A 144,179-nucleotide genomic window follows, 5' to 3' on the forward strand; every position below is an offset into this window, starting at 1 on the left:
ATTACGCTGTTGACATTTATTATGGGCGTGTAACATCAGGTGGACCCTAGCTCGTTTCTAAGATCATTCATTATTATTAAGCCTAAGGTTGAATTTCCTGTATTCTATGTTACAGTTTTAACACACACGGAATGGCAAATTGCTTATGATCTTGAAACTTGATCGCTAAATTTTCATAATGTCTCATATTTTATGGCTTAAAGTAGGATCGATGTCTTGTGTGCCATTAGTAATATGTTCCGAACTATTTCAATGGTTTAAATATGCTAATTACGGAATTTAATGGTTTTTGTTGGATATTGAGTTTGAAGGGCGGGACAGACATTGTACGGTTAAAAGTGATACCTTAAAACTCATGTCTCAAGGTGGGTGGCGGCATTCACGTTCTAGATCTCTATGGGCACCGGTAACCACTTAACACCAGGTGGGCCGTGAGCTCGTCCACACATCTATGCAATAAATAAAAAAAGAACACGATTATGAAAAATTAAACTGGATAAAGGAGACCCCGACTTAGTTGGAGTTCAGAGACATCATGATCTGAAAGCCGCTATCCATCTTGAGACATAAAAACGAGTCATCGATTTTGCATTCCGTAATGTATGTACGAAAATCAATTGTATGCAGTTGTATTGTATAAAATTGCCGTTTGTGATGTGCTATTTGCATCTACGGACGGAATTTTGGCCAGAATTGGATTGAAGATATCTTGGCCTGTTCTATCCTAAGAGACCAGAATAATGGTCTTCAAGCTATACCATATTATGATCGATCCATATTGGCTGGTAATATGTAAAAGCAGTAAAATACTACAAAAGAGATTTTTCAAACGCGTCTTTAAATGCAACTAATGTTTCAATGCGTTTAACAAAATAATTTAGGGTTAGCTGCTCCAATAGGTCAAGTATTTCTTATGGGTTTGATTATATTGAAAAAGGTTCAAGATCAATAACGTGATGTCTTGATCTTCGTTTGGGCCATCAAATTACAGTTTCTTCAACGCGTCCATCTTACCATGATCTTACCTTACGCCTAGTTGTGCAGATATTTGTCATTGTTGATAAATGTCACTAATAGTTTAACAGTTGTATATCTGTGAGTCTACCATACATAATATCTTCTTGTTTAGACTGAAGTCAAATCCATTATTCACTTGTATAAACTAAGAGAGTTTGATAGCACTGCAATGAACTCGGCTTTAAATCAATGGTGTCTGATATAATACAAGCGATGCGGCGCAAAGCTATGGTAAAAAAGAGTGCGTGTACTTATGTACGCGCGTAAGAAGTTTTTTTTTAATATTAAATAATTAATAATAAATATTTAACGTTAAAAAATGAATGCTAATATCACTTTTTTTTGAGAGTGTACATGCGCGAAAGTTCAGCTGCGGCTATATTCAGACTCGCCAAGTTACGTCGGTCGTATTGTAATCGGTGCGTGCGCATCGTAGAATTTCACTCTCATCAATTTTTCATAACGCGCCTAATGAAGTATAACTTCAAAAATGACGGGTATGATTTTAAGGTAAAAGAATGAACCGTAAACTATTAAAATGAAATAAAAGACGGCAATAGTAATTATTTTGCATTTATTGAAACATAATTTCACATTCACTTGACGTTCTAAATAGTTAAACAATGGTTATCAAAAATATCTTTGGCCATCATGTCAATAAAAAGGAAAACCAAGATTTATCATATGATATAGAATACTAAATAATACACATACAAATAACACATATTAATATTATGCTTTTAAAAGATTTCATAAAAAATTCAAATCTCGAAAAGTATGCACCTGCGCCAAAGTTTTATATAAAATATTTTTTACAGCATACATATTATTGTTACATCGGTAAGGCAAACAAACAAATCTGAAGGCTGATATGTTGCCCTCAAAAATGCTTCAAGGACTTCAAAAATGTGTTCAGCTTTTGACGCTTCACAGAATTTCACTTAGCATTCACGTAAGACACAAACCCTTCATACCAACCGACCATTAATATCAACACGATTTCTAGGATTAGGATTATTGTTTATCGATCAGATATTGTATCAGTCTGAATAATAATTGTGCATCGAAGGGACACATAGGATAGTATTCCTTGCAGCCAAATATACCTCCCAATTGACCGCGGTGATAGGCCATTTGAAAATACTCTAGTGACTGTAAGTCTTCATCATGTGGTTTGAGCCTGCAAACATAGAAAAAGATATAGTTTAAAATTTGCTGTAAGCTTTTTTGAAGTGGCTTATTGCTTACTTTATCTTGAACAGTTAGAAGAAATCTCTATTATTGAGAGCGGCTTCAGAGAAGGGGATCTACTTTGGCAGAAAAATAAAGGAGTACTTGGAAATAAATTTCGAAATATTCGAAATTTTGTGTTATAATTAATATAAAAATAAATTAAATTTTCGCATGCCTAAACAGGCGAAATATATGAAGCTATGTCCTATATCTTGTAAACTATATTTCTGGCGAATAAAGATTTTCTTTCTTTTCTTTCTTTCTTTGAACGAGAGAATTTCCGAATAAATAATAACAGATAGAATATTTTTTTATTTTTTTTATTGCCCTTGTAGGCAGACGAGTATACGGCCCACCTGATGGTGAGTGGTTACCGTCGCCCATGGACTTCAGCAATGCCAGGGGCAGAGCCAAGCCGCTGCCTACCGCTTAATACTCTCCATAAGCCTCTTTTAAAGAAGGACATGTCATATATATAAATTACATACGATTTTTGGATAGTATTTTATTATTTGCCAAAGCACTAAAAACTATGCTACAACTACAATAGATTAAGATACCAAAAAGTTTATTTAAGTTTATTTGATGTCAACCAGCTTAATTTGTGTTAGGGTAGATTTTGAAATTGTTATTTACTTCAATTGTATTTATGTTTCATAGGTTTTCTAAGTATGTTTTATACTTATTCTTATTTATGCGTAAATAATCAAAAAATATTATTAGGCTATTGGTTGGTTATGCCCATATAGGAGATGGAAAAGGCTGGTTCAAGAATATCGAGTGTAGAAGAAATTAGAGGAAGCGTTGGTGTGTCAATAGGTCTGAAAACAAACTGTTTGCTAAATATCTACTTGTAATTTTACGTTAGTTTATACTTTATTCTGAATTATACTATTTACATAAGCTAAGATAACTCATGGTCTGAAAATAACGACTTTTTCTATTTATATAGTGTTTAATTATCGTTTTCTGTTTTACTCAAAAATAAACTCTGAAGTTTAACTTTTATTTATTGATCCACATAGAATTTTTAGTTATGTCACTATGCACAGATTTTAAGTACACTAGTTCTCTGGTTCACCTTGAAGCTGTATGATATAAGGAAAAACTTCAATCTCATTCAACTTAATGAGCAGATTATCTCGGCTTATTGAGATAAAGCTGTATCTTGAAAATAAATTATAATTATGGATGTGCTGAAGAATTCGAGTTTAATCTGAGCAATTTTCTTGCCACTGTTTCATAATTTTATACCTTCAGAATAATTATGGTACCTCGAATATCCTCAAAGTTAGGACATTATGAATATCTATCTTGCTTCGTCAGCTATATATCAGCTTCCGGCAATATTTTTCCAAGAAACAGCGAAGTTTGTTTACGACTTTATAGACATTATATTACAAATTGTTGTTTAATAATTTCGTGTAATCGGATGCAGTAAAAGCATATACATAATTATTTGTACAAAACAATAGCTGACTTCGGTATCTCGGACACTCTTCTTCCAATCCGATCTTACTCCACTTGAAATTTTTTAAATTTTTTTCAATTTTCAATTTTTTGAAAAAGTGGAGCAAGGTCGGCATATCAGTAGTTAAGACGTAGCTAAGGAACTGGGAATTGACCACAAAACAGTTTTGGCGCATTTGAAAAAAACGGGGTATAAAAAAAAAACTCGATATTTGGGTACCTTACGAGCTCACTGAAAGAAACCTAATGAACCGTGTACTCATTTGTGATTCTTTATAACGTCGTAATGAAACCGAACCATTTTTAGGTAGGACCTCTTGTGAGTCCGCACGGGTAGGTACCACCGCCCCGCCTATTCCTGCCGTGAAGCAGTAATGCGTTTCGGTTTGAAGGGTGGGGCAGTCGTTGTAACTATACTGAGACCTTAGAACTTATATTTCAATGTGTGTGGCGCATTTACGTTGTAGATATGGGCTCCAGTAACCACTTAACACCAGGTGGGCTGTGAGGTCGTCCACACATCTAAGAAATAAAAAAAAATAAAAAAGTACAGTTACAACGGCTCCACCTTTCAAACCGAAACGCATTACCGCTTCACGGCAGAAATAGGCAGCGCGGTGGTACCTACTCGCGCGGACTCACAAGAGGTCCTACCTCCATAAACTTTTTATGAATCTATCTTGGGCTACAGCTGTCCACTATTGGATATAGGCCTCCTCCAAGACTCGCAACAACAACCCGTCCTGCGCTGCGGTCCTCTAGCGGATTCGCGACCCTCACTTAACATGTCCTCGACCCAACTTGTGGGAAGCCTACCCACGCTACGTATTCCGGTGCGCGGTCGCCACTCGAGAGCTTTTCAGCCCCAACGGCGGAAATAATAAATTTCACTGAATAAGTTTTGTTAATTCTTATACTTTGTTCAACGACTCACGTGAGCATGTACACGAAGCCTCGCCCGACGCTATTGTTCGGCGGTCGCGCCCCAAGATCGCAATAAAGGTAGCGAGCGCATTGAATAGGATCGTGCTGTAGTATTCTGCGCCATCTTACACTGCCCCGCTAAAAATAATACATTATTATTTACAAAAGTGGCAATGGTTAAAACATTACAAACTTTTTATTTTTGGAACGAAGTTCCTTATGGGACAATGCGGAGGGGTCGGGAAAAAACATCCGTAACGTAAGATTTTTATTCTTTATGTCTTAGTATGATGGCTATATAGTGTCTAATGTATAGTCTACGTGATGACGGTTATTATTATATATATATATATATAAATGAAATGCTGTTCGTTAGTCTCGCTAAAACTCGAGAACGGCTGGACCGATTTGGCTAATTTTGGTCTTGAATTATTTGTGGAAGTCCAAAAAAGGTTTAAAAGCTAGATAAATATAAAAACGCTTGGAATTAAATAAAAATAACAATTTTGTTTTCCCTTTGTTGTGTAAACTTAAAACAAACAAAAGGAATCCGTACGGATTCCTTTTGTTTGTTTTAAGTTTATTTTATACAAAAATTTTGGTCTTTTATTTATCGATTGAGGCACTACGAAGTCTGCCGGGTCAGCTAGTTATTCATATAAATAGCTGTTTCTTTGTATATTAATATTATATATTTTTTATAAATCATTGTGTATAAAATAAAGTTGATAACCTTGTAAAGTAGATATTTTTTTTATCAAAAAAAGTCCTAATAAAAAATGTATACCCGAATAAATATTATCTTTATTCCTCGAATATAACTTAAAATTAATATTTTTATATTAAGGAACTTCGTTCCTATCCGGTGTCCAACGACACCACACATCTAGTGTTTTATTGCCGTATAGGCAGACGAGCGTAGGGCCCACCTGATGGTGAGTAGTTACCTACAGTTAAGTACTCTCCACAAGCCTCGTTTGAAAAGCAGATGTCATAGCGCTCGGGAAACACCGTGGAGGGGAGCTCATTCCAAAGCCGGATGGCACGTGGCAAAAAAGATCTCTGGAAACGCATTGTGGATGAACCCAGTGGCTCCAAGTAGTATAATAAATATAAATAAATAATAAATTTTTAATAACAATCACGCCACGTTAATTGGTCCCTTGCTAAGTTTGTAAAGAACTTGTGTAACAGGTACCAGATAATGGAAATAAATGTAAGATTTTTATTATACACGTACATATATTTAATATTTAATACACATCCATAACCCTGGTAAAGACATTTATATTTATCATACAAATATCTCTCTTGGCGGTATTCGAACCCGCGACCCCATTGTGTAGTGACCATGTCACTTACCACTACACAAGACGGCCGTATGGATGTACTCTACTCCGATGGCAGGCGGTGCGATGAAGCTAGAGCTTGAACTGCGACATAGAACAATGATCATAAATAAATAAAGGTAGCGTGTTGTAAGAACAAATCACACTTATCGTCGATAGGTACAAGATAAATTCCTTGAATACGTGAAGAAAACTTTCAAAAATACTAGTACTTTTGCGGTCAAAAATATGTAATAGTATAGGAATAAATATAGCGTGGATTATTTCACAACTAAATAAAATCTAATCAAAATTAATCTAATCAAATTAGTTCAAGTTTTATCTCTGATTTATTATCTAATAAAGTATAGTTTTTTCTTAATTTTGTTACCTAATTGAAATTATCCTCGACTTATATTATTTTTAATATTTTTCACTGTATTCTTATTTAATTATTCTTATAACTATTGAACCTTCGTTTAAACACGCTTTTTAGTGGTGGTAGGACCTCTTGTGAGTCCGTACGGGTAGGTATCACCACCCTGCCTATTTCTGCTGTGAAGCAGTAGGTAATGCGTTACGGTTTGAAGGGTGGGGCAGCCGTTGTAACTATAATGAGACCTTAGAACTAATATCTCAAGGTGGGTGGCGCATTTACGATATAGATGTCTAAGGGCTCCAGTAATCACTCAACACCAGGTGGGCTGTGAGCCTATCTACTCATCTAGGCGATAAAAAAAACCAATTTAGCTGACATTAAAATTTATCATGCCTGAAAGTGTGGTCCATTCACAGTGCGTTTATACTGCTTAGCCAACACAATAAACATGACATATCACTAGCTAAAACTTATAGCATTTCGCATATACGTATACTTATATATTTTTTTTTTTTATTGCTTAGATCTATGGACGAGCTCACAGTCCACCTGGTGTTAAGTGGTTACTGGAGCCCATAGACATCTGCAACGTAAATGCGCCACCCACCTCGAGATATAAGTTCTAAGATCTCAGTATAGTTACAACGGCTACTCCACCCTTCGAACTGAAACGCATTACTGCTTCACGGTGGAAATAGGCGGGGTGGTGGTACCTACCCGTGCGGACTCCCAAGAGGTCCTACCACCAGTGATTACGCAAATTATAATTTTGCGGGTTTCATTTTTATTACACGATGTTGTTCCTTCACCGTGGAAGTCAATCGTGAACATTTGTTGAGAACGTATTTCATTAGAAAAATTGGTACCCGCCTGCGGGATTCGAACACCGGTGCATCGCTACATACGAATGCACCGGACGTCTTATCCTTTAGGCCACAACGACTTGACATATATCTAGCTTTTTCATCGTAACAAGACCCTTAGAGAGAGAAAAAGAAAGAAATACAATTGGTGTATTTTACCGTTACGATCGCTTAATATCAAAAAAGCGCGTTGAATACGTTTATTTTTCTTGTAACCTTAAAAGAAGAGTGTCTATTCTCGTGTCGTTTAATGTCTTGTAATCGTGATGTAACTTAATTTAAGTTTAATGAAATTATCTCGGCTTCGTACTCGGTACCCGCACCAGCCTCTCACAGTTTTATTATTAGGCTTAAGATTTTGCGCACGCCAAACTCGAAATTAACAAGTAGGTTGTTAATAAGTAGAAGTTTGAAATTTCTTTTCCCTGCGCAAAGATTGTATATAATTTTTGAAAAGTCGAAAAGTACTTACTACAACTTAAATAGCATATTCATGAGCATGATAAGCAAGGGCCTCTGAAATAGATAAAGTTGTGATATAATGTTAAACATTGATTAATAGAGTACGTAAACTATTGTCGCAATTACCAGTATTCGGTGTTTTGAAAGCTCGTACCAGTGGAGATATTTATTCTGTCTATGTCACAAATCAATCACGTACTTCATTTTTAATCGTTCGATAATAGTTGTACCCTGAAATTTAAATCTCAATCTTATGACTAAAGGTGCACAGTGGCTTTCCGGCTATTATGGTCTCCGTTGATCTTATCTTATCATTTCGCTTAACGAAAGATGGACTGGGAGCCTTCCTACTAACTTATCAAAAAAAAAAATGCTGTCTCTTGCAAGTATAACTTATGCTAGTTACGTCGTGTACTAGGTTTTTTTTTTTTTTTTTTTTTTTTTATTGCCTTTGTAGGCAGACGGGCATACGGCCCACCTGATGGTGAGTGGTTACCGTCGCCCATGGACTTCAGCAATGCCAGGGGCAGAGCCAAGCCGCTGCCTACCGCTTAATACTCTCCACAAGCCTCGTTTGAAGAAGGACATGTCATAGCGCTCGGGAAACACCGTGGAGGGGAGCTCATTCCATAGCCGGATGGTACGTGGCAAAAAAGATCTCTGGAAACGCACTGTGGATGACCACAGTGGCTCCAGGTAGTATGGATGAACTCTACTCCGGTGGCGGGCGGTGCGATGGTAAAAACGAGATGCTGGTATCATCTCGAACAATTCCTCAGAGCACTCCCCATGGAACATACGGTACAAAATACAGAGGGAACCGAAGTCCCTCCGCAGACCCAGAGGCTCCAAACGATCCGAGAGAATGGGATTATCGACAATCCGAACGGTAATAAGTTTTCTTAATTTTAATATTTAAGAATGTCATCTCTCTTTGTTTCGATAATTTAATCTATCTTAATATTATAAATACGAAAGTTTGCATGTTAGATATTTTTTTCTTAATCAAGCATCACTTAGTATAAAACTAACTCACTTTCTCTGTCTAATCTTTAAAACTACGCAACGGATTTTGATGCTGTTTTTTTAATAGATAGAATGATTGAAGAGGAAGGTTTATATGTATAATAACATCCATTAAATAGTGGAGAAATCAATAATAAATTACAGTTTCCGAAGCGAAGCGAGGGCGGGTCGCTAGTAAAATATAATTTACAACCTAAACTGACAATAAGGTATTTTTTATTTTAAATAACATGATCCGGACAAGACCAAGTATTATAGTGTGTTTGTTCACTGTTCCTTAATTCAGACTAGTGGATCTAAAAATCGACTGTTAATTTATGCACTAGTGAGTTATACAATCCCGGGATCCCAATTGTTTCTCCTGGGAAAACGTAAAGTATTTCATTCTTTCTGAGTTCCAATTTTAATGGCGGATGAAGGGGGGTCCTGGTGCAAATCTAATGAGCTATAAATTTTAAAGAATTATCTTAAGCAATTTCTCAAAGCTTTCCCTATGAAACAAATTGTACTATAAAAGCAGAGACAATAAAGACAAGTCTGCTATAGACTCCAGAAATTTCAAGATCGAGAAGTCAACTCCATTTTCAGTGAGGTTATTATTGAAAACCCGCTTACACAGACCCTATAACAATATTTTTTTGTCGCAAAAATTAAAATAGCAGAAAAAGTAGAAAAAAGACATTGACGTTGCGCTCAACCTCTTATCAGTAAAACGTATATTTGACTTTGTATAATGAAATAACAGATCTTTGAAATGAGTTACAAAAAAATAACTCTACAAAAATACGCTTTTAACGATAACATTACCTGGAACAAACTTGGTTAGTAATCTCGTTTTTATAAAGTGAGATTCTCCGAATTCCTTAGAATCGTGATGTGAATGATCTTTTAAATTTCAGCCTTTATAAAATCTCCGTAGGCAGGTAGGTAGGCAGGTAGTTTTTGACTTTCGTTTGATATCACAAACAGCATCTTTATACTTAAAGACAATGTATTTCTTTTAATTTGAATTTAGCGCTTGCACTGTTGGGGAAAGAGTCTGAGGGTAATGCGAAATGTTAATATAGCAGCGGAGATGCCTGAGATAAAAAAAAATGATATTGAGTGAAATAAAAAGTGTTGTTAAATTTCTGTCTACTTAGAATTGTGGGATTAAATTACAATAAAATAGACTACATAATATATAATATAATAAATGTCATATCTTTGCTGTTTGGTGGCGCTGGTCATGTTGCAATATGGGTCGGCTCTGGCTATTATTCAATACTAAACGAGTAATTAGCTAAAAAGTAGTCGACTACTATTATGCATTTTTATTAAAAACTAGCTAACCCGGTAGACTTCGTAGTGCGTCAATCGGTAAATAAAAGACCTAAACTTTTGTACAAAATAAACTTAAACAAAAGGAATCCGTCCGACGGGGGACACATCAAAGGAAAAACAAAATTGTAATTTTTATTTAATTCCGAGCATTTTCATATTTATCTACCTTTTAAACCTTCTCTGGACTTCCACAAATAATTCAAGATCAAAATTAGCCAAATCGGTCCAGCCGTTCTCGAGTTTTAGTGAGACTAACGAACAGCAATTCCTTATATATAGATTATATATCACTACATAGTATAAAACAAAGTCGCTTTCTCTGTCCATATATCCCTATGTATGCTTAAATCTTTAAAACTACGCAACGGATTTTGATGCGGTTTTTTTTAATAGGTAGAGTGATTAAGGAGGAATAGGAAGAGGAGGATGTATAATATATAATATCCATTAAATAGTGGAGAAATCAATAATAAATTACAGTTTCCGAAGCGAAGCGAGGGCGGGTCGCTAGTAATTTATAAATCTCACCAAGTGCTGCGACGATCGAAGGTCGCGTTTAAATAAAAACCGGAGCAGCTTCGGAGCAGCAGTCAAGGCCTGGTAATCCTGGACCAGTAAGTGTAAGGAGTACAACACTCCGACCAACAAAACGAGTAGAATAATCAACCTGAAAACGAACAAAGCATATTATGAGATAGGATCATTTCGTCTCTCTTAATAATACCATTGAGGATGAAAGCGGCAAGGAGGTCGCCCACAAACGTTGATTATTGATTCCCCTCTCATAAAAGTTAATTGAACGTTATATGATTTTGTTTTCTCATTGTAGTCATATTTTGTAATGATCTTATGAACAAATTGCAAATTTTGCACTGAAAGGTTTTTTTTATTTATTTTTTATAGCTTAGATGGATGGACGAGCTCACAGCCCACCTGGTGCTAAGTAGTTACTGGAGCCCATAGACATCTGCAATGCAAATGCGCCACCCACCTCGAGATATAAGTTCTAAGATCTCAGTATAGTTACAACGGCTACCCCACCCTTCGAACCGAAACGCATTACTGCTTCACGGCGGAAATAGGCGAGGTGGTGGTACCTACCCGTGCGGACTCTCAAGAGGTCCTACCACCAGTGTTCATACTTTTAAAGTACGATTATTATATATACCCTAAATGCTGGTGGTTATTGCGCATATCATTCTTTTAAATAAATGCGTACCTTTTATGTAACATATGTAAAAATATGGTTCGCGTGCAGCTTGGTGCACATGAAAGAAGTGAAACTTCTTTTGCGATGTATTGTGGTTTTGTTTATTTTTCATCCTTAAATCAAATTTATCTATTAGTAGGAAATGCTGTGTATAAGAGAAACGATCTAGCTTTCTTTGTCCATTTCCTCTCTCCACGATCGAGTCGTTCGCGAGACGCAGTGCCTATCTTTTCACTCTCGTACTTCCTAAATTGTATCTTTTCTGTCTAGCCGCAACGAAGCTGTCGCGAATTAAAATTGACTCTCAACGTGCCTCAGGAAGTTTAACTTCAATAACTTCTTCATTTAAAGGCTTACAGAGAAGAAGTGATGTCCTTAGATAACAAAGTTCGCAGAGACGATTAAAACAAATTTTACAATTTAATTACTCGTGTTAATTTTTATTATTTTAATATTTCCTATATTTCGAATACTTAACAGCTTTTGTAATCACGGACGACTGCTAAATATCATTTAATTTTCTATCAAAAAAATCTTGACATATGCCTTTGATTTCAATGTTATGTATTATATCTAGATAGAGAAACCGATCTACAGCAATATAAAAACTAGATTATTATAACCTTCTGCTATTTCATTAGATACTTGAACTAACATTGAAACTCCTAAAAAACTATTTAATAAAGCAAAAATCTTGTTTCAAAACAATTTCCCATTTAGCGAATCAATGACCACTCGACCCTTATTGAAGTTTCTAATCACTTTACCAATTTAGGCCTTTCATCTATTGTGACGTCAAACTTTACGTAAGTTTGATACTAACCCTTCTAATTGATTAAATTATTACGAAGCTACCTAAACAAGTTGTTAATTTATTTTTGAATTAGATCGAATGTTTTCAAACTGTAAAAAGTTAGGCAGTTCGTGTTGGTTCATGCCTGGGGCTCCGTAGTAACAGTAATATTGTTGTAATTCTTAGTAAAATATAAGTGGAGCAGTATACACATGCACATGACAGTTATTCACTGCAAGCAGCATGTGTCCTAAAATAACTCGTAACAACTACGTAATATGTCTCATAGCTGTTCAATTGAAAACAAACATTTCGAACGATCGGCTTGCCATTTGACTAAAGAGAATATTGTTAGATGAGGGGTATAGCGTGGACTTCGGTTTCTACGTCACCACTACAAAATTATCGGAGGTTAAAGTGATTTCAAATAGGGCTGACGATAATAATATTATTATGTAGTTCACTTTTGAACATTGTAGACACACTATTTACGAATTAATTAATTTATTTAACACAGCGGTTTTACGCTCTTCCAAATTTTGAAGGTTTTTTTAAGGAATTTTATGACCTGGTAACTAAGACCTTTTAGGTCATTTCTTATTTTAGTTTATATTCTTATTTTTATGAAAGATGATTAAATGAAATGAGATGAGATGATATGGGATGAAATAATCGCAGTAAAATGGTGGTCATTTACAGAGATTGACCCGGGGTTGTCCGTCAACCATTATTTAAGTGATTAAGTAAAGTAAAGTAGTGATTAAGTAAGGGAAGGGCAATAATAATGTTTGAAAACCAAGATTAGTTCGTTACAATACGTTCAAACTTTCCGCTAAATTTCTCCATTTAAAACGTAAAGGTTTTGAAATTGTTTATCACCTGATTCTATGTACACACATACATATGAATATTCGAAATTTAAATTTTGAAGTACCGAAATATGGTTCTGTCAATGGCGCGTTGGAATTCCACCAAAAAAAAAAGAAAAAACACAAAGTATTATCTAATATATAAAATTCTCGTGTCACAATGTTCGTTCCCATACTCCTCCGAAACCGCTTGACCGATTCTCATGAAATTTTTTATGCATATTCAGTAAGCCTGAGAATCGACTACTATCTATTTTTCATACCCCTAAGTGATTAGGGTTGTCGACCCCTAACATATTTTTTTTATTTGGACTTTTTTTTGTTATAATGAGGTATTATGTGGTTGAATGAGGTTTTGTTATTTTTATTATATATTCCCTCAACGTTCACAGCGCTACATGCCTCTTTCACTCATTTACCACATCCTTACACACTTACAATAAGTTAGATTTTTTTTCTACACTAGAAATTCCCTAGAAATCTTATATATGGCAAAACAATGTTTGCCGGGACAGCTAGTATTTTATAAAACTATAGAACTGAGTGCGTATAGTCAAAAATATTAGAACTTTTCAGACGGCTATAAAAGTTAACGAAAAATAATTTAATAAAATTTTAATTGGAAAAGAGTCGATTTTGTCTCAATGAAAAGTTTATTGTTAATCTGCCTTCTAAACATAAAAAAGTTTGCGCGAAGTCTTAGCGTTTCCTACTTCGATCAATAATAGTACGTTTCCTATCTGTACTGGTTCTACTGGTTAGACAGTTACCATAAATAAACTGGCATGAAGGCGTTTCGTTCAAAAATATTGTCATCGCTCTCACAATGTAGCAAGTATGTTTTTTATTCATTTCAATTATTACTTCTATCATTTATATTATTCATTATTGAAGTCGTATTATATAGAGTGCGAGTTAGCAGAGTCAACAAGTTTGATTTTGTCGAAATAATTAATTTTTAATTAATTCGTTGTCCGTTTGGTCCAATTTTTTATCGGCGTGTATTGATTCTGTATGACTTCGCGAAAAGCTCTCGAGCATTTGCGTAAAGCAGCGCTATGAAGGATCCTAACATTTTTTTATTATTGCCCTTGTAGGCAAACGAGCATACGGCCCATCTGATGGTGTGTGGTTACCGTCAGCAATGCCAGGCAAGAATTAAGCCACTGCCTACATAAATGTACAAAAAAAAACTTTGATTGAGAGTCGTGGATTCGAATAAAGATACATTTCCTTGCTACTATACATTTTCAAGTCAGAAGTCTGATTTGTTATAAAAACATAATTTCCACTTAATAGTTTAGACATTTAACGAGACTAAGCCCCGCTGAGTTCAAAACAAAATTCACATTACAACATAGACAATAGGCTCCAAAATCATTTGACACGCCCCCTCACCTGACTCCCATAATACGAACAGATGCACAACACCAACGATTACAAGAACACAAGACAAAATACCTGTACATTACATTCGGCACTGATTAAATTCAAAAATGGCGTTTCGCTGTTACACTCGCCGTGGCAGCTACTACTATAATCCTGTTTAATGCAAAAGGTAGTCTAACACTGCGATCTGGGAGGGACAGGTGGTTCATATAATCGGAACGTGCTCGGCGGGAAAGTGGTCGGCGCCGTAACGAGTTTGTTTAATTTTCACTAGAGATTATCTTGCAGATGGTACAGTTGAAAAACGCGTTTTTTTTTAATATCATTTGCAATTTCGCTACTGTCATCCAATGTTGTTTGGGATCATCACTACTAAAAAGTATACATAGTAATGGTCGTCTCATTTATGATTCTGAGGTTCTCTCGATATTACAGCCTTTGATGTTGCGGCGGAACTATAAGTCTCTCTGTATTCTCTGCTAATCTTTTGGTGTATGTTCATCTATTCGAAGTGAAACTTCTTCAGGCGCATTGAAAGCATAATTTAACTCGCGACAGATTCGTTACGGCTAAAGAGAAAAGATACAATTTAGGAAGAGTGAGAGTGAGGAAATAGACAGAGCGTCTCGCGAACTACTCGAACGCGGAGAAAGGGAAAGGACAAAGTAAACTAGGTCGTTTTTCCACATTCTTTTTACGGGCGTTGGCCACTAGATGGCTTGTTATTAGTTTCGCATTTTTCCTGTGAATGGCAGTAATATTAACTATCTTATATTTTATTTTTAATGAAGGATATAATAATAATAATATGTATTTCATATATATTTTATTGCTTAAGTGAGTGGACGTGCTCACGGCCCACCTGATGTTGTTAAGTGGTTACCGGAGCCCATAGACATCTACATCGTAAATACCGCCACCTACCTTGAGGTAAGAGTTCTAAGGTCTCAGTATAGTTACAATGGCTGCTCCACCGAAACGCATTACTGCTTCACAACAGAAATAGGGAATCGGTAATTACGCAAATTCTAATTTTGCGGGTTTTATGTTATTCCTTCACCGTGGAAGTCAATGGTGAACATTAGATAAGTACGTATTTCATTAGAAAAATTAGTACTAGCTAGCCGGATGTGAGCACTGGCGCATCGCTAGATACGAATGCACCGGACGTCTTATCCTTTGGGTCACGGCGACTTCAAATAGTGAAGAGGTCGTTTCTTTTATACACAGCATTCCCTATTACAAGAGAAATTTGATTTAAGGATGAAAAATGAGGAAAACCGCAATACTACACATCGCAAAAGAAGTTTCACTTCTGTCACGTGCACCAAGTTGCACGCGCACCATTTTTTTCTTCTTTGGACCAAGGCATGGTAACTCAGCTACAGTACGTTTGCTTTCCTCGAAAAGGATTTCGATTAACTACTTTGTTATTCTACTGATTGGTGATTTTTCATTTGCCATAACCATGCAAGTAATTTACTGCAAGGTAATTTTTATATTTTGCTTAGATGGGTGTATGAGCTCACTGCAAGCCTGTTATTAAATGGTTACTGGAGTCCGTGGTATAATTGTTAAGTGTAGCTTACGTACGATAGAAGGACTGAAGGTCTAGCGAACAAGGATATTGCTTTGATGGAAGATCTTCTCTTTATCGTCATCTCAAAAGTTTTTTTTTTATTGCTTAGATGGGTGGACGAGCTCACAGCCCACCTGGTGTTGAGTGGTTACTGGAGCCCATAGACATCCACAACATAAAGGCGCCACCCACCTTGAGATATAAGTTCTAAGGTCTCAGTATAGTTACAACGGCTGCCCCACCCTTCAAACCGAAACGAATTACTGCTTCACGGCATAAATAGGCAGGGCGGTGGTACCCATCTGCGCGGACTCACAAGAGGTCCTACCACCAGTAATTACGCAAATTATAGTTTTGCGGGTTTCATTTTTATTACACGATGTTATTCCTTCACCGTGGAAGTCACATTTGTTGAGTACGTATTTCATTAGAAAAATTGGTACCCGCCTGAGATTCGAACATCTGTGCATCGCTCAATACGAATGCACCGGACGTCTTATCCGTTGGGCCACGACGACTTCAAAAACAAAAAAGTAAAAGTAAAAGAAACAAAAAACTTCTTAAATACGTTTGGTATCTGTTTCAAGTCTACGAATACTGATCTATGAATACCTAGACTTGAACAATGCCCTATTCAGTAACAATGCAATTTATTAAGTAAATTGAATTGTCCATAATCGCGGCATCAAAGTTGCACCAACGTAACTACTAGGATCTGGAACTGTAATACAATTTACTTCATAGTATTGTATGAATATTTGGTAGTTTATAATCTACGATGAATTAAATTTTGATTAGCATCACTTTTTAAGGTTATAATGACAGTGTTGTAACAAAAAAAGGTCTTCGACTATTATCGTCCGTCACCAACGTCAAAACAAAATGAAAATTTCAGCGCTTAGTTTGTTCTTTTTTTTAATTTGATTTTAGTACATGCAAATATGCACCCAATGGTGTATGATCAAGCTGTAACTTCAAATAAGTCTGCCAGTTTCGAAGCAGGTTTTATGGCACTCAGGATAGAAAGACGGATGGTAAAACGCAAAAATGAACTTTACTAGCATCAACATAAGATAACTTTCAAGTTTTCAAACAATGATAAAAGCATACAAAAAGAGTTTTATAAATGTGATCGCAGTCAATTATATATGCATTATTAAGGACAACTCAAAAGCTACTCGTCAGATCTTGATAATTAAAATGGGACTACATAAGAAGAATCAGCTCTTAAATAAATAAAAAGTCATAAAAATCGGTTCACCTAGAAATAATTTCTGAGATAACACACGCCATACTAAAAAAAATCGAATCGAGAACCTCTTCTTTTTTAGGGCGGTTAAAAAACCTATCAAGCAACAAGCACACGTGAGATGACCAGGCATAGAGAAATCCATGATAAATATACATCTCTGCATAGTGATTTTTGTGTCATCTGTTGTTTTTGAAAGTCGATTTTTCCTTTTAACTATATGACACGCGTATATCCGCTTTTTGCTTCGAAGAATTTCAACCGAGCACAGAGCCGAAACTAAAACTTCGTTTTAAAGCCGTCGCCTGCAACGCGATATCGGAAACTAAAAAGTTTTTCAATCTGCGTCTAAAGCAAAAGCAAGCTCACGTTTATAGAGTGAACACTTCAACTTTTAGATTCATGCATACGGTTTTGAAAATTTTTGTACATAAATAAATACATACATTTGTTTTGTACTATACCTACTTATATTATTTTATTTTTTTATTACTTTTGTTGACATACGAACGTATGGACCTATAGACACAGCCCACTGAGTTTCTCGCCGGATCCTCTCAGTGGGTCGCGTTTCCCATCCGGTGGTAGATTCTGCGAAGCATTACTCTTGCTAGGGGTAGTGTTTTTTTTATTGCCCATGTAGGCAGGCAGGCAGATGAGCATACGGCCCACCTTTTTTTTTTTTTTTTTTTTTTTTTTTATTGCCTTTGTAGGCAGACGAGCCTACGGCCCACCTGATGGTAAGTGGTCACCGTCGCTCATGGACGTCAGCAATGCCAGGGGCAGAGCCAAGCCGCTGCCTACCATAAAGAACTCTCCGCAAGCCTCGTTTGAAGAAGGACATGTCATAGCGCTCGGAAAACACCGTGGAGGGGAGTTCATTCCAAAGCCGGATGGTACGTGGCAAAAAAGATCTTTGGAAACGCACTGTCGATGAACGCAGCGGTTCCAGATAATATGGATGAACTCTGCTCCGATGGCGGGAGGTGCGATGATAAAAAGGAGATGAAGGAATCATCTCGAATAATTCCTCAGAGCATTCCCCATGGACCATGCGGTATAAAACACAGAGAGAACCGAAGTCCCTCCGTAGACCCAGAGGTTCCAAGCGATCCGCGAGAGCAGGACTATCGACCATCCGAACAGCCCGTTTCTGTATGGAGTCAAATGGAAGTAGCTGGTATTTGGGAGCCCCGGCCCAGAGGTGAGAGCAGTACTCCACGCGAGGTCGGACCTGCGCTTTATAAAGCGCAAGTCTCTGTCCAGGCGTGAAATACCGCTTCGCTCTGTTGAGAACTCCCAACATTTTAGAGGCCAATTTGGCTTTACCTTCCAAATGACTCCGAAACTGGACATCGCTCGAAATATCGACCCCCAGAATCCCGATACTCGCGGAAAGCTGCAGGGATACTCCTTGAAATTCCGGCGCCATGACAAAAGGGTCCTTCTTCGCAGTGAACGCGCAAACCTGTGTCTTCAATGGGTTGAACTGAACTGAATTCAGTTCACCCCACTTGGAGACCCGCCCCAGAGAGTTCTCCACTTCAGACACAAGTTTTAATCGCCTCTCGTGTACAACGCTTCGAGAGAGACTCTGATGGCCGATATATCGCGCATCCCCCGTGCTGTCATCCGCATAGCAATGCATGCCATCAATAGATAGCATGTCATTGATATGCAGTATGAAAAGCGTGGGGGAGAGCACCGAACCTTGTGGAACACCAGCGTTGATGGTCATGGTATCGGAGCAGCAGCCGTCGACGACAACTGCGATGCTCCGTCCATCCAAAAAGCTAGCGATCCACTTGCAGAGTCCCTCAGGGATCCCGTATGCTGGAAGCTTCGATAGAAGTGCCCTATGCCAGACCCTGTCGAAGGCCTTCGCGATGTCAAGGCTCACAGCGAGAGCCTCGCCCTTGCTTTCCAAGGCTTCAGCCCATTTATGTGTGAGGTATACAAGAAGATCGCCAGCTGAGCGACCATGACGGAAACCGTACTGCCGGTCACTGATCAGCTGGCGATCCTCAAGATACTTAAGAAGTTGGATGTTTATGATTCGCTCCATCACCTTGGAAAGCAAGGAAGTTATCGCGATAGGTCTGTAATTCGAGGGGTCCGACCGGTCACCCTTCTTGGGGATGGGGTGGACATGAGCAGTCTTCCATGAAGACGGAACCCTGTTCGTATTGTACGAGAGGCGATATAGACGCGTTAGCGCGGGTGTCAATTCAGGGGCGCATGTTTTTAGAACCACTGCGGGGATGCAATCTGGCCCACTCGACTTATGGACATCAAGAAGCCGAAGCTCCTGCCTGACTGCACGCTGTGTGATGCGAATCTCAGGCATGGAGCTGTCACACCGGGAGATGTTGGGCGGCGTGGCTCCTCCGTCATCCAAAGTCGAGTATGAGGCAAAGAGCTTGACCAGAAGGTCAGCCTTCTCCTTCGCACTATGAGCCAGACTGTCATTGGACTTACGCAGTGGTGGAAGGCTAGACCTGCAGAAGTTACCTTCTGCAGCCTTAGCTAGCGACCAGAAAGCACGGCTCCCAGAGGGATAGCTATTCAGTCGCTCGCCAATTCTGGCAACGTGCTCCGACTTCGCTTTGGCAATAACCCTCTTATAGGACCTAGAGGCGGCGTTAAATTTCCGCCTTTTCTCCGAGATATCAGGATCCCGGCATCTCCTAGCAACATTAAATGCCACGTATGCAGATCGCTTGAGGCGTGCAGCATCCCTACTGGCTTTATTATACCAGGGTTTGCTGCGACCCCCAACGGGCACCTCAGAAGATGGAATGAATAATTCCATTCCCTGAAGCACCACGTCTTTAAGTCGGTCCGCACAGACGTCAGGATCATCGGAGGAAAAGCAGAGCCGCCCCCATGGGTAGGATGCGTAAAATTCACGCATTCCATCCCAGTCTGCTGACCTGTACCGCCAAACTCTTCGAAACCCGGTCGTCGTTCGACGACTAGGACGAGAGAGTGGTATGGCAGCACGGATAAGGCAGTGATCAGACGATCCAAGTGGAGCGTCGACCACCACACTGTATCCAGCTGGGTGAGTGGTCAGCAGAAGGTCCAACAAAGAAGGCTCGTGCCCCTCAATGTCTGGGACACGGGTGGGCTGTGTCACCAGTTGTGAGAGGCCGTAGGACAAGGCGAAATCGTAGGCAGCCCGACCCGGGAGGTCAGTGGTTCTGGACCCCAACCACTCCTGGTGATGAGCGTTAAAGTCACCAAGGACCACCACCTCCGCAGATGGGTACTGCTCAAGCACGCGGTCAGTCCCCTCTTGTACATGCTCAAACAGAGCTGACCCCGCATCACTGCTGTGAGACCTGTACAGGCAAGCGTAGACTCTGGTACAGCCCCCATAGTCCACGCGTAGCCACAAGAGGGACAGGTCCCGTTGCTCGAGGCCCCGAAGCCGACGACAGCAGACATCCTCCCGGATAAACACGCAGACCCCGGCTTTACGCAGGAAGGTGTGCTCCAATGCGTAGCCGGGGTATCCGAGGTACGACGTATCGTCCGGGGCAGATATCTGCGTCTCAGTCAGGAAAAAGAGGGCAGGCTGCGCCGTCTCAAGGTGGTGATGTACGGCGTCAAGGTTACTGTGTAGGCCCCTGACATTGCTGAAATCCACATTAAACGTGGAATGGGGATCCGCCGAAAAAACTCTTTTTCTTTTGTCGACTTTCATAATTTTAGTTGGAGAGTAAGGATTTGGAGAGGTAGGATGCTAGAGGTGAGATCAAGGCAATACCTGAATAAAGCGCAGGGCACAATGAACACTCGATCCGGGGTTGCGCGAGAAGCTGACGCAGGGCATGGAAGGGCCCCCAGTCCACCCTGCATACGATCGCCGGGATCCACTCCGGTCTCCGACTCCGGCACGACGACCGCATGACAGGATTTTACACCGGTTGGCGGGACAGCTTCCTGGGGCGGAGTTTAGTTGTGACACCCAGGTTCAGGTCCCCTACTGACCGGCGGGCGGCGGCAGGCACCGTTTCACTGGGTCTCCCTATACCCCCGTCAGCAACCCACGCCCCGCGGGCTTGCGCGCACGTTTGCTCTGCATGTTCCAAGTATCACCAAGACTCACCCCCAACAAGGAGGAGGAAAGGAAAGGAATAGAACTGGCTCTCCAACCCACATGCCGGAACACAGCTAGGCTATTTGGCGGCAGACTCTAGTTGGAGGGTGGTCGCCAGCCAGTCGGACTAGGTCCTACCACCGATTGTGTTTTCGGCTCCCGTTTAGCACCACCCAGGGGTTACTTGTAGGGAATCGCGGGTTAAACCTACGGAAGCGGGAAGCATCAACCCCCAAAACGGTAATTGATTACCGTCGCCCATGAACTTCAGCAATTCCAGGAGCAGACCCAAGCCGCTGCCTACCGTTAAGTGTTAGCAAATTCACTCAGATCGAGCCGGGAGTTCACCTACCCGTCCACGCGTAGCTGGAATAGCCTCTTAAGCTACCAGCGAATAGGTAGGAAAAGAACGTATGGATTTCCTAATCCTAGGTAGTAACTGGACTCATCGAGGTTACTTCTACCAGCGGCACAGTCATTGCCCACTGCTGAGGACTCTTTGCAAGCCTCGTTCAAAGAAAAATATGCTGTTACGCATTGGAGTTTGGAATAAATAAAAATTCCACTAAAGTACCACTTAAAACTGTATTTGCACTTAAAACACTTAAAGAATTCTTTAAAATTCTTAATTTGCTTCTTCCGCTTTCCTTCAGGTGATCCGTTCACTGTTTCGTTTCAAGTAGTTCCGATTACTAACTGACTGCGTGCCATTTTTGCAACGCTTTTACAGTCGATACGACATCCCTAGAATCGTCGAGAACATTCCTCACAAGTCGAATACCTTCGATGTGTGTTTCCGCTATCTGACAATAGATGGCGTTGTACATCTCGAGCATTCTAGATGTTACTAGATCCTTCGATATTCGTTCGGCTACTCGGCGATAGATGGCGTTACTCTTACCGGCGTAACAATGTTATAGCGCTCGGGAAAGATTGTGGAGGGGAATTTATACTCGAACGTTTACATGGCCAAAAAGATCACTGGGGAGACACTGTGGATGAACGCAGCAGTTCTTGATAGTATGGATGAAGTCTGCTCCGGTGGCGGGATCTGCGATGCACGAGTGCATCTTCTTGGGTATAATTGCACAGCATAGTCTCACTTCTTAAAAGGAATCGAAACTTGTGACTGAGGGTCGTGTCGGTCATTATGCCATTACGTACGGTAGACGTCAGCATGTTCAAAAACATCTTCCGTGATGAAGGAGCGATGCAGTGCAATAAAAACTGAACGTGAATAAACTTTTGTAATAGACTGCTCCGGTGGACACCATCGTGCTATTTATTTTTACCCCAAAGATTTTATCCGTCGGAAGTTGAGACAGTCGTTATAACATATAGGCTGAGACTTAAACTGCGAGTATCCGGCTCATTGGCGCCATTCACGTCGTGTTCTCTATGGATTATGGTAACTATTCAACATCAGCTTTTAAAGTCGTCATGGCCTTAAGGATAAGACGCCCGGTGTATTCGTATCGAGCGATGCGACCGTACCGGTTCTGGAATCTTGTAGGCAGATAGCAATTTTTATGATAAAACACGTACTTAACTCTTGTTCACAAACGACTTACACGATGACGGAATAAATTCGTGTAATAAAATCAAAGCCGCAAAAAATTTGAATGTTATTATTAATTAATTAGGATATTTCGTAAATTTGGCACTACTGCTAGAGCAGGTAGACCTCCCCGGTCGAAAGGAAGTAGTGCTGAAGGACAAAAGGGATGCAATGTTGCTGACGAGGATGTCGAAGATAGAGCGAAGGGGAGGAGTAAAGTAAGGAAAGCTGATCCTACCACCGTGCGGGATAAATAGCTGGGAACAGTGAGAGGATACAATTGGGACATACATCTCAAGACTCAAGGTGGGCAGTATCCACGCTGTCGTGTCAATGGATACCGGTAACCACGTAGCTACAGGTGGACTGTGAGCTCTCTTATCTGTTTTAAGCGATAAAAAACCACCAACGAATGAAAAAAACATAATTTAAGTCCATTGCTTGTTCTTTAATTGCAAATAAAACTTATCGACCATAGGAGAATCTTCACCGAGTTTTTTAACTGTGTTCGCCAACTAACTTTTCTTTTTTAGCTTAGAAGATACCTGTAAGTTTCCGTTCAATAGGGTTTCCTAGAAAAATAATACTACAATGTGGTACTGAAACCTCCGAAGCGAGAGATGAAGAATGTTTTCTTCGCAACGGCACTGTTGATTCATTTGTTCATAGCCCGATAAATTTGATTCCATTTTTGTGGAAAATTCGAGGCTTTCATTTTAGTATTGATGCTCACGTAGAAAGCTTAAGTTCATTGAACCTGTTGTAATAAATTCTGTCGTACGCGTTGCGTAATGTTTTGGATTGTTCGAGTCCTGCGCGGTGCGTGTCAAATTGCGCAATGTTGCTTATCGCGCAAAGATGTGTCGCGGAAAATGACCGCAGTTTTATGGTTGTCGCTTTCAACTTGTTATTTGTTATGTCTAAAGACTGATTGGAATTGCTTCTTTATTTTCCTAGAAAGCCTAGAAAGCACTCTTTGCAATAACTATACTGACTAAAGGTAATCTGCATAATAAAATTACTTTGATATTTATTTTATAAAACTTTATAGAAACACAAAAAAGGGATAAAATGTAATTTATTTATGTTGTTTTGATAAATAAATATCTAAATTTTAGTGACAATGTTTACAATAGTAAAACGCTAATCTTAAGCCCCAAAACGATTGAATTGACATGAAAACCAAAAAAAGAAGCGGAATAAGTAACTTCTTACCTACATTTTTTTTACCTAGCTACTAAGAGTAGTAGCTTAAAGAGCTATTCTAGCTCAAGTGAGCTCACGAGGCTCAGCCTGAGACCCATTGCTAACATTTGCGTTAGCAATAGCGGTGCTTCGCTGAATCTACCACTGAATCACAATTGCGACCCACTGAGCATATCTAGCGAGAAACTTAACTATCTCTCTCTCTCTCTTCAATCGGTCCCTCATTGTTGAGGATCGCGACTCCGTCCGATTCCGTCAACCAGCAGTCTCCATCGATCCCGTTTTGTAGCTTGGTGGAGTGCGTCGCTGACAGCTATTTTCAGTTCCTCTGCTGTTAGGTCCTATAAACTATAAACCATCCTATATTAAGTGGAGTCGGCCCAACATGTCCTCTTTTTCCATTCAGGCCTATCATACGTCATCTCTGCGCTCACATTCTTCTCTCGCACATCCTCTTTCATACAATCCATCCAAGTCTTTTTAAAACGCCCTCTTCTTACATTACCGCTCATCTTCATAGGCTCACTTTGACCACATGATCATTCTCTCTTCGACTAACATGCCCTTACCACGCTCACCTTAAACTCTTGATTTTCTCTCTCACTGGCACTATTTTCAGACTTCTCTTTATTTACTTATTTGTAATTTTATCCAAGTAGAAACGAGACGACGTCACAAACATTCCTATGCAGCACACGAAAAACTAATGAAATATAGATAGAATGGTTTAGATGGATGGTTTGTCGTCGTGGCCTAAAGGATAAGACCTCCGGTGCATTCGTATCTAGCGATCCCGCAGGCTGTTACCAATTTTTCTAATGAAATACGTACTTTACAAAATATGTTCACGATTGACTTCCACGGTGAAGGAATATTATTGTCTAATATATATATATAATAATTTGCATAATTGCTGGTGCTAGGACCTCTTGTAAGTCCGCGTGGGTAGGTACCACCACCGTGCCTATTTAGTGCATGTATCGCAGTAATGCGTTTCGGTTTGATGGGTGTGCCAGGCGTTGTAACTATATTTACGTTGTAGATGTCTATGGGCTCCGGTAACCACTTAACACCAGGTGGGCTGTGAGCTCTTCCACCCACCTGTGCATTAAAAAACAATAAAAAAATAAAAATATCTACTAAATGCCTTCATAGAATTTCGTTAACACAAAATTTGAGGCAGCCCTACAGCTCAATGTACTCGTCATACAGGAAACAGATAAAACTGCCATTTACCACAAAGCCAAGCATGCAGGTCCTTCGTTTGCATAATACGAAAGTGATTTAATCGTGTTGATTATGTAGATTTTCACCTTTACTCAGTACGGTAATTGCGAAGAACGCATCCCAGGGTACTTAATAAGAAAATAACAAAACAAGTCAGATTAGTTTTGGGTCACGACAAATATGTGCTACATAATAATAGGTTATTTTCTTATTGGCTAGATAGGTAAAGGAGGTAATGGCCCACCTCTTGTAATGTAGTTTCTGGTACCCCATAAACTTCGAAACGTGAATAGTCGCCACACGTTTTGAAATTTGAGGTCTATGTCACAATTGTACAGCAATTAGGAAAAAAAAAATTTGAAGTGAAACTTCTTTAGGTCCGTTGAGAGGAAAATTTAACTCGCGACATATTCATTACGGCTAGAGATAAAAGATACAATTTAGGAATAGCAAGAGCAAGAAAATAGACAAAGCGTCTCGCGAACCTCTCGACCGTGGAGAGAGGGAAAGGTCAAAGCGAGCTTGGTCGTTTCTCTTATACAGAGCATTTCCTATTACAAAAGACGGTTATATATTTAAGGATGAAAAATTAAGACCATAATACTACATATCATTATAATTAATTAAAACCACAATACTACATAACCCAAAAGAAGTTTCACTTCTTACACGTGCACCAAGTTTTTAACATTACCACTTTTTGTTGAGTTTTGATTTTTATTACACGATATAATTTCTTCACCGTGGAATCTATTCATTACTATGTGTGAAGTTTTTATTTGAATAGGAAAATAAGCCTAGGAGATTTCAACATCATAATCGATACGAGCATACTTGGAGCGTTATCCTTGAGGCCACGACGTCACGGTCAATTGAAAAAATCATTTCAGACTATTAAATGTTGGATAGTTTCAAAGAATCTTAATAAGACTTCATGTATTTTATAGTGTCAAAACCAAAATGAGTGTATAAATAAAATAGTTTTCTAAAATATATCTATATATTCTGTATTTGTTTTTCGTTTAATTACTTGTGATATTAATGTCTCAATAACGCAATATTGGATATAAGTTTTCAATTATTGTAACAAAGAAACCTCTTTAGGTCAGTCTGGATATTGCTATGTCAAATAATAGCTTATTGAAAGGAATTGTAATGAATTTTCCCAATACAACTAAATAGTCTTTTCATGTATTTGATGATCATAAAATAAATGGAATATTTTAGATAAATATGGATCGATACGCAGAAAATGATTTATTCAATAAGCATAAATACGCTCCAGCATTAATTGTTTTTCACCGAACACCGATACTCGATATGAAGAAAACAACATTATAAAATTGGATTATTTAATAAATACTAGAACGTCTAAGGTTTTGGTAAATCCGTTAAAGTGCCAGCGAAAAATTAGCTATAAATGAGAGTTTTTTTTCTGGTCGTCGACAAAATGAAAACATTTTTTTGGAACGAAGTTTCTTATGGGACGATGCGTAGGGGTACCCTAACAGGAAAAAAACGTCCGTAACGTAAGATTTTTATTAGTAATGCAAACAGTGTACGACTTAATTTTGTAATAACGTACAAAAATTCGTTTGTGCAATACACTAACTCTTATGCAAGCAACCGTGAATGAAATGTACCACAATAAGTTCGCACGTTACCGAATGACCGTGGATTGTTGCGAAACCTCCAGTTTTATTTTCTTTATACCTCGAATAGAACTTAAAATTAATATTTTCATAATAAGGAACTTCGTTCCTATCCGGTGTCCCACGACACCACACATCTTTTTTTTTAATCAAATATTAACAATCATTATAGAATCTTTTCACCGAGTGTCAGAATTCACTGATCGACATGGAAAGAAACAAACCAATTTACCTCTTCAAAATTTCTCGTGTAGGTTCTCATAATATGTATGAATTTAAAACTACTTTTATGGTAATTCTCTGGACAACTTTAGTTGTCCGTGACTACAAAAACTGTAAATAATTCCAAACGTCGGATGTAATATTATGACAGCAACAATGCGATATTAAATCGTAAAAACTAGTTTTCACGATTTGCGAAGAGCAAAGAAAAACCTATCTCTGAATGTACGAGTAGATAGATTTTAAAACAGCACCATCTGTTCTTGTAGGGTTACACTCTCACAATTGTTTTTTAATAGATGGTCCTGCCATCTGTCGCCCAACTTAAAAACTAATTAAAAGTGAAACTGGGTATTACAATGCCGCCTTGTAGTTCTTACAGCCGAATATAGATGGCACTAAAATCAATGTTCCGATTTTCTACTTCTGTATTTCCGCTTTTTATAGTAGCTCACATTTTGATTAATAGTAGATTAAAATAGATTGTATTGTGAGTATTTAATAGTGGATAGTTAATAAGCAGAAATAATAAAAGATGAAATTTTATAGGTAAGGTAATAAACATATTATTATAAATAAATACTATGCGTAGACTGAAAACCATTTTGTTTGAAATCAAAAGGGGGTACTTAAGTTTTCCAACTTAATAATAAATCATGAACAAACAAATTCGTAATGACATTTATGGAACAGTAAAATATTTGAACCTTTATTGCATTTTATGTTTTTAACCAATAACTAGTGGTCCCAAAGAAGTCGAAAATCGGCTATAATTATTAATTTAAATTATAAGTTTGAACACTATTGTCAAAAACTTTACTTCTATAATCACATATTTTGCCAGGGCTACACTATAGACAATTATTATTAAATACCAAAAATATTAATCTATTCTCGATTAGACCACAGAGCTTAGCAATAAACAAAAGAGTATAATATACCTAGTCAGGTCATAAGTACTGTCACACAGTAAAAACTTTTCTTTTAGAATGCTGGCCACAAAATTTTTTATTGAATTCGAATTTCGAATTGTTCATGAAAATAAAAATGTATACTTTTAGAATTTTACTCATTTTTAAATATGGAGTGGACGCTTAAAGAAGACCGTGTTGCAGTTATTGCGTTGCATCGTTGCGGTTACGCGCCAATTCAAATTTTTAACATACTGAAAATTTTGAATATAACCAAAAAAATCGTTTATCGTACCATCAAACGATACAATGAAGACTCTAGTGTAGATGACAGGTCAAGAAGTGGTCGCCCTCGGTCTGTTAGGACTCCAGCAGTGATAAAAGTTGTGAAGGCGCGAATTCAAAGAAATCCCAAACGTAAGCAGAAACTGTTGGCCCTTCAGATGGGGTTAAGCAGAACCACGGTGAAAAGGGTGTTAAATGAAGACTTAGGGCTTCGGGCATATCGAAGAAAAAATGTGTGCGTGTACTAGTGTACACACGTAAGAAGTGAAACTTCTTTATGGCCTTATTTTTCGAAAAATGATCTACATGCAACTTTCTAGAAATTGGTTAAATAAAGTTAAATTAGATAAAGTTTAAACAAAAGGATTTTATTATCATAGACATGAATACAAAAAAGTTAAATTAGATAAAGTTTAAACAAAAGGATTTTATTATCATAGACATGAATACAAAAAAGATGGCGCGTAACGGAAAAATGTGACGGTAAATTTTTTTCCAACGCCGATAAAGAAGTTTCACTTCAAAAACAGGACATCGTTTGAATGCTCGTCTAATGGACCTGAGACTGAAGAGATGCCGCGCTTTGTTGAAGTGGTACGCGGGAAAAAAATATCGGGAAATTCTTTTTTCGGATGAAAAATTTTTTACCGTAGAAGAGAGCTACAACAAACAAAATGATAAGGTGTACGCACACAGTAGTGAAGAAGCGAGCAACCGTATTCCGCGTGTCCAACGAGGTCATTTTCCATCCTCGCTCGTGGTATGGTTGGGAGTTTCTTATTGGGGCTTAACAGAGGTACATTTTTGTGAAAAAGGTGTAAAAACGAATGCAGTTGTGTATCAAAATACAGTCCTGACGAACCTTGTGGAACCTGTTTCTCATACCATGTTCAATAACAGGCACTGGGTATTCCAACAAGATTCGGCGCCAGCTCATAGAGCGAAGAGCACACAAGACTGGCTGGCGGCGCGTGAAATCGACTTCATCCGGCACGAAGACTGGCCCTCCTCCAGTCCAGATTTAAATCCGTTAGATTACAAGATATGGCAACATTTGGAGGAAAAGGCGTGTTCAAAGCCTCATCCCAATTTGGAGTCACTCAAGACATCCTTGATTAAGGCAGCCGCCGATATTGACATGGACCTCGTTCGTGCTGCGATAGACGACTGGCCGCGCAGATTGAAGGCCTGTATTCAAAATCACGGAGGTCATTTTGAATAAACTTTAGTGTCATAAGAATCTATGTTTTGTTAAGTTCATTTTGGTATATGAGTGGTTAAATAATGAATAAACTTGTTTCAATTATTTTACATTAAACATGTGACAGAATTTATGACCTGACTAGGTATATTATGTGTGTGTATGTCAAATACACGGTAGTGTGTGCAATGTTTTATTTATTGATTTAATGTATTTGTATGATTTTTTTTTGTTTTTGTTTTTTATTGCTTTTATTGCTTAGATGGGTGGACGAGCTCACAACCCACCTGGTCTATCTATCTATACATCCACAACGTAAATGCGCCACCCACCTTGAGATATAAGTTCTAAGGTCTCAGTACAGTTACAACGGCTGCCCCACCCTTCAAACCAAAACATATTACTGCTTCACGGCAGAAAGAGGCAGGGCGGTGGTACCTACCCGTGCGGACTCACAAGAGGTGCCACCAGTAATTACGCAAATTATAATTTTAATGAATAATTAATTAATGATTAATAATTAATGAATAATTTTAAAAATTTATTGGCATTCTGCACTCCTTCTCTATGTTCTTTATAGGTGTGGGAAATTTCATACTCCTCCGTCCGCGCAATTTTCGTAAAAAATGTACAAAGTTTTTGCTTCACGTATGATTTACTATGTATATAGGTACCCATTACGAGAAACTAGACTCCATTAATTAATTCGATTCGTTTTTTGTCGGACGGCAGAAACCAAGCGACCGCTATACCACCTGCAAAAACAAAAGTGTTTATTTAAAGAAGAAGCACGGGAATACGAAACAAGAACCCGTAATAATTAAATTTCCTCTTGTAACCGAGACAGGCAAAGTACGGTCTGTACGCAGTGCTCGCTACATCCCATTATCGCCACTAAGGAATCTGGAACCCGTTCAAAAGTACTAATGCTAATGCAATACTTCACTTATCTGAATTGGGCTGCGACTTTAGGCGGCAACCATAACCGTCCATAACAATTATAATTTACTAGCTGACCCGGCAGATTTCGTAGTGCCTCAATCGATAATTAAAGACCTAAACTTTTATATAGAATAAACTTAAAACAAACAAAAGGAATCCGTCCGACGGGGGACACGTCAAAGGGAAAACAAAATTGTTATTTTTATTTAATTCCGAGAATTTTTATATTTTTATACCTTTTAAACCTTCTCTGGACTTCCACAAATAATTCAAGACCAAAATTAGCCAAATCGGTCAAGCCGTTTTCATGTTATGTCGTGACAACGGAAAACGGGTTTCATTTTTATATAATATATAGTTTATTCAGCTTAAAAAATAAATAAAACTTAATTAGCAAACTGAACGAAGGAATTTACTTTATCTTTTTTTGCAACCAGTTCATATTGAAGCGAAGTTATAAAATTATTGTATTGTGTATTGCAAAAAAAAAACATATGTAAATGAATGACAGATAAGGAGCATGAATGAGTGAGAGAGGCAGAGGATGTCGCGTTAGAGAGTAAGAGAGACGGCGAATGAACGTTGGACACATCGTTTTATTTTATGCGAGAGGAGGAATGAGGTTATTTACCAGAAGCAACGGTAGACAGCGTAACTCCGAAGGCGAAACACTTGTATACTTTATTTCCTCGTAATAAGAAAGACGGAATTAAAATCGGGTGAAACAATCAACTGTTTCATTGGCCCAAATAGAATATAGGATCCCACACATATATACCAAGCTAGTAGCAAGCGTGTTAATAAGTGTATAATCTAATAAATTTTATATGAACAAGCTTACAGAGTACGAAAACGGCCCATCCAAAGAACGTCATGCTGCAATGGCTAACTATTGTGCCTCCAACAATGTTGACCCCGGCTAGGCACGTCATCCTTGCACACATCAAGCCAAGACTTGTACCTAGACCCCTGTTGATAAATGAGACCGTCAGCAGAAAAGTGGCTTAACCCACAATTTTTCATATTCGTGCTCATGTATTTACAACATAATAAATTTTGATGCAAAACTGGCCTATACCTAGTTTCAACCATAGATAACAGATGGCATTTTAAACATTATTTTTGCGCGTACTTTTTTTGCCTGCAAAGCAGTGGAAAAGTAAATTCTAGCCTCGTTATCTCCATACTAACTATGGTAAGTTTAAGCCACTTTTACGCTGACGGCCTCAAATGCATTTTGTTACTCCTAATGGAAAAATAGTTTAGCGCTCTCTGCACTTTCTAGTATAGTTTTTATAAAGACATTGCGAGCTTACGGTTTACCAGGTCTTAGGTCAGTGGTTATCTTATCATAACTAAGTTCTATTCTTCTAAAATGTAATGTAAATTATACGAAACTTCGGAAATAATATTACGATATTAAAAAACGCGTGATCATACCGTAGACGTTGTTTTAATTAAATTAACAACTGACAAAAAACGTAGAAGAAAATTAAAAAAAAAAATTATTAACATTTTTATAACTCCGATTTTTTATTATTATTCTTGTAGACAGATGACCAGACTGACAGTCAGTGGTTACCGTCGCCCATGGACGTCAGCAATGCCAGGGGCAGAGCCAAGCCGCTGCCTACCGTTAAGTACTCTCCACAAGCTTCGTTTGAAGAACGACATGTCATAAGGCTCGGGAAACACTGTGGAAGGGGAACTCATTCATAAACCAGATGCTACGTGGCAAAAAAGTTATTTGAAAAAGCACCGTGGAACGCACGCACGAGAAACGCACGAGCTTTCTAAAGTTAGATTCCTAAAATTAGAGTATTGTGGGTCTATCATTCCATTATTCGATATGCTTCAAATTTATAATAACAATCAATGTTGTTTTAAGTGTTATTCATCTATCAGCAATGCCTTAATAGAATTTACCGAATTATACTCCATACTGTGAATCAAGTCTAGAAGTATTTAAAGGAATGGCTATTGTTTAAAGTCGGGGACAATTCATTTTCATGGCACGTTTGAAAAATACGGCGCAGTAATGAAAAGGAAATAAATGTCAACATCATAAAAAAAAACTACACATCACTAGCAAATTTCAACTCACCTATAAGAAGTCGGATACAAATCAACGAAGTAAGAAGCTACGTTTCCCGTCAGTATACCAGAGAGCTGAATAAATATAAAGAGCATCATGCTCACTACAGGCTGGTGTATGATATCAACTAATACTGCACTTATCCCCGATATAGTAAGTGTCGAGAGCAAGACAATTTTCCTCCATTTAGCCAGTCTCGAGGTCAAGAAATTGACTAAAGTAAAGAAAACGCTGAAAGCCATGCCAGAATAGATGGTGTTGTTTGCCACTGTATCATCACAGATTACCTGGAAAGAAGAAATAAAACATAAGATTTTCCAAGAGAAAATTTAATTTACTGGTGGTAGGACCTCTTGTGAGTCCGCACGGGTAGGTACCACCACCCCGCATATTTCTGCCGTTAAGCAGTAACGTGTTTCGGTTTGAAGGGCGGGACAGCCGTTGTAACTATACTGAGACCTTAGAACTTATATCTCAAGGTGGGTGGCGCAGATTGTAGATGTCTACGGGCTCCAGTAACCACTTAACACCAGGTGGGCTGTGAGCTCGTCCACCCATCTAAGTAATAAAAAAAAATTAGGATTGATTCCTTTGATTGATAATTCCTTTAATTGATAGCTTTAGACGAATTTTTAGTTAGCCTTCTCGTATTGTATTAAATTGATTTTGGTAGATCCTCATAACAAATAGCAATATGGATAGCAAATTTGCACTTAGCTCGCCGATAACAGACGTGCGACAGCTTGGCCAATGTTTGTACCATTATTTAGTCTCAGTTATGGCAATGTTATATCAGATTTTTTTTGGTACCAATCGGGCGAACACGAAAATGCTTGACAAATTCTGTTGGATGTTGGCGTATGACATTCCTCTGGGTCGACCTGAGGGGAGGTGCAGAGGAGTCGTTTAGTGCGGTAGGGCCTTAAAGCTCCTTGGATCCGCGGTCTGCTCCCAAAATCACCAGATCGTCGAGTCCCACATACACATACCCCGCGGGCCCCCTTAGGCGCGGGGACGTCGTAGGAGGTTCGGCTCCGGCCCGAAAAAAAACGGCATTCGTCTTATTTGAGTTTAACAAACAAGGAGGGTTGGGCGACAGTCTGTCAAATCTATACTAACTAGAGGTCCCGCAGTAGTCGAAATTCGACTATAATTGGAATTGTAAGTTTGTACATTATTATGATTGTATTTTATACTTCTATAATCACAAATTTCGTCAAGACTACACTACAAAAAAATATTAATAAAGACAAACAATATTTAATCTATTCTCAATTTGACAACAGACGTCAAGAACAAAAGTTTGACAATAAATAGTATGCATGCGTGTGTGCGTCAAATACATGGTATGTAGTGTGTGTAATGTTTTCTTTATTGATTTAATGTATCTTTTATGCATTATTTTAAAAAAATATTAGCATTGTGCACTTCTTCTCTATATTCTCTTTAAGTGTGGAAAATTTCATACACCTCCGTCCGCGCAATTTTCGTAAAAAGGGATACAAAGTTTTTGCTTCACGTATTAATATATAAATAAATAAATCTACAGCGGTTTTTACGATGAACCATGCAAGCGATTGACTTGAAAGTTGATATCCATGTAGAAAATACATGTACTTAATAGATAGGCTAATATTTATATGAGTGTTGGACTCCCTGATAATAATGACAATAAATAATAATGTTAATTTTAAATGCCCAGCGAAGCGGTCGAGTACGGCTAGTATAATATAGCAACTTAAGTATTGGAGCTTAAAGTGTCTTAGGCGTAAATTTCGTCGTAAAGCATATAGACGAAGCTTAGGTCTTTAAGAACAGGTTCGCTCGTAAGTCGCTAGCTCCAAATGCTCTAGTTGCCGTTAATAGTGTGCCCGGAGCCTAACTTTTCCGGTCGCACAGAAAATTAATGGTTTGAATCGCCGAACTTCGGTTTGTTCGCGAACATTTATACAATCGAAAGTCGTTAGACTTATTCGAGTCAACTAGTCTTTACATTTAGAAGAGCCTATACTTTTTCAGTGAATTGTTATTAGTTTTCTTTTCTTGTTTCGAAATCCAAACTCGAGTCTCTAGTGAGTTATGTTGTCGGACAGTTGTGATCGCGGCCCCTCTAAAGATACTATTAGAAATATGCTTAATATACATTAAGACATTTCATTACTTACATATTATTATTATAATAGGTATGTATGGTACAATGCTTTTGTTATTACGACATCTGAAATATTTCTGATATTTTAATTTCATTTTTTTATTGCTTAGTTGGGTGGATGAGCTCACGGCCTGATGTTAAGTGGTTACCGGAGCCCATAGACATCTACAACGTAAATGCCGTCACCTACCTTGATATATAAGTTCTAAGGTCTCAGTATAGTTACAACGTCTGGCCCACCCTTCAAACCGAAGCGCATTACTGCTTCACGGCAGAAATAGGCGGGGTGGTGGTACCTACCCTTGCGGATTCACAAGAGGTCCTACCACCAGTAAAAATCTTCAGTCTTAAATTCTTAGTACAGCTTCTCGATATTTTTTACATAAAATATATTAAGTAGTGAGCGGCTGTCACAGAACACAAGATATTTTACAGATGCCTGAATCTCGTTAACGACATTTTCAATATAAGCTTACATGCTTACGCGCTTACATGCTTACATGCTTATAGGCTTACATGCTTACATGCTTATAGGCTTATAGGCTTATATGCTTATATATGCAAGTTCCGAACATTTGGACTGTCCGTCTACCACCATTGTCGTTACCCCAAAAATACATTACGTTATTTTAAAGTTGGAACTACTTTGACGGTAACGAAAACCAACTGATGCTAAGCTGAAGCCAAAGGAAAGAAAAGCGTGTGAATGACTCATCTGAGAATAAGTGACCACCGACGCCTGTGTACAACGTCAATGCCAGTTGCACAGGCAAACCGCTAATTAGCGTAATGAACTATCATTTTACTACTTCAATTTACACTTTAGGATATTTCTAATACAATTTTCCTCATCACGGACGACTTTAAAGTATGTACCGTTAGCAAAGTAGAAAAAATTAACATATAGACATGTCGAAAATTTCAAAGTAACAATACTTACGTCTTCAGATATCTCATTCGTAAGGTTTGATATGATTTTCTCGCAGAAGCCCGATTGAGTGTCGGACATTGATGAGTAGAATGAATTCACCATCGTTGGAAACCACATGAAGAAAACGTTGTTGCTAAAACAGAAAATTTGAAGAAACTTAATATGAACAAATAATAGTTTAAAAAAACTAACAAAATACGCTTTTATAGAAAATCCAACTAAAAAATAGAAAATAAATTTTAATAAATTTAAATTAAGAGATGTGTGTTGTCGTGGGAGACCGGATAGGAACGAAGTTCTTTATTATAAAAATATTAATTTTAAGTTCTATTCGAGGTATAAACAAAATAAAACTGGAGGTTTCGCAACAACCCACGGTCATTCGGTAACGTGCGAACTTATTATGGTACACTTCATTCACAGTTGTTTGCATAAGAGTTAGTGTTTTGCGCAAAGGAAAGCTCTAAGATCGTGGTCAATGAATGATAAAAAAATATGTTTTTTTTTTCGTTATTACAAAGTTAAGTCGTACACTGTGTGCATTACTAATAAAAATCTTACGTTACGGACGTTTTTTCCCGATAAGGATACCCCTCCGCATCGTCCCATAAGGAACTTCTTTCCAAAAACAGTGTAAGAAAAATGATTTTATTGTAAAAAAGCGTGGGGTGCTTTTCAGGATATTAGCAAAATAGCCCTTTTACTCATATTTGTTCATAAAATATTTATAACCACTGATATCATGCACCCTACACTTTTTTTAGCGGAAGCATCTGTCGAAATCTTTTGCGGTCTGCGGTTATGAACGGGAGGTTGTAGTTTTCGCCTGAACGACTCCGTCGCTGCAAAAGACCGGTGGTAGCAGTAGTCGCGATGATTTTCCTAGTCTCATCCTATCCAAATATGTATTTCTCAACTCTAATTCTATTTTAATGCCGTAATACGGCAGTAGGACAGCTGTTGGGCATAGCGATGTAATTGAGACTACAATTTGTCTCATACATACCTGACCGTTAGAGACATTTCTGTAACTTTTTACAGAATATATGAGTAGAGAAATATCAGACTTTATATAATAATAAACTTTCCTTACAACATTTATCATTCATATTCGAAGAGCTAACATAATAAAGTCTAGAATAAGATTTTACTCCATTACGAAAATTCTTGTTCGGAGAAACATTTACATATACGAGTTACAATGCTATTTTACCATAATACCTTTCAAAGAGTTGGCGAAGAAAATTGTAAAGGTAAAAAGGTTTTACTATACTTTACTTCTTGTTTAAATTTTCTTGTCTTATTTATGGATTTAAATTAAAATTTTAAGGGCAGAGGCATTGAACGTCATATAGTTTAATTAAACCTACTTTCACGTTAAAGTGGAACACACCTATAAAGTAGGATAAACCATAAAAAATGTTTTAATTATGCCTAAGACTCTCAAAAGTCGAGACCAACCCCATGTGGCGTCCACGGACTGTTGAGGCGGTTTACCCGGTCTTTGATGACTGGGTGAATCGTGGCGGAAGACGTCTTTCGTCTGGTGCAGGTGCTGACCGGCCCGGATGCTTCGGGAAGCTCCTGCACCGGATAGGAGCTGAGCCAACGACAAGGTGCCACCATTGTGGACTCGACCTGGACACGGCGGAACATACGCTCGCTGTATGCCCCACTTAGGAGGTGCAGCGCCGTGTCTTGGTCGCAAAGATAGGACCGGACTTGTCGCTGCCTGGCGATGCTTGGCGGCGACGAGTCTTGTTAGGTTGTGCTCGACTTTTGTGAGTGGATGGCAAAGCTCTCCTCACTACGCAAAAATCCACTACCGTCGAGCAGGGGGTCGGGACCGAGGTCCCATCCGTGACCCGGCCCCCTAATAGCTTCGGGCTCTACCCGCTTTATGTGGAGAGAGACCCAAATGTGGGCCAGCGTGCATTGCACGCTCGCCTGTAATAGACAGCCAAGTGATGGTAGACCGTGTTCCCCGACCGCTCCGGGCGAAGGTGGAGTGCGGCACCATCAAGGCGGGCTCTCGGTCTGTCCACCGAGGGAACCGGTGGTCGTGACTCAGGTGGCCGCCAGACCGGCGTCTGGGGGACGGCGGGATGGATGTAATATGCTCTACGTCAACTCTGTGTCGCCGTCTCAGTGGCCCTGACTGGGCTTCGCCCCGGTTCGGGGTAAGGCGTCGGCTGTGAGCGGCAGGAGTTTTTACTGAGGTTCAGCTCCCACATACCCACATATTCGCCGCGCGGGTGGGGATCCATTGATTTTCTTCTGTATATAAAAAAAAGACTCTCAAAAGACGAAGAAAATGCGATATCATAGAAAATTGGAACTCTATCGGCATTCATACAATATACTACAAAACTATTGACTTCACTCGTGAACTGTACCTGGACTCCGTGATCGAAACAACAATAGATACCGATACGGCAATCAACATCTGCAAGCGTGGAAAATTGGTAAAATAAATTTGTAGACACGGGAATAAAGGGTAAAATTAGCATTAATTACATGGCTGCCACTTGTAAGAAACCAGAGAAATATCGTTGCCGTTTTGCCATGATTTGCGTAAATCCTCAAATTCATGTATAATACGGAATATTCTAGAATACACCGGGGTTTGTAAACGCGCACTAGCCACTATCGCCCTGTCTATTTCTGCGGAGAAGCAGTCACGAATTCCAGCTTGAAGGATAGAACTGCTATGCAATTGAGATTTAGACCTTATTTCTCGAAGTGGATGCCGGTGTACATACGTCTGTACAATTTTTTTTTTGTTTTTCACGGCAGAAATAGGCAGGGCTGTGGTACCTATCCGCGCGGACTCACAAGTGGTCCTATCACCAGTACTATAAAAATAATAAAAATAATTTACCTCTCAACTTCAGAAGTAATAGGTACTCACGTGCTTAAGCAGACTGACATTAAGAAGAAAAGTTGGAGTGTCTTCAAAACTAAAGGAGGCTTGAATATCGGTATCGTCTGTGCTACAACCGAACTCCAGAAGGTTGGCTTCACCCTCAGCGCTACATGGTCGATTGTCATCAAAGATCTTAGCTAAAATAAACGCATATACCGTTAAATAAGGCGTATTTACCGTTAATAAATAATACCGTAAGGCGTATTTAAAACCAAGCTATTATGGCGCGAAACAGTGACGCGATTTAAAAAAGGAATAGCTACTCTAGGTCCCTACTTAGTTTTGTAACAACAAGATATCGGTTGGCAGCGGCTTGGCTCTGCCTCTGGCATTGCTGAAGTCCATGGGCGACGGCAACCACTCACCAACAGGTGGACTGTATGCTTGCCTACAAGGGCAATAAAAATAAAAATAAAAGAAATCGAAACTTCGAACAATTTTTTTACACAAAGAACGCGTACTAAATCGAGGTCTACCCGGCATTAATTAATAAATAAAGCACATAAACATAAGAGTCGCACAGCGGACAATGGAGAGAGCTATTATCGGTATATCTCTAAGGGACAAAATCCGGAACGAAGAAATTCGGCGGAGAACCAAAGTCGACGACATAGTTCTCAAAGTCAGCAGGCTAAAGTGGCAATGGGCCGGTCACGTCTGTCGAACCAACGACGCCAGGTGGGGGAGGAAAGTCCTCGAATGGAGGCCACGGATGAGTACCAGGACCGTGGGGCGTCCTCCAACCAGGTGGACTGACGACTTAGTGCGCACGGTGGGAAGTCGTTGGATGCAGGAAGGCGGAGGACCGCGTTCTGTGGAAGGCATTAGGGAAAGCCTATGTCCAGCAGTGGGCAGATAAAGGCTGATGATGATAATGATGATGATGATGATAAAAATTAAAAATTAAATTACACCACACACCTGCAATAGATAACGTTTATTTTAAAACAACGAATTATTCATAGTTGTCAGAGCTAAAACTGTAAATTGTACCTTTAAATTATAGCCTCGTTTCAAAATCATTTCTTAAGTGGAAACGAAATAGTTCGACACGTAATTCTGGTTCATTAAGTATGAAACTTCGTGGAGTGTCAACCTAAGTTTCTGAATTCAAGTCACTTGATATTAGTTACACTCAAGTTTTAAAACATTCGACTACAATCAGAATTACTTTTAATTCATCGCTTGTGTCGTAAACGTCGTAATTGGTGGGGTTTCATTTTCGTGGGGTGTATTTAAAAATATGTATTTTATAATTCCTTTGCTTTTAAATATGTAATATATATATATATATATATATATATATATATATAAATGAATTGCTGTTTGTTAGTCTCGCTAAAACTCGAGAACGGCTGGACCGATTTGGCTAATTTTGGTCTTGATCTTTTTGGGGAAGTCCAGAGAAGGTTTAAAAGTTATATAAATATGAAAATTCTCGGAATTGAATAAAAATAACAAATTTATTTTCCTTTTGATGTGTCGGACGGATTCCTTTTGTTTGTTGTAAGTTTATTTTACACAAAATCTTAGGTCTTTTATTTATCGATTGAGGCACTACGAAGTCTGCCGGGTCAGCTAGTGTATAATGAAAATATGTTTCGCGTAAAATGTGTACACGTAAAGTATGCGACGAGTCCGTACAAAAAGCAAGCTTAATAAGTCGTCGTGATTCTTTAGGCCACAAGAAGTCCTGTGTATTCATTATAGGAGATGCGATTCCTGCGGGTAGGAGGTACCAATTTTCCTAGTAAGATAAGTATTTAATTCATACTGTTTTCCACGATTAAGAAAAAACGGAGTGGTGTTAGAGAAGTAGACCTGAAGTTTCAAAAGTGAGGGTATTTACTCTTAACACTAGGTGATTCGTTAGGTCATTCACCCGGTTACGTCATAAACAATTAAAAAGCGAACAGCATCATCACAGCCCCTACCGCCAGCATCAACGCCATGACCAAAGCAAGCAGTCGCCATGGACGGTACGTGGTGGAAAGCCACGGAATGGCGATGTTAAATTCCAGACGAAGAATACCGTAGGCTAAAGCTGCAATAGAAAAATTCCATCAAAAGTTTTACAATAATTTTGCTGAAAAAGTTGCGATGAGTAGAGTAGCTAAATTTCACATTTAAAACAAAATTGGGGTTGTAGTCAGACCAATTAATGTACTGATAATTTACAGTTATTTATCTGATAATACGATAACATATGTATATATAAGAAGTTGAATGTGTTAGCCCAACCTCCTCCGGCTAGTTCTAATAACGGCCAAGATAGCTTCCACTTTCAGAATATTTCGTATGACGTGTCACTGAACAAAATTAATATCTGTTTAGATTTATTAACATTTCGAAGCAATAAAATGAAAATCTACCGTAGCATGTAAAATCAGAGGCAAGGTTGAAACTGTTCATAATGAAGATGTATTTGTTCCTGTGTCTGCTTCCGGTGCATTCCCCGAGATATGTTATAGTAAGAGTTATGGATGCAGTTGAGCTGGAAAAGAAAACAGATTCTGATAGCGTTGGGAAAATATTTGAAACTGTTATGCAAAATCATTTGGTTGCAAGTCTTAATGGGACATTTAAAAACAAGTTTTACTTAAGAGAAATTTTAATATAATGTGAAGTTAATTGTATTTGTATGTCATGTGTTAATTGTATTGTCAAGTATTGTAGTGATACTTTTATTTCGAGGTAATAATTCCGATCAAATCCTGCTAGTGTGTTGCAGGAAAAATAATGAGTTAAATAAAAACACATATTTTTTTTATTGAACAATTACTAAGCTATATCTCAAAAGTGCATATTTGTGTGCATCTATTGAGTTACATAATATGTCGACTTAGTAATTATTCATGAAAAATAATTATCAATCGTTACACAATTAGTATTTCAAGAGCAAGATAGAGGGCAAACGTCCCAGAGGGCGCAGTCCCACGATATGATCGGACCAAATTCGGTCTTGTTTAGACATTAAATTCCTCGATGCTTTCCACGAGGCCAAGGATCGCAACGGATGGAGAGCAATCGTACAAAAAAGACTGATGCAGCGTGGAAGTAACGACCCTCATGAGTAATGAGGAGAATGACGCAAGGAGGAAGACACCAATTATCGAGCGGCAGCTTTTATTTAGCTGATGGATGAACGAAGATAGCATAAAGACTTTCTGGATGGATGGATGAACTCTACACGCCCCAGTGACTAAGCAATCAAAAGAAGTTTAATATCGAAATAATAATAATTGTACGTATGCGCAATTGCCTAAAGCAAAATTGGGTTTGAAGGGCGGGCCAGCCGTTGTAACTATACTGAGATTTTAGAGCTTATATCTCAAGGTGGGTGGCGCATTTACGTTGTAGAGGTCTATTGGCTCCAGTAACCACTTAACACCAGGTGGGCTGTGAGCTCGTCCACACATATAAGCAAAAAAAGTCAATAATCAGAAATTTAAATGAAAGCGGAAAAATTTCGTAATTACTTTATTTAATATACTAAAAAACTCACAAACTGCATCCAATTAGTTTTAAAATAAGCATCATTTCAAATGATGATGAAAAACTGGTAACAATAGCTAAAGCTGATCCTACTATTGTAGATACGATTATTGCTTTTCGTCGGCCCTGGGTATCTGCGTAGTAGCCCCAAGGTAATGCTGACAAGTAACCTAAAAGTGAAAATGTGGATTAAAGTGTAAAAAGAAAGTATGCTATTTGCACACATAAACAGATGCCACGAAACATTCGAAACAGATATTAAATGTACATAAATGTATTTACAGATAAAAGTAAAATTTAAATTTGTCTACTTCTAGGTGACATTTTTTTTATTGTGGCGTAGCGGTGCAAAATTGCTCCTGTGCGTCGCTCCGGGATTTTCCCTGGGATGAGATCCTTATCATCAAGACGGGTACCGGCGAAGGCAGGACTTTCGGCGCGCACTGCGGTACTATAGGTTTCGCGTAGCCGGTGTGGTGGAGCTCGATGGGGCTTAGTCGGTAGTCAGTTCTGCGGGGCAAATGCCTCCCGCACCATTTTCAAGGCGTGGTCTGCTGTGCGAAATTAGGGGAGATGGAGGACCGCAGTCCTTCTCTTCTCCCCCTCTTCCTCTCTAGAGGCGTCGGAGTCCCACATAACCCAGTCCGTTACCCCCCTCGACCAGGTATCCGTAAATATCCGTAATACCTAAGCGTTAAAAAAAAACAGGTGCAATTTTTGTTACGCTTGCATGAAACCGAATTATTCAATTCATAGAAGTATTTGAAATCTTCAATACCTTAAATGATCATTCCGTTCTGTTACATTCCAATAGGTATTATCAATAAATTGCCTATAGAATCAAGCAGTTAATAAATGATAAGACTTACCAGCAAAAGGAACTGAAGTTAACATACCAATCTCCATCAAGTCAAGTTTCAAATCGCAACTAGCCGCTGGTACTAGCACACAAAACCCAAGTAGATCTAAGACGGCTGCCAAATGTACTGTACTGCTCACAATCAATATTAGCACATTGTGTCGGCTGTGACCTAGAGGAGAATTATTTTTTTTTTTAATTTTACCACAGTGCCAATCGTGACTTTTGATAAATTTCAATAAAGAAACCAAGTTAAGTACTTTCTTGTTAAAATAATATAAAATAAAATATAAAAGATGGGATTATCAATCTTATATTCAATATCAAACGTCACGCTTCGACGCTCGTGACTATAAAAACTGAAGTGTTCGATTTTTTTTTATTGCTTAAATGGGTGGACGAGCTCAAAGCCCACCTTTCTAACCAAAAAAACGCGAGATGCGAGAAATTTTAAGTTGAAAACCATGAGGTTGTTGAATTAACAAACAAAATTTGATCTGCCATTTAATTCAAAAGAATTTCAAGTTGGTTCTAGGTTATGAGTTTAGGTAAAATTTCAAATTTAGCTACCGACTAGATCAAGCGCTTCCTCCAATTGCACCTCCATTTGAGCTTATATCTGAAAATCGTTACAATAACATAATAAATAGAAACAATAAATGTCGACACGTTGAATATGACCCATTGAGTATACAGAAGGCAACAGAGCACATACATATTATATGCTCTGGTGGTAGGACCTCTTGTGTGTCTGCACGGGTAGGTGCTACCACCCTGCCAATTTCTGCTGTGAAGCAGTAATGCGTTTCGGTTTGAAGGGTGGGGCAGCCGTTGTAACTATACTGAGACCTTAGAACTTATATTTCAAGGTGGGTGGCTCATTTATGTTATAGATATGCATGGCGTGCATTACTAATAAAATTCTTACGTTACGGACGTTTTTACCCGACTAGGGTACCCCTCCGCATCGTCCCATAAGGAACTTCGCTCCAAAAATAAATACGCGCACATCGTAACTTCACACCCTAATAGATATTATATTTTAGTATTTTGTTGAGTTTTTTCGAGACAAAGACAAAATCATTACTACTTTTACGATAATGATACTGATGGCCAAACCAAATTCAAATAGAAAAATAAATGAGAATGTTATAACTCATTGTACAAGCCATTTTTTATCCAAAAAGTAAAATATGCAAGACGTGTGTAAATTTATTTATAGTTACAAAAAAAAAAAACCTAATTTACTCTCGCCGGTTCTGTGCCGACTAAATCAATTTTTGCTTTCTTGATAGTGATAAACCACACAATTTGAATTTCAGCCTATTTTCACGATAACGTCCTTATAAATCGATTTCGTTCTTTAAGATCGTAAATCAGGAGCAGGCTGGTCTTTTCGTTTCTTCTGACTTAATATGTATGTTAATAAGAGGTCACGACCTTCCAACGACTTCTCTAATTGTCTATAAGGGAACATTTATTGCGGTCACGTTTTAAATTTCTAAAAGTCTACTGGACTAGATTATCTGCTGGTGGAGTATATTTTAGTAAAAGATGATTATTCTACGTGTGTCGTAAATGAAGAACAAATCTTTTTATTTTTATTATTGTGAGATATTACATTGCGACAACCGTTATACATGATTAACATATACATTAGCAAATGCTCACGATTGACTTCCACGGTGAAGGAATAATATCGTGTAATAAAAATCAACACCCGCAAAATTATAATTTGCGTAATTACTGGTGGCAGGGCCTCTTGTGAGTCCGCACGGGTAGGTACCACCGCCCTGCCTATTTCTGCCGTGTAGCAGTAATGCGTTTCGGTTTGAAGGATGGGGCAGCCGTTGTAATTATCCTGAGACCTTAGAACTTAAATATCAAGGTGGGTAGCGCATTTACGTTGTAGATGCCAATGGGCTCCAGAAAACACTTTACTCGAAGTAGACCGTGAGCTCATTCATTCGTCTACCTAAAAATAAAAAAGGAATTCAAAAATATTAGATTCAAAACTATAAATTGTTTCCGAAGACAGCTCTATAAAAACAAATTTGACGATACATTTAGAAATGAACTTGTAAATAAGTCACGTTTGAAGAGATTTATACAATGCAAACCTCTTATGTAAATCTTCGTAACCAACCGTTTTTTTTTGAATACATTGTAATTTGTCTTTGTGTGTCCGTGTTTCAAGGTTAGTTAGGGCATTCAAGTGATGATCTTAATACACTAATATTCACTTATAACTAAAGTAGCTTCATTGTTTTTTTATTGCTTAAACCTGGTATTAACTGGTTACCGGAGCCCATAGAAATCAACAATGTAAACGCATTGACTTTGATACATGAGTACTAAGTCTCAGTTCTTTATATAGTAAATGGCTACCTTCAAAACACGACGCATTGGTACTTCGTGGCAGGAATAAGCAGTGCGATAATACCTGCCTATGACATAAGACCTACTTATGCTGATAACCTTGAGAGGCAATTTCAGCTTCTCCTTGACGTGTAAGTGACCTCACAGGGCTCAACCCGGGAGTGTTGCTAACACTGGCCCTAGCCAGAGCAGTGTTTCGCAGAATCTACCACCGGATCGGAAACGCGACCCACTGAGAAGATCCATAAGACTTACCCTACCACGAGTAATTGTGCAGATTATAACTTTTGCGGGTTTGGTTTTTATTACACGACTAGCTGACCCGGCAGAATTCGTAGTGCCTCAATCGATAAATAAAATACCTAAACTTTTCTATAAAATAAACTTAAAACAAACAAAAAGAATCCGTCCGACGGGAGACACATCAAAGGAAAACAAAATTGTTATTTTTATTTAATTCCGAGCATTTTCTTAATTATATCTACCTTTTAAACCCTCTCTGGACTTCCACAAATAATTCAAGACCAAAATTAGCCAAATCGGTCCAGTCGTTCTCGAGGGTTAGCGAGACTAACAAACAGCAATTAATTTTTATATTTATAGATTTCATGTTTTCATCGCGGAAGACATACGTGAAATATTAAGTATGTAAGTATTAGAAGAATTGTTACGTGCCTGCGGGATTCAAACACCGACGCACTCATGTCAGTTGATACGAATGCACTGCGCGTCATATATAGGTTAGTTTACCACATAATGGCATTATGAAAAGTCGTTCAAGGAAGTATTTATATAAAGGAAGTTCTTAAAATATTGCATATAATTTTACAGCACCTATTACGACAATATGTTTGTTAAGGTTTTGATGATGCATTACGCTTATCTTAAGTACGTGATTAACAATTCAGAACTTAAGTTGTCTCCTTAAGAATCATACGGTTTTATATATTAATAATAATGTTTTCACGATTTCTCCAAGATAGAAGATTTAAATTTTACAAGAAAATTTTACATTCATTAATAATGTGGCGAATCGAAATATTCGGCGTGTTTCTATTACATAATAATGGTGATATGAGTACGTACCTTGTATGAAAAATATCAGTTCTGTTCTCAGAGACAGCTTAAAGAAACGATAATTTACAATTACACAATCCACTGTTCTTTTAGTATATTCATGTAATTATTTTGTTATGTTGTTTTTCTCTGATTTTTGTTTGTGTGTTGTCACAACTCGAGTGTATCGTGAAATGAAAACTGAGGACATGTAAAGTGGACGAACTAAAAGGAGGACAAGTGAATTTCAATTTAAAAAATTAAAATACTTATCTCTTCGCTACGGTGTCTTGGATAAATAATTCTAATTTTTTTTTTTTATTGCTTATATTGGTGGACGAGCTCACACCCTACCTGGTGTTAAGAGGTTACTGGAGCCCATAGACATCTACAACGTAAATACGCCACCCACTTTGAGATATGAGTTCTAAGGTACTATATAGTTACAACGGCTGCCCCACCCTTCAAACCGAAAGGCATTACTGCTTCACGGCAGAAATAGGCAGGGTGGTGGTACCTACCCGCGCGGACTCACAAGAAGTCCTGCCACCAGTAAATGTCATTCTAATTAGTAAACGTAATATTAATATATAATAATGATAGTACATAATAATGCAATAGTAAACTAGACCAGACTTTATATGACAGACGGTTTGAAGTTCAATTAACACCAAACGAAAGTTGTTTTTCGAAAGAAAAATCGCATGAGCTTCTTCTAAAGCCGGCTTACACTCAAGTACAACAATTACGATTCTAAATATTTGATAGAAATTCGTTTGTAACGTAATAGGCCCGAGGCTCTAAAGATTGCGCTTTCCAATTTTTAAGTTCAAAGAGATCGGATTCTTTCTTTTGAGAGAATAATTTGTCTTGAAATTGGTTTTCTACAAAATATTTTACATTACCGTTTAGTTTTAAGCCTTTTAGTATTATTTTGACAATTATATTATATTTCATTACAAGTACTGTGCTTGTTCGCACAAAATAATTTTACAAAGGGTATTGTAATTTTTGCATCGTCCCTTCAACAAACAAACCAGACGGTCAAGTGGAATTCAGTCAAAGACTCTGTTAGTGACGTTCTTCTCTTCTAAATCTAAATTAAGACGATGCATCTCAATTAGTATACTGCTGAGTATCAATTCAATTCGTTCTTACGTTAAAACTAGACCTACAAATAGATTTTGAAATAGTTCTTTTTTAGAACTTTCTTGTTATCATTCGATTAGGTGATATACTCAATAGTATGGTGCAACTGCTTATATATCAGTTCGCACGAATACTTTGTATCAGAACAGGTACTGGATGGAACAGTAGTGGTCGGTACGAACAATAGCTTACCAGTATAAGCAAGCGCTTTACCAATGAGATTAGAAGAGGGTTATTGAGGAAATATTGCTACTCCGGGTAGTTTAATTACCTATATTTAACACCAGCATTGTTGAACGTCCCTTTAAAAAAATCTTTTTTGTTATTAAATTCTAATTAATTTACATAAAGGACCGGTTTTGATTCGACTTAATTACTAAATTACTATGGATGAGATTATCTTCTGTCTCCTGTTCTGCTGTAACTACATTAGTTACAGCAGAACAGGAGACAGAAGCCGTAAACTCTATTTGTCCTGTAAATAGTCCGGACAGTATTATAAGCGTAGGATCGTCTGATCTTAAATGAGACTATCGTAAGCTATGTAGTTAGTATAAAGTTTTAACTATAAGTATAGTTTAACGGCCGTATGGTGTAGTGGTAAGTGACATAGTCACTACACAAGGGTCGCGGGTTCGAATCCCGCCAAGGGAAGATATTTATATGATAAATATAAAATGACTTTTCCAGGGTTCTGGATGTATATTAAATATATGTATGTGTATAATAAAAATCTTACCTTTATTTCCGTTATCTGGTACCTGTAACACAAGTTCTTTACGAACTTATCACGGGACCAGTTAACGTGGCGTGATTGTTAGTAAATATTTATTTATTATAGTATAAAGTTTGTTCAATTACAGTAATTAGACCATGTAGGGTATTAGAGTAGTAGATAATTTATATTGAAATAATAATAAAAAACCATCACTATAGTTGAAGAATTTATATCGCACGAAAGAGCAAATCGTTTTGTCTTAAGTGGTTGAGACTGTGGATAATTTAACTGTAGTTATCTTATAACAGTCGGGTTCGTGTTCAAAAAGCTGCGCTCCGGACTAATCTCCGGAGACACGGGCGAGTACACCTGTTACCCACTTCATTACGTACGTACGCCGTTTAGTGACACATAAGGGAGTAATTAGTGCATTCCCTTTTAATTAAAGGCTTCGTTTACGATGTGACACAAAACGGCACTTGAGCTTCTTTTTTTTATTTTTTTATTGCTTAGATGGGTGGACGAGCTCACAGCCCACCTGGTGTTAAGTGGTTTCTGGAGCCCATAGACATCTACAACGTAGACGCGCCACCTACCTTGAGATACAAGTTCTAAGGTCCCAGTATAGTTACAACGGCTGCCCCACCCTTCAAACCGAAACTCATTACTGCTTCACGGCAGAAATTGGTAGGGTGGTGGTACCCACTCGCGCGGACTCATAAGAGGTCCTACCACCAATAAATGCTTACTAAAGCTTATGTTGGTTTATTGTGAGAACACAATGTTTTAAGTTCATTGTATTGGATGTTTTAACTAAATGTTTTTGCTTTAGTTGCGCGGACTATTTGGAGCTCACGGTAGCCCATTTATTTTCTCACCGGATCTTCGCAGTGGGTCACGAATTCGATCCGGTTTTAGATTCAATTTCCCATATGTTTCACGGGGAGTGCTCTAAGGATTTTTTGGAGATGATTCCATCATCACACTGCCCGCCACCGGAGTAGAGTTCATCCATACTATACTATACTACCTATAACCACAGCATTTATCAACAGACTTTATTCAAAGATTATGTACACGTATCTTTTAGCCTTTCCATGAACTTCCCGGAGTGTTTCTTGAATGCTATTAAATGTCATGTAGGCAGCCGCTTGTCCATGCCCTTAGTATTACTGAGGTTCATAATTAACGACAGCCACTCACCATCAGGTGGCCCATATGCTAGTCTATCCATATAAGCAATAAAAAAGGATAAAGTGTACTGGGATATTATTTAGTGGTAAAAGCGGGATCGGAATTATCTCAAGGTATTCTATTTTTCGTTGCCACCAATATAATTTCAAAGCCTTATATCAATTATATTAAATAAACGCAAGACTGTACAGAGGATAGTTTTAATCAAGTTAATGCACACTTTCTATTTGGGTCCGTCCGGAGCTAATCTCTATTGTGTACAGTTAAGTTAGTCGGGATCAAGTTTCAAACATCTGTCTTAGAATTACCTTAAATTTTATCTGATTAAGCCGATCATTAGTTAACTTTGACGGCAACTTGGATTCAGTAAGTACCTCCAAATATAAAATGTATCTGATTTAAAAATCTTTTGATACGCTAGGGGAAAACGATGATGAAACAAAACAATTGCTGTTTATTATTTATTTATTGCATAGACCTTGCATCGATTGTCAATTGGTTGTTAATTTATTATTTTTAATTGTTTGGTTACGGGAACTCATAGATATCATTACGTTAATTCCGCCTACCACCTTCGAAACTTGGTGTCTATGTCTAAATTGTATAGTAATCACGAAAGTTTAAATTTTTGTAGGTTTGATGTTTATGACGCGATGTCAAATACCTTCGTCATAGTAATAATTTTAGACGTACACACGCACACGCCCACATACGCACACACACACACACACACACACACACACATAATAATGGTATTGAGACGAAAGATATTACGAATAAATGAGTTGTTTAACACGTTGACTGTGGAAACATTTTTGAGGGACTTTTAGTCAGAGCGTGTAAGCGAATTTGTACTTGTTAACAGTGCGTATGAGATCTGATAGGCTTCAAAAGTAGGTACCTATAGAAATGTGAACAAAGGCGCCTCCCACAAAGAGCGGAAGAACGCGATCTTGGCGCACTATGTGACAGTCGCGGACGGAAATGAAACCGCATAAAAGAGTCATAATAATAGGGTAACAACTTCTTTTTTTTAAATACCGAATTTGCCGCACTATATAACCCCATCATACAGTACATCCCTACAAACCATTGAACGACAGTTGAATGATTTTATGCATTGAAACATAAAAAAAACCAACTTACTCGAACGTAATTCCGTCTAAATTACAATAAATCGATTTGCGAACGGTTTGTAAATTATCGAAACATTTTGGTTAGCTTTTCCCGTTCTATTCTATTCATAAAAATCTTATTGGGACCATTACGAACATTTAAATATACCACAATCGGTCCAGCTGCGTTAGGCATGCTTACCTCGAGATTTAGGTACATTTTATGCAATATATTACTTATTCTCTTTTCTTTTCTTATTGAGATTCTTTCCTTGCGAAATTGGAAAAGAAAAAAAAAACTAGCCGGTTCCAAAAAAATCATATCAGTAAAGTTCATGAATAGCTACTGAATTTATATAGTAATAAATATGTATGTGAACTTAAAAAAAACACGTTTAATTAGCAAACCAAACTAATGATTATCTTCAAAATTTTTTTTCCTGTTGATACTGGTCAGGATATAAGAGTGAAATTATAAAATTATTGGATAATCATCGGTCCTTGATGCGTGTGTATTTTTTCAAGTTAAACAGACGTCTTGGGGTCAGTGAAGATGACTTTCAAACATGAATCCAAATAGACATGCATACCAAACTAATAAAAGCGTATTAACAATAACTTCAGAAACTCCGGAGAAAGAGGTACTGAAACGTTTTGTATCTGATTATTTGCATACAGATTTGTCAGATCACATTCCGGTGTTAACAACGATGTGCCGGTATGAAATACATTTTATTGCGTATGCCTCGGAGAGGTTCAGAGCGCTTTATGGTATGAACGCCGGCCTGCGGACAATTACACGGATTTTATTATTATCTGACGACAAAATGGGAAAATATTTGGTCTGTGACGTGTAATTAAAGTATCTGTGGCGCAGGTTTTTGATACTTTAGGTTTATTGTAGAAAAATCGGATACTTGCGAGGATATTGAGGGGTTTGTGATCAGGAAATTCAGGTGGTCGTACGACTACAATCAATGTTCACAATACGCTTTATAGACAAGGATGTAGATGTCATAATTTGAAGGTCACCATCTATCGAGACGTACCTATGGTTGAAGTTTCAAAATTGTATTTTTTAACGATTAGCTCCGACCGTACGGGCCTATAAGCCGACTGACTCGGTGGTGCAGGAGTTAGCGCCTCTGACTGTTGTGCCGAGTCGAGTCCTATTAGGTTGGGGAAAAAGTCTTTTCGCATTATAGTATGTATGAACTTGTAATAAAATCTCTTTGGCTATACTATTTGTATCTGGCTGGTTTTGGTATCATTAAAAGTTTAAATTTGAAAGAATATAATTCCAAATTCAAATTAGGAAAATTTGTGATTTTTACATATTTTTCGTACTGTCAAGATGAGTGAATCTAATGAAGAAATTCGATACATTTTAAAATTTTACTACACAAAAGGTAAAAATGCACCGCAAGCCGCGAAAAATATTTAAAAAAATTGTTTATGGACCTAGTGCAGTGTCTGTGAGGGTAGCACAAATTTGGTTTAAGCGTTTCAAACCAGAAATTTTGATGTCAAAGATGCACGTCGCTCTGGTCGCCCTATTACGGATAAAATGGATGACATTTTTGAAAAAGTGGAGCAAGATCGGCATATCAATAGTTACAACGTAGCTAAATAACTGAGAATTGACCACAAAACAGTTTTGGCGCATTTGAAAAAAACTGGGTGAACAAAAAAGCTCGATATTTGGGTATCTCACGAGCTCACTGAAAGAAGCCTAATGAACCATGTATTCATTTGTGATTCTTTATTACGACATAATGAAATCGAACTATTTTTTAAGAAGCTGATGATAAAAAGTGGATCAGGTACGACAAGAGCGTGCGAAAAAGGTCGTGGTCAAAGGCCGGACAGGTTTCACAGACTGTGGCGAAACTCGGGTTAACTCGCAACAAGGTGATGCTGTGTGTGTGGTGGGATTGGAAAGGCATTATTCATTATGAGCTGATACCACCAGGCAGGACCATCGATTCTGAACTCTACTGCGAACAACTGGTGAGATTATAGCAAGAAGTTGAGAGAAAGCGGCAGGAATTAATCAACAGAAGGGGTGTGGTTTTTCATCATGATAACGCTAGACCTCAAACATCTTTAGCCACTCAGCAAAAATTAAGAGAGCTTGGCTGGGAGGTCCGCCGTATAGTCCTAACCTTGCACCTTCAGATTTTCACCTGTTTTGGTCTCTTCAGAATTCTTTAGGCAGTGTCAGGTTAACATTACGAGAGGACTGCCAAAACCAATTGTCGCGGTATTTTGATCAGAAGCCCCAAAATTTCTATAGCAATGGGATCATGTCCCTACCTACAAGATGGCAAAAAGTTATCGACCAAAACGGTACCTACATAATTTAGTTAAATGTAAATAAACTATATAAAAAATGTTGTGAATTTTCTTAAAAAATGCGAAGAAACTTTTTCCCCAACCCATTAAATCGAGCAAACATTGTGCAATGAACAGGTTTATTTGCTATTTCTTTGGATTTTTATTATTTATATAATTATGTATAAGTATGTTTGTCAGTCTCTGGTACTCATCGCGCAGGGAATTTTAAATTGGGTCCAGATGACCGTGCTTAATTTGTTCCCAGTTATTTATTATTTATTTATTTATAAGTGAAATGCTTGGTAAACGTGCATCGAGTACCACAATGCTTTGATTCCGTTCCGGGTGATGAGGTGTACTGTCAACCTGCATAGCTATTACGAGTACCTAGTAGCTAAAAAAAGTTAAAAAAAAAGGTTTTTTTCCTTCCTATACTGATAGCCTTGAGAGGCTACTTCAGCTTCAACCTAACGTGTAGCTGAGCTCACGGGGCTCAAACCGGAGAGCTGCTAACACTGGCCTTTGCAAGAGCAGTGCTTCACAGAATCTACCACCGGATCGGAAATGCGCCTCATGGAGAAGATCCAGCGAGAAACTCAGTGGGCTGTGTCTGTGGGTCAATTTACTCTTCGAGCCCTTCGTCGGAAGCGACGGGTTCGGCGAGGACGGTGACCGGGGCCAGTTTTAAGGGAGGGATGGCTTACAATTAAAATTTCGTCCTCATATCTCGACGTGATTTGATGTTGTGATGTCTATGGACTCTACCCTAGCGCAATAAGAAATATAATTGTTTGAATTTGGACCGTCAAAAGTGTCAGCGAGCGACGTCCGCTATGACACTTTTCCTTTTTCACTTCCAGCCGCAGCGACTCACCGATTTCATATTTCATATTATAGGTATTGTTTATTGAATTTGCCACATAAGTACTAATAAAGATATCAAAACTAATAAATACAGTCCACTCTCATTTACCACAACCCAACAATAATTGAATAACTACATTTATAATTCAAAAAATTTAATTTTATTAAACACGTAATAAATTAGAATAGATTTTCAAACTATTAAAAAGTTTGTTTATAATAATTGTTACACGAACTTATCTAATTGAATCATATAATTTTTCTTCTTTTGTTCGATGATTTTCTGATAGAAATCACTTTCAACGAAAAGACTGTCCATGCTAACTTTTTTATTATTATTGTTATTTTTGTGATTCAATGCCTTTCTATTTCAAGTATAGGTTTCTCTATTCTGCAATTCGGAATGATAAAACGTTGAAGTTCGTTCTGAAAAATAAAATACAGATTTCCAAGTTAAAAATCGAACCATGGCTTAATGCTCACTCGCAGTAGACAGAGAGGAGGGAACCTAGACTTGTTAACAGTTCCTGGGTTTATTTACTGAGTCAATAAACGTGCACCCGGATGCGGCCCACTGAACTAACACAAAACTAATTTATGTCTCGCTTCCTATGCGAATGCATCTGTCGCATTGACTAGATTAAGTTCTGTATTAATTCAGCTGTTTCATGTGTTTTCTGTGTGTGTAGCTAAAAGTATACTCGTAAATTTTTATATTTACCTAATATGTTATAGTATTTTTTCAATTTTAAAACAAATTTAATCTCTTTCGTCTAGAACCTGCAATCAAACCCGCAAAATTGTAATTTGCGTAATTACTGGTGGTAGGACCTCTTGTGAGTCCGCACGGGTAGGTACCACTACCCTGCCTATTTCTGCCGTGAAGCAGTAATGCGTTTCGGTTTGAAAGGTGGGGCAGCCGTTACTTGTGACCTTAGAACTTATATCTCAAGGTGGGTGGCACATTTACGTTGTGGATGTCTGTGGGTTCCAGTAACTACTTAATACCAGATGGGTTGTGAGCTCGTCCACCCATCTAAGCAATAAATAAAAAATGCTCTAAGAATATTAATTTAAACCAAAAAGAATATTCGGATTGATCTTAGTGGAACAGCGAATTCATTTATATCCACTGTTAATTCTCCACAATAGCGAACAGCGATAAAATAATAATCGCTGCTAATCCTCTTTGCCGCTGTAATTAATGTTCGTCGAAGATGTATTTAGGCTTAGAAATTTATTAACTTGCTTTAAGAACTCACTGAGAAGATAAAAACAGTAAGCTTAAATGTATTTTCAATGTACATAAATGCTGTTTTACGTCTGGTATCATCAGTAACTATTGTCCACTACGTGGTACATATCAGACTGTTTTGAACCGTCTGATATTCTGAAAAGTTGATTAATATGATATTGTACAGCTACTACGAGTCACTTGGTAGAATAGTCCTAATAGTCCTTATAAAGTCGTCATGGCCTAAAGGATAAGAAGTCCGGTGCATTCGTATGACGCGATGCACCGGTGTTCGAATCCCGCAGGCGGGTACCAATTTTTCTAATGAAATACTTACTCAACAAATGTTCACGATTGACTTCCACGGTGAAGGAATAACATCGTGTAATAAAAACCAAACCCGCAAAATTATAATTTGCGTAATCACTGGTGGTAGGACCTCTTGGGAGTTCGCACGGGTAGGTACCACCACCTCGCCTATTTCCGCCGTGAAGTAGTAATGCGTTTCGGTTCGAAGGGTGGGGTAGCCGTTGTAACTATAGTGAGACCTTAGAACTTATATCTCGAGGTGGGCGGCGCATTTATGTTGTAGATGTCTACGGGCTCCAGTAACCACTTAACATCAGGTGGGCTGTGAGCTCGTCCATCCATCTAAGCAATAAAAAAAAAAAAAAATTATACCAAGTTCACAAACAATTTACACGATATAAGGTGTGATAAATATAGACGTCGCGAAAACAAAAACTGTTAATAACGGTAGGGGGTTTTATGGCTCGTATAGTTACCACATCGGCTGCAGTGATACGTTCCGATTTGATATATGCTTTTTATGAGACGATGTTATTATCTCACCGTAGAGTTGTTTGTGGTGAACACGAATTAAGTACGTGTAATCCTATAGTAAAACTAACTGTACGCGACCGCTTCGCTGTGCATTTAAAATTAACATTATTATTTCTCACTCCCACAAACATTTTCATTATTAATGCCCCCAGAACTGGTGTGGGGAGTCCAACACTCATATAAATATTCGCCTATCCATTAAGTACATGGATATCAAGTTTCAAGTCAATCGGATGCATGGTTCAGTAGTTATAACGGAACATCGGTAAAAACCACTGTAGATTTATATATTAGTATTTTTTATTTTTTATTGCTTAGATGGGTGGACGAACTCACAGCCCACCTGGTGTTAAGTGGTTACTGGAGCCCATAGATATCTACAACGTAAATGCGTCACCCACCTTGAGATATAAGTTCTAAGATCTCAGTATAGTTACAACGGCTGCCCTAGCTTCAGACCGAAACACATTACTGTTTTAGGGCAGAAATAGGCAGGGTTGTGGTACCTACCCGCGCGGACTCACAAGAAGTCCTACCACCAGTAAGAAGTAGTATAGTAAGAAGTATAGATTGGGATCTGTTCTCCAAACTACATTTCCGGTCCAGACGATGAGACAACAAACCATTGCCCCAGAATTGTCCTTTCGGATCCTCTTGATCTACTCTTGGTGCTTGGTTGTCACTGTTTGAGGTGCCGTTAACCCATAGACTCAACCCACTAACTTTTTAACCAGATCTTCTCAGTGAGTTGCGATTCCGATCCGGTGGTAGATTTAGCGACGCCCTTGCTAGGACAGATGTTAGCAAATTCTTTCAGGCTGATCCCTGTGAACTCGATCACCAGTTATTGTGTAGTCACAATAATCCCCTCGAGACAACTGGTGGATAGGTAGGCAAGAAAAGGTACATATTTCCAGGGTCTTAAGCTTAACCAGATTATCCTCAAGGCCATGACCACTTTAAAAACGTTAATACATAGTTAAGTAACATTTAACGTAATTGATTGTACAAAAACATTATAAGTCTGAAACTAATAATGACTGCTGTCGGAACTTTAAGAAAGATTTGGTTTTTAAAGTTGAACAAATTTCAGATGCCTATTTTCAAATAGCTAAATATTGCCAGATTTTTCCGGTATCTAACAAAAATGGTTCGAATACTTCACTTTATTATGTAAAGTAGGAAAAAAAATTCGTTTGGAATCTCTAGGTCTGCGAAGGGACTTCGTTTCTTTCTGTATTTTGTACGTATGTTCCATGGGGAGTGCTCTGAGGAGTTGTTTGAGGTGATTCCGTCATCTCTTTTTTACCATCGCAACGCCCGCCACCGAAGTAGAGTTCATCCATACTACCTGGAGCCAATGCGTTCATCCACAGTGCGTTTCCAGAGGTCTTTTTGCCACGTACCATCTGGCTTTGGGATGAGCTCCCACGGTGTTTCCCAGGCGCTATGACATGTCTTTCTTCGAACGAGGCTTATGGAGAGTAACGGTAGCGGCTCGGTCGTGCCCTTGGCATTGTTGAAGTCCATGGGCGACGATAACCACTCACCATCAGATGGGCCGTATGCTCGTCCCACGGTTCAGTTCTACTTTCTGGTTGAAAGAGTAAGATAACCCTTAAACTATATAATTGAAACATACAACGACTACATAATGTCTCGAGGTAGCTTGTGTCATTCACGTTATGATACCTACGTTACCCGTTAGTTTACCCGACTGTGCATTTAAAAATAAATACCTTTTATAATTTTTATTTATATAATATAAAATAATTTAATTAAGAAGCGTTTGTTATACCTATAGAGATACAACAAATAAAAAAACACGTGTGGCACTCGGGGATTGCCGCGGTAAAGTTATTGCATAGCATTTTTTATCAACTTATGCAATTATAACTAGACAATAATAAATTTAATATTAAACCAATAATAAAATAAGACCACGCTATATTTATGAACATTAACAAAAGAAAAACATTAACTGTCCCCTTCACACTCATAAGCTACAGCTCGCGCGAGATAAAGATGGCCAGACTTTTCATGATGCGTATGCAGTGCGACGTCACGCCGCGCGCTTATTCACAAACACTACACAGGCGCAACGTGTGAATTTTTTGAACGCGAGCTAAATGATAGGCGGAGTGGGGGTGTTAGGTTTTATTTTCGTTACGGAATTTCTTGATTCACTAGTTTGAAAATATCAGCAGACTTTATAATTTTAATTTGAGTATCATTAATTAAATTTGGATTCCATCTGAATATTTTACTGGTGGTAGGACCTCTTGTGAGTCCGCGCGGGTGGGTACCACCACCCTGCCTATTTCTGCCGTGAAGCAGTAATGCGTTTCGGTTTGAAGGGTGGGGCAGCCGTTGTAACTATACTTGAGACCGTAGAACTTGTATCTCAAGGTGGGTGGCGCATTTACGTTGTGGATGTCTATGGGCTCCGGTAACCACTTAACACCAGGTGGGCTGTGAGCTCGTCCACCCACTTTAGCAATAAAAATAAAATAAAAATGTTTTCCACGGAAAAATTACAGTATTTTATCGAGATATTTTTTTTCTTCACCTTTTCAGGTAATAAGGGAAAATTGTTTCATTGAAATATCTAATTACCTACTTTGAGGCTTAGACACATTAAGTTCAAGCTTCAGAAGAATTATCACGTTACCAGCAACTACTAATTCGGTCAATTACATTCAGGACTGCGGAAACTACAATAGAAATGTTGTGGATAAAGTGACAAATTGCATAGAGCTGGATAGGTGAGCGAAGTTGTACGAAGTTGCAACAAGTTGCGATTTGGACGTGCGCTCGGCTAATGATAATGGGACAAACTTGGCACGAAGGTTGTATTTCTTGCGGACAAATTGCTTTAAGCTAAGTTTGTCGCTTTTCCGGTCCTATTTTGTTAAAATGATGCATAAAGTGATTTAGATTAATTTGGATTGGCTGAATTGCTTCGCGCGAAAATACTTATGTTAAGAGGCTGTTTGTTTAATTATAGTGAAATAGTTTTACTACAGTTTATAATTATTTCTCGAACAAATTCTATTCTGATACTGCTAGACCAAATTTTATTATTTACAATAATATATTACATATATTGTTTCTTTGTATATTTATTTACTCAATAAAAGCACACCCTTACATTACAATGATCTTATTAGGCTACTCAACTGATTACTGGTAAGACACAACAATTTTAAGTAAATACATAGTATTATTACTCATTTATTCATCTACTTTATTTACTTCTACATATTTCGCTATGGTAAACTATAGTTCTGTATCGGCTCTATAGTTTTAAGTAAGATGATCATATTGCGGATCATCATTATCAAATTTCAATTCAGGTCGGTTTGTTTTTTTAAACTTATCCGTAATTGGTAAAAGTCAGGCAGGATATTCATAATACCGCCCCGCCTTAAGTGCGTTAGCTGATACATCCATTTAATTTTAATACGCTCGTAAATTTTACACGTCATGGATCTTGAATATTTTCAACTCCGGCAGCTACTGATTGAACAAATTTCGTTTTCAAATTAGGACAAAGTTAAATTAGTTTTTTTTTTTTAGTTGCCCTTGTAGGCAGACAAGCTTATGGCCCACCTGATGGTGAGTGGTTACCGTCGCCCATGGACTTCAGCAATGCCAGGGGCAGAGCCAAGCCGCTACCTACCGCTTCGATTGTTGAACACTTCCGAGAATCTAGTTTGATCGTTGATGTCGAGCTGTGTAAAAATTTTAGTAATTCTTTTAAATTTGTACCCTTAAGCCAACTTTAAACAACAACTCCGTATTACTTTTCCTACTTGGCAAAAATCAACAAAAACAGAAACTATCTGAATAAATCACGAGTGTAAAGGCAAAAATGCTATGAAACATGTTAAAAAGATCAACCCCGACATATGAAATAGTTTTATGCAACACTAAAACACGTACATTTTATTTTATTTTATTGAACACTAAATCGAAACGGACACAAATGGAAACAGAAGTCTAATCTTTCCACATATTTCCAAGATATCAATATTCAAGGAATATTTTCTTGCATCACAAAGGGTTTCAATTTTATTCGATACTCCCCGGGGGCTCTCACATAAAATCTGTCGGGCTTTGACGTAAGCGCTGAGTCGTCGAAAATATAGGCGTATCGTTTTTACTGTTCCTCAAACAGCTTATTACATAAGCTAAAAGATAACAAAAAAAAGCGTCAAGAAACTGTTTAATTAAAAACAAAGTTAACATAAAAACAACTTTGGCTTAAGGAAAAAAAAACACCGCTTATTTACCTTCTCGCAAGCGCAGAGGTCGCAAATATTTGAAACTCCTTAATTAAACCTTGCTAATCAAGACTCAGTAAGTAATACGTATAGATTACTCAGGAAGTACCTGCTGGAGCGCAAAAGCGTAACCCTTTCGCGGCAAACCCGTACGAAAACAATTAATATGATTTATTACAGAAATAAAAACCCTTGAGGCCGTTTAGCAGCATTTTTGCGTTGGCAATAGTCGACTTTCGTAATAAAATATGATTTATAATACATTAAATTTACGCAAAGACGGGGATTGTGTTAACGTTTGAATGGCAATACTCGTAAATACAAACTAAGAATTTCGGCGTATTTTCTTTGTTTTGGAACGAAGTTCCTTATCGCGCGTTGTGAAAGGGGGCTAGACGGAAAAAATTCTTACGAAAAGCTGTCACGACACTTTTTAGATCCGTCATTCTGACCAATCAACGTGTAGGCGCTTATCGCGTGACATTGCTCGTATCCGTTTGGTCCGCATAATGAGTACAGTTTCTCGAAATAGCGTTTCAACAATAGTATTTTAGTTCATAGTATTGTTTTTTTCTTCTTCATAATGCCGCAATTTATTATTATAACTTAAAAAAAAAATTACAATTCCTTCACTAATTAATCGAAAGGAACTTCGTTCCATCCGGGTGTCCCTTGACACCTCTGAAGTTTTTTATTTTTTTATTGGAACGAAGTTTTGGAACGAAGTTCCTTATGGGACGATGCAAAGGGGTACCCTACGAGTAACCGGGAAAAAACGTCCATAACGTAAGATTTTTATTAGTAATGCACACAGTGTACGACTTAGCTTTGTAATAACGTACAAAAAATAACATTTTTTATTATATATTTTTTATAAATCATTGTGAATAAAATAAAGTTGATAACTTTGTAAAGTAGTTTTTTATTTATTTCTATCAATAAAAATAAAAATAAAAAATTATACCCAAATAATTCGACTCATCCGCAGAACAAAGTCCGATGTGATCATAGAGCAAAAACGAGTTATATAGCTAGGCGAAATAAGGGATACGAACTCTACGGACGTGTGTTTTTGGAATTTTTGTATCTCATTTAGTTTCGGAAATATATAATTGAATAACGTTCTATCTGTCGTTAGCTCCGCATAAAAACGTACGGAGTGATCAAGCGCCGGCCCGCACGGAGCGGCCGCACTGTTCGTTCGTCAGTCCGGCCGCTGTTCGTTGGACTTGTTGGAGAGAGGGCGTCTTTGTGTCAAGCGCTTAGGTTTTTACTGTTTGATTTTTAATTAATAGTGTAACACGTATTTTGCTCGATAAAAGATATTTTTAGACATGTCACGATCACGGAAAATGTTGAATATGCTTAAGGCTGATACAGAAGACCCTGACCTTAGTTCATCATTTTCTAATGTAGCCGCTGTTCATATGGAGAAAAATGTAAATAATATTAAGTTGCCAACTTTTCAGTTTATTATTTCATAATTCACACGCTATTAAGTTCTAAATTAAAAAATATTATCTATATTGCTTTTTTGTTTCAATAAGTGCTTGTAGTCGATCGATGTTTTTATAAGACGTTTTTTGACGAATAGGTAATGAAACGCATTTTTAATGCAAAAACACAATTGGCGTAATGCATATTCACAGGAGTAATCAATCTTTCTATAATAATTAACTGTTAAAAATAAAAGCGTTATGACATATTAGGACGATATTTTACGAACACTATTGAACCTCTAAGCGTTCTATGTGAATATGGGACATTTTTTTACGAACTCTGTGACGCGATTTGTTGGTTCGTTAGTAAGATGAGACGTTGTTACTGGGATAATGAAATCAGTTAGGACGTTAATCGTGTAAAAAAGTTGTTAAATATAACGATTTTTTATTTAAATTTTGTTAAATTATTTCTGTATAATTAAATTGTTTTGCAAAACACATAAATGTAAATAGTGTTCGCGCGACAGCGCGAAGTTTGTAAATGTTCGGCTCAACTCGGGTGCCGTCGCCCGTACGCACCCCGCACCTCTCATAACAGTGCGGTACATGACGGCACGCGGAGATACGCTCGTTCGATATTGAGTAAATTGTGCGCGCGCGCCTTTCGATACTAAGTAAAAGGTATAGTGTGAACCGGTGAAAAGGTGTATGTGCCACCCATCGCAGAGAAACACCACTACGACCGTGATAGTGCCAGCATCAGCCTCCAAGTAAGTCCCGTTTTCCTACCTACCCTTTCGTGTCCGCTCATTCTCCGCAGAGTTCATTTGCTCCCTTTCAGCTCATCAGCTCACGTTTAAGGTGACGCTCACCTGCGTCACCAAATAGTATTTTATAAATTGTCATAAAAATATGAGTTTTTTTAAATTTTCAGTTGTAAATGATGATGATACCTGTAAGACATACAAACGTCACCTTTGCCTCCTGGACCAGTAGAAATCAGTCAGGAACTAGCTGATGTATTGGTAAAATGCTACATGAAGATAGTGGGACCAAGGAAATTACCTGCAAAAGCTCAGTACCTAATCTCGTGCCTGATGTATCTGCCTTGGATGCTTACAGCAACCAACCAAGTATATTTTCTTTGAAAGTGCCTTTAAGTTACGAAAATTGACCACATATACAGCTTGAAGATTTAGAAGATCACCACAGATGTACTCCGTTCAATTTGGAACTGTCAGTACCAGCACTCATGCAATCTCCTACTAATATCCATTCGATCTGCAACACCGTATTCTGCCCTAATCATGTATCATGACCCTGAAAAATACAACACTAAAGCCATAAAAGAACGCCAGTATCGTGACATTGTCAACTCAAACTTCAATCTAGGTTTTCATACTCCCAAAAAGGATTAGTGCGAGGAATGTCACGTTTTTCGATTGAATAAAAATCCAACTGACCAAGAGAAAGAAGCTTTTCAATAACACCAGACAAATAAGAAGGCAAGGCATTTAAAAAGCCTAGATAAAAAAGATGCTGAGGAGTCAAACGGAAACATGGTTACTGCTGTTTGATTTTGAAAAGTTTTACAGTGTCCTCTAAGCAATATAAATATATTTTACTATAACAGAAAGCTATCTTCTTTTAACTTTACGGTTTTTGATATGGGTAAAAAGAAGGCCATTTGCTATTTGTGGGATGAATCTGTGGAAAAACGTGGAGCAAACGAGGTAAGCAGTTGCCTCTTAAATTTTATACAGACTAATGTTGAACAAGGGACCAAGGAGTTCCGCTTTTGGTCAGACAATTGTGCTAGCCAAAATTGTAATCGCTTTGTATATTCATTATACATTTATGCCGCAAAAAAGTTCAACATATACATTACACACCGGTTTTTACAGAAAGGGCATACCCAAAATGAGGGGGACAGTATCCACTCTGTCATCAAGAGAGCTTCTCAAACCAAAACTATATATACCCCTCATTAATGGCGTTTATTAGTAAGATGGGCCAAGAATGAAGGAGAACCCTATGTTGTTCGAAACGTAACCCAGGATGACGTATTCGACTTTAAAAGTCTTGTTAATAATAAGGTTTGGATCAAAGACATTAAGGGCAAGAAGATTAACTGGAATAACATCCCAACAAATTTGTTTTTTAAATATGATCTAACTTAACCTGATTATGATATTTTAGTAATTCGTAGTAATACGAGGAACTCGGTACAAGCTGAACTAAAAGCTGCATATTCTGGACCTATTATGATTCCTGCTGCGAAGTATAAAGATTTAATGGATATGTGCCGCTCAGAACTTAGCCTTAGAGGAACTCCATACTTTAACTCTTTGCCACATCACATAACTGTTACTGCTTCTGAAGAATCGGATGATAATCTATCGGAATAATTTCATCTAGTGTCTGCTTCCTCTTTTTAGAGCTGAATTCTTCCTACTAATTTAGCGAAGCAATGTTAATTATAATATTTAATGTTTGTCTACATGCCATTTCATTGCTATTAAGCTTCGATCAATAATAGATTAAGTATGTGCACCAGTTATAAGTCTAGGATACTATGTAAGACTGATTGATTAATTATGAAGGCTGATTATTATAGATTAGTGATTAGTAGATTAGTTTTACGATTAGTGAGTAGATAGTTTACTGGTGGTAGGACCTCTTGTGAGTCCGCACGGGTAGGTACCACCACCCCGCCTATTTCTGTCGTGAAGCAGTAATGCGTTTCGGTTTGAAGGGTGGGGCAGCCGTTGTAACTATACTGAGATCTTAGAACTTATATCTCAAGGTGGGTGGCGCATTTACGTTGTAGATGTCTATGGGCTCCAGTAATCACTTAACACCAGGTGGGCTGTGAGCTCGTCCACCCATCTAAGCAATAAAAAAAACTTTGAGACTGCTGATTTTAATGTTGTTATTATAAAATAAAATAAGTTTTATTATCTTCGTCCGCGTCTGCGTCCTGCAATGTTCTAATTGATACATGAACCTGTAAGTTTTTTGTAATTTTTAGTGTTATGATTGCTGTTTATGATGATTCTTTATACCAGTTTTGAGATTTTTTCACTTAATAAACGATTTTAAATAATTAATATCTTTTTTATTTAGTTATATAGGAGGGCAGTGATGATATGAGGAACATTATGTTTAAATATTTCAAGGTTGTTATTTACGTAGGACTCATTAGTAGTTAGTAATTCCAAAGAAAACCGACTCATGTTAATATAGAACGTCATTTAATTTACATGTGTCCATAAAACAACGTGTAACGTTCACTAAGGACCCTCGCTGTTTTGCCATAAAACGTCTTATGTTAATATAGAACTCACTATCTCCAGAAATAAAAGAATAACAGTTATAAACTACACAGTATTTAACAAAGCTGAGACGTAGTAACAACATACCAAAAAATTTAAACAACAAGTCGCACCGTTTAAAAGTTACACAAGTCAACAACTTCTTTAACCTCTACTGAAAACTATCAATCCTACAGATAGGACTATATTCTGCGGATGAGTCGAATTATTTTCTTTATACCTCGAATAGAACTTAAAATTAATATTTTTATAATAAGATACTTCGTTCCTGTCCGGTGTCCCACGACACCACACATATTTTTTTTTGTTTTTGAATATCTTTCACTGAGTATCACGCGTGATGGCGATTTGAGTCTAATAGTAGATGCATTCCCTGATATCAAATCACGATTTTTTATTTTGTTTATTCCTTAGACATATAGGACGCAAAACTACAAAATGGAATCAAGATTATTTACCCATTGTATAAAGTAAAAATATATTTTATGAAGCTATGCGTGGGCCGAGCATGAGACACCATACAAAGCGTTGCGGCTGTGTGGGTGTTTAAAGCCGGCGGGCAGATACCGATTTTTCTTAGCAAATAGTTACTTAATATGAATTGTGTGTTCAACGATTTTCATGAAGAAGGAGTAGCGTTGTGTAGTAAAAAATAAAACACATAATATACACATAATAATATAATATAGGTATAAATAACAAATTCCTTTAAAATTTTTAATATCCTAACTTCGATGTTTTTAGATATTTCCAACGTACACATACCGCCACAAATAGATAGAGATGAAGAAGTCTCTCAAAAGCCGCAACCAAGCATTAAGACATTACCACGACCACTCTGCCAGAAATGTACGACTGAGAAGAAGAACTTCGATGATGAAGATAGTTGGAGCCTATCTGATACCTGGGTTCGTTTTAATCTGAAAACTCAAGACGAACGAATTTGCTCAGTACACTTAAAAACATTTCGATTACTTAGTGTTTTATTTGTATTTTTTTTATTTCCCTTCTAGATGCGCTAAGCCTGATGGTGAATGGTTACCGTCGCCCATAGACTTCAGCAATGTCAGGGGCAGAGCCAAACGGCTGCCTACCGTTACAATTAGAACCTTACCGTGATCACGAAAATTGTAAACTATTAGTTGGTGGTAGGACATTTTGTTAGTCTGCGCGGGTAGGTACCACCGCCCTGCCTATTTTTGCCGTGAAGCAGTAATGCGTTTCGGTCTGAAGGGTAGGGCAGCCGTTGGAACTATACTTGAGACCTTAGAACTTATATCTCAAGGTGGGTGGCGCATTTACGTTGTAGATGTCTATGGGCTCCAGTAACCACTTAATACCAGGTGGACTGTGAACTCGTCCATCCATCTAAATAAAAAAAAAAACTTTAAAATAGCTGTAATACATAGGTCAATAAACTGCGAAAGTTATTTTAATTACATTCGAAGGAAATAAAACAGAATACCTGCCCCAGCTAGTCTTGTTCAAGTGTGTTAACGATCAATAATTTGTTTCGTGTCGCCGCACAATGCGAAAGGTCAGCAATGTGTTGACATGTTAGATATAATAAACCTTTTGTTTTATTTAAGTATTTGTTTAAAAACCGTGTACAAAGCTTCCATCTCTCGCTTCGACCTATGACGTCAAGCGAAGAAGATTTCTAGTAGGGAAGACGCTGGCTTAGTGACGTAGTTATAGCGTGGGCTTATGGATCCGAAATTTATATATTATTATCGACCAGAAGTGAGGTAGTTAACAAAAAGAAATAAATAACACAGCCTAATTATATTTCACTGAATTAACAAAACTTCTAACAAAATGATTTCAATTTACTATTAACGAAAACTGTTAAAATTACACAAGTCCCAAACATTTTTCAACAAGAACCGCACACACGAACGCCACGCACAAAAAAGAGGCAAAGGCGCAGCGAGGGATCGTTTTTATAGTTTTAGCGCTGGCTCTCGGTCGGGGGTTGCCAGGATTCGGTAACACGGCCGTTCCTGACGGCGAGGCGTCCTCGACCGCTTCATCTCTCAGCAGAAGCATATCTCTTCCAGCTACGTCAGAGCTTGCATCAACAAGGTCACCCTCTGTAACGTAACAAAAAAAAATACACCCAGACCTTAATGCTCTAAAACTTTCTAAAATTTAGAATCCCTACTACAGACGCAAGCGTGCACTCTTACATCTGCAGCGAGGACGAGCCAAAGATAAACATTTGAAGTGAGAAGAATGGATATCGCACAACTGTCCCAAACTGCGCAATTTGAGACACCTGCACGATTCCTTTACTGAGTTAGCCCGTATAAGAAACGTCTAAAACAGTAGCGCGCTGTTGTCGGCAATATTCACCGATACAGATACTGAACATTACCGACACAACACAGCTAAACAGTAGGGACGCAAAATCCGGCTGAATCCGCATCTAACCATACTGCTCAAAAAATAAACGGGAAGTAAAGCACCGTCGTGCCCACCTCAACCTCAAAAATGGGAAGTAAAGCACCGTCGTGCCCACCTCAACCTCAAAAATGGGAAGTAAAGCACCGAAGTGCCCACCTCAACCTCAAAAATGGGAAGTAAAGCACCGAAGTGCCCACCTCGACCTTCACATATTAATTTCGAAGAAAAGGCTGCATGTCGCCGGGGTCCACTCGTAAGGATGATGTGGAAGCAGGGCAGCCGTCCCAGCTCCAGTCTGCTCCCACGATGCGAGGCTGCACCACGTGTGGCGGGCGTCCCGCTCGACCGTCCTGATAGATAATCCGTTGGGTAGTCCGCAGTAGCAGGCCGCAGACTAAGCGACATCGCCCTCTGCGTCACTGCCAGTCGTACAGCACCGTGCAGTCGGCGGCATGCGAGCAACACGTGCAGTATGCACGTCAGAAGTAGGTGAGCGCGCGCATGCAGCGGCACGCGAGCAACACGTGCAGTATGCACGTCTGAAGCAGGCGAGCGCGCGCAGCCAGCGGCACCGTGCAGTCGGTGGCACGCGAGCATCTCATGCAGTATGCACGCCAGAAGTAGATGAACGCGCGCGGGCAGCGGCACGCGAGCAACACGTGCAGTCTGCACGGCTCTGCGCTCTCCTGCTGGAGCACGGCGCCGACTCGCTACTGACCTCACACGTCGGCGACAACGCCCTGCGTCTGTGAACAAATCAGACAGAAGGCGCCTCTATTGTCAAAGTTTAGATAGCACCTGCAATGCTCCAATAATCCTGTTCGTCACGCCGTCCATCTGCTGACCAGCACTGCTACACACACCCTCCGATTTGCTTGACGCTGTTCCAGGGTACTCAGGTGCACATGCGTCACCGCCTTCGACGGAAACCGTTGCTGCTGGAGGCAAAAATAAGTGCGCGTGGCGTTCGGTACAAGAGTGCGACAGCGTATTGCGATCAGACGATACTGGTAAAGTGGTCATTAATCTCACGATCTGACGAGTATAATTATGTTCCAAACAACGGTTCCACGGAACTATGCCAGGAGACATCCTGCGGCGTAGGTGTCTTGCTCTTCCTACACACAGCACGATCGCGACGATAATAATTGCAACAAACTCCTAAATCAAGAATTCGAGCGGTCATGACAGCGTCGATGAGATTGATCACGCTTGCATTTTCTAGATCGACGTCCCGTCATATTTCAAAAGCACGTGGTTTTATCCCAATTCTGATATTATCGACCAGAAGTGAGGTAGTTAACAAAAAGAAATAAATAACACAGCCTAATTATATTTCACTGAATTAACAAAACTTCTAACAAAATGATTTCAATTTACTATTAACGAAAACTGTTAAAATTACACAAGTCCCAAACATTTTTCAACAAGAACCGCACACACGAACGCCACGCACAAAAAAGAGGCAAAGGCGCAGCGAGGGATCGTTTTTATAGTTTTAGCGCTGGCTCTCGGTCGGGGGTTGCCAGGATTCGGTAACAATATATAAAAATGAATTGCTGCTTATTAGTCTTGATAAAACTCGAGAACGGCTGGACCGATTTGGCTAATTTTGGTCTTGAATTATTTGTGGAAGTCCAGAGAAGGTTTAAAAGGTGGATAAATATGAAAATGCTCGGGATTAAATAAAAATAACATTATTGTTTTCCCTTTGTTGTGTCCCCCGTCGGACGAATTCCTTTTGTTTGTTTTAAGTTTATTTTATACAATAGTTTAGGTCTTTTATTTATTGATTGAGGCACTACGAAGTCTGCCGGGTCAGCTAGTTCCTATATAATTATGCACTTAAAATTGAATGAATTTTTATTCGTTATTATTACAAACTTCGATTAAAAACTGCGTGTAATATTTCTGTCTGAAAGTTATGGTACACACCAGTCAGAAACAGTTCAAGAATGTGTCGTTGTCGTCATAGAAAGTGACACACGAGTTTTAAGTCTCATTTGAGCGGAAATAAAGGCCATTTTACACATCAAACCGGTAATATTATAATGTTGACATAAGTCTAAAATTTAAAGAAAGCCTACAAATTATTATGATACTTCGTTTATACCACTTATTACTATTCGTTGGGCACATTAATTCTTGTAGACATTACTGAAGCTTGGAGTCGTCATGGCCTAAAGGACAAGACGTCTGGTGCATTCATATCAAGCCGGTGTTTGAATCCCGCAGGTAGGTACCAATTTTTCTATTGAAACACATACGAGACTTATCAAATGTTCACGAATGACTTCCACGATGAAGGAATAACATCGTCTAATAAAAATGTAACCTGCAAAAAAAATTTAGGTACATATCTCGTTAATACTGGTGGCAGGGTACCGTGAAGTAGTAATGCGTTTCGGTTTGAAGGATGGGGCGGCCGTTGTACTATAAAATTGAGACTTAGAACTCACGCCCAAGGTGGGTGGCTGCATTTAGATTGTTGATGTCGATGGGCTCTGTTAATCACTTAACGCCAGATGTTCTGAGAGCTCAACCACCCATCGAAGCATTAAAAGAATCTGGAGATTAAAAACTAAAAAACACAGCTTAATAGCAAATCGAATTATCATCTTTTTTATTCCGTTGATACCGGACAGTACGCGGTCTCCATTCGAGGATCTTTCTGCCCCATCGGCCGTCCGATCTTCGCGCAGTGTGTGACGGCCACCTACCAGATGGACCGACTACCTGGTGAAAATTGCTGGGTCCGGACCGGCCGCACTGGGCATCAGTTGGAGAGGCCTGTGTTTAGCAGTGGACAGTAGACAGGCTGAGATGATGATGATGATGATGATACCGGACATATAACATTATTGCATTGCTATCGTTCCTTGAAGCGTATGGAAATTTAAAAGTTAATCGGACATAAAAATAGCGTTCAAAGATTACGTAACATTCAAATTTTATTATTATACTTTTAGGTAATATATAAGTACTAGCTGACCCGGCAAACATTGTTTTGCCATATAAGATTTCTAGGGAATTTCTAGTGTAGAAAAAAAAACTAACTTATTGTAAGTGTGTAAGGGTGTGGTAAATGAGTGAAAGAGGCATGTAGCGCTGTGAACGTTGAGGGAATATATAATAAAAATAACAAAACCTCATTCAACCACATAATACATCATTATAACAAAAAAAAATGTCCAAATAAAAAAAAAAAATGTTAGGGGTGGACAACCCTAATCACTTAGGGGTATGAAAAATAGATAGTAGCCGATTCTCAGGCTTACTGAATATGCATAAAAAAATTCATGAGAATCGGGCAAGCGGTTTCGGAGGAGTATGGGAACGAACATTGTGACACGAGAATTTTATATATTAGATATAGTACAAGTAGCTTGAAGTGACCCATACCCGTTCCGGTGGATCGAATGGTAAACAGTCGACGTCGCCCTGAGCACATCAGTTCGGATCCTCCCGATCCATTAACGGTACTTTTAGGTACCTCAAGCTTCAGTCACCATCCTCGCCGAACCCGTCGCTTGCGACAAAGGGCTCGACGAGTAAATTAAACCATAGACACAGCCCACTGAGTTTCTCGCCGCATATTCTCAATAGGTCGCGTTTCTTATCCGGTAGATTCTAGGTAGCACTGCTCTCGCTAGGGTTGTTAGCAACACTCCCGGTTTGAGCCCCGTGAACTCACCTACTAGCTCGGTGAATCTCGAATAACCCCTCAAGGTTACAAGAATAGGTAGGAAAAAAAAGAAGTGATGAAGGCATGTTAAAAAGAGTGCTTTTATTTAATATTTAAGTGGTAGTTAAGTGGAGTTTGAGCATTTCATTGTTTCAATTTGAACCCGGATTTTGGAATAGGTCACGCTTAAAGTGGTACCAGACACCCCGTTTATTGTACAATGCCTTTTTCATGTAAATGTCAATCTATGTGACGGGAAGCCCAATTTTGACAAGTGGAAGTGATGTCGAAATGTGTTTATTAATACTGTGATATATATATAATTCAATTCCGTGGGGTTGACTATTTGAAATTTTATTCAGTACGATATAAAGTGATTTATAATAATAACAGTCACAACCATTTTATTTCAAAATGATCATTTTAGTGTTTACTTTACCTTACCTTTTAATCACGCTGTTGTGTAGCGAAAAATGGTTTAGCATTATTGTGATAGTGATACCATTGTTATTCGAAACTCGATGAAACTGCATACCTAACTCTAAAAGCAGACAACATTATTTACCCACGGAACTTAGACTTATGAAAGAAAGAGATAGAATATTTTTGAAGGTTTCACTTCTACCACGAGTGACGTACACATGTTTTTATTGTTTTAGATAGATAGTTCATAATTCAGATTCATAACAGGATACCACGGCGTGAATAACGTCGTTTACTTAATAATAATTTGAGGTCTAGCATACAAATCTTCGGTACACAAGAGTAAACTTAATCAGTTGGACGTGGAATAGTTTTTCGAACTTTTTTTTTTTTTTTTTTTATAGCTTATAGGATGGACGTGCTCCCAGCCCATCTGGTGTTAAGTGATTACTGGAGCCCATAGAAATCTATAACGTAAAGCGCCACTCACCTTGATATATAAGTTCTAAGGTCTCAAGTATAATCACAGCGGCTGCCCCACCCCTCAAACCGAAACGCATTTACTGCTTCACGGCAGAAATAGGCAGGGTGGTGGTACCTACCCGCGCGGACTCACAAGAGGTCCTACCACCAGTAATTACGCAAATTATAATTTTGCGGGTTTGACTTTTATTACACGATGTTATTCCTTCACCGTGGAAGTCAATCGTGAACATTTGTTGAGTACGTATTCCATAAGAAAAATTGGTACCCGCCTGCGGGATTCGAACACCGGTGCATCGCTTCAACACGAATGCACCGGACGTCTTATCGTTTAGGCCAAGACGACTTACAAAATCTCCTTCCACTTCCAAGTTTTAAGTAACTATTGAAACTGGTCAGTCGTTTTTCTGTCCCAACACTATCTGTCACTGTCTCAACATAGTTAGTCACTACACAATTAAATCAACACAGCTACCGTTGAAGTTCAAACATTATAATTTATACTATCAATTAAATAACATGGTTCAATACAAACTGAAAACAATATCGGATTTGTTTTCAAACTGTCGAAAAGCATTTATGTTAACGCGCCTTCAGTTCGTCGATGTATTTTCAATTTGTTCCGTGTTATTAATTTTGATATATCGTATGTACGTACGTAGTTGGATGGAAAAGTGAACATCGGAAATATGGCGAAAAATTTTTTTTACGAGCAATGTCACGCGATAAGCGCCTACACGTTGATTGGTCAGAATGACGGATCTAAAAAGTGTCGTGATAACTTTTCGTAAGATTTTTTTCCGTCTAGTCCCCTTTCACAACGTGCGATAAGGAACTTCGTTCCAATATGGTGCACCTTGAGATATAAGTTCTAAGGTCTCAAGTATAGTTACAACGGCTGCCGCACCCTTCAAACCGAAACGCATTACTGCTTCACGGCAGAAATAGGCACGGTGGTGGTATCTACCCGCGCGGACTCACAAAAGGTCCTACCACCAGTAAAATAATAGACAGTAGTCAGAGTAATATTAAAAAAAATATCAAAAGTTGCTATAGTCATTCGTGTAAAACCAAGACAATAAAGTATTTGAAACATGGGAATCTGTAATAGAAAATAATTAGGGTTGAGATAAAATAGTTAGCTGAGTAAAATATTAAGATTAGTATTTCAAACGAAAAAAAAAAACATAATTTGTTATGATGTCATTCTTCATAATATTCATTTCGAGCTGGTTATTCCCGTTTATTTTGGTTTTTCCTAGTTATTTTATTTTTGATTGAATTAACTATTTCATTTATGATATTTGTTTGAGAAACAGGATTGGAGCTTCACTAACATTGGAGCAATGCCATTCTGTCCCGTTCTGCAAACCAGGAATGCATAGTTGCTTCATTGAAGAAATAGGAAAGTTGCCCATTTTCCTATTTCTGCCACGTCATACCCGTGTTACTATTAATGTACTCCGGTAAGCGTTTCCAAACTTATTACTTACTAAACACGACACGATTTCGAAAGTTCTCAATTGTGTTCCAAACGTTTTCAAACATGTTTTAGTTTGACGAATTTGTAACAGTTTATGTTTCTTCTACGAAGGAATATGTTTTGAGCGAAACATTATGGGTTTTATGTTCACGGAATACCTGGGACCACATATTTGTACATAAATCGGTTCTGTCTAATTCTGTCTCGGAGTATTTATGCGTTCTAATTGGTAAGATAGGAGAGTCGTTATTGTTAATTAAGACTTCAATTACATTTCCTATTCTTCTTGCCCTTATCTAGTATTATGTGGGGTCGGCGCATCATGTCTTGTTCGTAGAAATCATCTACGATCGTCCTCCGGCCTCACGTAAGCCCTCCTAGACTTATTATTCATGTACTTCAATTAAATTTATTGCATTGAAAATTTCCAGCGTATCGTCGTTGTCAAACCAAAACCTGCTATGTGCACTTTTGGAGATTTTTACTTTTTGACCTTTTCGTAGACTTCACAGCCCTATCTTTTTTTTTTTTTTTTTAAGGTTGGGATACCATTTACGGATACCCGGTCGAGGGGGGTAACGAACCGGGTTATGTCGGACTCCGGCGCCTCCTGAGAGGAAGAAGGGGAGAAGAGAAGGGCCGACGTCCTTCACCTCCCCCAATTTCTCACAGGAGACTACGCCTTGAAAAAGGCGCGCGAAGCACTTGCCCCGCAGAACGACTACCGACTAAACCCCATCGAGCTCCACCACACCGACTACACGAAACTTACGGTACCGCGATGCGCGCCGAAAAGCCCTATCTACCGTATAAAAAAAACTGTTATGTGTCTATAGCTTTAATATTTATCTATAGCTTTCATTTGATATAGTTCTTAAAAATTCACCTTCATATAAAATTTTATACGAAAATATTTAATTCTTACTCGTTAATTCAAAATAAAGTTTTTGCACATAGCAGATTTTGGTTTGACAGCGACGATATTACAATTGAATTTTAAGTAACGTGCTGCAGCCGAAACAAAGCGAGTCAAAAATTAATTTAACTACGTTTAAAATTGATTGCCGTTATATTCAATTGATGTAATGATCACTCATATCTGACTGACTCGGTCGCGCAGTAGTTAAGCGCTCCTGAATGTTGCGCCGGGGTGGTGGGTTCGATTCCCACATTGTGCGATAAACAGGTTTGTTTGCCCTTTGTCTGGGTGTTTATTATCTATATATCTATAAATTGGAATGTATAGAAGTATATCTAACAGTCTCTGGTATGGGGAATTCTATGTTGGGTCCGGATGACCGTGTGCGATTTGTTTCAAGTTATATGTTATTATATCGATTGCACAATTCTTTGGAAGCGTCAACCCTTAAAAGTTTCCCGGAGCTTTAAATGATCGATGAGCAGATCAATGAAATAGTGTCTTTTTCTTCTATTTCTCCCCTTACCCTTACCCTTACAGTCGGCACAGCGATTTTTTCTATTTTATTCTCTTCTATCAGCCGTCATCTCAACACCCACTCCTCTCTCTCTCATATCGTCATTCACACACTCCATCCATATCTCCTTCGGTCGACTTCATTCCATACATCTCCTAGTCACATGCATCTTCTCTCTACGCATCACATGTCCATACCATAAAAAGAATGAGTCTATATTTAAAAAAAAAATCCATAGATTAAATAAATGAAAAAAAGAGTTATCATTCTTTTGTGTAGAAATGACATGTTTGTGTGGAATCGGAACGCGAGAGACAGGCGGTAAATCAAGGCAGCGTCATAATTCGGAGGCGTTCCGCCCACTCGTCTAATTCCGAAGCGCACCTGAGCTCAAACTCCACTTGTTTGTACTGACGTTAGGCCTAGCTGATGTTGATAAGGCGGAGCGGCTTGGTAGGTTGTAATCAGATAATTTTATCATAGACTAGCAGCCCGCTCCGGCTCCGTTCGGGTCTTTACCAACAATTTCAACGATATTTGACGTTGTTTTATTTTTGAAGTAAAACTTCTTTAAAATCGTTGTGATTTCAAACTCGATGAAACGAAATGAAACGAAACGAAAAAATAAGTCCATAGAGACATAAATGTATAGGATTCAGCCGGCGAGAGAACGAGATAGAACACATTATACGTGAAGTTAAAATATCAATTCACAGAGAGCGCTACCTCATACTATAAAAGATGATTTACAATTATTTCTCAATAATTCTCAATATTTCTCAGTAGTCAAAGTCGTAGTACATTATTTTATTCTATTATCAATAGTATTCGCAGGGCATGCTATGTAACGAATATTTTAGGTAATTTTTTTACACCTTGGGAGACATTATTGAAATTTTAGTAAGGATCCCTATTTTTTTTCAAAAAAGATTATAGCCTATGTCACTTGGGAATAGTGTAGCTTCCAAACCGTGAAATAATTTTTCAAACCGGTTCTGTAGTTTCGGAGCCCGTTCAATACAAACAAACAAACAAAACTTTCCTCTCTATAGTATTAGTATAGAAGACAACGAACAAAAAAAAAACATTAATATTTAGCATGTTGGCGCACTGAATTCATCGCACGTCCGGTGCATTCGTGTTGAGCGATGCACCGGTGTTCGGATCCCGCAAGCGGGTACCAATTTTTCTAATGAAATACGTACTTAACAAATGTTCACGATTGACTGCCACGATGAAGGAATAACATCGTGTAATAAAAATTAAACCCGCAAAATTATAATTTGCATAATTACCGGTGGTAGGACCTTTTGTGAGTCCGCGCGGGTAGGTACCACCACCCTGCCTATTTCTGCCGTGAAGCAGTAATGCGTTTCGATTTGAAGGGTAAGGCAGCCATTGTAACTGTACTGAGATCTTAGAACTTATGTCTCAAGGTGGGTGGCGCATTTGCGTTGTAAATGTCTATCGTCGACACATCTAAGCAATAAAAAAAGAAAAATGATGAGAATGGACACAATAGTGGTCCTGTACCTGTTTCTGCAGTAACACAATCACTCGTAGGTGTTTGAAGACCGCTTTAATAAGACATTTGAGATTCTCAAATCAGAAAATATCTAACCGAACGACTCTAGATTGTTTTCGACGTCCGAATACAACAAGAGATGTTTTCCATCACGAAATTGAAGGGATCGAAATATCAAGTGACACTGCTTTTGGGCATGTCGGTCGTATTTCGTGACTTCGAATTGAAGTAAGAATTCAATTTGCGATTGTAATTATTAGAAAATTATACATTTAGCAATAGTTGAGGTAAAAATATGATACCTTGAGTTCTATAGAAACAGACAATAAACATTTAAATTTACGTTATTATGTTTGTATATTGATCGAATGAATGAATGAATGAATGAATGAATGAATGAATGATTGAATGATTGAATGATTGAATGATTAAATGATTGAATGATTAAATCATTGAATCATTGAATGATCGAATGATTGAATGATTGAATGATTGAATGATTGAATAATTGAATGAATAAATGATTGAATGATTGAATGACTGAATGATTGAATGATTGAATGATTGAATGATTGAATGGTTGAATGATTGAATGAATGAATTAATGAATGAATGAATGAATGATGAATAATTTATTTTATTTCAGAAAATAAGAAGTCCATATGTGTACATATACAACCTACTTAAAATTAACAAAACCAATCAAATAAAAAAGATACATTTATTAAAAATAATTATCAGTTGAATACTTACTTCGAACCAACCATTATTATTATTATTATTTAGTCCGCAAGTGAACCATGGTACAATGGTTCAAGTACCGACAGTCATAACGGTCTGCTAATGCTTTCAGGATGCTGTTAGTAGTTATTATTATAAGTCACTGTTCATTAACCACGGCATATTGATTAAGTCAATGGCGGAGTAATTAGCGTCCCTGAGTGCTGAGCCAAAGGTAGTGAGTAAATTCTCATTTCGAGAAATCATTTGTGAGACGAACAGATTCGCTTGCTCTTTGTCCGAGTATTTTATATCGAGGGGTAAAAGGCTATTCGGTTTTAGCGACATTTTTGCAACTCTACAGGAAAGCCATATAAATTTTCAAAATTTGAAAAAAATATCGTAACAAAAACTACTTTAGCTATACGAATAGGGTAAACTTAATTGAAGCTCAAAGCGACATTTTTGCAACTTTACAGGAAAGTCATTTAAGGTTTAAAAACTTTGGAAAAAATGTCGTAACAAAAAACTTCTTCAGCTATACGAATGGGGTAAACTTACTTGAAGCTCAATTAAAAACATCTAACTATTGATGCTAATACCAGATAAAACGCATCTTTAATTACAAAAATGAACGTCGCGTATTAAGTGAAATGTCGCTTAAACTAAATTGCCTTTCACCTCTCGATATAATAATATAATTATACTGATATTTAACAGTTTCCGGTTCCTATGCTAGTAATTATATCATACATATTATTATGTACACACATATAAAATCTTAGCTTGGAAACACATGTTGACAACGTGTGAATTGTCTCATATTGTACATAATTGTTGATAATATTAGCACGATAATATTTACATTAGATTATCTCTAAATTCGCTAGAAGCATGACCCGGTCCGCTGACAAAGGAAAAACCCGCTGAAAGAAGGATAAAAATCCCAATAGTCAATATCATATAGCTGGATCTGTAACGCAGTATTTCCAGGCTCTTGTAACCCTATCCTTAGCTCGCCTAATACAGGGGGCGACGTGGCGTGACGTGGGACGCGTCAGGGCAGATAATCAAAACGAGTTTTTATGTGATGGGCACATAATTCTTACCTACTACGCCTTCGCTATGTTTGTTGTTATTTTAGGTCAAAAATACATTGATATTTAGGTGATTTATAAGTTTTTCATTCGACTCAGATATTTTTAATGATTGGTTATTTAAAAAACAAGAAGAATTGTATTATTAAAGAAATCGAAGTGAAACTTCTGTGTAGCTCTGATATAGTAGCTGTTCTTTTTTCAGGTCAACGAGCACACAATTCACCTGATGGTAAGTGTTCACTGGAGCACAAGTACATCAGTAAAGCGAAAGGCACAGTCGAGCCACTTAAACGCTTCGTTGTTGATCTTCCATTTTTGTCATCAGAGTGTTGGTACATAAATAAATAATATTAAAACTAATATACAATTTACGTTATGTCATATGTCATAAAGAAGGCAATAAGTTGCTCGCTCCGGGCATTTCAATATTGCAATAATTGTTACGTTATACTTGTAATACTCCTTCTAAAAATGAATTTAAAAAAAAAACTAATATTTAAATAAAAATACTCTAATAATTAAAAAACAAAAAAATCTTGCCCGCTAAGTTTCTTGCCAGTTCTTCTCAGGACGGAGGCTAGTTTTTGTGAATTGGCGTTAGTTCTTTTTGACGTTCAACAAGTATGTATGTACATTCATTTATGTTGAATAAAAAAAAAATGATTTGATTTGATTTGATTCATATATTTATTAGACAACAAAAATAATCATAGTACATACGGTGCACATAAAATATCAACACATTAAGTCTACTTAGGTTCTCACCCATTTCATTTAGGAAAGCTGCCGAAGTTTGAATACTAAGATCGGTGATCGACCTGATATCAAAAAAAAACAAATTCCAAAGCAGATTAAACTAGAAAAGATGAACGGACCGAAATCCGTATTTACGTAGGATACTAAGAATTACTTGGTTCAGATTTAATTGGAAGATTCCATAACACTCATACGTTCAGGTCAAACCAATGATGGTCTAACGTATAATAGAGATAAGAATTCGAAATGTTTTGACGTGACAACGTCTTATAATTCGATGGAGCCGGCTGCACGCACGAAAAAACATGACTCATGCGGCGTTATCTCGCTCTGAGGCGTTCCATTTAAGGCTTGAATTGCAAGGGAGAGCGCGCAACGAGCGACAAAGAAGCACAATCGGCCTCCGGTTCGGCAGCGTTCGACATCTGTCTCTCTCCTACTTGAGTGAGCGATGCATCCGCGTGGACAGCTGCTATACAATAATACATTTACATGTTTTCGTCAAGTATGAAGTTCAGTGAAAAGTGAATGTGGTGTCAATTGTTTATAGCAACGATAATTGCGATAATTGAAAAATAAAACCATGCCATCAGTATTTTCATATGACGTTGTCACGTTCAACTATCGTCAGTAAACCGACTTTACAGACAACCGATTTTTTAGTAACACATTTAATTATGTCGCTTAATTTGATTTTCCCTTAATCCTATTTATACCTTTGAATGATACTCAGTTAATATACTAAAGAAACGATAGTCAAATGAGAAATTACGAGTTCCTCGGAACCAAACGTCCTCGTTCTGTATTCGGATTATTCAAAGTTACGCGTTTCTAGATTTCTTGTTTTAATATTCATGGAACTGTGGGGATATGATAAGAAGCAATATCTCAGTTATACTAAAAAAATACACAGTTCTTAATAGGTAGTAATTCATATAAGTGAGTAAAAAAAAATCATTAAAACTTAAATATAATACATTATAGAGAGAGAGAGAGAGAATACGCTTTATTGCACACCAACACAATTTACATTCAAATAAACAGTCAAAAAGCACATACATTTGTACAATAGGCGGTCTTATCACTAAAAGCGATCTTCTCCAGACAACCGTTTAATTTACAGAAATTCTGTAAAATATAAAAATATAGCAGGTATGTTGCGGTGTACCGTAGTCAATACATTATTATAGAAAATATATACATATAATAAACAGATATATACCGTTTACATATAATATATACCAATATACATACTTACATACAATACATACTAATATACTTATACACTATTATACATTATATTAAAAAATTTAGTCCATTTTTTTATATTACAACAGGATGAAGAACACCATGCTCATAGCGTGCTATAAGTATACATACTATATATACAGAGTAATCAACACATGTAATTAGAAAAACCTAATCGCTCGTTTGTGAATAATGTAACCAACATAATGGAATCAGACTTATTTACAGCATCCCAATGTACATTCACATTTCCCTCTTATTCATGACCATAGCTTTATACTTTTTGGCCCCTTAAACTATTTTCTGATTTCAATTTAATAAATAATAGCTGAGATGCAGAAAAAAAAAGCTAGAGAAAATGTTCAATACAAATATAATAGGCATACAGAAGAATTGTTGCTGATTGGTTGCTGATGATTGAGTGTTATGTGAAGATGGTTTTTATGTGATGTGTAATCTCATTGTCAATGTCAGTGAGTCAGTCAATGACATTAGTCATAGATAACAAGTTATGGTACATTATACGGCACGGAACGTATTAGATGCCTTGTAAAATTTGACTAAGAAAAATATGAAAATGGGCTTCTTCGTTTGACAAAGAGATTAAAGTTTTTTTTTCTCTGCAAGACGATCCTTGGAGAATTCCTCCAAGATTAGTACGTGGGCGGTTGATTGAACCAACATTTTTTGAACGGCTTGCTATAAAAGTATCATTTCCACATAGGCCACATAAAAAAAATCTCTGATAGTTCCCTTGAAAATATTGAAGTCGGTCTGTTTGCTCTAGAAAAGAGGAGATTTATTTTCCGACGAAACTAACATAAGTTCAGTGAATTCTGACAGAAATCGATACGTACTTTATTCAATAAATTTTGAATTGATTGAATAACATCTAAACCATAAAGTAAGTGACGAATGTCGGTATAACTGTTTAAGGTATGGCTATAATTTTCCATAAACGAAATTGATCTCGTGAAACCCTATGGAATGAAAATCAATAGCAGTAGAAAAATCATATAATGGTACCTTATGCTGACGATCAGACGATAATGATTCAAACCATTCAACAAACATTGACTGGTAAATGTTTTAGGGTGGCTGGCAAATGTGACGTTAGGCCGTCTAGAATTTACATCTGATGAAAAATATTTGGTGCTATTAAAAAAAAAACGTTGCCAGATAAACAGATAATTAATATTAACGATCTTTACGATGCATTTCTAGACGCCTGTAAGGTATATGGGTTATGACGGTCCGCAGGTGTTAGGAGCGGACCACGGCCTCAAGGATGTTTTAGGGTCCTACTCACAAAACAACTTACCTTGCACTCTCTCACGTATCAACGTTCAATCTCCGTTCGGGGCTACAGCAGCAGTAAGGGGGCTCCTGAGGTCAACGCTACAAACAGACTCACGACGCCACTCCAAGAACGTCGCCCGCAAAGATCGGCAATGATAAGTCCGGTCCTATCGTTGCGACGAGGACGCAATGCGGCTCTGCGAAAGTCTGTCATTACGCAAATTTACCTGTGCTTTGCCGTATCCTAGTCGCAGCCACTGCAGCTAGGTATACTCAGCACAGCCAAGGCTAACTCAACGGTAGGCAAGAGAACAGTTCGGTAGTCAGCGGTTTCGCTCTGCCCCTGGCATTGTTGAAGTCCCAGGGCGACGGTAACTACTCACCATCAGGTGGGCCGTATGATCGTCTACCTACAAGGGCAATAAAAAAAAGTTCGCTTGCAACTTTTATATAATTCTACCCCGACTTAACTTTGTACACAATTAAAACCTTCGAGTCACATTGACCTATTGAACTCTTGACCTTTAATAGAAATATCTCATAACTAAAATGATACTAATGAACCCTACCCTTCTATGCCATGTTACTCCTTGATCAAGTTTAAGTCATGGCATATTCGCACCACTTCATACCGTATAAGGCCTTAGCCTATAAAGCCACGGACGTAAAAGCGTTCATAACAATATTACATTGAACGCTGCTACACTAAGCTCATGTCATCGTGACAAGACAGGTAAAATCGTCTAAAATAATGAGTTTGAAACAAAAGACATCACATAACTTCATGAACGTGCTATATTTCCAAAATTTTATTAACCTAGAATAACCTATCATCATTCAACATATTATTAGCCTATGGACAGAGGCTATTTTTACAATTTAATCTCACGTTCATTGTTTTCGTGATAATCGATACGTAAGGTGCCCTAAAAACTTTGAGTTATGAATATTAAGCTAATAGCCTTCTCGGATTCTATGACAAGCATTTCAATTAAAGTAAGGTAATCATGAACATCAGTAAATGCCATGATCACAACATTGTAAAGTGTTCTCTCTCTTTCTCTCTCTCTCTCTCTCTCTCTCTCTCTAAAGTTCTATCCAAATAATACGGACATGTTTTATTACTCAGTAATGACCATAAACTTCATGCCTGGGCGAATATATAGCAAATTATTATTTGAAAACAAACTCTGGATCTGCTCTGTTCTAAGTAAGACACACACGGTCGTCTAGTCCCAAATTAGAATTCCCACTATGGGAACCAGGGACCGATTGTACATTTTTATATTTTTTACTGGTGGTAGGACCTCTTGTGGGTCCACACGGGTAGGTACCACCACCCTGCCTATTTCTACCGTGAAGCAGAAATGCGTTTCGGTTTGAAGGGTGAGGCAGCCGTTGTAATTATACTGAGACCTTAGAACTCCTATCTCAAGGTGGATGGCGGCATTAACGAACATTCGAAAACGTACGACAGTTTTTAGTATGGAGGCACCGCACTTCAAGAAGGCTGGTTGGTAAGTGTGATGGCGTCTACGCGCCTCCGTCGGCTAGGCTCTGTCGTAGCACCAAGTAAACCGAGTTCCGACGATACCGCAATCGTGCTGTCATCCCTTGGGAATGCGTGCTGCGTTTCGTTTAGCTACCAAACTAATTAATGACAATCTCCGGCATATATTATAGGGTAATTCCAAACAATTTTAAATGGCATTGCAACAAGCTAATGAGTTTGTTGAGATTCGTTATATTTAGTATAGCTTAAAGTATTTCCGTCTAAGTACTTTGGAACTTCAAGACAGCAAACAATATTGATTTTATGTTGTTTACCATAGTATACTACAATAGTACAATTTACGTTGTCTAGGGCTGCTTAATAAGATATAGAAAGACTTATGATAGAAAATATGCGATAAGTTAGTATAGCCGTGATGACATACCCCTATCTACCTTTTGAATTTAGAGAGAATTCTATCTTGGAAGGTTCCTATATTTAATATTGGTAACAATTTATTATGTGCATAATGCACTAGGATTTCTCTTGAGATTATTCTAGTCTATCAGTAGTTTAATCGTTTTTTATTTAAAAAAACTTTATTTAATCAATATTGTGGGTGAAAATCATAATATTAGTAGTTAACTTTCAGATGCAATTAATCTCATCGATATCAGAGATTCTAAAATATCTATAAAACGTCACCGACTTCAAGCTGCTAAGTAATTTCACTAATTAAATACGGTTCTGATTTTGTGAACGAGATGTCCCTAACTTCCAGTAGATTAAATAAGAAAGCACTAATGCCCGCGCAATTAACACACACCCTGTCGAAAACATATGTCACCTCAATCCTAAATCCATATCGAATATTATTATTGTTCGATTCATAGTAATTTAATCTTTGTGTTAAAAAAAATCGGTCGTCTGTAAAGTCGGTTTACTGACGATAGTTGAACGTGACAACGTCATAAGAAAATACTGATGGAATGGTTTCATTTTTCAATTATCGCAATTATCGTTGCTATAAACAATTGACACCACATTCACTTTTCACTGAACTTCATACTTGACGAAAACATGTAAATGTATTATTGTATAGCAGCTGTCCACGCGGATGCATCGCTCACTCAAGTAGGAGAGAGACAGATGTCGAACGCTGCCGAACGCGGAGGCCGATTGTGCCTCTTTGTCGCTCGTTGCGCGCTCTCGCTTGCACTTCAAGCCTTAAATGGAACGCCTCATGAGTCATGTTTTTTAGTGCGTGCAGCCGGCTCCATCGAATTATAAGACGTCGTCACGTCAAAAACTAAATAAAATACTGAAACATTACATTTGAGTTGAACAATTCACGAACCTATCTGGTCTTTATTTTTCACAGACCGGAATTGCTAGATGTGAAATTGGTATAGGTTGTTAAACGACTCTTTAAGCGACCAAAAAATATGACTATGATATTTGCACTTTCTTTTTCATGAGGAAATAGCCGGACTTCCGCCCTCCAGTGGGGATGGCGGACGGGGCATGTCGGAATCAAATCAACTAAAACCTCCGCTCAACAACCAACGTCCAAACCTCACTTGAGACAGAACTCATGAAAAGGCAAAGAGGGAAATTGAAGCATTTAGTGCGGAGCACATCTCTCCCATCACCCTCCCCCTCGAGACGCCGGACCAGCGGTCGTCAGCGCCACGGACATTTGCACTTACGACTGTTGATCTATCATTAGCGTAGCACTATGTAGGTTTGTTAATGAGAAAAAACGAAAAAAAAAACGATTACATATACATATATATATATATGTATAATATATATGTATGTATATGTAAGTACTGTTGTATATATCATGGGTGTTCCAATAACAGCCGTGTCTTGACAAGCTCACGTCAGATGAAATTAATACGGCAATAATCGTCTTTTATATCGAACTTCCATTATTTAAGGGATAAAGATGTATTAATACCGATCTGTGCTTCCTCCAACATAATACTGTGGTAAAATAATGATTGTTTCATATCAGAGACGTTATCGCTTCTGATATCGAATTTGGTAGTTTTCTCCTCCTTGCGTCGTATTCCTCATTGCTGAGGGTCGTGACCACCCTTTTGTATCACCTTCGCACGCACGATTTTTCTCCATCCATTCTTGTCTCTGGCGGTGTGGAGGGCGTTGTGAAATGTGGAATCAAGAGCGGTGCGGATCTGGTCGGACCAACGTATTGGGCTGCGCCCCCGAGGTCTTTTCCCATCTATCTTACCAGTCTACCAATTGGTAGTTTTAGAATGTATTTTTTTCTTTTTGGCACGAGGTGCATTATGGACGATGCGGAGGGGTACCCTAACCGGGAAAAAACGTCCGTAACGTAAGATTTTTATTATTTATGTATAGTCTTAGTATGATGGCTATACAATGTCTAATGTATAGTCTACGTGATGACGGTTATTATTATTATCCATATAAATAGCTATTTCTTTATATTCTTATTATATATTCTTGTATATTCTTATTATATATTTTTTTATAAATCATTGTGAATAAAATAAATTTGTTAACTTTGTAAAGTAGTTTATTTTTTTATTATTATCAATAAAAAAATCATAGTAAAAAATGTTTACCCGAATAATGATTTTCTTTATACCTCGAATAGAACTTAAAATTAATATTTTTATAATAAGGAACTTCGTTTCTATCCGGTGTCCCGACACCACACATCTTTTTTTTTATTTATCTAGATTAAAGTTTTCTAAATATCTGGAAACTTTATAGACGTTTTTACGAGTTGTAATCTAATTGAACTATTTGAAACTCATTTGAAAGTTTCAAATATAAGATTTGAAAGTACGGAGTGATTACATAAACAAATGTACGAGCATTCTTGTATTTAAAAAAAAAAAACTAAACAAATTTAACACAATGTAATCTCACGTTGTTTTTTATTTTAAGACTCGTTCATCTTTCTCTAAAGGATGGCGTGCAGGCCAAATACACCCGATAATGTCAAAAAGAACTGTGTTCTTACAAAGATTTGTAATCTTCAATATAATATTTTAATGACAGCATCAAAGTTCAGTGATCTCTGATTACATTATTAAAGTAGCCGGCTTGATTAATGGAGGAAACGGAACGCTGAGACTCGCAGATAACGACAGGCGCGTTTAATTAGAATTACCTAATGATGTTTTGTGGCAGCTTCATTATGCAGATTAAAAGGTACATTGATGTTCGTTTGATGCTTAGGAATTTGTTAATTACATAATATACATATATTATAAAGAATATTTTCTAGAATTTGCGATTTAGCTCATTCTCTTATTCAAATTAAATAGTCTTAATCTTTTTTTCCCTAGTAGTCAGACGAGCCAATGGCTCACCTAATGGTGAGAGGCTACCGTCGCCCATAGTTATTGCGTCGAGTCCGTGACAGTGGCAACAGTCTTTTGAAAATCATATCGAGCAAGATCGAGGGACTGCTAATCAATAGCCTTTGCAGTAGGCACTTGGAAGGAGAAAAAAAAAGGTAATGGTATAAAATGTATATAATGACAGTTATGTGTTAGATTTTTTTTAAAGTTACTAACACAGATTATAAGTAATTATTACTAACAAAATGTTATGGTTTAAAAAAAAAAGAAAACTGAAATAAAGTATTAATAATAATAATAATAGACCTTTGCAATGCCAGGGGCAAAGCCAAGTCGCTGCCTACCGTTAATTTGAAACACTTTTTCTATAGCCACATATAAATTGTCCAATATTTTGTAACTTAAGAACTCCACAAAAACTTCCAGCTGAACGAGATAAACTTGCTATTATTTAAATGACCGAAACTTAAAATAAGCTCTCAAAAATATCTAGAATATTTGCGACAATTGAAGTTAGTAAAGATAAAAATAGCAAAAACCAAAAACCAGACTACATAAAATTATTCCAAGAATTATTACTTTTGAACCCATTTCAGACTTTCGGATTATATTACACAAAAGAAAAAATAAATAAAACTAAGGACGAACCAGAGCTGTAATAGAATTTTAAATTTCTGACTTCAATTAAAACGGCCCGAAATAATCACAATAAAACAAAAGGGGTTTCCATTGTCTGTTCGCATAATCAGTTTGCGTCGACCCGACGTCGCTTCACTTGAAACTGGGATGAGTTTCAAGCCAGCCACAAACATTGTGCAAAGTTTCTATAAGGTTGCATTTTTTTTGCTATAGGCTAAGTCTAGGTCCCATCAAATGCTAATCGATTTGCAGATCGGAAAGACAACGTTATTATGAATGTCTCTAATGTCAGACATCGTGAATATCTTTGGGACTGCAATCTTACTCTTCAAGCGGAAACGCACGTTTTGCTACATATTATTCGGCTGTGGAATAAACTCCCCGCTACGGTGTTTCGCGAGCGTATGTCCTTCTTTAAACGAGGCTCGTGGAGAGTAATTAACGGTAAGCAGCGGCTTGGCTATGTCCCTGGTATAACTGACGTCCGTGGGTGACGGTAACCCTTCACCATCAGGCGGTATGCTCGTCTGCCTACAAAGGTAATAAAAAAGAGAGAATACTAGATGAATAAATGGTTGTAATAGTACCATCTCGTGTAGAAGTATCGTAACATCACCTACCAGTTTCATTAAATTAGTACCTGCTTAAACTTATTGCCGCCCGAATGTTGAAAACTTACTTAATTAGGAGATTACATTTTTCATATCATTACATTACACATTTACATTCAATAATTATGTACTTAACAAATGTTACAAATGTAACAACAATGTAACAAATGTTACAACAACTTAACAGATAATTATGTACTTAATAAATTTTCACGATTGACTTCCACGATGACGGAATAACATCGTGTTATTAAAATCAAATCCCCAAAATTATAATTTGCGTAATTACCGGTGGTAGGACGTCTTGTGAGTCGTACGGGTAGGTACCACAACCTTGCCTATTTCGGCCGTAATGCAGTAATACGTTTCGGTTTGAAGGGATGGGTAGCCGTTGTAACTATAATGAGGCCTTAGAACTCATATCTCAAGGTGGGTGGCGGCATTTGCGTTGTAGATAAAAATGATAACAATAATTATATATATTAAGTAAATGATAAAGTGAGACTTAGCATTTATTTAATCACGTCAATTGCCCGTTGGAATTGCTCCTTCTGCATGCTGGTCGGCATTGAATTTGAAAATCAGGACCAGAAAAAAAAAACTTGGGGAGTTAAGTAAATGATTAGGATTATAGACCTTTTTTCAAAGTAGCTATTGCTTCAAACTACAAGTTTTCTCAGCAGGAGTAACAGGACTTGGATTATGACACAAAAGACATCAAATCTCGGACAATTGTTTGTTCAGCTTCAAACATCACAAAATATAGTGTAATTTGTGTATAGTACATATAAGACTAACCACACGCTCTGCACGTAGCGTGGTATATTGCACACATGTCGACTGGATCACGGTTCTCGAGATAAGATTAAGATCGCAGGCGTATTGGTTTCCAACGCTTTCGGAGAAGTAGGGCGTGATAAATTTAAGCTAACTGTGCTAGTTTTAAATCTAATATAGAAATATAGCTTTCAAAATAATATATGAAGTTTGGTAATTAAAAATAAAACATGCTTAAATGGCAATTGTAATAGTCATAGACTGACCGCGATCTTACGGTTCGAGTTCACTCCGGTTTGAGCCTCGTGAGCTCACCTACTAGTTAAGGTTACGCTGAAATAGCCTCTCAAGGCTATCAGCTTAAGTAAGAGAAAAAAAAATTCACGGCTTCATCATGCCTCTATAGCCGATCGCAGTCCACGACCGAATTGTTGACATTTGGCGTTACACATTTGATAAAAGTGTGTTAGAAATTATTATAAATCGTATTTATAAATTCTTTTCTGCTTTTTCTTGCACATCTACGGTAGTTTTTACTGGTGGTAGGATCTCTGGTGAGTCCACACGAGTAGGTACCACCACCCTGCCTATTTCTGCCGTGAAGCAGTAATGCGTTTCGGTTTGAAGGGTGAGGCAGCCGTTGTAACTATACTGAGATCTTACAACTTATATGTTAAGGTGGGTGGCGCATTTACGTTGTAGATGTCTATGGACTCCAGTAATTACTTAACACGAGGTGGGCTGTGAGTTCGTCCACCTATTTAAGCAATAAAAAAAAAGATGGGTATGTCTCTTGGCTCATCAGGTCAAATGGTTATCCGAGCTGAAGGACTACAAAACGTAAATTCCTCCAGGTATCTTTGTTTTAATGAGTGAGCTAAGAGCTAATTTGGTTTAAATAGGTTGCTAAACTCATGGATATCACCATGTGCATACCAACGCCAACCTAAAGATATGTGGCCGAAATCTCAATGGACTTGAGAAACAGGAAAAAAAAAGAGGTAGTATTCTCAATTGAATGAATAAGCAGGCAAAGTTTCATTAAAAACCTTATCATTTCGTATTTTATATCTATTATTCATTAAACACCGATGTAACAAAGTCTTTTATTTTCAAACAAAAATAAATTACCCAATTATTATTCCACATAGGAATTTGGCCAAAATAAATCCTAGTATCTGTGTACCTAATATTCGGTATGAAAATCATAAAAGCTTTAATAATAATATCCTGAACAGATACCAACCGCAGCATTCGAATTACGGAATCCTCAAAACAATTAATTCATATCCACGGGGAAGCACACAAATCAGGAACAGGTGCCTCGAATGCGACATAACGAGGTGGGAAGTATCATCAATCCTGTAATAGCCTCGAAACGTGTCCAATAATGAATTTGTAGAATTATGTAAAGAGCTCCAGGAGTTGGCTGGCCGCCAGTACGAGATATCAACAGGTCACCCATATCATGCGATATTATCCCTCCGTGTCAATTGCTACCGCTTTTATCGCGTGGGTATATATTTGGTCAGACTTTCATTTTGCGGCCTTAGGATTGATAGCGTGGGTGTATTTATATTATGGGGGATTTTTTCAGAAACCTTAATCCTATAACGACATAAACGATGAATAAGAATGTGTATAAAGTAAACGTATTTTTTCAAACTCGACTGCTTTGATTTGACTTATAAAGTACTAGTTATTTAACGGCAAAAGATCGCGGGGGCATAGTCCAATGCGTTCGTCTGATCAGATTCGCACCATCCTTGATTCCGCCCACGATGCTCCTTGAGTAGCTGAAGACAAGACGAGATGGCATAGCAACGTGAAGACGAAAGTGAAGGATGGAGATGGTGGTGATCCCCAGATATAAGAAGCACTGCTGGAGGAAGAGGATAAAACAATAGCGATGGTACAGCCAGTTGAAATAATGACCAATGTCAATCCTCAATAGCAGAGACTAAATTATCATTGATCTTCATTAATTTTGCAAGCTCATAGCTATTATAGTGTACATCCGTATGTAAAGAGCACCACAACTTATATTCAAGAAACAATGTTGTAGCAACGAGCTCTTAAATATTTCCTCATTTCAACTCTTTTTTGTTTTTGTGAAAGTTTTAAATCGAATACTCGTGAAAATATCTATCTGCAACTTTGTGCATATGAATTTGCTTTGATAATGCGTTCTGAAGTTCATTAAATTACATTCAAATGATGCGCATACAAAATACGCTAGTAATACCCGTGCCGTGCATGTATGGACATTCCGTTTCGATATTGAGAATCCAACGCAGGACAATTCGAACAATGCCTAGCTGCTTTCCGAATCGATAGCGCGCCGTGTCCGACCTCAGTTCCACAGTCTACTGTACGTTTGTAATTATGTTCTGTGTATTTGTCATGTGGATAACGATCATTTTGTCGTTCAATACAATCTTATATGTACGTGTATACGACGTAGTGTATGTCTATTTAGAAAAGATCAAATGCAGTTTGTTTTAGTGACAAAACTCAACAGTGTGTTTTGTTTTACGACTTCAGGCTTTCCGAAAAATGAAACAGGAGGATTAGGAGTTAATTCATTCATTTTTTTTTTTTTTATTATAATTTTGCGGGTTTGATTTTATTACACGATGTTATTCCTTCACCGTGGAAGTCAATCACCGTGGAAGTGAACATTTGTAAAATACGTATTTCATTAGAAAAATTGGTACCCGCCTGCGTGATTCGAATACCGGTGCATCGCTAGATACGAATGCACCGGATGTCTTATCCTTTAGGCCACGACGACTTCCAAAATTTATTGTCCAATGTCCAAAGATATACAATAGAAGAAACAAATAATCCGCAGACCAAAATAAACAATATCATCTTTCCGACTTCACGAGTCCGTAGGTAATTTATAATTGAACTGAAATAGCATAGGTACCCTTTTTTGACCTTTTCGTTTCAGTGCATCTAAATTTAGCACCGTACTTAAATGTCAGAGCGTAACCTGATAGCCGGATGGTGCGCCCCAACAACGCCAAATCTAATTCAAGAGCTAAACAGGAGGAAACAAAAGCAATTGAAAATTATGTATATTCTGCTTCCATTGACTATAATTACAGGAGCTATATTATAGAGTTGAACACTCGATCGATATCATAGTAGTAATAATTTCAGTTGGGTAACGTTCGTGTATTGGAAGTCTTAGTGTTTTAAATCCGGTCACCGTCCTCGTCGAATTCGTTGCTTGCGACGAAGGGCTCGACGAGCGAACTGACCCATAGACGTTAGTAAACCGACTTTACAGACAACCGATTTTTTAGTAACACATTTAATGTTATCGCTTAATTTGATTTTCCCTTAATCCTATTTATACCTTTGAATGATACTCAGTTAATTTTCTAATGAAACGATAGTCAAATGAGATATTACGAGTTCCTCGGAACCAAACGTCTTCATTCTGTATTCGGATTATTCAAAGTTACGCGTTTCTAGATTTCTTGTTATAATATTCATGGAGCTGTGGGGATATGATAAGAAGCAATATCTCAGTTATACTAAAAAAATACACAGTCCTTAATAGGTAGTAATTCATATAAGTGAGTAAAAAACGATTTAAACTTAAATATAATACATTGTATATTAATGGATATATAACAACGGTATTTAATAATTAGTCCATTTTTTAATATTACAACAGGATGAAGATCACAATGCTCAAAGCGTGCTATAAGTATACATACTATATACACAGAGTAATCAACACATGTAATTAGAAAAACCTAATCGCTCGTTTGTGAATAATGTAACCAACATAATGGAATCAGACTTATTTACAGCATCCCAATGTACATTCACATTTCCCTCTTGTTCAGGACCATAGCTTTATATTTCTTGGCCCCTTAAACTATTTTCTGATTTCAACTTAATAAATAATAGCTGAGATTCAGAAAAAAAAAATGCTAGAGAAAATGTTCAATACAAATATAATAGGCATACAGAAGAATTGATGTTAATTGGTTGCTGATGATTGAGTGTTATGTGAAGATGGTTTTTATGTGATGTGTAATCTCATTGTCAATGTCAGTAAGTCAGTCAATGACATTAGTCATAGATAACAAGTTATGGTACATTATACGGCACGGAACGTATTGGTGCCTAGTAAAATTTTACTAAGAAAGACATGAAAATAGGCTTCTTCGTTTGACAAAGAGTTTAAAGTTTTTTTTTCTCTGCAAGATGATCCTTGGAGAATTCCTCCAAGATTAGTCCATGGGCGGTTGATTGAAGCAAAGGTTTTTGGACGGTTCGCTATAAAAGTATCATTTCCACATAGGCCACATAGAAAAAATCTCTGATAGTTCCCTTGGAAATATTGAAGTCGGTCTGTTTGCTCGAGGAAGGAGATTTATTTTCCGACGAAACTAATATAAGTTCAGTGAATTCTGACAGAAATCGATACGTACTTTATCCAATAAATTTTGAATTGATTGAATAACATCTAAACCATAAAGTAAGTGATGAATGTCGGTATAATTGTTTAAAGTATGGCTATAATTTTCCATAAACGAAATTGATCTCGTGAAACCCTATGGAATGAAAATCAATAGCAGTAGAAAAATCATATAATGGTACCTTATGCTGACGATCAGACGATAATGATTCAAACCATTCAACAAACATTGACTGGTAAATGTTTTAGGGTGGCTGGCAAATGTGACATTAGGCCGTCTAGAATTTACATCTGATGAAAAATATTTGGTGCTATTAAAAACGTTGCCAGATAAACAGATAATTAATATTAACGACCTTTATGATGCATTTCTAGACGCTTGTAGGGTATATGGGTTATGACGGTCCGCAGGTGTTGGGAGCGGACCACGGCCTCAAGGATGTTTTAGGGTCCTACTCACAAAACAACTTACCTTGCACTCTCTCACGTATCAACGTTCAATCTCCGTCCGGGGTCACAGCAGCAGTAAGGGGGCTCCTGAGGTCAACACTACAACCAGACTCACGACGCCACTCTAAGAACGTCGCCCGCAACGATCGGCAACGATAAGTCCGGTCCTATCTTTGCGACGAGGACGCAACGCGGGTTTGCGAAAGTTTTTTTCTTGGATGGGTGGACGAGCTCACAGCCCACCTGGTGCTGAGTGGTTACTGGAGCCTATAGACATCCACAACGTAAATGCGCCACCCATCTTGAGATATAAGTTCTAAGGTCTCAAGTATATATTAGTAGTATAGTATATAGTTATAACGGCTGCCCCACCCTTCAAACCGAAACGCATTATTGCTTCACGGAAGAAATAGGTAGGGTGGTGCTACCCACCTGCGCGGACTCACAAGAGGTCACCACCAGTCTGTCATTACGCAAATTTACTATGGCATGTTACTTCTTAATCAAGTTTAAGTCATGGCATATTCGCACCACTTAATACCGTATAAGGCCTTAACCTATAAAGCCACGGACGTAAAAGCGTTCATAACAGTATTACATTGAACACTGCTTACACTAAGCTTATATTGTCATCGTGACGAGACAGGTTAAAATCGTCTAAAATAATGAATTTGAAACAAAAGACATTATGCTATATTTTCAAAATTTTATCATCTACCTAACTTAAAATAATCTATCAACATATGTACAGAGGCTATTTCCTCCCTGGGCGAATACATGGCAAATTATTATTTTAAAACAAACTCTGGATCTGCTCTGTTCTAAGACACACACGGTCGTCTAGTCCCAAATTAGGATTCCCACTATGGGAACCAGGGACCGATTGTACATTTTTATATTTTTTACTGATGGTAGGACCTCTTGTGGGTCCGTACGGGTAGGTACCAGCACCCTGCCTATTTCTACCGTGAAGCAGTAATGCGTTTCGGTTTGAAGGGTGGGGCAGCCGTTGTAATTATACTGAGACCTTAGAACTCCTATCTCAAGGTGGGTGGCGGCATTAACGAAAATTCGAAAACGTATGACAGTTCTTAGTATGGAGGCACCGCACTTCAAGAAGGCTGGTTGGTAAGTGTGATGGCGTCTACGCGCCTCCGTCGGCTAGGCTCTGTCGTAGCACCAAGTAAACCGAGTTCCGACGATACCGCAATCGCGCTGTCATCCCTTGGGAATGCGTGCTGCGTTTCGTTTAGCTACCAAACTAATTAATGACAATCTCCGACATATATTATAGGGTAATTCCAAACAATTTTAAATGGCATTGCAACAAGCTAATGAGTTTGTTGAGATTCGTTATATTTAGTATAGCTTAAAATATTTCCGTCTAAGTATTTTGGAACTTCAAGACAGCAAACAATATTGATTTTATGTTGTTTACCATAGTATACTACAATAGTACAATTTACGTTGTCTAGGGCTGCTTAATAAGATATAGAAAGACTTATGATAGAAAATATGCGATAAGTTAGTATAGCCGTGATGACATACCCCTATCTACCTTTTGAATTTAGTGAGAATTCTATCTTGGAAGGTTCCTATATTTAATATTGGTAACAATTTATTATGTGCATGATGCACTAGGATTTCTCTTGAGATTTTTCTAGTCCATCAGTAGTTTAATTGTTTCTATTTAAAAAAAACTTTATTTAATCAAAATTGTGGGTGCAAATTATAATATTAGTAGTTAACTTTCAGATGCAATTAATCTCATCGATATCAGAGATTCTAAAATATCTATAAAACGTCACCGACTTCAAGCTGGTAAGTAATTTCACTAATTAAATACGGTTCTGATTTTGTGAACGAGGTGACCCTAACTTCCAGTAGATTAAATAAGAAAGTATTAATGCCCGCGCAATTAACACACGCCCTGTCGAAAACATACGTCACCTCAATCCTAGATCCATATCAAATATTATTGTTGGATTCATAATAATTTAATCATTGTGTTAAAAAAAATCGGTCATCTGTAAAGTCGGTTTACTGACGATAGTTGAACGTGACAACGTAATAAGAAAATACTGATGGAATGGTTTCATTTTTCAATTATCGCAATTATCGTTGCTATAAACAATTGGCACCACATTCACTTTTCACTGAACTACTTGACGAAAACATGTAAATGTATTATTGTATTGCAGCTGTCCACGCGGATGCATCGCTCACTCAAGTAGGAGAGAGACAGATGTCGAACGCTGCCGAACGCGGAGGCCGATTGTGCCTCTTTGTCGCTCGTTGCGCGCTCTCGCTTGCACTTCGATGGAACGCCTCATGAGTCATGTTTTTTCGTGCGTGCAGCCGGCTCCATCGAATTATAAGACGTTGTCACGTCAAAAACTAAACAAAATACTGAAACATTACTTTTGAGTTGAACAATTCACGAACCTATCTGGTCTTTATTTTTCACAGACCGGAATTGCTAGATGTGAAAATGGTATTGGTTGTTAAGCGACTCTTTAAGCGAACAATAAATATGACTATGATATTTGCACTTTCTTTTTCATGAGGAAATCGCCGGCCTTCCGCCCTGCACTGGGGATGGCGGGCGGGGAATATCGGACTAAAACCTCTTGTCGTTCAACAACCAATGTTCCAAACCTCGCAAGAGACAGAACTCATCAAAAGGCAAAGGGGAGAAAGTGAAGCGTTTAGTGCGGAGCACATCTCTCTCATCAACCCCCCCCCCCCCCCGCCCTCTCGGGACGCCGGACCGGCGGTCGTCGGCGCCACGGACATTTGCTCCCGACGGCTTATCTATAATTAGAGCAGCACTATGTAGGTTTGTCATTGCGAAAAAATGAAAAAACTATTAAATGTACATGTAATATTGAATATGTATATGTGAGTACCTTTGTATATACATGGGTGTTCCAATAACAGCCGTGTCTTGACAAGCTCACGTCAGATGAAATTAATACGGCAATAATCGTCTTTTATATCGAAGTTCCTTTATTTAAGGGATGAAGATGTATTAATACCGATCTGTGCTTCCTCCAACATAATGCTGTGGTAAAATAATGATTGTTTCATATCAGGGACATTATCGTTTCTCATATCGAATTTAGTACTTTTAGAATGTATTTTTTTCTTTTTGGAACGAAGTTCCTTATGGGACGATGCGGAGGGGTACCCTAACCGGAAAAAAACGTCCGTAACGTAAGATTTTTATTATTTATGTATAGTCTTAGTATGATGGCTATACAGTGTCTAATGTATAGTTTACGTGATGACGGTTATTATTATTATTATTCATATAAATAGCTGTTTCTTTGTATATTATTATTATTATATATTTTTTATAAATCATTGTGAATAAAATAAAGTTGATAACTTTATAAAGTAGTTTTTTTTTTTATCAATAAAAAAATCATAATAAAAAATGTATACCCGAATAAATATTATCTTTATACCTCGAATAGAACTTAAAATTAATATTTTTATAATAACGAACTTCGTTCCTATTCGGTGCTCCGCGACACCACACATCTTTTTTTTTAAATATAACTAACTTAAAAAATTTTTTTAAAAAATATCTGGAAACTTTATAGACGTTTTGACGAGGTGTTATAGTTATAGACTAGCGACCCGCCCTCGCTTCGCTTCGGAAACATTAAAACACACATGAAACCAAAAAAATAAATAAAAAAAAATAAAAAAAAAGTAGCCTATGTTCATCAGGGACAATGTCGGCTTCTAATGGAAAAATAATTTTTCAAATCGGTCCAGTAGTTTCGGAGCCTATTCGAAACAAACAAACAAACAAATCTTTCCTCTTTATAATATTAGTATAGATATAGATAATTGAACTATTTGAAACTCATTTGAAAGTTTTAAATATAAGATTTGAAAGTACGGAGTGATTACATAAACAAATGTACGAGTATTCTTGTATTTTAAAAAAAAAACAAATTTATAACAATGTAATCTCACGTTGCTTTTTATTTTTCGATTCGAGATTCGTTCATCCTTCTGTAAAGGATGGCATGACTTGCATTCTGGCCGAATACACCCGATAATATCAAAAAGAACTGTGTTCTTACAAAGATTCGTAATCTTCAATATAATATTTTAATGACAGCATCAAAGTTCAGTGATCTCTGATTACATTATTAAAGTAGCCGGCTTGATTAATGGAGGAAACGGAACGCTGAGACTCGCAGATAACGACAGGCGCGTTTAATTAGAATTACCTAATGATGTTTTGTGGCAGCTTCATTATGCAGATTAAAAGGTACATTGATGTTCGTTTGATGCTTAGGAATTTGTAAATTACATATACATTTATAGAGAATATCTTTGCTAGAATTTGCAATTTAGCTCATTCTCTTATTCACATTACATAGTCTTAATCTTTTTTCCCTAGTAGTCAGACGAACCAATGGCTCACCTAATGGTGTGAGGCTACCGTCGCCCATAGACCTTTGCAATGCCAGGGGCAAAGCCAAGCCGCTGCCTACCGTTAATTTGAAACACTTTTTCCATAGCCACCAGAATTGATTCCAAGGAGTATCCCTGCAACCTTCCGAGAGTATCGGGATACTTGGGGTCGACATTTCGAGCGATGTCCACTTTCGGAGTCATTTGGAAGGCAAAGCCAAGTTGGCGTCCAAAATGCTGGGAGTCCTCAACAGAGCGAAGCGGTACTTCACGCCTGGACAAAGACTTTTGCTTTATAAAGCACAAGTCCGCCTCGCATGGAGTACTGCTCCCATCTCTGGGCCGGGGCTCCCAAATACCAGCTTCTTCCATTTGACTCCATACAGAGGAGGGCTGTTCGGATTGTCGATAATCCCATTCTCTCGGATCGTTTGGAGCCTCTGGGTCTGCGGAGGGACTTCGGTTCCCTCTGTATTTTATACCGTATGTTCCATGGAGAGTGCTCTGAGGAATTGTTCGAGATGATACCAGCATCTCGTTTTTACCATCGCACCGCCCGCCACCGGAGTAGAGTTCATCCATACTACCTGGAGCCGCTGCGGTCATCCACAGTGCGTTTCCAGAGATCTTTTTTGCCACGTACCATCCGGCTATGGAATGAGCTCCCCTCCACGGTGTTTCCCGAGCGCTATGACATGTCCTTTTTCAAACGAGGCTTGTGGAGAGTATTAAGCGGTAGGCAGCGGCTTGGCTCTGCCCCTGGCATTGCTGAAGTCCATGGTAACCACTCACCATCAGGTGGGCCGTATGCCCGTCTGCCTACAAAGGCAATAAAAAAAAAGGCACATAAATTGTCCAATATTTTGTAACTTAAGAACTCCACAAAAACTTCCAGCTGAACGAGATAAACTTGCTATTATTTAAATGACCGAAACTTAAAAGAAGCTCTAAAAAATGTCTAGAATAATTGCGACAATTGAAGTTAGAAAAAATAAAAATAGCAAAAACCAAAACCAGACTACGTAAAATTATTCCAAGAATTATTACTTTTGAACCCATTTCAGACTTTCGGATTATATTACACAAAAGAAAAAATAAATAAAACTAAGGACGAACCAGAGCTGTAATAGAATTTTAAATTTCTGACTTCAATTAAAACGGCCCGAAATAATCACAATAAAACAAAAGGGGTTTCCATTGTCTGTTCGCATAATCAGTTTGCGTCGACCCGACGTCGCTTCACTTGAAACTGGGATGAGTTTCAAGCCAACCACAAACATTGTGCAGTTTCTTTAAGGTTGAATTTTTTGATGTGAAACATCTATAGCCGCACGTAAAACTGATTCCTGACGTGCCGTGGTGACGCGTCACCACGCTATATGATGGTATATATATACAGTATATATGCAGTAGTGTGTACGGTGTGGCGACGCGTCGCCATGTGCAATCGACTGTACGATTCTCTCTGTGTTTTACTTGAAAACAAATTATTTTTTCATAATCTTTTATTTTATCATTATGCCATATTTAGTTCCTATCACAATCAGTTCTTTTCTGAATTTTACTTTTACAAAATAATATCGATGTTTCACATCTGCCAGGCGTCCCGTGACGGCTCACATTTTTTTTTAATATAGACTAAGTCTAGGTCCCATTAAATGCTAAGCGGTTTGCAGATCAGAAAGACAACGTTATTACGAATTTCTCTAATGTCAGACATCGTGAATATCTTTGGGACTGCAATCTTAATCTTCAAGCGGATTTTGCTACGTATTATCCATACAGAAGAGAGCCGTTCGAATTGTCGATAATCCCATTCTCGCGGATCGTTTGAAACGACTATGTCTAAGGAGAGACTTCGGTTCCCTATGTATTTTGTACCATAAGTTCCATGGGGAGTCCTCCAAGGAATTGTTTGAAATGATATCATCATTTCGTTTTAACATCGCGCCGCCCGGCTTTAGGATGAGCTTTTAGGTGTTTTCCGAACGCTATAACATGTCGTTTTTAAAACGAGGCTTTTGGATAGTAACTAACGGTAGGCAGCGGCTTGGCTATGCCCCTGGTATGACCGACGTCCATTGGCGACGGTAACCACTCACCATCAGGTAGGCGGTGTACTCGTCTGCCTACAAAGGCAATAAAAAAAAGAAAGGATACTAGATGAAGAAGTATCGCAACATCACCTTTTTTTTTTTTTTTTTTAACGCTGGGGAATCCATTTACGGATACCCGGTCCGGGGGGATAACGAACCGGGTTATGTCGGACTCCGGCGCCTCCTGAGAGGAAGAGGGGGACGAGAAGGTCCTCCACCTCCCCGAATTCCTCGCAAGAGACTACGCCTTGAAAAAGGCGCGCGAAGCACTTGCCCCGCAGAACGACTACCGACTAAACCCCATCGAGCTCCACCACACCGGCTACACCAGACCTACGGTACCGCAGTGCGCGCCGAAAGTCCGCCTTCGCCGGTACCCGTCCTGATGATAAGACGGGATTTCATCTCCGGGAAAATCCCGAAGGACGTCATTTCGGGAGATACACCGTGGGCGGCGCACAGGAGCCACCTTGCACCGCCCCACCACCGGACCGACAGTCGAGTACCGGGCGCCCCCGCACCCGCCACCTGATAGTCCCTACGGGGGCTGAGCGGGAGCTTCACGCCCGCGCCGGCCATCCCGCCTTCTGCGCTGAGGTGCTGAAGAGGGATCCCACTCCCTTTCACGCTCCTCAGCCTCACGGGACGCCATTACCAGGTCACAAAACCTGGCCATGGCCTCCCACGAGCCCTGATCCTCTAACATGCGGGCGACGACAGCCCGCAGGGAGAGGTTTCTCCCCAGCACCGCGACGAGATCTCGTCGTGAGTGCTCCCAACGCGGGCACGTTTCGAGCGCGTGCTGCGCGTCACCGTCCGGGTACCCGCACTGGTGGCAGCCCGGGTGTGGCTCTCTCCTGCAGACCTTCCACAGGTACCTCCCGAAACAGCCATGTCCCGAGAGGACCTGCGCAAGGTAAAAGGAGAGTACGCCGTGACGCCGATCCGACCATGCCTCCAGCACGGGCACCAGGGCCTCGAGGGTGCGCCGGCGGGTGGCTGAAGTTTGGCCAAGTTCTTTCAGCAATCGCTCTCTCCACTTAGCGTATGCTACATGACGCGCAACACGCTTCCACCGACCGACAGCTGACGGGCCGGGCGACCGTCCCCGACTCAAGGCCTGCGCATTACGCCGATATACCGCAGCCAAGATTTCGGCCTCAAGGTCCCAGGGTACGGATCCAGCGAGGGCGCAGGCCACATCTTGAGAGATGGTGCGGTACCCCCTGAGGACCCTCACCGCGAGCGCCCGCTGAGCTCTATGCAGCAGAGCCGCGTTTCTCGCGGAGAGTGCGGGCGACCACATGGGAGCACCGTACAGGGCCATACTGTGCACCACCCCAAGGTACAGTCGCCGAGTACCGGCGCTGCATCCTCCGACGTTGGGAAGAAGACGGGTCAGCGCACCTGCCGCCCCCATGAGCCTCGGAACCAGCGCTTTAAAATGGTGGTCGAATCTCCATTTGCTGTCCAGCACGAGGCCCAAATACTTGAGCTTCGGCTGGACAGCAATGGTGACACCCCCGACTACGAGATTCGCGCCTTGAGGTGGCCCTTTCCGAGCTGAATGGAACACACTGCTTCGGATTTTTGGAGGGCCACCTCGAAGCCGAGTCTCTTTATTCGTCTTACCACAGTTGCCACTGCAGCCACAACCAGGACGGCTGCTGACCGGTAGTCGTCTCCGCGAGCCGTCACCAGCGTGTCGTCAGCGTAGCAAACCACTTCGACGCCAGGTAGGTTAGCCCCGCGGAGGACCCAGTCAAAGCCTATATTCCAAAGGAGTGGACCCAGTACCGACCCTTGTGGAACCCCACGCGACACTGTTTTTCGTCCCCACCCACTCCGCTCGGGGAAGATCACCGCCCGCCCTGAGAGATAATCCTCAATCAGATTACGGAGACCGGTAGGGACGCGGTGAAACCGTAATGACTCGACGATCGTGCTCCAGGGGATCGTGTTGAAGGCGTTGGCAATATCAATCGACACAGCCAACAGTACACCTCCCCCAGAGCACGCCTGGTCGGAAAGATCGCGGACCCGTAAGACCGCGTCCACGGTCGACCGACCTCTCCGGAAGCCATATTGGTTGGACGCGAGATCCGGCCCAATGTTCTCCAGGTGCTGAACAAGACGCCCGGCAACCACACGCTCAAGGAGCTTACCGGCCTCGTCCAACACCACTATCGGGCGATACCCGGAGGGCTCGTCTCTAGGGTGACCGTCCTTCGGGATAAGCACCAGCCGGCCCGTGCGCCACGGCTCCGGGATCCTGCCCTCGCGGAGGCACCTGCTAAACAGCCTTCGAAGTGCAGGTCCCAAACCATCCTCAGTTAAAGCGAGAGCCCATGCTCGACTCGACAGGCCGTCGGGGCCTGGTGCTGTACGTTTCACGCGCATCCTCGCCACTGCCGCCTCAAATTCCGCCTGGGACACACCTTCCAGCTCTCCGCCGTCAGCGACCTGCGCCGTTGCCATTACAGGGGGGATGAAGGCCGTTCGGGATGAGTCCGGAAATAGACCCCCGACCACCCGGTGCAATGTCTCGGGCGGCAGTGTGCTGGTCGTAGGGGGAGCCCATGGGCGAAGCGCATTGCGCGCTAGCCTGTAGGGCCGTCCCCACGGATCGCGATCAAACGAGGCGAGCAGATCATTCCAAGCGGCTTCCTTCGCCTCTCTGATGGCTGTGCAAAGGGCCCTCACCTCCGTCCTGTACACCTCATAAAGGCGGTCCTCCTCCTCAGGGTCCCGATGCATCCTTCGACGTCGGCTTCGTTGGTACGCACGTCGACTGACGTTGCAGGACTGGCGCAGGCTGGCGATCTCATCAGTCCACCAGTATACGCGGCTCTTAGGAGCCTCTTAGGAGCTTCTGACGCGAGGCATATCGGCATCGCATACCCGCGACATTGCCTCACGCATACGCTCCACCCCCACGCTTACATTCATCGGCTCGCCGAGGGAATCGAGGCGCCAGGCCTGGACGATAGCCGCCTCATTCAGCCGTTCGACATCGAGGCGCTTCTGGGCCCAACGAGGACCCTCCACGCCGCCGCCGCAGAATAAAGAAGTTGATGTCACTTCTGGGGCTACAGCGATGCTGAAACGGATGTAGCGATGGTCGGAAAGCGTCTCCTCACCAACCATCACCGTCCAACCACGGATGCGACTCGCGACATCGGGAGATGCGAACGTGACGTCCACCACGGACCCGCCCAATCGTCTCACGCACGTAAGTTCCGTGCCACGGTTAAGAATGACGAGGCCGCCTCCGACCAGCCACTCCTCCACCGCCGTTCCTCTGGGGCACGTCCTCGAGGAACCCCAAGCCAATGACTTGGCATTGAGGTCCCCAAGGACGAGAATCCGACGGGAATGTGACCTCCCAATGACGCGACCGAGCTCAAGGAGGAGGCCCTCAAACTCGGCGAGCGTCCTGTTGGGGGAGAAGTATACTCCCACCACGATCATCTCGGCCCAGAGGACGGCGACGAAGCCGCGACCCCTTTCAACGAGGTCGAATCCGGGCGGAGCACCCACATAGCCACGCCTGACAATGGCAACCCGGCCGTCAAGGTCACCTGCCCAATCGGGACCCAAAAGGACCCGGTACGGCTCTGCGACCACCGCAAGGTGAGTCAACCCTTCCGCCATGCTCTGAAACAAAAGATCTTGAGCTCTGGCGGAGTGATTGAGGTTCCCCTGGAGATCGCAACATCACCTACCAGTTTCATTAAATTAGTACCTGTTTAATTAAAGTTATTGCCGCCCGAATGTTGAAAATTATGTACATAACAAATGTTCACGATTGACTTCCACGATGAAAGAATAACATCATGTAATAAAAAAAAACTAAACCCCCAAAATTATAATTTGTGTAGTTACTGGTGGTAGGACCTCTTGTAAGTCCGCACGGGTAGGTACCAGCACCCTGCCTATTTCTGCCGTGATGCAGTAATACCTTTCAGTTTGAAGGGTTGGGTAGCAGTTGTAACTATAATGAGGCCTTAGAACTCATATCTCAAGGTGGGTGGCGGCATTTGCGTTGTAGATAAAAATGATAAAAATAGTTATATATATTAAGTACATGGTAAAGTGAGACTTAGCATTTATTTAATCACGTCAATTGCCCGTTGGAATTGCTCCTTCTGCATACTGGTCGGCATTGAATTTGAAAATCAGGACCAGAAAAAAAAAACTTGGAGAGTTAAGTAAATGATTAGGATTATAGACATTTTTTCATAGTAGCTATTGCTTCAAACAACAAGTTTTCTCAGCAGGAGTAACAGGACTTGGATTATGACACAAAAGACATCAAATCTCGGACAATTGTTCTTTCAGCTTCAAACAGCACAAAATATAGTGTAAATTGTGTATAGTACATATAAGACTAACCACACGCTCTGCACGTAGCGTGGTATATTGCACACATGTCGACTGGATCACGGTTCTCGAGATAAGATTAAGATCGCAGGCGTATTGGTTTCCAACGCTTTCGGAGAAGTAGGGCGTGATAAATTTAAGCTAACTGTGCCCGTTTTAAATCTAATATAGAAATATAGCTTTCAAAATAATATATGCAGTTTGGTAATTAAAAATAAAACATGCTTAAATGGCAATTGTAATAGTCATAGACTGACCGCGATCTTACGGTTCGAGTTCACTCCGGTTTGAGCCTCGTGAGCTCACCTACTAGTTAAGGTTATGCTGAAATAGCCTCTCAAGGCTATCCGCTTAGGTTGGAGAAAAAAAATTTCGCTGCTTCATCATGCCTCTATAGCCGATCGCAGTCCACGACCGAATTGTTAACATTTGGCGTTACACATTTAATAAAAGTGTGTTAGAAATTATTATAAAATCGTATTTATAAATTCCTTTTTTGCTTTTTCTTGCTCATCTACAGTAGTTTCTACTGGTGGTAGGATCTCTTGTGAGTCCACGCGAGTAGGTACCACCACCCTGCATATTTCTGCCCTGAAGCAGTAATGCGTTTCGGTTTGAAGGGTGGGGCAGCCGTTGTAACTATACTGAGATCTTACAACTTATATGTCAAGGTGGGTGGCGCATTTACGTTGTAGATGTCTATGGGCTCCAGTAATTACTTAACACGAGGTGGGCTGTGAGCTCGTCCGCCTATCTAAGCAATAAAAATAAAAAGATGGGTATGACTCTTGGCTCATCAGGTCAAATGGTTATCCGAGCTGAAGGACTACAAAACGTGAATTCCTCCAGGTATCTTTGTTTTAATGAGTGAGCTAACAGCTAATTTGGTTTAAAAAGGTTGCTAAACTCATAGATATCACCATGTGCATACCACCGCCAACCTAAATATATGTGGCCGAAATCTCAATGGACTTGAGAAACAGGCAAAAAAATATGAGGTAGTATTCTCAATTGAATGAATAAGCAGGCAAAGTTTCATTAAAAACCTTATCATTTGGTATTTTAATTTTTATTTATTTATTTGGTATTTTAATAAATTTTTTTATTGCTAGATGAGTGGACGAGCTCACAGCCCACCTAGTGTTAAGTGGTTACTGGAGCCCATAGACATTTACGAAGTAAATGAGCCACCCACCTTGAGATATAAGTTCTAAGGTCTCAAGTATAGTTACAACGGCTGCCCCACCCTTCAAACCGAAACGCATTACTGCTTCACGGCAGAAATAGGCAGGGTGGTGGTACCCACCCGCGCGGACTCACAAGAAGTCCTACCACCAGTAAAATATATATCTATTATTTATAAACCACCGATGTAACAAAGTCTTTTATTTTCAAACAAAAATAAATTACCCAATTATTATTCCACATAGGAATTTGGCCAAAATAAATCCTAGTACCTGTGTACCTAATATTCGGTATGAAAATCATAAAAGCTTTAATAATAATATCCTGAACAGATACCAACCGCAGCATTCGAATTACGGAATCCTCAAAACAATTAATTCATATCCACGGGGAAGCACACAAATCAGGAACAGGTGCCTCGAATGCGACATAACGAGGTGGGAAGTATCATCAATCCTGTAATAGCCTCGAAACGTGTCCAATAATGAATTTGTAGAATTATGTAAAGAGGTCCAGGAGTTGGCTGGCCGCCAGTACGAGATATCAACAGGTCACCCATATCATGCGATATTATCCCTCCGTGTCAATTGCTACCGCTTTTATCGCGTGGGTATATATTTGGTCAGACTTTCATTTTGCGGCCTTAGGATTGATAGCGTGGGTGTATTTACATTATGGGGGATTTTTCCAAAAACCTTAATCCTATAACGACATAAACGATGAATAAGGATGTGTATAAAGTAAACGTATTTTTTCAAACTCGACTGCTTTGATTTGACTTATAAAGTACTAGTTTGTGAACGGCAAAAGATCGCGGGGGCATAGTCCAATGCGTTCGTCTGATCAGATTCGCACCATCTTTGATTCCGCCCACTATGCTCTCTGAGTAGCTGAAGACAAGATGAGATGGCATAGCAACGTGAAGACGAAAGTGACGGACGGAGATGTGGTGATCCCCAGATATAAGAATCACTGCTGGAGGAAGAGGATAAAACAATAGCGATGGTACAGCCAGTTGAAATAATGACCAATGTCAATCCTCAATAGCAGAGACTAAATTATCATTGATCTTCATTAATTTTGCAAGCTCATAGCTATTATAGTGTACATCCGTATGTAAAGAGCACTAGAGCTTATATTCACGAAACAATGTTGTAGCAACGAACTCTTAAAAGTTTCCTCATTTCAACTCTTTTTTGTTTTTGTGAAATTTGAAGTTGCATACTCTATACATTCTTTGATGGATCGAGTCAGAAATGATGAAATTCGTCAAAGAACTAAAGTAACCGACATAGTCCTAAAGGTTAGCAAGCTGAAGTGGCAGTGGGCCGGACATACGTGTCGCAGAACCGATGGCCGATGGAGCAGACGTGTTCTGGACTGGAGACCGCGTACCGGTAAACGCAGCGTTGGGCGTCCCCCTGCCCGTTGGACCGATGACTTACGGCGATATGCTGGGAGAGATTGGATGCGGAAGGCGGAGGATCGTTCATTGTGGCGGACTATGGGAGAGGCCTACATCCAGCAGTGGAGAGATACAGGCTGATGATGATGATGATGATACTCGTGAAAATTTCTATCTGCAACTTTGTGCATATGAATTTGCTTTGATAATGCGTTCTGAAGTTCATTAAATTACATTCAAATGATGCGCATACAAAATACGCTAGTAATACCCGTGCCGTGCATGTATGGACATTCCGTTTCGATATTGAGAATCCAACGCAGGACAATTCGAACAATGCCTAGCTGCTTTCCGAATCGATAGCGCGCCGTGTCCGACCTCAGTTCCACAGTCTACTGTACGTTTGTAATTATGTTCTGTGTATTTGTCATGTGGATAACGATCATTTTGTCGTTCTATACAATCTTATATGTACATATTTGTATACGATAAAGTGTATGTAGATTTGGAAAAGATCTGTGGCGGGTAGCCATCATACAACGCAAGATAATTGACAGATGCCTGAATCTCGCTTACGACATTTTCAAAATAAAGCGCATAAATACAAGTTCCGAACAACAACATTCGAACCCACGTTTAGGGGTGGGGCCGCGGCATGGGGCCGGTGGCGGGCCCCTCGTATCCGCTGACTGTTGTCCCAGTGTAAATAGTAGAGTAGTTTAGTTTTAATTAGCTAGTAGTTAGTTAGTAAGGAAAAAAAAAAAAAACGTAGGACAACACGACGCCGGAGGATCCTGCTGCCGGGCGTCATCCCTGGAGCCATTCAAGCCCATCGTATTATGTATATGTATATATGTTTTGTCGATGCTATGCAACCGCACACACGCTGCGAACAGCCTTCACCCGTCTCGTCCTGCATCCATACCACCCCTGCCCTATGTGGCAGGGAGCTTCGTCCCGGGCAGTGGGGTTTGCCCCGAGGCCCGTTCCGTGCCCCCCAAAGGGGGTACGACGACCCTTCTTCTTCTTCTCAACATTCGGACCGTCGTTCTACCGAGCAAATATCTCCCGCTCGGTGGAAGATCTTCCCTTAGCGCGTTCAACATCCCAAACTGGTGACCTGCGACGAAACAACTGCAGTTTGTTTTAGTGACAAAACTCAACAGTGTATTGTATGTTTTTTTTATCACTTCAGGCTTTCCACAAAATTAAAAATACATGCAAATAGGCGTTAATTAATTCTTGTTTTATTGCTTAGATGGTTGGACGATTTCACAGCCCACCTGATGTTAAGCGGTTACCGGAGCCCATACACATCTACAACGTAAATGCGCCATCCACCTTGAGATATAAGCTCTAAGGTTTCAGTATAGTTACAACGGCTACCCCACCCTTCAAGCCGAAACGTATTACTACTTGACGGCAGAAATAGGCAGGGCGGTGGTACCTACCGGTGCGGACTCTTAAGTGGTTCTACCACCAGTAATTACGCAAATTATAATTTTGCGGGTTTGATTTTTATTACACGATGTTATTCCTTCACCGTGAAAGTCAATCGTGAACATTTGTTAAGTACGTATTTCATTTCAAAAATTGGTACCCGCCTGCGGGATTCGAATACCGGTGCATCGCTAGATACGAATGCACCGGATGCGACTTCCAAAATTTATTGTCCAATGTCCAAAGATATACAATAGAAGAAACAAATAATCCACAGACCAAAATAAACTATATCATCTTTCCGACTTCACGAGTCGGTGGGTAATTTATAATTGAACTGAAATAGCATAGGTACCCCTTTTTGACCTTTTTGTTTTGGTGCATCTAAATTTAGCACCATATTTAAATGTCAGAGCGTAACCTGATAGCCGGATGGTGCACCCCAACAACGCTAAATTTAATTCAAGAGCCAATATGGAAACAAAAGCCATTGAAAATAATGTATATTCTACTTCCATTGACTATAATTACAGGAGCTATATTATAGAGTTGAACACTCGATCGATATCAAAGTACTAATAATTTCAGTTGGGTAACGTTCGTGTATTGGACGTCTTAGTGTTTTAAATCCGGTCACTTTCCTCGTCGAATCCGTCGCTTGCGACGAAGGGCTCGCCGAGCGAACTAATCCATAGACACAGCCCACTGAGTTTCTCGCCGGATCTTCTCAGCGGGTCGCGTTTCCGATCCGGTGGTAGATTCTGCGAAGCACTGCTCTTGCTAGGGTCCGTGTTAGCAACTCTTCGGTTGAGCCCCGTGAGCTCACCTACAAACGTTAGGGTGAAGCTGAAATAGCCTCTCAAGGCTATCAGCATAGGTAGGAAGGAAAAAAAAGTGTTTTAAAACATAAGACATCCGAAGTATCGAGCGATCTTGTAAATTTGATAGCAACATTGGTTTTTTTTCAATTTGATAGCAAGAAGTCTGCAATATTACATGAAAATTCTCCCAGAGCCTTTTTTGAATATAGAGACTGCAAATGATGCGTTGTTTAATAATCGACAAATTCTTTCCAACAGGATTCCATGCGGGTACATATCGGTACCCTGCTTAATGTGGTTGAGACATTCTCGCTCACGACTCGGGCGTGCGCGGACGTGCTTTCCGATCCGTGGCCCGCTTGCGAGCTGCGTCTCTGAACTCACAGTTGTGCTCGACAGTGTAGTGACCGTGAATACATCGTGCGTACAATTCGGTAGTGCGGACGTGCCGATCCGTTGGTCGCTTGCGATTTGCGTCTCGGAGTCCATTTTTGTGCGCTAAAGTTTTGTAACCGCGAACCCACCTTTTACCAACTGTCTTTTTCAAGACAAAACCAATCGCTACGATCAGGCTTCCTGTGGCACTCACAGGCTAGCGATTTCCTAACCCTTCCCAAAACAACAGTCTTTTTCAAGACTAGACCCCCGCTCGCGATTCTGCCTGCTGTAGCACTATACAGCCCGAGCGGGTTCCTTTCCTTTTCCCCGCCGATTGCCGTTTTCACGGCATAGGCATTCCCCCCCCCTGCTCCTTGCTGTCCTGCAGCACAGGGGGGTTACAAATCCTATCCGGGGCCTCGCCTTTCGGCGAGTTCAACAAAAGTCCCGGGGCCGCCCCCCCTGGGCAAGAAGACCGAAGATGAAAGAAGATTGTGATAGTGTCAGTGACAGTGATTTTGTCGGGTTCCTCCGGGAAAGGTACCCGACAATTAGGGCCGAATATCAGGCATATAGGGCCTCTCGTGGCAATCCCTCCCCCCCCCGCGTCCGTCGCCGCGTATTTCAAACGTGCCTCGGAGGCACGCCGCGCGCCCCCCGCCGCCGCGTTAAGTTCGAGCGCACGTTCCGACGATGCGGCTCACATAGCGCCTAACGCAACCCCCACCCCCGCGCCCGCGTCCTTTACGTCATCGCGCGCTTCGTCCGTCGCGACCTCGATCGTTTCGAGTTCAGGCTCCGATACCGAATCGGAGATGGATTTCGAATCCGCGTCAAGCCCTCAGCCTGGAACCTCGGATGGGTTCCAAACCGTAACGCGCGGTAAAAAGCGTTCTCGCGCCGTGGAGTCCCGGAGCTCCACGACGAAGCAAACTAAATCCGCGACCGCCTCCCGCCCGCAGGTAGTCGTGACACCGGAGTCGGACTCCGCTCGCCGCGTAACCCCGCCGCCGCGTCCCAAGCCCGAGCCCGCTCCTAAAGTAGCTGCCCCACCCCCGCTGATACTTCAAGAGAAGACAGCGTGGAATCGCGTGTCTTAGGCCCTTCAGGCCAACAAAATTAATTACACCCATGCGCGTAACGTCGCGCATGGGATTCAGATAAAGGTCGCAACGCCGGGCGACCATAGGGCCCTCTCTTCATACCTCCGAAAGGAGAACATAGGTTTCCACACCTATGCTCTTCAGGAGGACCGCGAGCTCCGCGTAGTGATACGCGGAGTCCCTAAGGAGTTAGACATCGATTACATAAAGGAGGATCTGACCGCTCAGTCCCTCCCGTTAGTTAGCGTGCACCGGATGCACAGTGGGCGGGGCAAGCAGCCCTACAACATGATCCTGGTAGCTCTAGAACCCACCCCGGAGGCCAAAAAGAAGATCGCATGTCTCACGACAATTTGCGGCCTATCCGGGAGCTCGATCGAAGCCCCCCATAAGCGTGGCACTCCCGGGCAGTGCTACAGGTGCCAACTCTATGGCCACTCGGCGCGTAATTGCCACGCGCGCCCCCGCTGCGTGAAATGCCTCGGCGATCACGCTACGATAGATTGCGTTAGAGATAGGGAAACCGCGACCGAACCTCCCAGCTGTGTCCTATGCCTTAAGCAAGGGCACCCCGCGAACTACCGTGGATGTCCCAGGGCTCCGCGAAAACGCCCAACCCACCCAGCTCCGCGAACCGTCGGCCCAAAGACTTCGGCACCTTCAGTGCCGAAACCCGCCTTCGTGCCGGCTGCAGTTCCCACGGTCTCGGCGTGGAAAAAGCCGCTGCCGTATACGAAGGCGGGAACGGAAACCGCACCCCCGCCCCCGCTCGTGACACGCCCCGCGCCCCAGCCCCTGCTCGCACCTCGCCCCGCGCCCGCGTTCCGTCCCCCGCAACCCTCTGCCGTCAACGACTTCGCGCTCGTGCGTGACTTCGTCACTGCGGTGAACTTCGACCGTCTGCGATCGTTCGCAGACGCGATACGTAGGTCGGTAACCCCCGAACAGCGGCTCGCGGCCGCATTCGATCACATGGACGTCTACGAGTCCGTGTCGCGTACGTTATAAAAATCTTTACCGGTAACCAATGGCGCAAAAAGGTAGAGAAAAACCGTATTCCCTTACGTTAGCATTCTATAATGCTAACGGACTCGCGCGGCAACGCGATCAAATTTTTGAATTCCTCCGCGATAATCTTGTAGATATTCTATTAGTGCAGGAAACCTGTCTGAAGCCCTCGCGTCGCGACCCGAAAGTCGCGAATTACGCCATGGTTAGGAATGACAGACTCACCGCCTCCAAAGGCGGGACTGCCATTTACTATAGGCGGGCCCTGCACGTTGTCCCTCTCGATACTCCCTCGCTCTCACATATCGAGGCGTCAGTGTGCCGTATCTCGCTGACGGGACACCAGCCGATCGTCATCGCATCCGTTTATCTCCCCCCGGACAAGCCCCTCCTGAGCAGTGACATCGAGTCACTGTTCAGCATGGGAGACTCCGTCATCCTGGCAGGCGATTTAAATTGCCACCACACTAGGTGGAACTGCCATCGTACAAACGTTAACGGTAGGCGTCTCGACGCGTTTATAGACGACCTCACCTTTGAAATAGTCGGTCCCCCAACTTCAACATGTTATCCGTATAACATCGCGCTCCGTCCGAGCACTATAGACCTGGCATTGCTTAGGAACGTAACTCTGCGCTTGCGTTCCATCGAAGCAATGTCAGAGCTCGACTCAGACCACCGACCTGTCGTTATGCAGCTCGGTCGCCCTCACAACCCAGTCACTGTTACGAGGACCATGGTGGATTGGAATAAGCTGGGCACGTGCCTAGCCGACGCCGCTCCGCCAATCCTCCCTTACGGCCCGGATTCGAATCCATCCCCCGAGGACACCGTCGAATCCATAAACATCATTACCGATCACATCTCTTCCGCGATCATTAGATCTTCAAAAGAAGTCGATGTGGAGGACAGCTTCCACCGCATCAGACTGTCCCCCGATCTTAGGAATCTCTTAAGAGTTAGGAACGCGGCAATCCGGTCCTACGATCGTCTTCCCACGCCTTCAAACCGGATTCAGATGCGTCGTCTACAACGCGAAGTCCACTCCCGCTTAAGCGACGCGCGTAACGATAATTGGCATAGTTATTTAGAACAACTCGCGCCCTCCCACCAAGCATACTGGCGACTAGCTAGGACTCTCAAATCCGAAACTACCGCTACTATGCCTCCCCTCTTACGCCCTTCAGGCCAACCACCGGCATTCGATGACGATGACAAGGCTGAGCTGCTGGCCGATGCACTGCAAGAACAGTGCACCACCAGCACTCAACACGCGGACCCCGAACACACCGAGTTAGTCGACAGGGAGGTCGAGCGCAGAGCTTCCCTGCCGCCCTCGGACGCGTTACCCCCCATTACTACTGACGAAGTTAGAGACGCGATCCACAACCTCCAACCTAGGAAGGCACCCGGCTCCGACGGCATCCATAACCGCGCGCTAAAACTCTTGCCAGTCCAACTGATAGCAATGTTGGCTACAATTTTAAATGCCGCTATGACGCACTGCATCTTTCCCGCGGTGTGGAAAGAAGCGAACGTTATCGGTATACATAAGCCGGGCAAACCGACAAACGAAACTTCTAGTTACCGTCCGATTAGTCTCCTCTCGACGATAGGAAAAATCTACGAACGGCTCCTTAGGAAACGCCTCTGGGATTTTGTTACCGCGAACAAAATTCTCATAGACGAACAGTTCGGATTCCGCTCTAAACACTCGTGCGTACAACAAGTGCACCGCCTCACGGAGCACATCCTGATAGGACTAAATAGGCGTAAACAAATCCCGACCGGCGCCCTCTTCTTCGACATCGCGAAGGCGTTCGACAAAGTCTGGCACAACGGTTTAATTTATAAACTGTACAACATGGGAGTGCCAGACAGACTCGTGCTCATCATACGAGACTTCTTGTCGAACCGTTCGTTTCGATATCGAGTAGAGGGAACTCGTTCTCGTCCCCGTCAACTGACTGCCGGAGTCCCGCAAGGCTCCGCGCTCTCCCCGTTATTATTTAGTTTGTATATCAATGATATACCCCGGTCTCCGGAGACCCATCTAGCGCTCTTCGCCGATGACACGGCTATCTACTACTCGTGTAGGAAGATGTCGCTGCTTCATCGGCGACTCCAGATCGCAGTAGCCACCATGGGACAGTGGTTCCGGAAGTGGCGAATAGACATCAACCCCACGAAAAGCGCAGCGGTGCTCTTCAAAAGGGGTCGCCCTCCGAACATCACTTCGAGCATCCCACTCCGTAGTAGGCGCGCAAACACCTCCGCCGTTAGTCCCATCACTCTCTTTGGCCAGCCCATACCGTGGGTCTCGAAGGTCAAATATCTAGGCGTCACCCTCGACAGAGGGATGACATTCCGTCCCCATATAAAAACGGTACGCGACCGCGCCGCGTTTATTCTAGGACGACTCTATCCAATGCTTTGTAGTCGAAGCAAACTGTCCCTCCGCAATAAGGTAACTCTCTACAAAACTTGTATACGCCCCGTCATGACGTATGCAAGCGTAGTGTTCGCTCACGCAGCCCGCACCCACTTGAAATCCCTTCAGGTTATTCAATCACGATTCTGCAGGATAGCCGTCGGAGCGCCTTGGTTCCTTAGGAATGTGGATCTCCACGACGACCTGGAGCTCGACTCTTTTAGTAAGTATCTACAGTCGGCATCGCTGCGCCATTTTGAGAAGGCGGCACGACATGAGAACCCTCTCATCGTAGCCGCTGGAAATTACATACCCGACCCAGTAGACCGAATGGTAAACCGTCGACGTCGCCCAAAGCACGTCATTACGGATCCTCCTGATCCATTAACGGTGCTTTTAGGCACCACAAGCACCAGTCACCGTCCTCGTCGAACCCGTCGCTTGCGACGAAGGGCTCGACGAGCGAACTAACCCATAGACACAGCCCACTGAGTTTCTCGCCGGATCTTCTCAGTGGGTCGCGTTTCCGATCCGGTGGTAGATTCTGCGAAGCACTGCTCTTGCTAGGGTCAGTGTTAGCAACTCTCCGGTTGAGCCCCGCGAGCTCACCTACTAACGTTAGGGTGAAGCTGAAATAGCCTCTCAAGGCTATCAGCACAGGTAGGGAAAAAAAAAAAAAAAAAAAAAGTGGTTGAGAAATAGAAATGCGTCCTGCACCTTGCCTTATATCTCAAGGTAGGCAACGTTCACAATGTAATGTATATGCGTCCAGAAACGACTTAACACCAGATGGAACGCGAAATCATTCACGTCTACGCAATAAAAAATAAACTATGCTATTAGAAGATTAAAATTTTGCAATTCGTATGGCATGCAACTATCCAACAACGATAAGGGCCTGTGCAGCCCTACAACATCTCTTACCGCTAGTTAATAAACGAGTTATTCCTACTTTTCCTCGTGGTAGGACGTCTTGTGAGTCGGCCTGGTCAGGTAACAGCACCCTGCCTACTTCTGCCGTGAAACAGTAATGCGTTTTGGTTTGAAGGCAGCCGCTGTAGTGTAAAAACGGAAACCTTAGAACTCATATCTCAAGGTTTGTGGTGACATTTACATTGTTACATGTTACATTTACATTAACACCAGATGGGTGTAAGCTCGTCCACCCATGTAAGCTATAAAAAAAAGGGATTTAACCGTCTCGAAGGTCTGGTCAGCCAAAGAGTGTGATGAGGCCTCTAGCACAGCCTTGGTTCCAAAAATTCTAAACCCGAAACCTAAATTCTAAAACCGAAGTCGTTCATCACAAAACATCAACAAATTTTAATATAAATTGTTTTTTAATTATCGGATTGAAACTAATTAGTCCGTCTAATACACTCGTGAACTATAACGAGGTAAAATTAATTCAATCACAGATATAGATAGAGACACAGTTTGCCCACAACTGAGTACATACTACGCAATTTACTCTGACAACGAGACTCGTTGCACTGGGAAAACTTAGGGATGTACCTACTCGTGATTTAATTAAAACACTCCAGGCTCGAGGCGGGGACGAAGTACATCGAATATATTTATAAGCCTTTCTCTACTTATTTATTTTGTCTAAACATGTGATTTTTCCTGGTTATTTACAGAATTTTTATTTACAAGTTTTTCATTGTCACTATATTCTTTTTGACGTTTCGAACACTTTACGGTAAGCTGTAAAGTATCGTAAAAGTAGTTTTATTTATTTCTACGACTCATGAAAACCCAATCAGATACTATATTATGATGTTTAGCTGTTGAAACATTTTCTACTGATGTAAAGAAATAAAAAAGAAGGAAAATAACATTCTCATCATCTATCTGAATCCTACATTCCATGTCTGCCATCACCGATTTACCGTAACTTAGGTCATCGACCCAAATTGTGGGAGTCCTACCCACACTGCACCTCCCGATGAGCTTTTTATTTTTTTGCCACGGTTTGGTTGTGTTAAGACTCTCCACTGTCTCAATGAGAACTACCGCGTCGTAGGCAAGAGGAAAATCGAGTTATGTCCATGCCTAGACTTTTCCAGTTACGAAACTTGAAAACAACCTCCAATGCCGATGTAATCAGTCTCGCGAAACAACGCTTGCTTGTAGTCTACAAGCACTAAGCAAAGAGCCTAGCCTAGTACTTTCTGGAAACCGGATTTTACGAGAGGCTAGAAGCTGTCATAGCCGAAACGGCTTGCAACAACTCTCGAGATCAATTTATATTTATGGTTTAGAAGTAAAATGGATCTGTAGTTCTTCAAATAGGTATTTATTTATATATATTATTATTATTTATATTTATATATTGTTACGCCGCTAAGAGTAACGCCATCTATCGCCGAATAGCCGAAGGAATATCGAAGGATCTAGTAGCACCTAGAACGCTCAAGAAGTACAACGCCATCTGTTGTCAGATAGCGGAAACACACAATACTCGACTTGTGTGGAATATTCTCGACGATTGTAGGAATTTGGTCTCGACTATGAAAGCGTTGCAGTGATGGCACGCAGTTAGTAATCGGAACTATTCGAAGCGAAACAGCAAACGGATGAAGCGAAACGGAAGAAGCGTCATTCCGATAGAGGCACCCGTCACGTGCGGACGTGCTCATCGTCCACTCGATCGCCCGGTCTTTGTTCGCCCGGCTTTTGTTAGCCCGGCCATTGTTCGCGCGGCCTGTGTTTGTGGTACATCTGCCGACTAAGTGCTCTTTCTGGAAGTTTTTATTTGTTTTGTTTCCTTTTGTTGTTTCTGTGTTCGTGGTACATCTGCCGACAAAGTGGTTTCCTGCAAGTATTTATTTGTTTTGTTTCTTTTCGTAATTTCTGTTTTGTTGTGCTTTTTCTTTGTCCTGTAGTAATCGCGCCGCATTGCCACCTGTGTTCAATAGAACCGCTCAGGTCCGAGAAGTTGGGGCCTCGCCGCAAGGCGAGTGTTTTCAAGACCCGGGGCCGCCCCACCTGGGTACTCAGCGATCATGGACGCTGTATTCGCGGAATTCCTCCGACTTCGCCACCCACAGCTCGCCTCGGAGTTTTTGGCCTTCAAGGCCAATCACACTGCGAGCCCTCTCGAGGACTCCGCCGCGCTCGCTGCTCCTGCGTCGCCTGTACCTGCGTGCAGAGCTTCTGCATTGAGCACCGCAGCCTCTGTCGTGCCTGCCGCTCCCGTGTCGCCTATACTGGCGAGAAAAGCTGCTGCGTCGTCCGCCGTGACCATCGTTTCAGCTGAGCGATCATCCGCGGCCTCCGTCGCGCCCTCTAAAACACCTACACTTGCTCGTAGGTCGCCTGCACCCGCCTCCTCGTGCTCCGACTCTGACTCGGACATGGAGGTCGACCTCGCCCCCGCCTCATCGACGGATGGATTCACCCTGGTACAGAAGGGTAAGAAGCGTGCCGCGGAGTCTCGAGCTCCCGCGGCCGCTAAAATTAGCAAAGCCGTGAACGCGTCGCGCCCCCGCCCTCAGACTCCCGTTGCGCCCCCAGCCCGTGCCACTCCGTCGCCGCGTCCGGTGGCACAAAATAAAACCCAGACCCCTCCCCCGGTTATCCTTCAGGAGAAGGCAGCTTGGGATCGAGTTTGCCTGGCCCTTAAGGCCAAAAATATAAATTTCACGAATGCCCGCAACCTCGCGAACGGCATTCAAATTAAGGTTCAAACACCCGACGACCATAGGGCCCTCTCTTCTTACCTCCGTAAGGAGCGTATAAGTTTCCATACGTATACGCTCCAGGAGGAGCGCGAACTCCGCGTTGTAATACGCGGAATCCCTAAAGAGTTAGATGTAGAGCTCGTAAAAGCCGACCTGTTAGAACAAGGCCTACCAGTGAATTCTGTGCACCGTATGCACACCGGTCGCGGTAGGGAGCCATATAATATGGTTCTAGTCGCTCTCCAGCCTACCCCCGAGGGTAAGAAAATCTTTAACACACAGACCGTCTGTAGGCTCTCTGGTATCGCTGTCGAAGCCCCCCATAAAAAAGGCACTCCTAGCCAGTGCCATAACTGTCAATTGTACGGGCACTCTTCCCGTAACTGTCACGCGCGCCCCCGATGTGTTAAGTGTTTGGGCGATCACGCCACGGCCCTCTGCGCTCGCGACCAAAAAACCGCGACGGAACCGCCTAGCTGCGTCCTGTGTCGAACACAGGGTCACCCCGCGAATTACCGTGGTTGCCCCCGAGCCCCTAAAATAAATCGCCGCGTCGCCCGCCAAAACCGCCTCCGAGCTTCCGGCCCAGACATCAAAGCCTCGGCACCCTCTGCGTCGCAGGCTAAGCCAGCGTTCGTTCCGGCGGCGGTGCCCAGTGTCTCGGCCTGGGCAAAACCGCTGTCGTACACGAACACGGCTACAACTCCCTCCTCCGCGATTCGTCCCGCCCCCGCGACTCGTCCCTCTCCCGCGACTTGCCCTCCGACCGCGTCCGACAATCTCGCTTTAGCGATCGACTTCTTTCAGTCGATCAACTTTGAGCGCGTTAACGCTTTGGGCGACGCCATTCGCGCTGCCTCCACTGCACAACACTTTATCGCCGTTGTGCAGGAATACGCCGACGTATACGCGTCATTAAATACGTACGTCCTCCCCTCACTCCGCCGGTAATCAATGGCGTATATAAGTAGAATAAAGCCCCTATCCGTAACGATAGGATTTTTTAACGCTTACGGTCTCGCAAATCAACGTGATCAGGTTTCTGACTTTTTGCGTGACCACCAAATTGATATCTTTTTAGTGCAGGAGACCCTACTTAAGCCCGCGCGCCGTGACCCTAAAATCGCGAACTATAACATGGTCAGGAACGACAGGCTCTCTGCCCGTGGTGGTGGTACCGTCATTTACTATAGAAGAGCCCTGCATTGCGTCCCGCTCGATCCTCCCGCGCTCGCTAATATCGAAGCATCAGTGTGCCGAATCTCACTGACGGGACACGCGCCTATCATTATCGCGTCCGTTTATCTTCCACCGGATAAGATCGTTCTAAGCAGTGATATCGAGGCGCTGCTCGGTATGGGGAGCTCTGTCATTCTGGCGGGCGACCTAAATTGTAAACACATCAGGTGGAACTCACACACCACAACCCCGAATGGCAGGCGGCTTGACGCGTTAGTCGATGATCTCGCCTTCGATATCGTCGCTCCGCTAACCCCGACTCACTACCCGCTAAATATCGCGCATCGCCCGGATATACTCGACATAGCGTTATTAAAAAACGTAACTCTGCGCTTACACTCGATCGAAGTAGTTTCAGAGTTAGATTCAGACCACCGTCCCGTCGTTATGAAGCTCGGTCGCGCTCCCGATTCCGTTCCCGTCACGAGGACTGTGGTGGATTGGCACACGCTGGGCATCAGCCTGGCTGAATCTGATCCACCATCGCTCCCGTTTAACCCGGACTCTATCCCGTCTCCTCAGGATACCGCTGAAGCCATAGACATCTTAACGTCACACATCACCTCGACATTAGATAGGTCATCGAAACAAGTTGTAGCGGAGGACTTCCTTCACCGCTTCAAATTGTCCGACGATATTAGGGAACTCCTTAGAGCTAAGAACGCCTCGATACGCGCCTACGACAGGTATCCTACCGCGGAAAATCGTATTCGAATGCGTGCCCTACAACGCGACGTAAAGTCTCGCATCGCCGAAGTTTTTTTTTTTTTTTTTTTTTTTTTTTTATTGCCTTTGTAGGCAGACGGGCATACGGCCCACCTGATGGTGAGTGGTTACCGTCGCCCATGGACTTCAGCAATGCCAGGGGCAGAGCCAAGCCGCTGCCTACCGCTTAATACTCTCCATAAGCCTCGTTTGAAGAAGGACATGTCATAGCGCTCGGGAAACACCGTGGAGGGGAGCTCATTCCATAGCCGGATGGTACGTGGCAAAAAAGATCTCTGGAAACGCACTGTGGATGACCGCAGTGGCTCCAGGTAGTATGGATGAACTCTACTCCGGTGGCGGGCGGTGCGATAGTAAAAACGAGATGCTGGTATCATCTCGAACAATTCCTCAGAGCACTCCCCATGGAACATACGGTACAAAATACAGAGGGAACCGAAGTCCCTCCGCAGACCCAGAGGCTCCAAACGATCCGAGAGAATGGGATTATCGACAATCCGAACGGCCCTCCTCTGTATGGAGTCAAATGGAAGAAGCTGGTATTTGGGAGCCCCGGCCCAGAGATGGGAGCAGTACTCCATGCGAGGCCGGACTTGTGCTTTATAAAGCAAAAGTCTTTGTCCAGGCGTGAAGTACCGCTTCGCTCTGTTGAGGACTCCCAGCATTTTGGACGCCAACTTGGCTTTGCCTTCCAAATGACTCCGAAACTGGACATCGCTCGAAATGTCGACCCCAAGTATCCCGATACTCTCGGAAGGTTGCAGGGATACTCCTTGGAATTGCGGCGCCATGACAAAGGGGTCCTTCTTCGCAGTGAACGCGCAAACTTGTGTCTTTATCGGGTTGAATTGAACCAAGTTCAATTCACCCCATTCGGAGACTCGCCCCAGAGAGTTCTCCACTTCAGACACAAGTTTTGATCGTCTCTCTTGCACCACGCTCCGAGAGAGACTCTGATGGCCGATATATCGCGCATCCCCCGTGCTATCATCTGCATAGCAATGCATGCCATCAATAGACAGCATGTCATTGATATACAGGATGAAAAGCGTGGGGGAGAGCACCGAACCTTGTGGAACGCCAGCGTTAATGGTCATGGTATCAGAACAGTCACCGTCTACAACGACCGTGATGCTCCGCCCATCCAAAAAGCTAGCGATCCACTTGCAGAGACCCTCGGGGATTCCGTAAGATGGTAACTTCGATAGAAGTGCCCTATGCCAGACCCTGTCGAAGGCCTTCGCGATATCAAGGCTCACAGCAAGAGCCTCGCCCTTGCTCTCCAAGGCTTCAGCCCACCTGTGAGTAAGGTATACAAGAAGATCGCCAGCTGAGCGACCGTGACGGAAACCGTACTGTCGGTCACTGATCAGCTGGCGATCTTCAAGATACTTCAGGAGTTGTGTATTTATAATTCGCTCCATCACCTTGGAAAGCAAGGAAGTTATCGCGATAGGCCTGTAGCTCGATGGGTCCGACCGGTCACCCTTCTTGGGGATAGGGTGGACGTGGGCGGTCTTCCATGAAGACGGAACCCTGTTAGTGCAATAAGAGAGGCGATACAAACGCGTTAGCGCAGGTGTCAGCTCAGGGGCGCACGTTTTCAAAACCACTGCGGGGATGCCGTCTGGCCCACTCGACTTATGGACGTCCAGGAGTCGGAGCTCCCGCCTGACTGCACACTGTGTGAAGCAGATATCCGGCAGGGTGCTATCACACCGGGGGATGTTCGGTGGTGTGGCACCCCCGTCGTCCACAGTCGAGTTCGAGGCGAAGAGTTTGACCAGAAGGTCAGCCTTCTCTTTCGCGCTGTGGGCCAGATTGTCATCGGACTTGCGCAGTGGTGGGAGACTAGGCCTGCAGAAGTTTCCTTCTGCAGCTTTGGCGAGCGACCAAAAAGCACGGCTCCCGGAGGGATAGCTCTTCAATCGCTCGCCAACTCTAGCGACGTGCTCCGACTTCGCCTTGGCAATTACCTTCTTGTAGGACCTGGAAGCGGCGTTATATTTCCGCCTTTCCCCTGAGATGTTAGGATCCCGACGTCTCCTGGCATTATCCCATGCCACGTATGCGGACCGCTTGAGGTGTGCAGCATCCCTGCTGGCATTGTTATACCAGGGTTTGCTGCGACCCCCAACGGGCACTACAGAGGAGGGAATAAACAATTCCATCCCCTGGAGCACCACGTCTTTAAGACGGTCCGCACAGACGTCAGGATCAGCAGAGGAAAAGCAGAACCGCCCCCATGGGTAGGATGCGTAAAATTCACGCAATCCATCCCAATCTGCTGACATATACCGCCAAACTCTTCGATACCTGGTCGTCGTTCGACGATCAGGACGAGAGAGTGGTACGGCAGCACGAATAAGGCAGTGATCAGACGATCCAAGCGGAGCGTCGACCACCACACTGTATCCGGCCGGATCTGTGGTCAGCAGAAGGTCCAACAAAGAAGGCTCGTGCCCCTCGATATCTGGGACACGGGTGGGCTGTGTCACCAGCTGGGAGAAGCCGTAGGCCAAGGCGAAATCGTAGGCAGTCCGACCCGGGAGGTCAGTGGTTCTGGACCCCAACCACTCTTGGTGGTGAGCGTTAAAGTCTCCAAGAACCACCACCTCCGCAGATGGGTACTGCTCAAGCACGCGGTTAGTCCCCTCTTGCACATGCTCAAACAGAGCTGAACCTGCATCACTGCTGTGGGACCTGTACAGGCACGCGTAGATTCGGCTACGGCCCCCGTGATCTACGCGCAGCCACAAGAGGGACAGGTCCCGTTGTTCGAGGCCCCGAAGACGGCGACAACAGACATCAGCCCGGACGAATACGCACACCCCGGCTTTACGCAGGAAGTTGTGCTCCAATACGTAGCCGGGGTATTCAAGGTATGAGGTATCATCCGGAGCAGATATCTGCGTCTCCGTTAAAAAAAGCAGGGCAGGCTGCGCCGTCTCAAGGTGGTGGTGTACGGCGTCAAGGTTGCTATGTAGGCCCCTGACATTGCTGAAATCCACATTAAATGTGGAATGGGGGACCGCCTGTGAAACCCTTTTCTTTTTTTTTGTAGTCTTCATGATTCTTAAGTTTACGGAGAGTAGGATTAGGAGAGGTAGGATGTTGGAGGTGAGATCGAGGCAACACCTGAATGAAGCGCGGAACATAGTACGCGCTCGACCACGGGTTGCGTGAGAGACTGACGCAGGGCATGGAAGGGCCCCCAGTCCACTCTGCGTGCGATCGCCGGGATCCACTCCGGTCTCCGACTCCGGCACGACGACCGCACGACAGGATTTTACACCGGTTGGCGGGACAGCTTCCCGGGGCGGAGTTTAGTAGAGACACCCGGGTTCAGGTCCCCTACTGACCGGCGGGCGGCAGCGGATACCGTTTCACTGGGTCTCCCTATACCCCCGTCAAACAATCACGCCCCGTGAGTTCGCACGCACGTCTGCTCCGCAAGTTCCAGGCGTCACCAAGACTCAACCCCAACAAGGAAGGGGAAAGGGAAGGGACAGAACTGGCTCTCCAACCCACACGCCGGAACACAGCTAGGCTATTTGGCGGCGGACTCTAGTTGGAGGGTGGTCGCCAGCCAGTCGGACTAGGTCCTACCACCGGTTATGTTTTCGGCTCCCGTTTAGCACCACCCAGGGGTCACTTGTAGGGAATCGCGGGTTAAACCTACGGAAGCGGGAAGCATCAACCCCCGAAGTCCGAGATGCCAGATGGTCTGATTTCTTAGAAGGACTCGCGCCCTCCCAAAGGTCTTACTACCGCTTAGCTCGTACTCTCAAATCGGATACGGTAGTAACTATGCCCCCCCTCGTAGGCCCCTCAGGCCGACTCGCGGCGTTCGATGATGACGAAAAAGCAGAGCTGCTGGCCGATACATTGCAAACCCAGTGCACGCCCAGCACTCAATCCGTGGACCCTGTTCATGTAGAATTAGTAGACAGTGAGGTAGAACGCAGAGCCTCCTTGCCACCCTCTGATGCGTTACCACCCGTCACCCCGATGGAAGTTAAAGACTTGATCAAAGACCTACGTCCTCGCAAGGCTCCCGGTTCCGACGGTATATCCAACCGCGTTATTAAACTTCTACCCGTCCAACTCATCGTGATGTTGGCATCTATTTTCAATGCCGCTATGGCGAACTGTATCTTTCCCGCGGTGTGGAAAGAAGCGGACGTTATCGGCATACATAAACCCGGTAAACCAAAAAATCATCCGACGAGCTACCGCCCGATTAGCCTCCTCATGTCTCTAGGCAAACTGTATGAGCGTCTGCTCTACAAACGCCTCAGAGACTTCGTCTCATCCAAGGGCATTCTTATCGATGAACAATTCGGATTCCGTACAAATCACTCATGCGTTCAACAGGTGCACCGCCTCACGGAGCACATTCTTGTGGGGCTTAATCGACCAAAACCGTTATACACGGGAGCTCTCTTCTTCGACGTCGCAAAAGCGTTCGACAAAGTCTGGCACAATGGTTTGATTTTCAAACTATTCAACATGGGCGTGCCGGATAGTCTCGTGCTCATCATACGGGACTTCTTGTCGAACCGCTCTTTTCGATATCGAGTCGAGGGAACCCGCTCCTCCCCACGACCTCTCACAGCTGGAGTCCCGCAAGGCTCTGTCCTCTCACCCCTCCTATTTAGCTTATTCGTCAACGATATTCCCCGGTCGCCGCCGACCCATTTAGCTTTATTCGCCGACGACACGACTGTTTACTATTCTAGTAGAAATAAGTCCCTAATCGCGAAGAAGCTTCAGAGCGCAGCCCTAGCCCTAGGACAGTGGTTCCGAAAATGGCGCATAGACATCAACCCAGCGAAAAGTACTGCGGTGCTATTTCAGAGGGGAAGCTCCACACGGATTTCCTCCCGGATTAGGAGGAGGAATCTCACACCCCCGATTACTCTCTTTAGACAACCCATACCCTGGGCCAGGAAGGTCAAGTACCTGGGCGTTACCCTGGATGCATCGATGACATTCCGCCCGCATATAAAATCAGTCCGTGACCGTGCCGCGTTTATTCTCGGTAGACTCTACCCCATGATCTGTAAGCGGAGTAAAATGTCCCTTCGGAACAAGGTGACACTTTACAAAACTTGCATAAGGCCCGTCATGACTTACGCGAGTGTGGTGTTCGCTCACGCGGCCCGCACACACATAGACACCCTCCAATCCCTACAATCCCGCTTTTGCAGGTTAGCTGTCGGGGCTCCGTGGTTCGTGAGGAACGTTGACCTACACGACGACCTGGGCCTCGAATCAATTCGGAAATACATGAAGTCAGCGTCGGAACGATACTTCGATAAGGCTATGCGTCATGATAATCGCCTTATCGTTGCCGCCGCTGACTACTCCCCGAATCCTGATCATGCAGGAGCCAGTCACCGTCGACGCCCTAGACACGTCCTTACGGATCCATCAGATCCAATAACCTTTGCATTAGATGCCTTCAGCTCTAATACTAGGGGCAGGCTTAGGGACCCCGGTAACCGTACTCGTCGAACTCGACAAAGAGGTCGACGTGCAACCTAACCCATGCATCAGCCCGCTGAGTTTCTCGCCGGATCTTCTCAGCGGGTCGCGATTCCGATCCGGTAGTAGATTCATTCGCGAAACAATTGCTCTTGAGTTGTTAGGTCTCCTTCGGAGGCGCTCGGGCAGTTGTTAGCAAATCCCACCCCTCTTGGCTGAGCCTTTGCTCGCCCACCTGTCCTGGTGAAACTGGAAAGGCCTTCGGGCCACCAGTAAACTTTCAATCATAAAAAAAAAAAAAAAAAAAAAGGAAGAAGCGAATTGAGAATTTTAAAGTGTTTGTGAAGTGTTTTGATTGTTCTAAGTGCTACTCGTAATACAGTGTTCATTTGTAATTTTCTATTTATCCTGAACCCCAGCGCGTAACAATATTGTTACCCTATTTGAAAAGGAGCACTTTCTGCTGGCCTTTGGCTGGAGTACTTTCTCATCGAGAGCAATGGAGTCGAATGAAATCCGGAGTTCGTTCAGAATTTTAGCATGACTGTTTTGTCTTCAAGCTATTTGAAAACAATCCTAATTTCCTACAAATTGGTGTTCGGGCTGTGTTCTGATTTATGTCTGACCATTCTACCTTTTGATTTTCAACGAATTGTCTTCTAATAGAGATATAAATATATTTAACAGTTTGTAGAACATCTCGACCTCTCGTTTTCAAAAACTCGTGTTTGGATTAAAATATTCTGTCCTCATCGATCTGTTTCGTTTGCCCAATAGACAGATCAATTTAAACATGGAACCTTTGTTTCCCCACTATGGTTTCTTTAATACTTTCGGTATTATCTTGACGTAGGTCCAATTTTGAGACTAGGAGGTTTGTCTGTTGATTTGCCAATACTCTTATAAATCTTTTAAAGCGAATCTAGCGAATTTGTCTTTCTCTTAGGGCATTACGTAGTTTCATTTTATAGTAATCACTTCCTACCCCAGTAGAAGTATACTAGGGTATTCTTTCGAAAAGTAAAATGTATTTATGCTACAAAACAGAAATGCAAGTTGACATGCGGAAATTGTCTGTCGAGTGGCGCACGTGTCGTGTGCAGTGAATATCAGCTCAAAACTTTGGCATTAAAACCAACTGGCATGGCTGCTTAGAAGGAATATTCAACACAATATTTCTTATTATAGTTAATATGCTTTTTTTTGATTTGACTACTAATTTTTGTTAATCGATCGAAAATTTGTTCCGTTGATAAACTGTGTACCTTTTGTTGGTGTCTGTAGATAATTGTATAATGATGAAACGCATTATAATGTAAAATACTATAATGCTATATAAAACCAGCTAATGTCAAAGTTTATAAAACTCTAAAAATAAATTCGAAACTACACAGCGGCTAGGCGTGGCCTGCTTAATGGCGTAATACCGAGCGTCAAGTACCGGCAGTTTAATTTCACATTTTATGTTTTCATGAAAACTGAACAATAACCTTTACTGTAATTAGTTATTACAGTTTTCATTGTGTTGTTAATATTAAGCGTTCAGAGCTTTCAAGTTACGCCTAATGACAACGAGATGGTATTGTTACGCGCTGGGGTTCGGGATAAATTAAATTCCACCAAAGTATGTACAACTAAAAACTGTATTCAACACTTAGAACACTTGAAACACTCAACAAACACTTTAAAACTCTTAATTCGCTTCTTCCGCTTCGCTTCAGGTGATCCGGGCGCTGTTTCGCTTCGAATAGTTCCGATTACTAACTGACTGCGTGCCATCTCTGCAACGCTTTTATAGGCGATACCACATCCCTATAATTATCGAGAATATTCCACACATTTCGAGTATTGTGTTTCCGCTATCTGACAATAGATGGCGTTGTACTTCCCGAGCGTTCTAGGTTCTACTAGATCCTTCAATATTCGTTCGACTATTCGGCGATAGATGGCGTTACTCTTACCGGCGTAACAGTATTTACGTTGACTGTTTCATAGCTTCTCCGTGGAGAGCTAGAGCAATCATAAGCAATTTTATTTCAAGACTTGCATTTTTGTTAATTTGACACATCAAATACAGTGGCTATAATAGAAGCCATTTTCGAAACCTGAACCCCGATAGCTACATTCACTATATAAGTTTGCATAAGTTCCGAACAACACATCGAAAGGTCGGTTCACTGATCAATAACAGCTGGTCCGTGGAAGATTTTCCCGTTGTCGTTGTCCTACTGTAGTATATCCAGTAATATTGTAGTTTTAAAATTAGAATTATAACTACACGCTCAGAATAAATTAACCTTTAATGTGTTGTATTTTACGAAAAAAAAAGATTAAGGAAAATATATCAATTCCCACTTAATCATTAAAATTTGTCAGGTATTTGTAAGTAGCACTAAAAGTGGCCTTCCAAGCTAATTTGTAAAATAATATATTATATTAGCAAAATCCAAAAACATTATCATTTATTATAATATAATATCAAAACAACCTTTCCGTATTATGTAGACCTTTATCGGCTACTTATCAAAGGCGCTTATATCAATTTTTCACTGTGACACGGTTTGATTTAAGCATCATGTTCAGTTAAAACAGTTTTTAGTCAAATTGCGTTTTGGGTATTATCACTACCCTGCTTTTGTATCTAATCAAAGTACTTACAATAATTGATAAAAAAAAATGATTTGGCAAAATTAAAAACTTAAGGTGTATTTTACAAAGACTAAAATCAATTAATACGTTTACAATTCACAATTAACGTATCATAGTTTACAATTAACGTATCATAGTTAAAGTTTTTTCATTACGAGTATACTTAGTCTGGCCATAAATACTATTACAATTAAAAATAAACAAAATATTACATTTGAATTTGGAATCTGTCATTTTTATATGATTGCTCATTGAGTTTTCTCATTTTGGCGCCAATACATTGTACAATATTTTGCGATATTAAAATGGAGTGGGGTGATAAAGAGAACCGAATCGCTGTGATTGCATTACACAAAGTAGGTATGGAGCCAAATGCAATTTTTAAACCTCTCAATACGCTTGATATTAGTAAAATGTTTGTGTACCGGGCTATTAATAGGTGCAATGAGACCTCCTCTGTTTGTGACAGAAAAATATCTGGCCTATTAATAGGTGCAATGAGACATCCTCTGTTTGTGACAGAAAAAGATCTGGCCGCCCACGTAGTGTTCGTACGAAAAAGGTGGTCAAAGCAGTAAGGGAAAGAATTCGAAGAAATCCTGTCCGAAAGCAAAAGATTTTATCTCGGGAGATGAAGATAGCACCTAGAACCATGTCGCGTATTTTAAAAGATGACTTAGGACTTGCAGCCTATAAGAGACGTACTGGTCATTTCTTAATTGATTATTTAAAAGAGTGGGTGGTAAGGTGGAAAATCAAAACAACTACTGAAGCGGTACGCAAAGGGAGGTCATAGAATTTTTTTGTTTAAGGATGTGAATTTTTTTACAATTCAGCAATATTTTAATAAACAAAATGACCGTATTTATGCTCAAAGCTCTAAGGAAGCTTCCCAATTAGTCGACAGAGTGCAACGTGGGCACTATCCGACTTCAGTGATGGTTTGGTGGGGTATTAGCTATGAAGGAGTGACTGAGCCATACTTTTGTGAAAAAGGTATCAAAACATCGGCACAAGTGTATCAAGATACCATTCTTGAGAAGGTAGTGAAGCCCCTTAACAACACCATGTTCAATAATCAAGAATGGTCCTTCCAGCAAGACTCGGCGTCAGGTCATAAAGCTCGGTCTACGCAGTCTTGGTTGGAAACGAACGTTTCGGACTTCATCAGAGCTGAAGACTGGCCGTCGTCTAGTCCCGATCTTAATCCGCTGGATTATGATTTATGGTCAGTTTTAGAGAGTACAGCTTGCTCTAAACGCCATGATAATTTGGAGTCCCTAAAACAATCCGTAAGATCGGCAGTGAACATTTTTCCCATAAAAAGAGTGCGTGCTTCTATTGATAACTGGCCTAACCGTTTAAAGGACTGTATTGCAGCCAATGGAGACCACTTCGAATAAGCTTTTTATACTTTAAATTGTTTTATATTTATGAATTAAACTAACACATTGTAAAAGTAATAAATGTTATTTGCAATAGATTTATTTTTATTTTTAATTGTAACAGTATTTATGGCAAGACTAGGTATAAATGAAGTTGTTTTAGAACATTACAGCAGAGATATTGAGTAAATTGTATATAATAGTTTTAATGAGCCAAAACTTGTTATGACTAAATATGCGTTTTCCCTAAAACATGTACCCTTCGGAGCTTGTAAATAAAGGAGGGTCAGAGAAGGGCCGATGATGAGGACATCACGACGTGTAATTAAATTAGATTGAGCGAATTCCGGCCGTGGCGGGGATTACTGTGAGATTTTAGCTGTGATAATGTACATGCCCGATTTAGATGCGACGGGCTTCTCTCATAAAAGTGAGTATTTGTGTTGGCATTCAAAACAGGTCCTTCAAGATTTGTTCGGTTTATGGGAGTTAATGTTTTGAATTTCAAGCCTGATCCCAGAGCTCATTCTTTTTTTTTTTTTTTCTCCCTACCTATGCTTATAGCCTTGAGAGGCTATTTCAGCTTACCCTAGCGTGTGTAGGTGAGCTCACGGGGCTCAAACCGGAGAGCAGCTAACACCGACCCTAGCAAGAGCAGTGCTTCGCAGAATCTACCACCGGATCGGAAACGCGACCCACTGAGAAGATCCGGCGAGAAACTCAGTGTGCTGTGTCTGTGGGTTAGTTCGCTCGTGTAGCCCTTCATCGCAAGCGACGGGTTCGACGAGGACGGTGACCGGTAGCTCATTCTGTTGCTTAAGTATCGCAAACAATTTCGCAGGTACATCCGCTGGCCCAGAAAGCACAGAAAACTGGAAGGCAGTCGGATCGATTGAGAAACTTCTTTTTTTTATTACCTTTTTAGACAGACGAGTATCCGGCCTACCTGATGGTAAGTGGTCACCGTCGCTCATGGACGTCAGCAATGCCAGGGGCAGAGCCAAGCCGCTGCCTACCATTAAGTACTCTCCGCAAGCCTCGTTTGAAGAAGGACATGACGTCATAGCGCTCGGGAAACACTGTTGAGGGGAGTTCAGTTCCAAAACCGGATGGTACGTGGCAAAAAAGATATCTGGAAACGCACTGTCGATGAACGTAGCGGTTCCAAATAATATGTTTGAACTCAGCTCCGATGGCGGGAGGTGCGATGATTAAAAGGATCATTCCCTATTTGTTGACTTTACGTATGCCTTCTCCGGAATTTAAATTCAGCTATCAGATATGTAAAGAGGATTTTGTTCCCTGTAGTCTTTAAGCCCTAAGCCAGAATCGGTTAGGCCATTTTATTTAATTATTGTGTAGGTGAATGAACGAGCTCTCGGCCCATCTGGTGTTAAGTGGTTACTGTAGCCCATGGTCATCAGAATGTGAGTGCCATCACCCTTTTTGAGACGCGAGGTCTACGTCTCAATTATTTACGCATATTACAATATTTTGCGTGTGCGTGATATTTGTTAAGTACCTATTTTAATATAACATATCATCATCTATCTGCCATTGTCGATACGAGAACACTAGGCATCTTATCCTTTAGGCCACGTCGACTTTTATGAATAAAAGTAATGTTACTAAAATTTTAGTGTACATTTGGCGGAAGTGTTGACACTATTACGTTTTTGTGGGCTAAAGTTGCAGTTACCACAGAATAAATCGGTCCGATGCCCAGCAAATAAGTTCTTGTTCCTTCGTTAGCGTCCGGAGCGCGGTCCGATTGACTCGAGTGGGGTTAGACGGGGTCCATTGTTCGGCTAATGTATTTTGCAAGCCGATCGATTTTGTTTACGCACTAGCCTAGTTTGTTTGTTTTTCTTCTTTGCTGAGAAGCGGGGAGGAATGCCGGATTTTGAGAATATTTTAGATTCTTTTTGCTTAGATGGGTCGACGAGCTCACAGCCCACCTGGTGTTAAGTGGTCACTGGAGCCCATAGATATCCACGACGTAACTGCGCCACCCACCTTGAGATATAAGTTCTAAGGCTACAACGGTTGCCCCACCCTTCAAACCGAAACGCATAACTGCTTCACGGCAGAAATAGGCAGGGCGGTGGTACCCACCCGCGCGGACTCACAAGAGGTGCTACCACCAGTAATAATAATTTATAATAAGTATGTCTTCAACGTCGTTTAACTCAGGAAGTTTTGAGTATGACAGCGGGACTAAAATCGAAATGACATATACGATTACGTCATCAACCGTTTCAATCAAAGACTGCAAACGTGTGCGATATTTTTTGCTTCTGAACATACCTGAAGCAGGGTCAATGCACGATGTAATGTTTTTGTAACAGATCTCGTGGGATCCCTGCCTATTTCTGCCGTGAAGCAGATATGCGTTTCGGTTTGAAGGGTGCAGCAGCCGTTGTAACTATACTGAGACCTTAGATCTTATATCTCAAGGTGGGTGGTGCATTTACGTTCTAGATGTCTATGGGCTCCAGTAACCACTTAACACCAGGTGGGCTGTGAGCTCGTCTAGCCGTCTATGCAATAAAAAAAATTAAAAAAATCAACACGTAATTTCTTACGCCGGTACCCGTTAGAAATCGATTTTACAATTAAAGCCTTGATGACTTTTGAAACTGTAAATAATATGTATTTCTTTGAATGGTCATCAAAATGTTTTCTTATAAACGTTGTCCTCAGCAATAAAGTGGAATGGAAGATCTGAATCGATTCCTTAATTAATGTTGTGATTATCGATATTGTTATTTGTTGATATTTACTCGATGCTAAGCTCAATTCTCTAATAAATTGAGTTAGCAATGTGGGTCGTGCCTCTCAGCCTAATGCCAGGATTACCACTATAAATCAACCCTTCACTTCTAACATTGAGCCTAAAATCCTTTCGGTTTAAACCCATCGCGAATTCATTAACACTTCATTTGTTTTGTTCTCATGATGCAGCGTTTTAATTGTTTTTTTTTTAAAGGTAATACTTTGCTCGTGCCACTCAAAATAAATTGGGAATCATTTGTGTTTTATCACGATTTCTTAACTATGGAACTTTACTGACTATATCGACTGTAATGTATTACATTTAAAAATATTTCAAAGTAGCCTTCTAGTTTATTCATTCCAGATTTAAAGCGGATAGAAATAACTGCCTTACAAATCATCAAAACTTCACATAGTTGAAAGTTGCAAAAACAGCCAATTTCCGAACACATGGTTTTATTTTGCGGTAAAAAAATAAAATTACATAACAATAATAAGGCTTCTAAAAATATATTACAAATAGGTCGCGTTACGTCACGAATCTCAGCCGAGCCAAGCTCAGATGCTGCTGCGGTTTTCAATAATAAAAGAAAAGTAATACGCCTTTGACACAAAATAACCAAAATTGAAGAAGGTTCAATTTATATGTTTTGGTATGAAATGTTCACGTAAGTCTACATTGTTAATGCATCAACGATGCGACTGAAATTGGACTCTTTATATACTTATAATAAGGTTGAGCTGCTCTACCAGACATAACTCATCTTTGAGCCCGGGTTCAAATCGGTTGTACATGATCTAAGCTTAATACACTTTCTTTTTAAGTGTACAATTTTTTTAATGTTTTTTTTTTATTGCCCTTGTAGGCAGACGAGCATACGGCCCACCTGATGGTGAGTGGTTACCGTCGCCTATGGACTTCAGCAATGCCAGGGGCAGAGCCAAGCCGCTGCCTACAAATACAAAATACAATAAATAAGCAATTTGGATAAATTGTTTATTTATTGATTTTTACAACGATTTTAGTCGAAAGCTTGTTTTAAAAAGGTGATTGTTTATTTATAAAGAAAATGACCTAGTTTCTTGCATCAAAATAAACTGCGCAACTATTACTGCTAAAAGATTTAATATAATTACAGATTCATGACTTCTGTAAGTAATTTATATTGTGTAACCGGAGATGGCCAACTGAATGAGCCGCTTATCGCGCTGTCTTTCTGAATGAAGATACAAAGTACGGGCAATAACTGTTGCCGGGAGCTTTCATTCTCAAAGACTGCAATTTGAAAGACGCCGCAACGACTCCCCGTTTACGCTGATTTTTCTTTTCTCTATAATCTTTTAGCTGGCTCTTTTAATGGCCATAATTAATTATCCAACACCGTCTACAGGAAATGCGATCGGTAACTTAGAACAGCCCTTAATTAGAAGCAGAGGTAGATTTGCACACCCAGCGGCATTTGTTGCACAGTGTATCATTAAAGTTAATTACTTTCTTATTACTTAGATGCCCCATCCTTCAAACCGAAATGTGTTACTGCTTCACGGCAGAAATAGGTGGGGTGATGGTACCTACCCGTGCAGATTCACCAAGAGGTCCTACCGCCAGTAATTACGCAACAAACTTAAAGCTTAAACAAAACAGGTAATATTCAGACCACTGATTAACAATTATAAAGGACAAGGTGAACTTTCGGCCCCTTATTTAATTGCTTGCGAAATTAGAGGTTGCGTGATGGGAAACTTGTACTTCCTATTGGCCTTAGGGCAAATTGTTAGTTGTTCTGTAAACCGTTACGTGTGTAATAGAGCTGTAAATATTTTATTATACCGTCGTACTTGTATTTCCTGGGAGTATGTTTTCGTTTCTGCTACATAATAATAGCAGGTAGGTCTGTGTTTTTAATAATGTAGACTATTCACAGCCTACCTAGTATTTTATGGTCACCATAACGTAAATATCTCATAATTTCAACAGTGGAATCCGAAGGATAGAAGACGAAGTATGAAAAACCTGTTAAAGTCTTTAAATTTGGACTGAGTAGGACTTGTAGACAGACAAGCATACCTGGTGGTGACCTTCCTTCATAGACGTCAGCGAAGCCAGCGGCACAGCCAAGCCGTTGCCCGATAAAATATTTCTGTGATATCTTTCAATAATTTATATAGTATAGGTATTTGATTCGATTTAATTATAATGAAAATTACTTTGAAGTTTTGTATAACTGGTTTAGTTTATCATCTAGCTCTGTCATGTTTTGAAATTTTCATTCATTTTCGATTACCGTGGTCCAGAACTATTTACGACGTCGATCAAGTCGTAAGAAACACGAGATTAAACCGTAAAAATAGTTTCAATAATGTTTTCGACCAGTTTCCGGCGGACAGTTAGCGTGGTATGGACATGTGATGCGTAGAGAGAAAATACCGGTGACTAGGAGATGTATGGAAATAGTAGAGCAAGGTAGTAGTGGGAGAAGAGATCGAACGAAAAAGACATGAATATAGTGTGTGAATGACGATAGAGAGAGGAAAATTAGAGAGAGAGGAGTAAGCGTCGAGATGACGGCTGATAGGGGAGAATGGAAGAGAATAATCAGCTGTGCTGACCCCACCTAGTGGGATAAGGTGGAGAAAAAGAAGAAGAATATTTTCGACCAGCGAAAAATGAAGCAAAAGCCATTTTGGTTTTTCTAAATTCACTTATTTTATACAAATATTTTTTAATTCATAATATATTGAAGTCATTTAAATACTTCACTACAGTATTTAGGCGTAGATGAAACAAGTCTTGTACTGTATTGTCTGAAGGTCGTTCCACTTTTCATAGTCATGATTGTGTACGCGATAACTCCATGAAACTGTTAACAAAACTAAATTAATTTGCTAAACTGAGCGCATGTTATCGTGTCGTTGCCTGAGGTATTCCGAAGTGGTCGTGGTCGAAAGGATAAGACGCCCGATGTCCTTGTATCGACCGAGCTATGCCGGTGTTTAAATCTAACAGACTATCATCAATTATTTCTAATGAAATACGTACTTAGCACCTGTTCACGAATGACTTCCACGATGAAGGAACAACATCGTGTGATAAAAACCCGCAAAATTGTGATATGGGTAATTATTAATTAAGACATAAAAATCAAGTTTAAAGGTAGGTGGCGGCATTCACTTTGAAGTCTGTGGACTCCAGTCACACCTTAATCTGAGTCCCGAAATCGGACAAACCATCGTAGAACGTATATGTATGTGTGTGCGTGTGTGTATTTGTATACTACATATATATTTCAATTGATTGGTACATCGCGTGTGATTAGTTTTCAACCAATTCTTTTCCTGATGGTTATCTGGAAGTGATCGCTCTTAGCGATAAGACTGCCAGTTGTACTTTTTTTTGTATTTAATGTTTCGCGTTGTTTCTTTTGTTGATGTACAATAAAGATACTCTCTGTCTCTCTCTCTCTCTCTCTCTCTAGTTTCGAGAAGCGATCGAAACACATCGAAAAATAATGAGTACGCCGTCCAACTTTCAACTTTCAATTAATTTATGCTCTTATAAAACTTGTGAATTGAAAAAGTGTGTTAAACTTTAAAAACGTTTTAAATAATAACCCGTCTACTTTAATATCAAAGTTCGGGACTATCTGCATTACGCCCAGGTGAAGTTCTAAGAACGAATAATGTTTGTATAGCAAAAGGAGCCCGGCGGTGAACTTATGAGAATTATTTCTGTATAGTGCGGTGGAAGTTTTATTGAAAAATCGCACCGGCTGATTTCACAATGCATTTGTAGATCTATAACTTCAGGCTAAATAGCGTACTTGCTGCTGTGAAGACTTGCTTAATTAAATCTTGTACGTGGATATACTCTGCCTATTTCTGCCGTGAAGCAGTAATGCGTTTCGGTTTGAAGGATGGGGCAGCCGTTGTGACTATACTTGAGACCTTAAAACTTATTCTCAATATGGGTGGCGCATTTACGTTGTGGATGTCAATGGGCTCCAGTAACCACTTAGCACCAGGTGGGCTGTGAGCTCGTCCACCCATCTAAGCAATAAAAAAAAACATTCTACTTTCGGTTAATTAATGGACACCGCTCACAAAGGATACTCATTATTTGGAAACTAGCATACGTTTATTTAAAACGAATTATTAGGTATAACCTCAATTATATTCTAAACAGATTAAAATATCAATAAGTTCATAAAAATTAATTATCTTTTTTTTAATTGGTGTTAAGTGAACACTGGAGCCCATAGACATCTACAACGTAAATGCGCCATCCACCTTGAGATATAAGTTCTAAGGTCTCAAGTATAGTTACAACGGCTGCCCCACCCTTCAAAATGAAACACGTAGCCGCGAACTTGAGATATAAGTTCTAAGATCTAAAGTGTAGTTATAACGGCTACCCCACCCTTCAAAATGAAACGCATTACTGCTTCACGGCAGAAATAGGCAGGGTGGTGGTACCTACTCGTGCGGACTTACAAGAGGTCCTACCACCAAAATTTTAAAACTAAAGTTCACTCAACCGGTGTGTTGATGTCTCAATTATATAGTAATTTAATTCCATTCACACTACAACGCTTAAGCGGCATACATAATAATTAAAACAAGAGTTCCTTAAAAACATGTAAAAATTAAGTAGTTAATAACAAACCATCAGATCAAGATCATAAAAATATTGTGTCGTCAACGCTCCATGAAAAATGCGTAAAGTTTCAAGTTGATCAGACTTGTTGAAGCTTGCAAAAATTACCTCGAAATATTCCGTTGCGTAGTAACATACAGGTCAAGCTAATTAAGATTGTTTTAAAAAAAAAAAAAAATATTTTTAGTTCAACGTCAACAGACGCGATTCCTTTTCAAAACGTGATTTCTGGTAGATACCTACCCGCGTAAATCCGGGCAGCAAAACTATCTTACAAGGTCAGTGCACCCAAACAGCTTGAGTGCATTACGGTTATATTATTTGGTGTAGTTTGGCATCGTTATGCAAGAGCACGGCGCTTGACTGCACTCGAGCACATACGCTGACTTCGCGAAGCGAAACGACACGTGCTCACTTGCATTTCCACGTATACAAAAATATATTATAAGCCATATTCTAATAAGGTCTATTAAATATAAGCCTTAAATCTAATATTGCGAATCATAAATAATTATATTTGTAGTTGCCGTGGAATAATGATGATGACGCACGAAGCACTGATATAGAGCATTGCGACTGTGTCATTCTTTAAATCCCGTAAACAGACATTAAATTTTCTAATGAAATACGTCTTCTCCTAATGACTCGAAATGAATGAATAAGATGATGTAATAAAAATGTTAGCAACTAAAATAATAATGCTGTAATTACTGGTTTGTGGTGGAGCGTATATTTATTTATTTTTGCAGTATTTTTTTATATGTATTTATTTATGTCGATAAGAAAATTTTCTTGATAGCAAGTTATCCTGGTAATATTTTAATTGCTTATAAATTCGACAAATTATAAAATACATAGTAATATTTGTTGACATGCGATAACCTGAAATGCCATGTGTACACTTGAAATAAATAAATTCCTATTTCTAGGAAAGAAAATACGGTCTACGCATATTGCATGTTCTGAGCGCATAGAATGTTTTGCTTTCAAACAAAATAAGTAAGCAGCGTCCTACTTTCGAACCTATTTGTGTACACACTAACATTTTTTACATACTGAAACATCCGCATAAATTCTTTTAACTTCTAAGCTAAGCAACCAAGAAACATGTTTATTATCCATCTTATCATTCTGATATGTACTTTACTGTTTTAAAAATAGCGCAAATAAAAAATTGCATAAAAGCCAATTATGTATATTTTAATTGAACCTGATATTAATATTTTGAATATGAAACTACGCTTGCTTCACATTCATCACTACATAGTATAAAACGTAGTCGCTTACTCTGTCCCTATATCCCTATGTATGCTTAAATCTTTAAAACTACGCAACGGATTTTGATGCGGTTTTTTAATAGATAGAGTGATTGAAGAGGAAGGTTTATATGTATAATAACATCCATTAAATAGTGAAGAAACACTGTTATTTTTGAGGTTTCTATTGTGATGTCGTAAATAATCAATAATAAAACTTCATGTTTCCGAAGCGAAGCGAGGGCGGGTCGTTAGTTGTTTATAAATAAATAATATATTAAATTGTTTTAAAACTTTTCTTTTAGAATGCTGGGGACAAAAAGGTTTATTGAATTCGAATTTCGAATTGTTCATGAAAATAAAAATGTATACTTTTAGAATTTTACTCATTTTTAAATATGGAGTGGACGCTTAAAGAAGACTGTGTTGCATCGTTGCGGTTACGCGCCAATTCAAATTTTTAACATACTGAAAAATTTGAATATAACCAAAAGATTCGTTTATCGTACCATCAAACGATACAATGAAGACTCTAGTGTAGATGACAGGTCAAGAAGTGGTCGCCCTCGGTCTGTTAGGACTCCAGCAGTGATAAAAGCTGTGAAGGCGCGAATACAAAGAAATCCCAAACGTAAGTAGAAGCTGTTGGCCCTTCAGATGGGGTTAAGCAGAACCACGGTGAAAAGGGTGTTAAATGAAGACTTAGGGCTTCGGGCATATCGAAGAAAAACAGGACATCGTTTGAATGCTCGTCTAATGGACCTGAGACTGAAGAGATGCCGCGCTTTGTTGAAGCGGTACGCGGGAAAAAAATATCGGGAAATTCTTTTTTCGGATGAAAAATTTTTCACCGTAGAAGAGAGCTACAACAAACAAAATGATAAGGTGTACGCACACAGTAGTGAAGAAGCGAGCAACCGTATTCCGCGTGTCCAACGAGGTCATTTTCCATCCTCGCTCATGGTATGGTTGGGAGTTTCTTATTGGGGCTTAACAGAGGTACATTTTTGTGAGAAAGGTGTAAAAACGAATGCAGTTGTGTACCAAATACAGCCCTGACGAACCTTGTGGAACCTGTTTCTCATACCATGTTCAATAACAGGCACTGGGTATTCCAACAAGAGTCGGCGCCAGCTCATAGAGCGAAGAGCACACAAGACTGGCTGGCGGCGCGTGAAATCGACTTCATCCGGCACGAAGACTGGCCCTCCTCCAGTCCAGATTTGAGTCCGTTAGATTACAAGATATGGCAACACTTGGAGGAAAAGGCGTGCTCAAAGCCTCATCCCAATTTGGAGTCACTCAAGACATCCATGATTAAGGCAGCCGCCGATATTGACATGGACCTCGTTCGTGCTGCGATAGACGACTGGCCGCGCAGATTGAAGGCCTGTATTCAAAATCACGGAGGTCATTTTGAATAAACTTTAGTGTCATAAGAATCTATGTTTTGTTAAGTTCATTTTGGTATATGAATGGTTACATAATGAATAAACTTGTTTCAATTATTTTACATTAAACATGTGACAGAATTTATGACCTGACTAGGTACAATTAATACATACCTAAGATTTTCTCCCATCAAAGAGTGCTAAATGCGCCTAAAGAAGCTTTCACTTCAAAAACTTAGATGAACTGTTTGTTGTCATTTATAATTCTCCAATTTGTCAAAAGTTCGAATTAGGATACAAAGCTATCGACTACAATAAAACCCTTGTCATTTGATATGACGCAGCGATTAGTGTTGGAAGACAAACCTACATAATAATGTAGACATATGCAAATGTGGATTCATTAAGTCGGCCCCCGGAGTGTGTTGGTAGCAGACTACTATTGTTGACTTCAATTACAATTAAAGTAGTTTTCAAATAATACAAGTGTCTGATTTGTTTGTGTTTCAAGTGTTGATTGAAATTACAATGAAAAGAATATTACATTGAACTTGTATATTAGTCAAAATGATTTTAGGTATCGATTAGATAATTAAAATTACTTTTATTCGGTTGGTGCTTAGTTCTTACTTAATGACTGTCAATTATTATTGGGTTAATTATTGGTAGAAATATGTTTTTTTTATGTTTGAGAGATTAGTGGTGACGAGGAGGCCTTTCCAGTTTTACCAGGACAGGTGGGCGAACGAGAGCTCAGCCAGGAAGGGTAGGATTTACTACCGGAGCGCCTCCAAAGGAGACCTAACAACTCAAGAGTAGCTGCTTCGCGAATTAATGTACTACCAAATCGGAATCGCCACCTGCTGAGAAGATCCGGCGAGAAACTCAGCGGGCTGATCAGGAACTGATAAATCTTCTTCTTGTTTGGTTTTCGGATGCTAGTAGGAGCATCCGATAGCATGTCTTATATAATATAGGATATCTTCTTTATTGTATTCTATATCGAATCGTCTTCCATATTATATTTATAATAAATGTCTTCTATATTGGCAAACGCTACTTATTAGAAGACGAGACGGAATTTGCCAAAGTAAGGAAACGTATTCGTGAAACGTTTTGTATTACTGAACTCATAAGTATATAAAATGCACAATTTGCATTGCGAATTAAACTTTTTTTCTTTAGAAATTAAAAAGTTATGGTATATATTTTAGTATTATACATAGTTTAAATTTACACAAATATAGATATTAAACTCGCAGCCAATGAACTCACAATAGCAATAATCTTTACTAGCTAAGGCGCTATCTATATAGTTAAATTTGTTTATTAATTAAAGCAGATGCAAACACAAGGAAGGGAAATCGACATCCGGATCTCTAATGACCTTTGCTGCATTGTACTTAGTTTATATATAATTATGTTTCATAATACTTCCGATCTATATAGAGGGAGGCTTGTTATTCTAATGACACTATTGCTATGTCCATTCGGCCTCAAGATTTAAGTTGGAATTGCTGATTTTATTACGTGTTTGAGTTACCAAATACCCTCAGCTTGCCTATTTTTAAGGCGCAGTGGGGCTATTTACTTTTTGTGAGTATTATAACTATATATTATATTATGTATGAGTATAGGTCCTCTTGTGAGACGGCACGAGTAGATATCACCACCCTGTCTATTTCCGCCGTGAAGCAGTAATGCGTTTCGGTTTGAAGGGTGGGGCAGTCGTTGTAACTATACTGAGACCTTAGAACTTATATCTCGAGATGGGTGGCGCATTTACGTTGTAGATGTCTATGGGCTCCGGTAACCACTTAACACCAGGTTGGCTGTGAGTTCGTCCACCAATCTATGCAAGAAAAATAAAAAATAGAACTTTCAACCGATAAAAAAAGAGCCATCAAGAGCATGATTAGAATGGTTGAACTCTAAGCTCACTTTAAAGCGCAGGCGAGCACACTGCTCATTTTATGTAAAGCACTTTTGCGTAAATAGGTAGACGAGCTTACCACCCACCCCGTGTTATATGTTTACCGCGGAGCTCATAGAAATCAACAACGTAAATGCCGCAACCCACCTTGACAGGCACATAGACAGGCACGGATCGGGCCTCGGCAAAATCCCATTTGCCCGGATTTGGTCTTCTTTCTTCCACTGTCGTTATTCCTTTGTTCCATTGTCCTTCAAGTAGCTGTAACTTAACTGTAATTTAACTGTAACTTAACTGTAACTTAACTGTAACTTAACTGTAACTTAACTGTAACTTAACTGTAACTTAACTGTAACTTAACTGTAACTTAACTGTAACTTAACTGTAACTTAACTGTAACTTAACTGTAACTTAACTGCAACTTAACTGCAACTTAACTGTAACTTAACTGTAACTTTTACTGTAACGCAAACGCAGAACGGCTTCACTGCAGAAATAGACAGGATGGTGGTACCTACTCGTGCTGGCTCACAGCACGCTCTACGATCAGTATGCAAATTTATTGATATGATTATAGATGCCGATACTTCGAGACTTAGCATTGGGAATCCAGTTTCTACACGTGTACAAATCAAAGTAGTTTTAGTTTTTTTTTATTGCCCTTGTAGGCAAACGAGCATACCGTCTACCTTTTTTTTTATTGCTTATATGGGTGGACGAGCTCACAGCCCACCTGGTGCTAAGTGGTTACTGGAGCCCATAGACATCTACGACGTAAATGCGCCACCAATATTGAGGTATAAGTTCTAAGGTCTCAAGTTTAGTTACAACGGCTGCCCCACCCTTCAAACCGAAACGCATTACTGCTTCACGGCAGAAATAGGCAGGGTGGTGGTACCTATTCGTGCGGACTCACAAGAGGTCCTACCACCAGTAAAAAAACCTGATGGTGAGTGGTTACCGTCGTCCATGGACTTCAGCAATGCCAGGGGCAGAGCCGCTGCCTAGAATGCGAGTTCTAGATCATTACGGGATATAACGATAATTTAGAATTACGTTTTAACACGAGTTCGATGAAGCAAACGCCGTGAAGTTAGCGAACTTTTTCATAGACATTTTACTTAATGGAACTTTCTTAAAGCCACCTCCGCTCCGTAGACGCAAAAAGTTTAAGCGACAAGATTCCTTCATTGTTAACTTCTACTCACTTAGATTACGCTTCGAGTAACAAGTTAATTGCTTTGTAATTAAGTTTTTTCTCGCTTGTAGTAGCTTTTTTATGTCCTGTGTACACAGAAACGTATTAAAAGTTAAGTGACGTGAGGGAAAGATGCTTGTAATTGTAATTTTGTCTTTTAAAGGAAATTGTATTTAATCTATATATTAATACGCGAAGCAAAAACTTTGTATCCCCTTTTACGAAAATTGCGCGGACGGAGGAGTATGAAATTTTCCACACTTATAGAGAATATAGAGAAGAAGTGCACAATGCCAATTTTTTTTTAAATAATGCATAAAAGATACATTAAATCAATAAAGAAAACACTACACACACTACATACCATGTATTTGAGGCACACACGCATGCATACTATTTATTGTCAAACTTTTGTTCTTGACGTCTGTGGTCAAATTGAGAATAGATTAAATATTGTTTGTCTTTGTTAATATTTTTTATAGTGTAGTCTTGGCGAAATTTGTGATTATAGATGTTTAAAATACAATCATAATAGTGTACAAATTGACCTATTAGTTATAGTCGAATTTCGACTACTACGGGACCTCTAGTAATTTTAATTAGATCATCTTGTTTTAGTGGTGAAGCTATAAATTTCTCTTTTTTATTCTGGTATCTAATATTCTGATCCAACTACCCGAACCAGTCTTGGATGCTTGGTTATTTTAAACGACATCCATTCAAACATCGACGAGAGCAGCCATCCAAAGTTTAGGGGACAGCACAGAGGAAAAACGGGAATTTGCGAAACCGACGTTAGGGTATGAATTTTGAATCGTTTTATTAACAGTTACCCGATGCAACGTCTGCATAAGCCGATGAATTTCGCGATAGTTAGATTGCTAGCACAGACTCGATCAATATAAATGTTTGCTTCGCATAATGTGAGGTGCTTTATAGAATATGTTTGCCTACAGCCTTCATTGTCCACGTTAAACGAATGGTCGCAAATGAGGTTTTATTATGATTTTTTTTAATTTTTTTTTATTGCTTAGACGGGTGGACGATCTCACAGCCCACCTGGTGTTAAGTGGTTACTGGAGCCCATAGACATCTACAACGTAAATGCGCCACCCACCTTGAGACATAAGTTCTAAGGTCTCAAGTATAGTTACAACGTCTGCTTCACCCTTCAATCCGAAACTCATTACTGCTTCATGGCAGAAATAGGCAGGGTGGTGGTACCTATCCGTGCGGACTCACAAGAGGTCCTACCACCAGTAAAAATTAATAAAGGTAATAAAGGCTACATAAATCAAAATTATCTAACAAAACTTTTTAAATTTAATAAATACCTTCGATTCATCACGAAATCGAATAAGACGATAACATTTTCGGCATTTCCGATAGAGCCGTTGACTAAATCTGTGATCGTTGAGTCTCGTTCTCTTTTCAAATGTCTCGTTGTTAGGAAAAATCAAATTGAACGAACCGAAATCCTCTTGCTCCGCCATTGCTCTCATGACGTTTATTAAAACAATCCAACGAATTTAACCGGATCAAATTGAATGTCTTATACTATTGAATGTGTTTCCACCTAGCTTTTTTAAGCTTCGTTTGTACGTATGCGGCGACAATGTGTATGTGAATTAATTTTATAAGGCACTAGCCGTCCGTACTCGTCTTCTTCGCTGGGCATTTAAATTAAGATTATTATTTATTATTATTGTCATTATTATTAGGGAGTCCAACGTTCATATAAATGTTATGTCATATAAAAGATCATATAACGCCTATCCGTTAAGTACACGTATTTTCTACATGGATACCAAGTTTCAAGTCAATCGGATGCATAGTTCAGTTGTTATAACGGAACATCCGTAAAAACCACTGTAGATTTATATATTCGTATAGATTTTATAACAAATATTTCTAATGAAACACGTTCTTGGATTATGT

The 144,179-nt window shown here is 40.3% G+C and overlaps 4 protein-coding genes and 1 long non-coding RNA gene across 8 annotated transcripts; all 5 read right to left on the minus strand.

The window, feature by feature from the left end:
* Window positions 1-1,574: 1,574 nt before the first annotated feature.
* On the minus strand, window positions 1,575-14,628 carry LOC105841682 (uncharacterized). Of its 2 annotated transcripts, XR_009974527.1 has the most exons (7): window positions 14,359-14,628; window positions 10,554-10,692; window positions 9,510-9,725; window positions 7,803-7,907; window positions 7,687-7,730; window positions 4,655-4,782; window positions 1,575-2,197 (listed from the first exon to the last, which is right to left on the minus strand). XR_009974527.1 is itself a non-coding variant. In XM_038014524.2 (4 exons), exons 1-4 carry the CDS (start codon window positions 14,364-14,366, stop codon window positions 2,032-2,034), a joined length of 441 nt encoding a protein of 146 aa, XP_037870452.1. In that variant the 5' UTR covers window positions 14,367-14,628; the 3' UTR covers window positions 1,575-2,031. The 2 variants fall into 2 exon arrangements, 1 of the variants encoding a protein (XP_037870452.1); XM_038014524.2 differs by lacking the exons at window positions 7,687-7,730; window positions 7,803-7,907; window positions 9,510-9,725.
* Window positions 14,629-27,494: 12,866 nt separating this feature from the next.
* Window positions 27,495-46,521, minus strand: LOC105841681 (putative transporter SVOPL). 3 transcript variants are annotated; one of them, XM_021348266.3, is made up of 11 exons: window positions 46,347-46,520; window positions 43,456-43,500; window positions 42,892-43,053; window positions 42,033-42,192; window positions 40,900-41,021; window positions 40,462-40,571; window positions 38,513-38,664; window positions 35,611-35,734; window positions 32,528-32,805; window positions 31,265-31,392; window positions 27,495-30,236 (listed from the first exon to the last, which is right to left on the minus strand). In XM_021348266.3, exons 3-11 carry the CDS (start codon window positions 42,926-42,928, stop codon window positions 30,169-30,171), a joined length of 1,179 nt encoding a protein of 392 aa, XP_021203941.1. In that variant the 5' UTR covers window positions 42,929-43,053; window positions 43,456-43,500; window positions 46,347-46,520; the 3' UTR covers window positions 27,495-30,168. The 3 variants fall into 3 exon arrangements, with proteins under 3 accessions (XP_021203941.1, XP_021203937.1, XP_021203939.1); XM_021348262.3 differs by having other exon boundaries at window positions 43,452-43,500; XM_021348264.3 differs by lacking the exon at window positions 31,265-31,392 and having other exon boundaries at window positions 43,452-43,500; window positions 46,347-46,521.
* Window positions 46,522-66,610: 20,089 nt separating this feature from the next.
* On the minus strand, window positions 66,611-68,777 carry LOC119629298 (uncharacterized). The gene is made up of 2 exons (XR_009974528.1): window positions 68,280-68,777; window positions 66,611-68,177 (listed from the first exon to the last, which is right to left on the minus strand). It is a non-coding gene; the product is annotated as an uncharacterized LOC119629298 (long non-coding RNA).
* A 26,932-nt stretch (window positions 68,778-95,709) lies between these two features.
* On the minus strand, window positions 95,710-102,462 carry LOC134199904 (uncharacterized). Its single transcript, XM_062671609.1, has 3 exons — window positions 101,775-102,462; window positions 100,656-101,142; window positions 95,710-95,830 (listed from the first exon to the last, which is right to left on the minus strand). Exons 1-3 carry the CDS (start codon window positions 102,460-102,462, stop codon window positions 95,710-95,712), a joined length of 1,296 nt encoding a protein of 431 aa, XP_062527593.1.
* A 105-nt stretch (window positions 102,463-102,567) lies between these two features.
* On the minus strand, window positions 102,568-103,359 carry LOC119629251 (uncharacterized). Its single transcript, XM_038014438.1, has one exon. The coding sequence runs from the start codon at window positions 103,357-103,359 to the stop codon at window positions 102,568-102,570; it is 792 nt and encodes a 263-aa protein (XP_037870366.1).
* Between the last annotated feature and the right edge of the window lie 40,820 nt (window positions 103,360-144,179).

Source organism: Bombyx mori, chromosome 12 (genome assembly GCF_030269925.1).
Source record: "Bombyx mori chromosome 12, ASM3026992v2".
NCBI classification, from domain to species: Eukaryota; Metazoa; Arthropoda; class Insecta; order Lepidoptera; family Bombycidae; genus Bombyx; species Bombyx mori.

Coding starts and splice junctions, on each gene's coding strand:
- LOC105841682 (XM_038014524.2), bottom strand. Junction 4,783..10,553: donor TTCGATCGTCGCAGCACTTG/GTGAGATTTATA, acceptor TATTATTTTTAG/CGGGGCAGTGTAAGATGGCG. Junction 2,198..4,654: donor GGCTTCGTGTACATGCTCAC/GTGAGTCGTTGA, acceptor CTATGTTTGCAG/GCTCAAACCACATGATGAAG.
- LOC105841681 (XM_021348262.3), bottom strand. CDS start 43,488: ATGGAGGTGCAATTGGAGGAAGCGCTTGATCTAGTCG. Junction 40,572..40,899: donor CTCTGATTTTACATGCTACG/GTAGATTTTCAT, acceptor TTTCTATTGCAG/CTTTAGCCTACGGTATTCTT. Junction 30,237..31,264: donor ATGGGCCGTTTTCGTACTCT/GTAAGCTTGTTC, acceptor TTGTTTTTGCAG/GTGGTATAGCGGTCGCTTGG.
- LOC134199904 (XM_062671609.1), bottom strand. CDS start 102,462: ATGCATCGGGACCCTGAGGAGGAGGACCGCCTTTATGAGGTGTACAGG. Junction 101,143..101,774: donor CCAATATGGCTTCCGGAGAG/GTCGGTCGACCG, acceptor ACCATTTTAAAG/CGCTGGTTCCGAGGCTCATG. Junction 95,831..100,655: donor GTGCCCGTGCTGGAGGCATG/GTCGGATCGGCG, acceptor GTCTCTTGCGAG/GTTTGGAACATTGGTTGTTG.
- LOC119629251 (XM_038014438.1), bottom strand. CDS start 103,359: ATGGCGGAAGGGTTGACTCACCTTGCGGTGGTCGCAGAGCCGTACCGG.